We start from the raw sequence: 144,179 nt of genomic DNA, 5'->3' as shown, positions 1-144,179 counted from the left end.
AAGAATCAACAAATATTTGCCAAGCTCTGACTCTATGATAGTCACTGTGCCAAGCACTTTTAGTTTAAAGGCAAAAAATATAGTCCCTACTCTCAGTAGGGCTTATATTCTATGGGGGAAGACATACATGAAAATAGGCAACTACACAAGAGAATTAAGTGATATGATAAGGGAAATAAAGAAAACTATGAGAAATCGGGGCCAGAGGACATCAAACCTACTTCTGGATCATTAGAGTAAATTTCCAGAGCAAATGACAGTTAAGCTGGGACCTGGAGAATAGGTAGGAGGAGGGGACAGCTATTCCAGGCAGTGGGAATTTCATGTGAATGTCCTGAGTGGGAAGAAAAGCACACCCTAGCCACAGAATTTAAAGATCGGTCTGAATGGATCACAGTAATTCAGAAAGAGTTGGTGGGAGGTGAGATTGTGAAGGGTTTTGATATCTCCCAGGATTTAAAAAAAGGGACAGAAAATATCATGCTATGTTTAAGAAAATCACACTGGCTGCAGAATGGAGGCTGGCTTGGAGGAAGGCAGGAATAAAGACTTACATGCAATCATGTAAGTAGGAGACGGTGGTGGTAGTGTATAGGAACTCTGTCACCTCCAACATTTTTTTAAGACCGGCCCCTGTGACCATGGACTGAGGAAAGCTGCTGTGCATTGAAGGAGCTCTAACATCTTGCCTCCCTCACTGGGAAATGAGAGGAAAGCTATAGAGTGAAGACAAGGGGAGCCCTTATATCTGACTTCATTTGGATGCTTATTTATTTATGTATTTATTCATTCATTCATTCATTCATTTAAAGTTTTTATTTAAATTCCAGTTGACATACGGTGTAATAGTAGTCTCACGTGTACAATATAGTGATTCAACACTTCTATACAACACCCAGTGTTCATCACAACAAGTGCCCTCCTTAATCCCCATCACCTATTTAACCCATCTACCCACCTACCTCCCCTCTGTCACCATCAGTCTGTTCTCCATAGTTAAGAGTCTTGTTTCTTGGTTTATCTCTCTGTCTCTCTTTTTCTCTCCTTTGTTCATTTGTTTTGTTTCTTAAATTCCCCACGAGTGAAATCATATGGTATTTGTCTTTCTCTGACTTACTTCACTTGGCTTAATACTCTCTCGTCTCATCTCCATGGTTGCAAATGGCAAGATTTCCTCCTTTTTGGTGGCTGACTAATATTCCATTGTATGTATGTACCCCTTCATCTTTCTTCATTCATCACTCGATGAAGCAACTTGGGCTGCTTCCATAATTTGGCTACTGTTGATAATGCTGCCAGTTTAAATGTATGACGCAAACCTGAACAAAACATGGTGTGAGGGGCTGAAGCTCAGAAATGGTGACAAGCTGATGATTAGGCCCTGGCCAGCCACACCCCAGAAAGAATAGGAGGCCACAGAATATTGCACTAAACAGCAACAGTGAAAGTATGTTCCATGGGCAAGAGAAGATCTCGATGGGCAGCTGAATAACCACTGAGATAGCTGGCCCCGTAAAATAGGAGTCTTTTCAATTGGACAGAAGTTCAATTCAATAGGGAGGCAATATAAAATCAGAAAGGGGCTTCTGTTGAGGTACTTCTTGGTTATGAAATGGATAAAAAATGAGGCTTCTCTGGTTTTATGTCAGAGCCGAGGATGGGCATCCACGCTGGGTTCAGATTCTTCCAAATCGCTGTAGTCATTTTGTTTTCTTAGAATCTGCCTTCAAGTCCTTCTTCATTTAAGGAAAAGGCACCTGGAAAGGGACAGTAGAACCTCTGCCTGCGAGGCCAAATGTTTTCTACCATACTCCTCTCGCAAATAAACAGCTACTGTCAAGAAGAACTCCCCCAGATTTCCCCAGTGAGCCCATATATTAATACCTCACAGCAGAGTTTCCACTTGGCTTCATGACTACAGGAAAGAATTCAAGTGTACACAAAGCACCTTGATGCTCTAATACTACCCATCCTTTGCCATAAACATTGGGCCTGTTTCACGAAAATGAGAGGTTCTCCTCCCCTGTATTACCAACTATAAAAGTGTACATTTTGCGGGCATAGGTTTCTCATAAGCTCCCAGTCTCTCAATCAGATGTTAAAAATATGGCATGAAATCTGAAGTCATATTTACTCCAGATGGATACAAAAATATGTATCATATTACATATTCCATGTCGAAGGACTATGGCAAGTTCTGCCTAGCTCAACTTTTTAGATTATCTCTTCATCCCATTCACTTTCCTCTATCCCAATGGCCACTGACATAGTTCAAGCCACTACTATCTCTCACTCAGAGGCTATAATTGAATCCATCCCAAATGACTCTGCCTACAGTCTTGCCCCATCCAATCCATCCTCCACACTGCAGCTGGAGTGATACTTCTAGAATGCAAAATGAATGAATCATGTCGCTTCCTTACTTAACACTCATCAAGTGTTTCCCAGTGCTATTACAATAAAGTCCAAGCCCTTCAGAATGCCCTTTGTGGCCTGGCATCCTGCCTTTCTTGCCTAATCTCACCCTCTTGTCCTTCCTACCTTAGGTTCAAATCAAGAAATGTGTACTTTTCCCGTTCTTGAGCATAATTTTACTCTTACCTACTGAACTCTTCACGGCCACTTTTTTCTTTTTAGATATCATCATCAAAGCTTTTCTACCCTTTGGTAAACAACATCAAATGCCCCTTTTATGAGCTCATATTAAATCTTACATCTTATTGTTGTATTTATCACATTTTATCACAGGTAATGATTTAACTGCCTATTCTCCTGCCATACTGTAAACTTGCAAAGAAGTGATCATTTTTTATCTTCTTCACCACTGTATTCCTAGCACCTAGTGCAGCATTCATATCAATTTGTTGGATGGATGGATGGATGGATGGATAAGGATGAGCTTGTAGAGAGCTTGATAAAGAAAGCGGATGGATGCTTGTATCTCCTCTATAAAGAGGAGATAATAAAAATACTAACCTCATATCATGGCTATAAATATTAAATGAGGTATTTATTATATGTAAAGTATTTGAGACTGTGTCTGCCATGTTATAAGCACTCCTCTAAAAAAAGTCAGCTATTATTAATATTAATATTAATATGGTATATTCTCAAGAAATATGACAAATAAATGAATGGGTTTAAAAAGATTATTCAGTAGTAAAATCTAGATACATTCTCTCCGGCCTCTCTGTCTAGCCCTTAATTACAAAAAAACATTTGAGATTTCCTGATAATGCCCAACATCTGTGGTCACAACTCACCCACATTCAGCAAGCAATACAGTAATAGAGTACAATGAAACATTTTCTGCCCTAGGATCCAAGTTCAACCCTTATTACTAGAATTGTTTTTGTCAAATTCCCACCCCTAGGCTCTGGATGCTGCCTGTGTTCTGAGATCTATGACATCTTCTTGCTCCCTGCTCTCTTACCTGACCTTCTGGTCTTTGGTCCCTTGCCTGTCTATACTGGTGGTACCTGATTAATTGGGCTCTGCTCCTGACCCTTTCTTGTTTGGCTTGTGTCCAGGGTGGGTCAATGGCTTTAAGGACATGCCCCTGGGCAGTGCACTGTGCCAAGACACGCAGGAGAGGAATGCCACAGTGGTTGGTCTGCATTAGCATAATTATCTCCTGAATCTACTTTCAACCAATTCATACTTTGTCTCAGACCAACCTAGTTTTGACCTTCTTTTTATTTTTATTACTTCCTTACAAGTTGCCCTTTCAACCTGATGTTGTTCCTTTTTTAAGGCTTTGATTAGCATTCTTCTAATGTGACATTTCCTTGGAAAATGTTTGGCTTGGTCCCAGGATCCCCCTTACCAATGGGCATACTTCTGTACTGCCCTAAGTGGGTATAAGCCAGAGGTGATATGCAAAATATTTAATATCTGATAAAACAGAGGCAATGAGGAATCAAAATGAATGATGGCAAGAGGCCTGGAGGTGGATCCTGGAAGGTCGCCATACTATGTCGAACACTGATTCTTTAGTAGCTGTATCTAAGGTTGCAGACTGGGGATGTGGGGAAACAGCTGCTTACCAAGCAGTCTAATTTTTAGCAACCACTAGATTATACCTCAAGATTTTATCTAGGTTGGTGTTTTCTAATACAAGCCTATTTTTTCATGCTCCATAATGCGTTGCCCATTAGACTAATCCCTAAACTTAGGCCCTAATTGACAGGATTGCTCACAAAAATGTCATATGCACATATATTGGCTTTAGTTGTCCAATATGAAAATTGCTAGAAGCAACATCATCCCCCAAATTACTAGGTTTTTGAGGGGATGATGTTATTCAAGAAACCTCAAATTTATTATTTTTAACCCTAGGAGCCCTCGAAACTTCATGAACAAGACATAAACTAGAAGTTTGTACATTCCTCAGGAAAAGTATCTTCTCCAAAGTCAACTTCAAATATAGTCATGATGAATACTAGGGATCCTCATAGGAAAAGATAGGTAGATTGTCTAATAAAAAAAGGTGGACTCCAGGGCCAGGAAAAGTCCTTGCTATTTGACATATGTTATAGACCAGTAATTTGTATGTAATTCCCATTCTTCCTTTTTCTAAGATAAAGATTCTATTGTAGTTACCCTGTTCCTTCACCACCCCTGGATACTGGATGAAGGGAATAGACAACTTATCTTTCCTAATAGTCTCTAGACTAGAAAATTCACATCTGGATCTGATAGCGAGGAGTGGACATTACTCAGAGATGATACACTTTAAGCTAGATCCTAAAATAAATGATCTTTGGGGTTACTTCCTCTAGAAAAGGGCTAAGTAGACTCTATTAAAATGTGTATATGAAGAATGGTATGCACGGATGCCCACTAGTCTAAGGAATGTCAGAGACTGTGCATTGTTGAATTCAGTACTTACCTCTAACCTCCTTCTCCTGTGCCCCATCCACCGCAGAGGCCAGAGAAGCTACATATATGTTTTCCCAGCTTCCCTTACAACCAGGGTGAGCCACATGACATACTTCTAAACAAAAAAGATGTGAAGGTCAGAGGTAAGGTGTGAAAGCTTTTACTTTACTGATGAAATGAACAGACATCACTGATACTTTGCCTTACCCCATTTTTCCTAACTTTAAGTAGACATGAGATTTGGTGATGTGGTATCCATCTGATAACCATGAACAACAAACGAACAAACCAACCGAGAGATTTAAAGAGGTGCAAGCCCTGACACTACTATGCTAGTGAACACATGTCAGCCATAATCAACCTCCTGATTCTTGAGTGCAAAACAGTTACTCATATTAGTACACCACTGCTGATTGAGTTTGCTGGTGTTTGCCGCGGAAAACATCCTTACTAACAGAGTCCTTTGTGATGCAATTAAAGTCTCTAACATCATTACCCAAGTGAAAACAACGGTGAATTTTGCACTGCACATTTTTTATATTTTCTTAGGTCAACATCTCTGTTTCCTTACAGTCCATGTGGGATGTCTGTTCTCTGCTACGAAATCTGTCAGGGTACAATTTTGTAGCAACCCCAACTGGGCAAACAATACAAGGGCCAGATGGCTATTATGATACATCAATCCTTCCAGAAGCAAATTTTATAATAAAAAATTTAGAACCCCCCCAAATTATCAGAAAACTAAACATAATTGAAGTAGCAATTAGGCATGAATCAACAATAAAAAAAAATCATAGAATTCAAGCTAGCACTTCCAAGCACCATGCCTATGATAGATATTGCTGATGATTACAGTATCTTTTTTCAGAGATACCACTTCATACCTGAGAATACTTCATAATGGTTCTAGGCAACCATTATCCAGTAATTGGAGCTGGCACATAATGTGAAACCTAACTGTATCTCCTAATAACTGCATAGTCACGCTATATATATAGTCACAATCCGAACAAAAATCCATGTTCACTAGAAATCGATAATATCTTTGGGGGAGGGAGTTTGGAGGGTACCAACTAAGTGTTTCAATTTCATTTTGTACCCCTTCTTATTTCTCTTAAGTCCTAGTTGACCTTGTCATCTTCATGACTACCTAGTCAAGAAGACATATAAAATCACGTTGAGTTCTGAAAAGCCCCATTATTATGACCTTGTGCCCATCACTATAGCTAGTAAACAGTCTACGCCCTTTGTATTAATCATTGATTGATTATATCTCGATCCCTTTGTCGTTGCATCTGAACATTTGAAACTTGGTCAAAACTAGTCTTACTGTTACGTATAAAAAGAATTTTCTATTACCTCTTTACAAAAGATTGTGTATCTGCCCTTTTGGACAAATGGGCACACACATTTGTTTCTAGATATGACTTTTTGGAAGACAGCCTCTCTCCTATACAGGAAAAGACATCCTGGCTTGAGAGACTTTTCATTTTCTACTTCAAATCTATCTGGCAACTTAAAGGATAGATGCAAAGGAGTAGAACCATTAGGAGTTAATGCTTAACACTTTCCTGCCAGGTACATGGAATGTCCTTCTTTGATCTGGGCTGTATTGAAAGAGTGCTAAAAGATACTACAGAAGATACCAAAATAGAAAGAGGTGCTATCGGGAAACTCAGGCAATTGCTGTTTGGTGACCTGAAAGGAAAGAATTACATATGAGAAAAGCAAAGGATAAAATACAAGGAAAAGAAAATATAGGTCACGGGGAACAAAATAAAGCATAAAATTAAGTTGAGTAACATTTTAGAAATGAGTGTATACATATATATGTGTGTGTGTGTGTGTGTATATATATATACATACATATATATGTATGTATATATATATATATATATATATGAAAAAATGGTCTAAGAAAATTGGACTTCTGCTAAAAGCAATCCTAGAAGTATAAGAAATCTGAAAAATAGAGAAAGTTTGACATAAAATCATCCGGTGTCAGTAAGAAAGAATGGGCATGGAAATTCCAGCTCCCCATGACAAAATGGCATGATCTGGAAAAATAACTGTAAGTTCTCTCATTGTAGGTGATGCTGTGAGCCCTCCCCCAAGGGAGGAAACAAAAACCACATGAGGCAAAGACAGGAAACGAATGAAGAAGGGCATTTTGACTTTGTATTCAGTCATTCAATTATTCAAATATTTAGTGAATCTCTACTAATGCTAGGCACTGTGCTGGGTGATGAGTGTATGTCAGTTAGCAGAAGCCTCAAAATACCTGCCCTCATTTCTAGCAAGGGAAAGACGTGATACACTCTAAGGAATTGTAGAGATCATGTCCCTTCTGTATTATATAATCGTGTAAAATTAAGCCTAAGTATTGACAACTTTTCAGATTCCACTGACCTATGGTCTAATGAAGTCAGTGTAAGAGAGAAATTATGTATTTGCATATACATATTGCCTTGCCTATTTATGAGTCAGCATCCCTTCCTATAAGAAACCATGCTTTGCTAGAAGCTCAATTTCCTGATCAGGAGATGTAAAGTGGACTAGGCAGTCTTATGTGCTATTCCCCCTGACCTTGCTCTTTAGGTTAAGGAGGGTTAAACCTTCAAAAGAAGGGAGTAATCAAGCAATGTTTAGCACTAGAAAAATCTCAAAGAAATTAGTAAAAATATTCAAGGCCAAAGCACTCAGAGATAACATCTTCTTTAAAGGTAAAAAAGTTAGTATAATGATAGGTTAAGAAGTATGTTCTCAGGCAGGGGCTGCTGTTCTAGGTCATCCGTCCATCCACCCACCCATCCATCCATCCGTCCGTCCATCCGTCCATCCATCCACCCCTGTATTCTAGGAGGAGCAGGGAGCTATGCAGAGGCACAGGCAACTTTATCCTCACTAGGAAAGAGGTGCCCTGATACAAGTTGACTTGCAAAATCATATTCAAATCCCATGGAGTTTATGTTGTAGGCTTTGTCAGTAGAGTTGATTCATGCGGGGGAAGGGGGCGGCACTTGTGACACCAGCCATATTTGTCTTCAGCCCAGTCTCTTCTTCTCGTCCTGTGCATTGTTACATTTTTTAAATTCTTTTTTAACACATGGGCTTTGGTATCCAATTTCCCAAAGTTGCTGGATGGCCCTGTTTGTGATAGACAAAGTCAAGCCAAAATCCTACAAAGAGAAATTTGCCTGTTGTCAGAGATCTGACATACTTTTGTATGAATGATGTAGATAGATTCTATAAAGCATTAAAGCAATCCCTGAGAGATTTATGTTGAACACAATCACTCTTATATAGACATAGATCTTGGAAGTCCACTCCTTGACATTTCTTCCTTAAGACAAAAATTAAATAATGACTCTCTGTAAAAACATTAAAGGTCTCCTTTTACGGGGGAAAAATGAGCAAAATCACAGGGCACTTTTGAAGCTTAACTTCTGTTTAGCCCACCTTGAATTCCTTTGACACACTTCTAGGTCTACCTAAGAGCAGTAGGAGAGATTCCATAAACTAGAGATTTATAACATATGACAACTCAACCCGGATCCTTATGAAACTAGGAGTGAGTCAGCAACATTATAGCTGCTTGAAATTCAGGGCATTTCAGAGTGAGGGGGAGAAATCTTCAAGAATTTCACAGGCAATGTTTTACTCTGAAAAATTGCTGAGAATTCTTCAGAGGCAAAGTGGTGCCTGAGTTTTTATTTTCCATGGCTAGCTGGTAAATGAACCAAGGCTTTGTGAGTTGGGATCAGACAGCTGACGACAAGAAGGGCCACATCAGCGGGCTGTCTAGTTGCTTCCACACAACCTCTCTCAGAAAGTAGTTAACCTTCAATGGCTCCCATTCCCTTCAAGAAAATAATCTCCAATCCTTAATGCAGGCTATAGGCCCTTAATTAACTGGCTCCTGCCTCACTAGTCACACATGCCATCTGCTCAGGCTTTCTGCTCCTCTCCTCCATACTATTGCCAAACTGAAATTCTCTCATTGCCTTGATGAATCATGCTCTAGCTCTAATTAATTATTGAATTGACCCTTGATGGATTCATAATATAAAACAACTAATTATTATACATAATAATAACAAAAATAGAGTCTCCATGTACTGAATATCTACTCAGTGCCAGACATAAGTCTTATGCTTCTATAAGCCTGCAAAGCAGGCTATATATCTTTTTAGAGTTCAGGAACCTACATTTTGAGAGGATAATTTGCTTAAGGTAACACTGATAGTATGTGGTGGACATACAACTTTAGCGTAGGTCTTTTTGGTGTCCATGCACACTATCTTCCTGTGCTTTTTCCCCCTAATTAACTCATCTTTGACTCTCAGTACTCAATGCATTGCAGCCATGTTCGGAAAGGCTTCCTCTGATGCCCTCTGCTCCTGTGGGGAGAACAGGTGCTTCTCTTGCTATTGGAAAGCAATTAAAACCTCTCTGAGTTACTGGTTTGCTTCTCTGTCTCCCCTCTCTTAGAATGTGAGCAACAACCAGCCCTCTTTCTTCTCATTAGCATCTCTACCTCCCATATGGTAGCAGCTCATAAGATGTTTCTCACCCGTGGCCAACCATAAATGAGAGAATGATTGAAGAGGTGTCACGTGGTGATTCAAGAACCAGGTGAAGCCAGGAAAAAGATATCTTAAGCCTTTGCCAGTGAGCACTTTCTGAAGCTACCCTTTCTTACTTTACTAGCGGTGAGCACTGACTAGGACAACTAGATGTAGCTAAAAACCCAGGGCTTTGTTTTTTGAGCCCTCACCCTCACCCTCACCGAACCCCCTCAGCCCAGTTCACCTCTCCAAATGATCCAGAAAAACTAAAAGACAAAACCATCTCCCTACAAGGAGGTTTAAGAGTGATCATGTAAGGTAGCTGCTGAGGGACCGGTGTGAAGGGAAGTCACGATAAAGGCTGTTAGGAGGCTCTATTGAATCGTAACTTGGGAGAAATGTGGCTGGATTCATCAGGCTGTGGTTAGGAGACCTATGAGCAAATTTTACTGGCTGACCTTAACTAGAGAATTGATTTTTCTTTTCTCACAAATCTCATAACAAGAGTAGAACAGAGAAAAGACAAGAAGCCAGCAGGGATGGAGAGAAGAGCTGGCAGAGCTGAAGGGATTCTTCCCTTCTTTCCTGAAGAAGAAGAATGTGTTCTCTGCCAGGCTCAGGCCCGGGCCAGGGCCCCGCTGCAAATGAAATCCATGCATCTCCTGAGCTCTTCAAGGTTGGGAATTTCCAGACCAAATCACAGAGCAGGTCGCAGAATGAGGATCACAGGAGAGGACGTTGATGTCCTGCTTCACTTTCAAGGGCACTGATTCATGCATGTAAACACACACACACACACACACACACACACACACACATACACCTGTTTTCCTTTCTTCTCTCTCCATCTCTTTCCGCACTTGACAAGGAATCCCTGTTGCACATAAGCCCTGCCCATGCTTGTTTACTCGCTAGTATATATTTTCAGTCACTCAGATGTCTTACTATCCTACTGAACTGGGGTTACGGAGCATGCAGGGAGCACCAGGTACTTGAGTTGCAGAAACTCTTCCGAAGTTAATAAATGGTAAAATGGTAAATGCCATTTATTAAGTAACGAAGAGTTGCAGAAACTCTTCCGAAGTTAATAAATGGTAAAATGGTAAATGCCATTTATTAAGTAATGAAAACTCTTCCCTGGCAGACATGGTTATCACAGATGTCGCAGTCATTTGCAATTTTAAAAAAGGTAACCATGAATATTTTATTATGTCACCTCTAGGGATTCCTGAACTGACCAAACTTCTTGATCATAATAGCTGTTGGCTGGTGTAATCACACTTAACTCCTGGGGACTGTGAGCACCCAGGGAGGGGATGAATCTCCTGCCATGTTGGAACAGAAAAATAATCAATATTTGCTGTTATTATTAGTCACTGGTAATATTAGTCCCATTTTATAGATAAAGAGGCTGAGGCTTACAAGAGTTCCAGGCTTGCCCAAAGTCACACGCCTAGTAATTGATGGAGCCAGGTTTTGGTTCCACTGGGTGTACGTGAAGAATCCATCAAGGCTTCTGGACAAAATAGAAATGGGTGCAGAATCAGAGGAGCAGAGAGACTCACACGGCTGCCATTTTCTCTCCTTGTCTCAGAGGAGAAGGCCAAAACAATGCTTCTTAATGGGTTAAAGACAAGGAAGGTCCAACACCGTGTATGTGGTAAGAAATCGGCAGCTGGTCCTTGGGACAACTTCGCCAAACACCCCCATCTCAGAACAAAGTTGCTCCAGCTGCATTTACTGGGAAGTGCCGTTAACTCCTTGGAACTCAATTGCATTCTGACATCTTATTCATCTTCCAGATTATTTCCCATCACTGACCCCGATCTTATTAGAAAAACCTTGGAGAATATCAGTAATGGCACCTTTTCTTTCTTGCTTGCTTGCTTTTTTTTTTTTTTTTGACAAGTTACTCCAGAATGGATTTAATATCTTAAAATTGTCATTGATTGAAACTAGTAATTCTAAATGAGCAGTTTAAAACTAATATCCCTCTTTTTTTTTTAATCTTTTTTCTCCCTAGCTACTCGACACTTGGTCTTTTCAAGGGTGTCCTCCTAAGCATTCAACAGGCCATAAAGATGTCCATGGCAGACAAAGATGGCGAGAAAATGTCCAGGAGCATAGGACCTCCCCAGAGACGTCACTTATTCTCCCACTGAATCTCCCACCTACCAAAGAGTTTAGCACATAATAGGTGCTCAAGAAATATGGAACAAATCAGGAAAGGTCATTCCTAACTGGAGCTTATTATTCATAAAATTAGAGGCTAGAATCTCAACACTCAGTAGTTCTTCAGTGGAGCTTTTGTGAGAAACAAACTACCAACATGCAGGTAGAGTGGAGGACCTGGAGGCAATGAACTTTTGTCTACTTCAAACATTTCTCTCTCTCTCTTCCAGCAACCTTCTACTAACTGAATTTCCCATCCCTTCCCTAAGGAAGGGCACTAACTTTGGAATTCAGAGCTGTTAGCCCAGATAACTTTATTTAACTAGCTAATAAAGACCTTGGGCCCTGGAAGGACAAAGATAGGGGGTGGGTGAGTCCCAGTTACAGGAGGTAATCAAAAGTGCTCAACCAAAAGGGTGGCATGATTGGTTGCTGTTTGAGCAGAGGAAGTTGAAGAGAGCATGGCAAAGGGAGGGCCACCTAAACCCAATTCACCAACATAACTAGCTTGGCCCTGACACCAAATGAATGGCATGGGTTTGCTGCAAGAAAGCCATGTTTGCATTGTCCACGAGAGAAATGCAGCATCATGAATAATAATAATAATAATAATAATTGGTTTGGGGGTCCGAAAAACCTAAATTGGAGTTCCATCTTCATCCCTTTTTAGCTATCAGGCCTATGACTTACTTTGTGTTTACTCAGTTTCCTCACCTGTAAAATGGGTACAGTTGCCCCTCCTATTCGGTGGTGCAATAAGGCATAATTGAGATCATGAAAATGCCTAAGATTGAGTCCAGTGCAGAAGAGATGCACAGTAAATGGTAGTTTTATCACCCTCAGTAATTATCAATAATTCTTTTCGAAACAATCTTTAGCCTTGTTACTAAAGCAAAAATGAAGAGGGTCAAGGGAAAGAGGTAACTAAACATGGAAAGGGAAGAGCAGGGACAGGAATATTTATCAAGCATCTACGAGGTGCCTTCACGTAAGAACACACCCTGACGAAAAACAAAATGTGTCATATGAATCTACCCTTCTCTGTCTCCCCCCTCACATCACCATATCCCACAGACCCCAACTCTTCAGGCTCCCAAAAATACAGAAACACTGATGGAAAAGGAGAAACGTGAGTGGGAGGAAGAAGAAGAAAATTCTGTATAAACCGAAAGCTTAATTGCTTGAGTGTCAGACCCGAACACTTTCTGAGTTATCTCAAAACTCTGAGTAGCCTCATAGGGGAGAGGGAGATTCCCACACTGCCAATAAGAAGTGATCCCTTAGGGGCGCCTGGGTGGCTCAGTCGGTTAAGCATCCAACTCTTGATTTCCCCTCAAGTCATGATTTCCTGGTTGTTGAGATCGAGTCCTGCATTGGGCTCTGTGCTGCAGCACGGAGCCTGCTGGGGATTCTCTCTCCCCTTCTCTCTCTTTGCCCCTCCCCTGCTCTCTCTCTCTCTCTCTCTCTCTCCCACAATAAATTAACATTAAAAATAAAAGGAAGCGATCCCTTAAGAACACAAGCCCCGTAGCAAATGGAAACCTGGTGTGCACTGGTTCAAACATTCCAGGGGAAGGGACCAAGAAGGACGGCTGAGCGATCAGAATCACGGAGTCACAGAGTCAGGCAGTATGAGCTTATAATCTTGGGAAATTCTGGAAGAGAAGAGTTTGCATCCCTCCTGCTATTTGTTCATCACCTCTTCAGAAGTATTCAAATGAGCTGAGACAACTGCTTCACTTGGCATTTGGATCCATCTATTAGCCACTCCGGGCCGCCAGTGCTTAGTCATTTCTTAGCTCATGTCACTGCCACTTTGTTCGCGCATTTGACACTGACTCCAATAACCTTGTAGCATCTGCCCTCCCAATTCCCTGAAAACCCTGAGCAGCCTGCTTCGATGAACGCTCCTTTGAATGTCCTTTTCTCTTTCTCTCTCTCTCTCTTTTTTCTTTTGACAAGGAAAAGAGCTATCAGGTTTCTTGAACATTCTTGAATAGCTAATTCCTGGAGTCCTTGTCCTCACTCCTTCCCCTCTGTACCTCACTGGCATTTGCTCCGAGATCTGCTGCTTTTCAAACAACGACCTGGCACCGAGCTGAGGTTTCCAAATGTTAACTCCCTGGCATCAGTCCTGTAGGTGCTGAAAGAATTTTTCCCTGATTTGCACACAAACCCTTTCATTTCGATGCATATCAGGGTCAGCCCGGCTTTCTGCCTTACCTACAAGGTGGTTTGGAGGCCATGGCCCAGAGAACAGCTAGAGAAGTGTTCCTCTTCCTTTTCAAACCTTCTCTCAGCCGCTCTCACCCAACCATTTAGAAATGCACAGTCCTCCCAGGTTCTTATTTAAACCCCTACAGGCAGAGTCACGCGGTGGACTCTTACCTACACTCCAGCTTGTCAGACTTCCTTCAGGGAAGTCTGCACAGTCTCCAGCAGCTTGTCTGTTCTGTTCTCATGCCCTTGCTCAAGGGAAACCTTGTCTAAAGCTCCTATGATGGGAGAAACTTTCCCACCCAGGTGTCACTGTCAATATGATTATTTTAACAGATTGCCACGAGGCTATGATGTCTACTCTAGGGTGAAGGAGTGGTCTCACCTGCCTGATATCCATTGGTTTCCACATTCCGTGCTTGATTCTTACAAGCAGAATGTAAGTGGAGCCTGGCGAGAGGAAATCAAAGAGAGAAGGCGACACGAGTAAAAGAATCCATTCATTCACCTATTAATTCAAAAAACTTTTTCTGAGTGCTACTATATGGATCTGGGAAAGGTGATGGGGAGTCAAGGAGACACATGGCTGAGGCCTTTGTCCTCCGGAACCTCAAGAGTCTAGAAGAGAAAGTGAAACCATTTCGATAGCATATAAGCAGAGCCTGTTACTTAAGAGGAGTATTTAACCAATGCTGAGTGAAGATTAGGGATTTAATAAGAGCTTTCCAGAAGGAACAGTGTTGGAGTCAAATCTCAATGGAAATGAAAAACTGTTTATGGTTGGCCTGTTGTGGCTCAGACAGAGTGACAAGTGCTAGATATACGTCAACAAAATAGACTCTGTCCTGACATCATGGAGCTTAAATTCCAGCTCAGGACATAGAGAGATGGAGTTGGGGACGGGAGGCGCTTAGATTCTCGTTGTAAAGGCCACGTGTTAGTTAACAACTACTGAATGTTCCTACGTGCCAAATGCCATACTAGATACATCATATTTAATCTTTAGAATGACATTATATAGCAGATATTGCTATTTCCATTTAAAGGTGATATAACTGGGATTAGAGAGCAGTAACAGCCTGCTTACAAAGTTTACAAGTACTAGATCTGGGATTTGATACCCAGTATGTCTTACCCCAAAGCATGGGCTCTTAATCACCATGGGGAAAAGGCCGATGGGCTCTCTCATAGAGCAGGTGAAGGAGGGCATTCCAAGTAGAGGGGATGGCTTTTGCAAAGCTTCGGAAACATGATAGAATAGAGCATACTGTATTCTGGAAGCTGTAAAGGATGCAGTAAGAGTGGAGCTGTCGTGCGGGGGGCAATAGCGCTGGGAACATGAGGCAAAATAATGTTTGTGTGAGGGGAGAGACCGTTCGTAGATGAGTTCACGCTCAATGCCAAGGACTTCGCATTTGGTTCCAGGGAGTCTTTTTTTAAGAGCACATCAGTGGACTCTAAGTAAGGGCAGGGTAGGATAAAATTGGGGTTCCAGAAACAGTATTTTGAACTAAATGGAAGAAATGGTGGAATTGGTTATATATGAAATAATGATGAGAAACGATCAATTTGAGAGCTTTGAAAGAAGTAAAATAAAGAAAATGCGATGATCTTCGATTTGGTGAAATTAGATGTGGTGAGGAAAAGGAGGAAGGATTTATAGTGACTCCTAGGTTTTTGGACAGGGCAGGTTGAGTTGATGACAATCTCTGAAAAGAGGAATGTAAGTAGATTTTTAGGGAATAAGATGATATGTTCGGCTTGGGAACATATCATCTTATTGTTAGGGGAAACTCAAGAGGACATGTCCAGTAGGTCAATGAGTCTGAGCAGTGGTTGGGTTGGTGAAATTGATATAGAAGTCATCTCCCAGGGCCTTTGGGAAGTCAGTGTTATTGGAGTCAGTGATACATCTCAAGGATACAGTGGCACACATCAAGAACAGAAAGATGATTCAAGAAAAAAGCCAGGGGAATATCAACATGAAAGAGTTAAGTCGAGGAAAAGAAACTAACAAAGGAGAATATGATAGGATAGCCAGAAGAGAAGGATGAGAGCATATTTTTCTACCTGCATACCATTTTAGAATTGGAAGCTATCTACCCCCTTTGCTTTGAGATGTGGTCAGTGGGGCTGGGAGAGATAAAGGGTATTGGCAAGGTGCGTATAGCTGACTAATACTAAAGCCAGAACTAACACCCAGAGATGCTAGTCCAACTAATGCCAGGGTTTTGGTTTCTTTGTTTTTGTTTTTGTTTCCCTTAGTCTATCTGGAATAGTGTAGGAGAACTAAAAAAATGTTGATTGAAAAAGTATTCTTTGGAACTCAGATTTCATTACAAATTTCCATGTTTTGAAAGGCATCTCAACTGTCACTGAGAAGGGATGTGAATGTGCTCATTGTCTGCCAGGTTCTTTGACACAGATCAGGAAATATATCAACCCCACAAAATGGACTTAATTTTCCCACTTTTTATTGAGGAAACTGAAGCTAAGAGATGGAAAGAAATAAATTTCCTGGGGTCACGTGGGGAAAGAAGACAGTTATTTCACTGTCCCACTGTTCTCATTACTTGCCAACTTCTTGATCAGAGCTGACTCCATATTCAAACTCGACAGAAGGGACAATTTTAGAGGGGCACACAATAATAATAAAAGGGGGAGGCTAGGTTGATTTAAAACTGTTGTTCTCTGTACTGGGGGACTGAGATGAATTCTACAGTGGAGCCATAGCTTTGGGGAAATTAGCAATATCTTTCAAGAAATGCCAATAACTGAGAACCAACTTCAGAGTTATTAGTTGGTGCTTTGCTCCTTCAGAGCAAGTCTATCAATGTGCAGAGGCCTCAGCCTCTTCTGTTGGAAATGAGTTAATGTAGCCAAAATATGACATGCTATTTTTATTTCTTACCCGGATCAGCCATACTCTAACAATGCATTTCAAAGCACTGCTGATGGAAGCTCCACCTGAAACCTGTTCTCGCAGATAAGTATCTTCATCCCATTCATTCTTTCAAGAAAAAGAAATCTTACTGCACGGCAGCATTTTCACCTGCTTTGGTTTCTACTAGAGATAAATTGCGCCTGCTGCAACCTAATTAATATCAGTCACCTGGAAAGCAGAAATTGGGAGACAACAGGCTTCTCTTTCTTGATAAACAGATTGCTGGGGAAGGGATGCACATGAATGTGACAATTCATTTGGCCATGGAAATAGGAGAAATGAGACTTTTGGGACAGATACTTGGAAGGCATGAGGAAATCTCTTTCGGCTTCATCCACCTTCAGATCAGGTGAGGCTTTTGCACTAAGTTTCGAGCTTCCCGAAGTCCTCATACTCAGCAGAAATTTCTAAGCCCCCAGCGAGGTTGCCCTAAAACTGTAACCAGACTGTTAATGACCAAATACTTGGAAAACTGGCTCTGGGGACTGAGGAGGGCACCTGTTGGAAGGAGCACTGGGTGTTGCATGGAAACCAATTTGACAGTAAATTTCATATTAAAAAAAATTAATCAACAACAAAAAAAGGAAAACTGGCCCTGTATTCCTTTCATTAGCAGCCCCCTTGCCTGACCCAAGTTCGCTCTTGGGTAAAGAACCCAAAAGCCTGGCCTCCATAGTATGTAATGCAAGGAATCCAGTATCAGAACCAAGCAGCTAGAAAAGAAGAGCAAATGATGTTTAGAAGCAAGAAGCAGGAGCTTCCCCAGAGCTACCCCGTGGGAGGAGATGTCCTAACGTGCTGAGAAAAGACGGTTGTTTTGCGTGGACCAAGTGGAACAAGTTCATCCCAACTACCCTCAAATGAAGATATCACATCTTTGTCCTAGCAAAACCGTTGTGTCAGGAGGTGGTTCTCTGAGCCATGAGAGGGCAAATGCCACCATATGAGTATTCCTTACACCCAATTTGCTACAGAAGGCTTGAGGGATCATTTTCCCATCTCAAGAATCATAAATTGCCATTTTTACAGGAGCCTCAGAAGAATGATACTCCAGAAATGCTTCATAGCCACAGAATTTGGGGATTCGTTTAGCTAAACATGAAAATTCATACCCATCCCTCCGTCCAGTCAGTATCCTCGTAAACCCAAAGGGCAAAACAAAGGTAAATTAATAAATTAAAATATGATATTGTCATGGCTGTGATAGATGTGGATGTAGAAGACAAAAACGAGCCAGTTCTACAAATCTGGGGTAGGAGGTGGGGATAGGTCAGAAGAGTTTTTGTCGAGACGGCAACACTTGAACTGAGTCAAGGAAATACGGCAAGAGTTCATAGGCAGACAGAGTGGGGAACTCTAGAGTGCTTTCAATTCTAGAGAGACCTGGGGAAAAGATTGTTGTACTACGTCTACTTCTGCCATTGCCCAGTTCTACATATCCAGGTCAACTCAGGCAGTAAAGATCCCGTAGAGACTTCACTGTCCAGCCCCCTTTTCTTAGTGGATTTGTTTCCATAGATCTTGGGACATTTCCTAGTTATATGCTCATGACATTGTAATGAATCCACTGGATTACAAATTGCTCAAAGACACGGTCTCTCATTAACTCATTTTTTTTCCACTTTGGTGACTGAAACAGTGTCTGGGACAGAGCAGGTATTTTGCTGGCATTTGTCAATACAGTACATGTCTCCACACTTGATTAAGAATTTCTGAAAGATAGGAACTATATGAATCATCCCTTTTAGGTCTAGTACAACACTCAAAGTAGATGTTCAATAACTTTAATGAATGAAAAAATAAGTGAAGAAGAAAGTTCTTAGGCATTGAGAATATAAATACTACATCTTCTTGGAGCCCACTCAAACTTCAAGTCAATGTGAGTGAAGTCAATGACACACCCACTATATGTCCTTTTTCTGATCGCCCAGTGTCATTGTCTTTCCTGCCTTTCTCCAGTCAGTGAGGGCTTGGGTATCCAGATTTCTTTCACTTTTGCTCTAACACACCTCGAAATTATCTGAGCAACAGTGGGCTAGAACTGGTAATGTCTCTGGTTCATTGGCTTACATCATTTTCGTTATTTATTATCATTTTATTTTTTCAGTTTTATTTTAAATTTTTAAAATATGTGAATCACCAAATGTTGATTATTTGTAAGCATTATGTGTAAGTCACCCATGGAAGAGATATTTTGTGGGAAGGAAACCTGTACACGGACCTCACAACTCCCACTATGGGTGCAGCTGCCTGATCTTTAATGAGACTGATTCTGCCTCCTGTTCTGGCCACACCTGACTGGTCAGTCAATATCCTTGTTGTCCTAATGGACTCAATTTCTTCTGTAAGAGTTTGTTATTGTCACTGTATTGCTGGTTCATGTTCTGATATTGTATGGCGCTCAGCAACAGGTAGCGTAAGTGATGTAACTGCAGCCTGTTCTAACTCAGGCTCTACCGTTGCATGACCTGAAGCCAGGAACTTAGCTTCTGTGACCCAAGCATCTTCGTATGTGTCCTTGAAGATCCTCATCGTGATGCTAGTTCTAGAATCCTTTGAGTTTTATTTATCTTCTCAGTGAGAATCCATGAAGACAATAGGGATGGCATTTCACCCTAACAAGGTTTCCTTTAGAAGGGAGAGGGGTGACCTTGGAAGGATGGAAAAATTGCCACGGATCTTGTATAACCTATTAACAATGATTCGTTAAGCTGCCAAGAGGTTCACAGCCTATCTATGCCTATAAAACAACCTATTCAATCCCAACCATTGGTTTGATCTATGCAGAGGGTTGGAAAATGCAAAGCAACAGAAAACTCTGGAATTGGAATATCATCCATATATTTGTTGGGTGATGGGAGAGACATGAAGGAGCAGGGGCAGATCAGATCAGGGAGTAGTGCCTTCTGCATCCAGACTTACTTCAGAACTACCTCCTTTTTTGAATTTAAACATCCGTTGGTTGTATGTAGCAGTCCTAAATACAGAAAGGTCACCTCAGGGAGAAACATGCCCTCCAAACAGAGTCTAGAACCAAGTTCTAGACAGATTCTTCCAGAACAAAACTCTGCATTTCTTCTATAAATCACAGCCTCTTTTCAACAATTCCTTTCTTACTTGGCTCATGAAATGAATCACAAAGAGATTATTTTCTTGGCAAAATGGTAGGAAAACCCTAATGCAGACAGTTCCCCTCTGCAGTCTGACTTCCCCTTATTGAATATTACATCAAGTAGTGGGTCAGGGGTTTCAAAGGAGAGCTCAGCAAAAGGAGACAAAAAAAAAAGCCCACAAAATTTTTCAAGGTACCTACTGCAGAGTTATCAGGTCATAGATCTAAATGTCAGCACTGTATGCCTGATTTGCACATTTCAAACCGATTTGGTTTTGTTTTTTTTTTTTTTTCATTTTTATCTGCACGCCTGAAGTACTCTGGAATACTGAAACAATTTAGAATCATATTTAGTTTGCAACAGTTCAATTAACTTAAGTGCTAAAACATGCTCCCCAGCTGGTAACTAGTTTAATCGGTTACTATTACAAGAAATAATTTTTTCAGTGCCGGGGCTCCCCGATGTCCTCTCTGAGAGGGCATGGCCATTCACAGGTATGTGGGAATGGGAAGGTTAGGAGTCTGGCAAAAATCTCTGACTTAGCAGAGAAGGAAAAAAAAAAATCAAAGAATCCATTCTCCTATAAAAAACAAAACAGAACAAAAACCTAGGTATGGGTTTTCATCTTCTGCTGTGATTTTATGACCTCCTGTTTCTCTGGAATAAGTTTATAACCACTCAATAAGCAAGATGAGGGTATGGACCAAGGGTCGAAGATTTTTAAAGATATTGCATAAATGCACTTAACCATGAGCCAAAGTGATAAATAGGAAACCAAGATGAATGTCAGAAACACTGTGAAGAATGATTAGCTGGGACAGTTGGAGCAGCTGCTAAGGCAACTCCAAACACCTGGAAAGAAGGATTTCCTTCTGGCTTACACCAGGGCTGAATTGTTCTAATTGCATTTGCATTAAAAGGCACCACTGGCAAATTGCAAAAAGGATACATACAGTACGGTAGAAAAACATTATGTAAATTTTCAAAAGACACACAATAATACTGCATCTTAATTTTGGATATATGGAAATGCAGTTAAAAGAGAAAGAAATGGATGGGGAATGACACACACCAACCACAGGAGATGGGTCACTACTGAGAGGGGAAGGAGATGGGTATGTGATTTGTTTGAAGAGAGATTTTAAGCATACAAGGCAACATGTTAAGATCTTATAAATCAAGGAAGTGGATATACAGGGCTCTATTTCATTATTTTATGACCTGATGCTTGTTTGAAATATTTTATAATTAAAGCTATTTTTTACAAGAGTCACTGACAACACCTGTTTTGTAGCCATTGTTAGTCATTTCACGAACATTTGTATCTCACCATGGAGACCACAAACCCTGGACTATTCAGGGTTCATAGAATTCCAAAGACTGATCAACCACCCTCTTTCCCATTACATGATCTTAACTGACCTCGTTGAGCTTGACAACTGAGTTGGAGATGGAGCCCAGATATTGCCGTATTGGAAACCGTATTGGAAACCGAGCCCCTCTTCTCTACTATTGGTGCTAGATGCAACGAGAACACTACCCCAAAAAGACCACCCATAAACTGGGACTGTGAGTGTCTAGTGATTGATTTCCATGGTAATCCTCAGACCCAACTGTAGAAAGGTTAGCTCTGTAGAGACAAATCCAGATGAATATATCTGAGAAATTTTGAGGAGGCCCTCTGCCACGAACAGCTGATAGTCAAGATAACAATGACCATGACCACAGGAATGAGGAAGCATCCGGTTAAAGGGTAACTTGTCAATATGCCTATTGTTTCTTATACATCCCAGCCTAAACCAGAAACTTTTAAATAGTGTTTGTAAAATCATAAAGAGCTCTAAAATAATTGGTTTTGTTATTGAATGCCTAAGTGGTAATAGTGTGCCAACTTAGACCTCCAAATCCATTTTAATGTAGGGAGGAAGTCTACTTTTTTCCTTTTAAGTTGGCTACCAGTCCTTTTAAATCAGGTTGTATACTATGGTGTCACAGCCCTGTGTTAGTTTTGTCCATTAAGTATGAGGATCTCTGACCTTAACCTTCACAGAAATTTGTTACACAGTAATAGATATTCCAGAAAACACACACACACACACACACACACACACACACACACACACAAAGGGTCCTGGCAAGAGGGTCCTGCTGTTGCTATTAGTAAACACACATTTTATTTTTCTTTTACTACATTTCCAGCTAGAATGTAGGGTAGGGTCCCTATCTAGTTCTCCTTTTGCTCTTAGAACCTCATGTGGATTCTGGCCAATTCGAAGAGTTTGATGAATGGATGCAATATGTGCTAAATTTGGCTTCAACCAGATGGTAACAACAACCCTACCCCAACTTTTCAATGACCTCCAATGCAAAATATTTTCTTCTGGGCATTTAGATTTTATTTGTCGAGGCATTGTATGTAGCAAGATGGTCAATGAAGTAAGTTTTGGGGTGAACTGGACTTCGCTCAGATCTTGGCAGTCCCTTAACTTCTTTACATCGCCCTTTCCTCATGTATGCGATGGGAACAGTTGTATATCTACTTCATTCTTCAGTTTGGAGGACCAATTAAGAAAATTCACATAAAGAGCTAAGCAAAGTGACGAGGAGATAATAATCTTATAATAAATGTTGGCTGATCATATCATGGTCATCATCATCTTCGTGCTTTAATCACCCCTGAGCCTACTGGACTTTCAAATGGAGGATGGCTTTTCCTATTGGTCTTCTCATTGCAACAGGAAGATTTGTCTAATTTAAAATGATGATGTTAGGGGAAACTGGCCAGATTAAGTACCACCATCACAGCCGAAGTGGAATCACTGTGAAACAAGGAAAGCAGATGCGTTGCTGAGAGCCGATTCTAAGAAAGGAAGTCTCCAGGTTGATCCAAATGGGGTTGATGAGGCTAAGTTTTTGAGAGCGTGAAAAAAATTAAATAGTATTTGTAAATCACCCCAATGCCAGAGTTTAAATGTCTCCACAGTGTCTAACAGATAAGACTTTTTGAAGGGGTTCAACTTTCACCTTCAAAATGCTGAAAGTCTGAGAAGGTTCCTTGTCTCAGATGGCTATGGGAGGGTAAAACTGAATAAATCAGAAGAAAAAAGGGGATCTTCCTCAATGAATTATTGGGATGTGAAAAGCATTGTTTACTGCATGCACATAGGGGCATCTTTTTATCCTTCCACAAAATTAAAGGTGAAAATTTCCATCCAGAAACCTGGCTATGGAAATCCCTAAAAGCCTTCCACCAATCCAGTAGCTGAGGTAATAGGCAGGATTTCAATCAACTCCTCAGAACAACATTTCAGTGAAGGCCAACTGCTGTGTAGCTGACACACAGCCACGCACACACGTGGAACAAGCATTATCAAGTCCATCATCTTCTTCACAACTCTACTGCCTCAGCTGTACAATTGCCTCTTTTGTTTATAGAATCCCATGGAATGAGTTGGCATGAAAAGCAAATAAGAAACCATGAGGAATCTTTGCCCAAACCTTGTTTTGTACCCAAAGTTCCAATGTGTTTGGTTAACCTTCTATTTATTTCTTGTCTTTTCACCAGCTGACCTTTCTAGTCTTCGTCTTTGCCATGGCAGAAGGTGGCTCAGTGAGACTCTCGTACCATGTGACAAAGAAACTCTTATGGGCTCTCTATGAATTGTTTCATTCATCAGGTGCATTCACTGGCGCTCCTTTGTATGGCCACCAAACCTGCCATTAAAAATTGGAAAATGTCATTTTCCAATACACAGGTACTTCTAATCTTCAGGCACTGAGGCAAACAGTGGGCAGTGAAAGCCAGTTTTTACGTTTCCTCCAGTTATTTTCCTGTTGGACGGTCTGAACTGCAGTGTGGATTGCTGACCCTGGGAAAGGCACCTTATTGAATAGGGATCAGGATGTTTTTCCCATGTAGCCAGATAACTGGAGGAAAATTAGGCCACGCGTTGACCTTGATCATTAAGTTACGTGACATGAAAGTAATATGGTGACATCACATACTGTGTGGCCAGTTTACTAACTTAAACTGCTCTAGGAAGTAACTGATCCTTATTCCCTGATAGGGTACACATATTCCTGCCAACAAATAGTAAAATGCTCATGGGCGGGGCAATACCTCTATGCATTATGAAACACTAATCACTTTATTAAAGGATATAGCAATCAAGCTGAAAATGGTCTAAATGGTTAAACCAGGAACAAGCATGGTCTCACTGTCCTTCAAGCCTTTCAGCGCACTGAGAATCTCAGTAGGAATAGGCAAGAGGCCTAGTTGGAAGTGAAGTGAGAGAGCAATGGTATGAATGAAGACAGGACGTGATTTTCAACAACACAGAAGTCAATCAAAGGAAAGTACCGGTGAATTCCCTTAAATGACCTGCTGGAGGGTATTGTGCGGTAACTATATTACTATAGCTACTTTTTTTCCCCCATCAATTAGTATTGTTAGAGAGAAGCTTGACTATGGAGTTCCTAACAGCAGCAAAAATAAATTCCCTCCAATTAAGTAGTCTAATAAGCTATTTAGGATTTTACCACTTAACATTCTTTCCTTCCCATTTAATTTCGGCTTTCACTTGGATGTCATCTTGTTGAAAATCCATCACAGAAAACTATGTGGGGAGAAAAGATAATGTTGCTAAGTGCCCCTGATGTTCAAAAACGAGCGGAAGCACAATATTTTTTCTAAATCACCCCGGGATTTTTCCTAATAATTCAGCGTCTTCCTACTAGAAATTAATATATGAAAATATATGAAAACGGTCAATATGCAGATTCAAATATCACACCAGCTACTTGTCTTCAGTAAGTGCTATATGCATAAATTTGGAACAATATAATATTCTAAGGTTCCTTGATTATAATAATGCCTTGGTGTGCATATGTGCATGTATAATTATGCTCATTTAATTTAATCATGAAAATATTATGGGATCATTTGGTTTTCTCCTCTAAAAGTTCTCTCACTTTTTTCAATTAATTAATTCCACTTTGCCCCTTCTAGAAGTCAGCTGATGGTAAGTAATGATTTTTGAGCTAACAGGAATATGGCCACATTTCTAGGGAATTATGGGTAGAAAAGAGGCATATGGGAAGGTGATGGCCTCTTTAGCATACATCCCAGTCATGGAATGATGATAAGCTTTTCAGTGGAACCTGATCCTAGAAATACTCGTATTTTATGATCATTTCTTCCCGCAAGTTTCCAGTGTCCCCCAAATGCTGAGAATTTGCCCAGGGGCAGTCACCTGATTACAACAGAAGAGTCAGCTCATGTGACCCTCACATTCCACATGCTTGACTGGAGTGGAGCTTTGGGGACTTTGCAGAATTACTAGAATCACGTGGGATATATTGAAGGGAACGAGGAGGTGGAGGACATTGAACTTAACCGTGCAGTAGAACAGATAATGCCTCTGTAAGTAGAATGAAACAGACCATTCTGAAAGGGAAGAAACGTGGCATAAAGGCCATCCCATACTATCCTTCCCCCATCAAGACGTCTTGTTTCCATTCTCGCCAAAAAACTGTGTCTCTTCTCCCCAACGTGTTAACAGAGACCAATGAAAAGAAATAGGCTGCTTTGTGCCCATCAATAGAATCTATATAGCATCTTTTCCCCCAGGGATTAATTCAGCTTTTGATTAAATCTTTCTGAGATTTAAATCATGATGTTACAAACCTCCAAGGAACTCCTCTATGAGTTGTGACCTTCTTTATTACTCTCTGCTGTTTGATAAAGTACAAAGATTGATTTATAATGGCGTATAATGTGTTTGAAAACAAGGAATGGCAACAGGAATTGCAAAATACGAGATTAATACAAAGTAAATATTGCAAAAAGGATGCTTTGGTTAAAATATTCTATAATTAATGCTGAGTTACAACTGTGTAGCTCGTAACACTAGTGTCAAATGAGTATACTAATGTTGGGGCTGTAAATTATATCCAATGATTAGCTAAATAATCCTACAACGGAGAGAAAACCGGCAACGCTGAAAAAGAATTTTGAATATCACATTGTACAGTTTAGGCAGATTTTGTTTAGAGGACTTCTGCATTGAGACAAGCTCCCCTTAAGTAAACCATTCATATTCAGCGCTCATTTCTTTTTATCAGCCTAATTTTGGTCCCAATAATTGTTTTTGCCATTCGTGTCATCAAGGATGGGAGTGATTTAATGTTTTGAGGACAACATGAAAAAGAAATCTTTTGTTTTGACGCAGAACATCCTCGTATCAGACCAGCGGCTACTACTGCTGCTTCTGCACATCCCCTCTTTACTCTCCAAAGGTTTTGAAGGGTAAAAAGTTAACCTTTAAACCCTTTAAGAGAAATACTTGCATTATTCTAATGTCCTTGCTGGGTCCAGCCAGAAGATTGAAAATGTCGTATACAATTTAAGCGTCAGCCGAGACGGGTCAGAATCTGAGGGCGATCTACCGAATCTCCAGGAGTGCTTCATGCCCACGGTTGTCAATGAGGATGGTATTTGGGTTAGATAATGGCAATTTTTATTTTCTATTTTGCTAACGTGACTGGCAAATCTTAGAGTGGCATAAAATAGAAATAGTGGGCAGCGCTTCTTGTGTTATTTGGCAGGTTCCAATGTACTGTTTCCAAGAATTACACACACTTTTTTGCTCTAGGAGACAGAGGGGGGCGAGGGCTGGGATATATTTAGCCACCTTCCCCCCAGTGCCCCAATGTTTAGGGTGGGTCTTGCAGTGCAGGTGGCTGGGACCGGGGACGACCATCTGAAATCAGGAGAGGACAGAGCCCTAATAAGTGTGCCCTCTGTCATCTCTGTCATCAGGACCACCAGTCACCTGCGAGGCACAGCGGACAGACATCCTGACGGCAAGCTGTGTCAGTGGCTATTGGCTCGTCCCATATTTAACCTGATGACTTACATATGATGGGGGCTGCATCCTGTTAACAAGTCTTCGAAACGTGTTCAGTCCATCCACAGAATTGCTTCCTAAGCTGAATATTCAGCAGGTTTCTCACTAGGGGCAATGGCTTGTACTCAGGAAGACACAATTTCTGTACAAAAACAGAGGCAATCCATTTCATAAAGTCTCACGTCACTTCTCGTGATAGAAAGCACTTCTGCCTCTGCCACTTGAAAGAAGAGAAGGTAAAACACAGAAGGTCTACGTTACCGTACAGCTGAAATCCATCCATGAATATGGAAAAGCGGGGAGAAAGGGAGGGAGATCCAGAGAGGAAATAGAATAATAATAAGCGAGTAATGGGTACCGATCTGAGAAACATGCCAGGAGTTTGGTTACAATAAATAAGAAAAGCAGAAGTAGATTTGAAACATTCGTTTCCCTTTATTAGCTCAGTGAGGCTGATGTGTACTGCACATTTAAAAAAAATCACAGGAATTTTCATACAATGAATAAAACCACAACAATACATGTAGAATCGGCAGGTGGAAAAAAGAAAAAAAAAAAAAAGAAAGAAAGAAAAAAAAAAAAGCCCGGCAAGGGCTGAACTAATCGCTCACTTACCCTCTTCAGCATAGTTCAACCAACAGTGTTACACTTTCACCTACAAATCTTAAACTAGCTCCATCAAATCAGCAGTTCACATTATTGAAAATGTCTGTCACATAGGTACAAATTTAGAATCATCACATTATATTACATGGCTATTCTAGGTCATCTATAGATCAGGTCTTGGACTACAGCGATTGAAGTTCTCGTTACAGCCATCGAAAAAGGACACATAATCATTACCTACTGTAAGCTCACATCTAAAGGCATGAAAAGGTTTCCTTTTTTCAACTGACCCAACCACACACCCCAATAGTGCAAAGTTCCCTCTCTGCTGCTTTGAATGTTGACAGCCCAACCGCGTTGTTCTCGGAGTCGTTTAGCAAAAATTGATTTGGTTGCACTGGAAGAATTATTCTGCTACATCTCTTTAAAAAAAAAAAAAAAAGGAAGAAAAAAAAGCCCACATCTCTAAAGCACCGGTTCGGTTCCCAAAACTGTAGATGTGGTACTTACCACAGCAAGAAGGCAATGGCCTGCGGTCATCTAAAAATCCTACAGATCTATGCTGAGATTTGCCTCCAGTGATGATGGTGTGCATGTGTTCATTGGAAAGATTCTCTCCAAAAAAAAATTACAAATAAAAGTAAGAGGAACACAGTTTACGTTTTGATGGCCTACCCACAGGGTCTGCATAAGATACAAAAAGCTCTACTCGGACGGTTTAGTGATTCTCTTTTTTGCACTAATTTTAGATGCAATTTGAAGTCCGTGGAGGAAAACTATCTTCACGGTAACAATATTTGTCAGGCCAGAGTGGGGATAAATTAAGCCTCAACGTGAAATCTGCAGTGTTGTCTTTTTGAAAAGTAAGAAAAGAAACCAAGTATTTGACTCATGTCAACAATCCAGGGCAAAAAGGAGAATGTATTTAAAATTGGATCACAAAAATTTAAAGGCAAAATAGAGAACGCATCTGGTCCTTGAACACATAATATGATTTACTAAATATTGATTTCTTAAAAATAATTTATTGCTCTTAATAGTCTTTTTTTTTATTATTATTATTCTACAACAGAAGATACTCAAAATTCCGAAAGAAAGACTGTAAACTTTAGTTTGGCGTTCACACAGAGTTAAAATATCTGCATTTAACCTACAGAACAACAAGAATTAGGCGGATTAAAGATGTGTTACTGCCGTAACGCAGAACCTGTGAACAAGTTCTTTGATTTCATTTTTTTTTTTATTGCTTTCTATCTACTTAGAAATAAGAAGCCAAAAAATCAAGCAAGCATCCGACAGGACAGACAGTGGATTCACTCAGAACACAATATGCTGGTGATAAATGAATACAGCTATCAAAATTAGCTGCATTGGCCTGGGGGTGAAATCCGTTCTCTAAGATTGTGTTGGGCGAGAGAAAGGAAAAGAACGATTAAGTAGTAGGTGTATCACGTCTTCCAGAAAAGTCATGTCGGCCAAACTGTAATCGAATCTCAATTTAGAAACTTGAATACACACTCCAAACTTTCCTGACTTCCTTTCCAGGGGCTCCGCACTCGGATGAAATCCTGATGCTCAAAATGGAGGTTTTTCTGAAGTTTTTATTGAATTTAGCAGAAGCAATGTCATCAAGAACAACATCATGGTCACGTGAGAGGCCAAGCTAGTGCAAGTAGAGACACCGCTTCTGCAAAAGCTGAATTTTCCAAATGAAACATTTCAACTGCAACCTGACAGTCGCCATGCATCCTAGGTAGAAAATTTCCACTGGCTTTATTATTTTCATCCCCTCATAATTTATAATAAATAGGCTATCTGCAACTGATAAATATGTCTCTTTAGTAAACAAAGGAATGAAACATCAGTATTTATACAGGATGCGTAACTGTAAAAAATACAGATAAATACCATCATCATACTCTGCCAAGGGAGAGAGATACTGGCTTCAAGAATAGTCTTCAGACACACATTAATTATTGTAAAAATCATACTGTAATTGTTACCTCAGCATTTTGTATCAAATTAAAATCACAAAAATTAAAACGAAACAGCATTTTAAAAAGATTTCTGACCTCTAGTTTCAAAACTACTGTTGATAGAGAAAATAAAAACATTTCTTAATGGTTACCCATTGAGAGACTTTACATAAAATCATGATTATCTCCTAGAAAAATTTTAGATGAGAAAATTTCATTCCCCTAACAAATCCAGTGTATAAAACTTCAAAGGAAAACAAGCAACAAGAAAATGTGGAAAAATATCGCGTAAGTGGTTAATACCTTTAGGGGGGGCTGGGATATTTCTTGACAAGATGCTCAGATTGACGCTCACGTAAGAAGGGATGGATGTGCGTAAAGCATCATTTTGTTGTTGCACTTGACGGACACACACACTGTCTTTTTTGTTTTTTACAATCAAATATATATAAGCAGTAAGTTCAGCTTCTAAATATGTTAGTGTACAATAATTGTATCACCTCGTAATTACATTTGAATATTCTTGATTAAGAAAAATTTAGCAGTTTTGAAAAGAAGGCTGCATTTACAGTGCATAGCTGTAACAAAAAAGAACATCGTTGTATAGTATGCACACAAAATAAAAATACTCCATTTAACATCTGTAAATACTTCACTACATCAGAGAATGTAGCAGTGACACTATCTGAACACATACCAGAGAGTTCTACCCAACTCTCATCAGTAATGTAACACCCACCGTGCCCGCTCCTCAGAAAGAACCACTGAATAAGCCGCGCGCTCGACCGTTTACGAGGCTTTTGAAATTTGCAGTGGAAGATCAACATGTGGGACATTTACATGGGTGTCAGGATAGAGGATGAACTACAGAAACTTCAAAATGTTAGGAAAGTTTAGCATTCTGGCGCCCGCAGTATCCTCTCCCACCCAGACTCCATGGCAAAAGGAAAAAGAGAAGAAAAAGAAAGAGAGGGAGAAAGGAGGAGGGAGAGAGGAGAGACAGGGGGAGGGGACGGGGGGGGGGGGAGAGAGAGAGAGAGAGAGAGAGAGAGAGAGAGAGAGAGAGAAAGGATATTAGTTCTACCGAAACTGTGGTTTCTTCGGGATTGTCAGATAACCATTACATTACGAGAGAAAGCTTGCTTCAAGTTGATTTTGCACTTTCTTAAAAAACAGAGTACGGAGGTTGATGCCCAGACATCAGTGGCTGTCATTTTAGGGTGGTTTGTGGTCGGTTGGTTAGTTTGCTTTCCTTTTGAATTTATGCTTTTTTTTTTTTTCTTTTTGAATAGAGTATGAACATTTTGAAGTTCTAGGTTTTACGTGCGTCTTCATGGAACTGCTGCCATTTGAAGCGATTCGCCCGGGCACACTCTGGTCACGTGCCCCCAGTCCCCACCTGTACACACAGACTTCCCCCACACCAGCCGTGCGCATGCGCGCACACCCACGCCCACACACCCGCAGCCGCGCACACACCCGCGCGCGCAAACACACACACACACACACACACACACACACACACACACACTCCGTCACCAAGAGACTCCAGGGAAAGCAAAGCTGACACCCATGAATAAACGTGCTTACTGGATATCCTTCCTGTCTCTTGCCTCTTCAGCAGCTGTGTTCATGTAAACCATTGTTGTTGTTGTTCTTGTTGTATTGTTGTTGTTTTGTTTTGTTTTTATACAGAGAGTGTAAAGTAGGAGAAATTCCTAAGTATGACTTGCAATAGTCAGTTAGGGAAGGACGCGCTGTCCCGTGAGGTATTCACCGTCCCTCTGTCATCTTCAGCCAGGGAACATGTTACCTGCGCAAGCTTCTCTGAGCTTCTTTCAGTAAACTATCAAAATCCAGAGAGTCATACTTGCTCTTGGTGGAAGCAGGGTCAAAGTCATCTGAGTTTGAATCTGCAAGAAACCCAAGCTAGGTTAGAGACACCCTTTGCCAAGTGTCATTAACTCAATCATCCAATTCAAGATTACCTGATTCAAACACAACTTGTCCAGTTAAAAAAAATATACCCAACTTTTATCGGTATATCTAGATCTAGATCTAGATAGATATATTGCTATAAATATCAATAGTGATATTAATTGATATAAATATAATTGACATCAACATCAATATTGATATAAATTTATATAAGTACATATTTGCAGGGGGTATATACACCCAATATTTTATTGGCATACTATTGATACATATATATAATTTACATAATAATTTATGAATAATATATCAGTATACTTATACTTTATTGGCATGCTATTGATACATATATATAATTCGCATAATAATTTATGAATAATATATCAGTATACTTATGAATTTATATATATATAATTATATATAATACATAAAAATAAGTATTTAAAATACACATATATTTGCAGAGGGTAAAGGGTGGGAAGCATTCAAAACACTCATTTATTGACTCATTTTAGTCTTAAACAATCCTAGGAGATAACCAGAACAAACTTAGTCTTTCTATTCAATAGCAACACATTCAATCAATATACTTTAAAAAAAAAAAAAACATGTCCTGCCCCCTTTCTGGCATGTTAAATGACTTACCCAAGGTTCCTCGACAACTGAGGTGGACAGGTAAGAGTAGAAGCTGGAATTAATTTCCCTATCCAATAGGATGGATTCACAGAGCAAAAAAGCCAGGAGAGTGGGCAGGAGGGAGAATCATTAGAATTTCACCCATTCGCCACCTGACTGCTCCCCTTTGAAGCAGGAGGGACATATGATCCATTGATCTATTCCGGTACCTTGGGGAAACCCCAGCAATAGTGGCACAAATTATGCCCACATGAGAAGGTTCAGGGAAACACTTCAGGTCCAGAGAAGGTAAAGCCAACCTCTTTACCCAAGAATACGAGAGGAAAAATTCACAGGTAAGAATAAAACCACGGTCTTCTTTGAATTCCTACACTAGTCCAAGTCAGCTTTTGTGAAGAGTTCCACACACTTCACATAGCCCTTAACAAAACTGTCATGTTCCAGCAGCAGTGGATGTGGAATGAAATTCTGATTCTAAATATTTCTGATTTTCCTCCACTGACATTTATAAAAAAGTCAGATATTTCTTGCCGGTCTTGCAAATGAGGAAAAGGTATCTTGGAGACAGAACAGGAAGCCTCTTGCAAATAAACTCATTCATTTGAAAGCACTTATTTGAAGGGAAAACAAGACCTCTCTGGGAGACATTAACAATCCTACTAAAATATGAACCCTTGTATGTTTTATCCAGAATAAGTTACAAAATAGAAATGTCCGAAGTGACAGAGAGTGTAAGAGTAGATAATGTGGAGGCATACTCATTGACCTCACAAGCTGTTCTGCTGAAAAGGTTGCAATCCCTCAAGCTCTCCAGTACTGGGCTGATTTCCCCTCCTCGCTTCGAGCTCCTTTAACCATCTCAGACTTAAAGGCAAGGAAATTCCTTCACTTTTGTTTTTCCTTTCATTCTTACCATCCCTTGTATTTACTGACGTTTTGTCAATCCAGTTTTTCCAGGTAAGAACAGCAACTGCAGTCAGCCTCGGACATAAAAGAAAGGGGAAAAAACGGCCAATCGCTCCTCACTAAAATCTCCAGGAGTCAATTCTTAAATCACACTGGCTCCCACCCTTCTCTTCATAGCCTGATGAGCAGTTGGCTCGTATCACTAAAGCCTCACGACCAGCGGTTGTTCCAATCGAGTCTTTCTTGTAGAAACACACACACACACACACACACACACACACACACACACACGCAGTCCTGCTCGTGGCTTGACATTAACTTGAAATCAGAATTCCACTTGCATGACAAATAAAGTTAGAAGAGCTCCCTGATGGCCAGACTCTGTGGCATTAAGGTCATCACTGAAACATCAAGAGCACACATACATATCTTTCCTGAAGGAAATTCTGAGAAGACTTAAAATATCTTAACTTTGGGTCACTCTACATCAAACCCAGAGTTTCAGGGTTTCCATATTTTCGTTAGCAAAAGATGCTCCAAAACCGTGGCTCTCAAGAGTTTCTTCACTATGAAACATGCTGGCTGGTATTCACATAGATGGAATCACTTATACGGGCATGCTATGTCACACTACGGGCATCTGCAAACTCTTTGTCGTCGCATGAATACAGAATGTGGTTACGTACAATTCCTGAGAAAATAACATCGACAACACCTCTTTCTTGCCACTAAAGAAGGATGTCACAACACAAGCAAGACATAATAAAAGTTTTACGGGAATAACCCCAAAGCCACTCTAGTTATTAAAAATAAATAAGTTGTTACAAATAATGATACCGTATAAATAGAAACACATCATGCTACAACGGTATTCCTACCGCCTAGAAAACTTTTGGCACAAAGGAGGTACTAAAATGAATATTTTTTGAATGAATGTATTAATCTTGAATGCCAGCATACTAAAAAAAAAAAAAGTGGTTGAAAATATTTGTGTTGGGATCTTGGGATGATTTACCAATTAATGCCAAGGGTATATATAAAGTTATGGATATATTCAAGATGCTGATAATGTAATACATTTTTTGAGTTAATAATTTGTGGTGGATATATTATTTATTTTATTTTTCTTAGTATAAGTTTTATGCGATAACTAATTCCTGATGAGCAAATTATTATACTCCTTTTTATACCTTTTTTAATGTTTATTTTTGAGAGAGACAGAGACAGAGTGCGAGCAGGGCAGGGGCAGAAAGAGAGGGAGACACAGAATCTGAAGCAGGCTCCGAGCTGTCAACACAGAGCCCGATGCAGAGCTCGAACTCACGAACAGGGAGATAGGGACCTGAGCCGTAGTCAGGTGCTCAACCAACTGAGCCACCCGGGCACCCCAAATTATTATATTCTTAATACTGACCCATCCTTCTCTTCTGGTCCTACAGTCCTAATTTAATTTCTATCTTTCCTCTTCAAGATTTTTCATCGAGGTCTTTCAGAAAGATCCATCTGTTTACAAGACAGTAAACAGACAGACTCACAGATTACAGATTCGTGGAAACCAGGTCTAAATCCTGGCTTGACCTCGGTAACTTTGATTGTCCCTTTAAACTCTGAGTCTCACTTATAAAAGTGGCTCATGATATTAACTTGGAATCATTATACTGTGGACTAATAGCATTGTGGTAATCACTAGGTGGCCTCCATAGCAGAGGGATAGGATGTGTGAGCTAACTTGGCTTGGGGAGCAAATAAAAACAGAAAAAAACTGGTTAAATCTATTTAAAATAATAGGTCACTTTACTCTTGGTAAAATTAATCTATATCACATCATTTTCACTAACTCTGGACACACATATGAGCTCCCGATCCCTCCAAGTGTCCAGTCTGGTCTCATGTTCACCAAATTCACCGGACATTCCCTGAAGCATTGCACCGAACATCTTCAGGGGACAAGAACAAGACACATATGAATGTCATTCAGTTCCGAAGCTGACCCCTGATGCTGACGCTTTCATTTTAAAATAACTTGAAATTTCAGAGGCGCCTGGGTGGCTCAGTCGGCTAAATGACCGACTTCAGCTCAGGTCATGATCTCGCGGTCAGTGGGTTTGAGCCCCGAGTCAGGCTCTGCGCTGACAGCTTACAGCCTGGAGCCTGGTTCAGATTCTGTGTTTCCCTCTATGCCCCTCCCCCCCCCCACACTCTGTCTCTGTCTCTGTCTCTGTCTCTCTCTTTCAAAAATAAACAAACATTAAAAAAATGAAATAACTGGTATTTCTAACTTCTCATTACCATCATTTATAATCATAATCGTAGCTTCTATTTATTGAGCACCTACTTTCTGCCAGACACCGTGCTAACAGCTTCACACAGACACTGTGCTAACAGCTTCACAAACATTTATTTAATCTTTGCAACAACATTACGGAGTGGTTTACAAATGAAGGACTGGAAGCAGAGGAAGTGTAATTGTTTGTTCAAGGTCAGAATTTAAGTCAGGTTTCAAAACCAGGTCTGTAAGAGTCCAAAGCCAGGGGTCTTTCCACTACAGAGCAACTACGCTCCAATCGACTACCCTTCGTGAAATTGTAGGGCTTGAGGGAATTGGAAAAAGCCATGCTGCTACAATACACATCAAACCTACTTTTCACAGAATACAGAGCCAGCTTAGCGACGGTCAAGTTTCTCTTGCTGCTGGCTAGACAGAGAGATAACAAGAGGGGAAACATTCTTCTTAGAAATATTTCAGGGAGGCTCCGGTTCAATTTGGAAATACCATCCAATCCTCCCTCTACCAGTGATGAATCGTGATTTAAAGGCCCCTCTAGGTAGCTTATTTTAAACTCTAGATGTTTTGAAAGACTGGAAACACCCTGGCCTTCATCACTGAAGAAAATAAGTCAAATCAACTTAAGACTTCAATCCGTCTTGACTGTTTTTATCAGCCAACATTTGAACAAATGACTTGCCACCTTTTATATTTTCATCCCTAGGCCTCTATCTCTCTGACAGTCAGCTGCCTCTCCCCTGCTTCATACTATCTATTTAGCCTGTGAAGTGAATTATAGCATATTCCCTCCCGAACAATGCACACCACCTATATCAATTACTTTAGGAAGACATCACTTCGGTGGAAGGGAGAAAAAAAATCCCCGTATTTGGTATTCATTTCTTTCTTTATACCAAGCCAAAGCAAGTGCAGACAGATACAGAGTAATGCTTCGGAAGAGATTTCTATGTTAATTTTATGATTATTGTTACAAATCGATTTAAATAATTATGTCATATGCACAAGACATTTGCCATTTTCCTTCCTTCATTCCTTCATCTAAGAATTTAAAGGCTTACAATACACACATTAAATAGGGACCGACATGCAAAGGCACCAAATTAAAATGGAGAAGAAAATTAAGATGTCCATTTTGGCGTTATTTATAATGCCAAAAAAAATGACAATTAAATAAATGTTTAGCTGTAATGGAATGATTAAATATAATGGTACTCACCTAACACAATACAGTGCAACCATTCAAATAAGTTGATAAATTATTTTGAATCCCATGAATCACAGTGGAAAATGAACTTCTATAATATTAACTGAGAAAAGTAGAATTTAAAGCTTTATAAATCTATATGATGTGACCTCAACTGTAAGAAATTAGACATTCTGAGACGAAACACTGGACTGCAAATCACACAGCAGACCTTTAGGTGATGTGCTGATGGGTGATAGGACTATTTTTCTTAGTACTTTTTTATATTTCCCAAATGTTACCCCTTGAGTCTGTATAACTTTTATAACAGGAAAAATGAATACTTAGAAATGCTTCAGTTTCCTTATCTGTCAAAGGGAGGTGACAGTAACAATAGCCACCTTCTAAGATTGTTCTGTAGTAATTAAATAAGAAAATGCTTGCAGAGCCCCGGGCACAGTGCCTAGCATCTGGAAACACTAAAAACAGAACAGGGTTGTTGTTTTTTTCCCCTCTCCTTTTGTTTTAAAGAAAGTATAGTGTGATTTAGCATATGAAATTATATTTTCTCTTCTCAAGGTGTAATTTGTAGAATATGTCTTAACATTTTTAAGAGTTTGTAGGACAATAAGGAAAAAAGAACCAGACTTTTGCAAATTCTGTTCCATGAGACAATGATGATAATGCTAAGGTTTATACAAAAGGAGCCGCACTGCAAACCTACACAATAAACACACACACACACACACACAACATAAACACTTGCTAACATACACATACGCAAATAGCCCAGACTTTCGGCATTTGAGAAGACACTACAAAGAACTCACTTCTGTCCTTTGTTTCCAAAACCTAAGCCCCTTGCTTCTGAGAATGGCCCAGATGATAAAAAATTAGAAATAAGATAAAATATGTATTCAAATATCCCCCCTAGCAAAATAAAATGATGGCCCAACCCAATATGCCTATGGTTTACACCTGCTTCCATTTTTGAGCCTTACATTATGGATTCCTCATTCCATGTACAATAAAATCCATACCTAGGTCTGCATAGTTAGACTTGAAAAATTGCTTGCGTCCACAAAAGTACAGCTCGAAGTCAGTCTCATTCGACCTGCGCAAAGTGTATCCATTTTCAAGAGCAGCAAAAGCATCACAGGTATAACGGTAGGTAATGAAACCATAGCTGTCTCTGGAACAGACAAAGAAGAGAGGATCAAAGCTGGTGAGGAAGGATTAACATATATGCCTGTAACCCTTCCTTACTTCGGGAGACTTGGCTGGTGCCAACGTCTCAACCGCTGCATCCATTTATCAGTGTGATTGTCCTGTCAAGCAGCTAAATACTTATTTCTGGGACAGGAAATCTCAACTAGAAAGATTAATAAATAGGGATAAAAGAAAATAAATAAGGTTCTGAACTCAACATGTCATCTGTCAAAGCATTCCCATCCTAGTAATCTTATGGCCATAATTTTTTACATATGTCAGCCTCTAAACAAGAAATAATCTTGAAGATTCTTACCCATCATCCCGCAGATTTACTGTGCACTCCTCAATTTCACCAAAAACTTCAAAACGGTCCCTCAGTTCCGTCCGTGTTGTGTCAGGTCTGATTTTACCAACGTAAATCACACGGCGTTCTTCCTGGGGAAGGGGTGGGGGGGGAGTAAGGAAAGACTTTTGCCAGTTCTGGAGATAGGAAGGAAGTTACATCTCTAGAAACATTCATACGTGTATGCTCATGCGCACCAAGAACCCACGGAGCATGCCAGTGAAAGCAAAACATACACTAAAACTGAATGAGAGACAACACGTGACCCCAGTTTTCATGCCCATTTCTCCAGTCCTGCTCTTTCTCCCGCGCACCCTACCCTGGATCTCACTCTTCTGCTTTTGCTCTCCAGCTCTGTTCTTCTCTCAAGTGAGCGTCTATGTATTACAAAAGAAATATGGGCAATGCGATCTCTTTATCTCTGGACAGCTGGAAGATACCTGTTAAATATTTTAACACCTGTGACTTGATTATTCATCTTCCAAATTGGTAACAAACTGACCTGGCTTGCAAAACTGCTTAATTTCTCATTTAACTCAGGATTCGAATAATGAGATGTACAAATTTAGACATCCCTCGAAACGACGATTCTTAAACTCCGGTATAAATAAAAATTACCTGGGGTGCTTATTAAAAATGCAAATTATTGGGGTTTATCCTGGCTATATTAAAAAAATTAGAAAATACGATTCACCAATCTTCATTTTTAATAAGCACACCCCAGTGATTCTGATGCAGGTGGTCCAAAGACAATAATATGAAAATACAGTCTTAAAATGTAGGCTATTTTAAGCCATGGGTCTCTGCAGAATAAGAGCTATAAAAGAAGCTATAAATTTCACTTTAGCAATGAATCTTATTTTAGGAACAGACTAGAAGGGTGTGGCCTAATTTTCAGAAGTGGAGTCAATATCATCATAATCTGAAAGTCATCAGCAATTTATAGCCTACAAAATATGGGAATAATATCTTACAGCCCAGGGATGGACTCCTTTTTCAGGAAACAGTAAAAAACACTTCTCAGTGTAAGAAGCAATCCTGTATTTGTTGTTCCAAGAAGACAAGGCCAAAGGTGATGATGTCCCTCAAAACCAAGGCAAGGTTTTTCGAGAACATGGGGCGTCAATGGAAGGAATGTGCTTACCAACTCGTCTATATGCCTACTGAGAACAAACAAGAATGAAGTGAACTTATAGGTTGCAAGCTTTAAGTTAGATGGGAGCCAAGATTAGGAAACACACAGGACTAAGGCATGGATTCAGCTTGCCGAAGAGTTTCCTCCAGATGTACTGAGGGTATCCTGTCTCGGATGAGGTACAAAGTAATCTGGGCTTATGGCAAAGAGATACTCTATGTTATTCCCTGCATGTCTTTCCTTTTCATATGCCCGGTATTTAGCAAAGGGCCTGGCAAAGAGTGAAAACTCAGTAAGCACTTGTGAAACGTAACTGAGCAATTTACAGACTAGAGTCTCCTAGGTGATCCGATCATCCGTTCATCATCTTCTTTTACCACAGGCAACACTCATATTTCTGTTTTGATAAGAGAAGTTCTTCGGAGACTCAGATTCAAATAGCCAACTGTCTATTTGACATCTCGAGCTGGATGTCCCCTGAGCACTTCAAACTAGACCGTTACCCAAACCCAGTGCTCCAGTTCCACCCTCTCCCCAGTAGGTCTCTCTCCAATGGTCTTAATGTCAGTGAAGTTAATGTCATCTAGCCAAGATTCAGGACAAAAACCTGAGCGCCTTCCTCGATTCTTCCCTTTTAGTCCCCTCTATACATCCAATCATTCATTGGCTCTGCTGATTTTACCTCCTAAATACCTGTCTGGTCTGTCTCTCTTACTCGATCTCCTCTAAACCGAGGTGCCAGCATCTCTTTGTGGACTAGCATAGCAGTCTCTTAACTTGGATCCTGGGTCTATATTTATTCTCCTCCAATCTATTCTTTCACTTCAATCGGAATAATCTTTGCTAAGGGAACAGGAATCTGATCATGTCAATTACTGTCTAAAACATTTCAATGGCCTCACATAACTTTTAAGGAAAGACCTAAATCATTAACAGGACCCACGAGGCCTTGCGTGGTCTAGACTTGTCTCCCTCATGGGTTTTCCCTCCTACTTCCCACTCATCCCTTTATTTTCCAGCCACCTTGAGCTACTCGGTCCCTAGTATATACTGTGCTCCTTTCCTTCCCCAAGGCCTTTGCACAAGCTGTTCCCTTGCTCCTTATAATAGCCTCCCCACACTGTCTCCTCCTCCTCTTCTCCGATATACACATACTGTCTAAAATTACACCGAACTCAACAATCATTTCCTTTCTGAGACTTGAGATGAGGTCAGGTTTCCTATCATTTGTTCTTATAGTCCACTATTTCTCTTTCAGAGTTTGATGACCAATTGTAATTAAATAATTAATAATTAACTCGTTGTTTCATGTCTGTTGCCCCCCACAATCTGCATCTGTCTGATTGACAACTGTATGTTAAGGGTACTTGAAACCTAACAGAGTCTAAATGAATATTTGTTGAAAAATCAATCACCAGTCAGTTAATCGATGTCAACACTTACCCTTACACCCTTCATTGCATCAAAGAGGCTGAAGGGTAATCCTTACTCCCTGAGACTCTCTAAGAAAATGGCGAATGAAAGCCAGGTTTGATGCCTAATCATAGGAAAGACCTTGCCAAGGTAGTTAAGCTGAGGGAATTGACAAAGGTTTCCATGACTTGTTTTTACAGGTTTAAGTGGAAGAAGTGTGGAGTAACTACATGTTTGCAGAGCTCTCACTCCTAAAAATCACTTCTGAAAGTCCGAGGTGGGCCTCCACTGAAACACTCAGTAAAACACAATTCCCTTGACAACAGCTATCAGGCCTAAATGATTGACCGGGTGAAGTCCCACAAACAGAATGGACTGCCTGGTTCACTTCCATGTAGATTGTATGTCTCAACTGAAGGCTGTAATTGTGTTGTTCCAGACCACCCAGCACATCCTGGAAATCAATAAATATAAATGGATGGTGAGACTCATCCTGGGGCAGTGTTGTACATTGGAGTAAGGGACTCATAACACCACATTCCATTCTATTTACAGCCAGCTCTAGCCAAACAGCCAAATGTGATGGGACTGTTATCTAAACTTTCTGGCGCCTGCTTCCATGGGTGTTACTTTTTTTTTTTTTTACTAGGACTTTTTTAGGAAGGTTACTACTGTATAAAGAAAAAGGAGGGGGAAAGGCAGAAGAGAGAGAAAGAAATTGAACCATCACAAAGAAATTGCTCAACTACCATTATGGGAATACACACAGCCTACGTACTCAAGGAAATTTGAAGTTAAAGCTAAAATCGACCATATGCACGTCCATATGCAAACATATTGGGACAGTCTCTGAATTGCTTCTTTATACAAAACTGTATGCAACAACGATCCCACAAAGAAGATAAACCAGAGGACCTTTTTGGATACTGATACATTCTGCAGTAAAAAGAAGACACAATCTAGATGGGAAAAAACAGAAACCCAAAGGGCTGGTGCACAATCACTTAAATTACCTATTTGTCCATCATCTCCTTTTATGAAACACAGGAATGGAACCACGTCTTGCTTCCTTACAAAGATCAGAGATTGAATACATGCTGAAATTCTCATTTTAGAAAATGATTAGAGTGCTTGGTTTTCTAGTGCTAAAAATGAAACTAAAAGGCATCTGAAGGTCTAAAAGCAAAGACAAAAATCTTTCCAAGATTGGCCAAAATGTCTAGCAAAGAACCGATTATTTTTAACGTGTTGCAGTTTTATTAGGCAGATGAATAGATTCCATATCTTTAAAAAACCTTAACATTTGCAGCCAATTTTTCAAGACATTAATTTCTAAACAGGAGATGAAAGGAAAAGAAATCAAAATGCTTAATAACATTTTCAACTTCTTAAAGGCTTGGAGGAACTCTAAACCTTTGGAAAAAGCTCCTTGAAAAATGATTTTCGGACCAGTTTTCACTATTGAGGAGGATGGAACATTTATCAAATATCTTTTAGCTTCAATTTTCACAAAAGCTAGTTTGCTGATGGTGTGGATGACAAAATTGAAGATTTATATTGCATTAACAGGTATAGTAAATCATCATTATATCAAAATGCGGGGGGGGGGGGAAATACAGGAAAAAAAACTGACTGAAATTAACCAACTTTGCATGATCAAAATCTTTATCAAAAAGAGAACAGAGCCTCTCGGGTAGCTGGGGAAACATACAATGGCTGCGGTCAAATAATAAGCTAGTTTTGGTAAAAGGGGTTTGACTAAGAGAAAGGGAATTTAGCAGGGAGGTTAACATTTATTGAATTCTAATATATGCCAAGCACTGTGCTTGATGCTTCTTTATGGGTTATCTCCCTAAAATGCTTTGCAACGCCAGGTAACAACAAGGAACAGCCCGATAGAATTTAGATTTTGATTCTCAGAACTCTTAGCCTACATTTCCAAGTCAGGATAATGGAAAAATTCTTTTTCCTACGTTAAGGAAGCTGCATGTCAACTTCAGCCACGAAAGACTCATGTTCATTTCCAGATTAGCTACCAACCTGACTTCCTCAGAAATTTCAAAGATATTACAAATAGTGTATGTGAGGTGTATGGATAAAATCTATGCCCTCTAGGCTGAACGGTACAGTGAGGTCCTCCATCTAAAAGACAAGGTGAGGGGGTGGATGGCTGTGAAAAGGCACATATGGACAGAAAGAAATGCCAAACCTTGACGAAAGTCAAATTGTGTTTTTTCCCTCTCTTTCCCTTCATATTGATTATAGTAATACTCTTAGGGAAGAAACAAAACTACAGTACTCAGTTTTTCAAAGTTACTTGCAGCTAAGTACTACCCAGGAATATTCTTCTAAGCCTAAGTCTGGATCAGTGTGAATAAATCCAGGATAGTCTACGTAAGAGCCAGTATGCAAGTAAACACCAGGATAAGGCAGACAGCATGGAAACTGAGGGGATGCAGGACAGCTTTCAGTAAAACTGATAATTTCTAAATAGTGAGGTTCAACTCACAATAGAACATGTATTCTAACCTACATGAAGTATCTCTTGAAAAAGGCTTGGATAGAAAACTATTTTGTCCAAAAATTCTAACTATGAGAAATTACACACACACACAATTTTTTTTTTTTTTTCCCATTTGGAAGAAGCTGATAATTATCCGTGATGAAGCACTGTTCCTGACTCCTGGGCTGCATACTGACGAATGGAAGGGAGAAATGGAATGGCTTAGTCATTGCCCAGGCACATCTGGTTTGGGTTTCAAGCACTGAGCCGTATCATAATGTGTACATTTACCCTTTAAATGAACATCCCATTATCATGTTTTCTGGCAGAAAATTTTACCGACTGCAAATGAGTGGGACTTAGAACTCTACGAGAAATTAGGGCAGTGACAGTTTAGACATTAAGTGCCAAACTCTGGCTTGCAAAGTTCCGATTAACCTAAATTACTGCAAGCCTGAGAAAGACAGGGTGACGTGGTTCTTGAGAAAGAATTTAGGTGGAAAGTGGAGGAAAGGAACAATCAGAACGGTGGCAATGGTCAACCCCAATATAAGATTCTGTGTTAGTAACTACTGACTATTAGACCTCTCTTAACTCTCTGATTTGCTGCATCCAGGTTGGTCGGGATAAAGACTTTTAGACGCATAAGCAATGACAAGTTTATACAGACCTCCTAAACCGTCTCCTTACGGAACTCAAAATAAAAGCAATATAGACTGCAAGCCAAAGGCGGCAAAGACCGCTTTAATTTTGTAAAATATCAGTTATTCGATGATTTAACATTTTTTTCATTTCCTTTTTGGGCCTCTGCTTTGCTAGTCCTCTAATTATATGATTGATCTGAATTAATAGATAACCCAGCATTGCGCCCTAGATATTCTAAACAAAATTTACTACTTATTCATTACGTCAAGGGTTTCTCAAAAATATGAATGGAAATCACCTACCCAACCAAGTTAAGAGGACTGTCCTAGTTCCTTTAGCTGTTTCACGAATGACCTCTCAAGCTGATCCAGTCAAATGAGTCAAAGCTCATCACATGTATCTCTGTGCCCAAGTCCATTAAAATACATTTTGCAAATGCACTGTGGCACAAGAAAGTAAATCATCTTGATGAAGGAAAGCAATCAGAAAATGTTCCTATGGTAAACTCATTAAGAAATTCCACTATGCCTTCAAGATAGCCTTCACAATCTTTGTCATGTCTTACAGGACACTTTAAGGATCTCGCTTCCATCGAGCCCTCCAGTACCGATTCTGTTCCCCAGTGTTCTGGTTAAATGACTAGCAGTTTCTCAGCATACCTTGCTCTTGTCTAGGGACTCACTGTGACCTATAGCTTCTGCCTAGAACAGCAGTGCCCACTAAAAACATAATGCAGCCTATGCAAGCTTAAATTTTCTAGGAGGCACATGTTAAAAAAGCAAAAAGAAACAGAAAATTTAATTTTAATAATGTATTCTGTTTAGCTCAATAGGTCCAAAACATTACCATTTCAATTTGCCATTGATATGAAAAGTATTAATCAGGCATTTTACCCTCTTCTTTTGAACTAAATTTTCAACAGCCAATCACATTTATAGTGCATCTTAATTCAGACCTAGTTGAATTTTCTGTGTGGCGAGTGGCTGCCATATTGGAAAGCACCGTTGTAGAAAACCTTTGCCTTCGTTCTCTTTCGATTTCAGATCAATCTCACCCTCACCAGGAATGCCCTCCCTCATTCTCAGGTCTAGGTGTCCACCCATTTGCCACCAGTACCTTAGGTTACCTTCTGCCATAGCACTTAACATACCTTATTGCTCGTTTGCATATCTTTATCTGCCGGGAGACTTGATGCTCTCTGGATGTGTGGACCAGGTCTTACCTGATTCTATATCCTAAGCAACTAGCAAATGTTTATCACATAAAGGATCATGAGTTCTCGCTTATGTGAAGCAGAAACAGCATGTCATTGTCCAAGAGGGGGTGAATTTACGAGTTAGTCCCAAATCTTTATATTCAGCTCTTACTATCTATAGTTCGCTGATCACAGAGTAAATAATCCCTATGTCCTAGTTTTTTTTTCCAATCTCCTTTTCCAAAACAAAAACAAAAAAATCTCAAAGCCAGATGTCTAGTTAATTTATAATGACTCAGTGTAAGCCAACTTGATATTTTTACTATATAAGCCATCTTTCAGAGGTAACTGATAAAGACTGTCTTACTCAAAGAATTCACTAAAGAACTGGTCGACATTGGTGACACAAAGAGAAGGCAGAGGGTATCTGCTTTCAGTCTGGGGCTAGTGACCTCAAGGTTGCTTTTGGCACAGGCGTTAACTATGGAATGTAGACCAGCCACACCATTTGACATTTTGGAAAGAGCCAAACTAATGAAAAGACCCCTCTCTCCTTTATGCACTCTCATTAAGTATCTGGCACTAAATTATCTTCGGAAGGAAAAAAAGAAACACATGCCATTTAGCTACATTTATCTGCACAGCTTTGGTTATAGTGGTGTATTTTGCACAAACACACGATGAAACCGTTAATCTTTCTCTTCGCTGTGATACTTTTGGGAAGAAACATGAAGGATTTTACAAAATATGGATTTGCAAACACTGAAATAGCTCTTTTCCTACATGCCTGCTCAACATGATTCTCTTTTGTAAAGATTAACTGTAATGTGCCATACCAAAAGGCTTTGTAAACTATACGGCATTATATAAATGTGAGTTATTATAATTATTGAACAGGCTATTAATTAAATACAGCAAAATTAGAAAAATTGAATTTCTAATTTTCATTAGTCTTCTTTAAGTGTTAACGAATGACACTCTGGCAGCTCTTAATATCACAGCTCATTTGAAAGTTGAGAAAAATGAGCCAAGGTGTTGTAATTTGCACAAGACTTTTGATTCAGTCTTAGGTAGCTTCAACGTTAAATGACAGCAAACACTCTAGACCTTTAGCCTAAGTATTCAATTACTTCTCCCTTCTTTTTCCTCGAGTGCCTGCTGTTAACAAGCCTCTCAGTTAACCTTTTCCCTCTGGTTGATAACTGTTGGCCAGTGCTTGATTTTGACTCCATTCGTCAGTTCTTTTATGTAGTTTTTTCAAGATTTTGTTGATGGTTGTAGGTTTTCTTAAAGGTACAATATAAATCTCACCTTTACAGTTGAAAGTCATTTCCCTAAACCTTGGTTCCCTTATATGCAAGACCTGGGAAGAGCTGATCTAACTGAAATGACTCTCAGGAACAACGAGCACAGACAGGCAGCCACGGCGGACAAAAGCAATGCCACTTCTGATTGATTACTCAAGGCTCCCTGAAACCCCGAGTTGGGAGAGACCCAAAGTTTCCCCGCGGGCTCAGTGGGAAGAGTTCCATAATTGATTAGGAATGTCTGCCATGGGCAAGACTGACAACTGGGGCCACTGGCTTTCGCCTTCTAAGTTCTGGGTTGGAAAGCAATAGGAGGGAGCTGGGGTAAAATCTACCTACTTGTGAGCAGGTGCTGAGAAGTAGTGACCCGCAGAGAACCAACAAGTTCAACATAGCCTGGATCTTTACATCGAAGTGTCAGTGATGTCTGTGTGTCAAGGAGATGCAGTGCCTTTGCAGTACGTGGTGACGAAATACATAATGGGTTACTGCAAAGTAGCTCATAAGAAATGTGGATGTGTCAACTACCCGGTTAGATGCTGACCCAGCACAAGTAAGAAATGATGACCTTTTAGCAAATCTTCATCTACCGCCTCCTTTAAATCTAACTTGAACCCGGTCCCCTCCTGCATGATCCAATTCTAACGTCTGCAGAAAAGACAAAAACTAAAAAACCAAACACGGGCACCGCCTCATCTTCCACTCACAGAAGCCGCAGAGGACGGTAAGAAAAACCCATCTTCTGACCCGATGGAACCAGTCTTTGACTGAATAAATCCCTGCTCCCTCCATTTTGGAAAACAAAAGTAGAGAACAGCAACGAGCTTCAAGATGAATGAGGAACGTGAAGTCCGAATAAGAACCTACGCTCATTTACCACGTTGCTTCCCAATAATCTGCGTCAAGAGGGACTGGATGGGGGACCCACCGCTGTTTCAAAGTCAACAGGCTGAATGTTGCATATTCTAACAAAGGCTTCGCTTTAGTTTATTTTCTAGTCTACAAAGAAAAAAAAAAAACAGGTGGAAGGGAAGGGAAGGAAGGGAAGGGAAGGGGAGGGGAGGGGAGGGGAGGGGAGGGGAGGGGAGGGGAGGGGAGGGGAGGGGAGGGGAGGGAAGGGAAGGGAAGGGAAGGGAAGGGAAGGGAAGGGAAGGGAAGGGAAGGGAAGGGAAGGGAAGGGAAGGGAAGGGAAGGGAAGGGAAGGGAAGAGAAACCCTCCCTTAAAATGAAAGCGAGCTCCCAGCTGCTTACAATTGCCTTCTGCCTCTGCCTCTCCCTTTGTTTGGCCCTTTCAGACTCCCGCTTCTCATACTCTTTGCGGTATTCTTCCCTCTTCAGCCTTTCGTGCTGATATTCCTCGTAGCTGTCATACCTGAGAAACATAACTTCATCATTAAGTCAACCGTCAACCGCCTCCATTTGCCCAAGCAAAACGAATCATGATCGGGGGAGGGGGCAGGGTTCGAGCTAACACCGCGTCATCTAGAGGAGGGGGTGAGAGGAGCAGAAGGAAAATGACAGGCGCCCTCACCTGGGCCTCCGGCTGTAGGGCGACCCGGAACGTGATCTTGCGCACAGAGGAGAATTTCGGTGCGCGCGGTGTCTGCAGTGGCTCGACTCATAGTAGTAGCAAGATCTGGGAGCGAGAGGAAAAACAGAGAGGGCATTTGCAACCGCCGCTTCACCCCGGTTTACTGGCACGACAGAATAGCCCCCGGAACACCGTATGACAGAGAGCGGCTTTTTCTTCCTAGCTACTGGTGAGATTTCCCGGTGGCGGTTTGTGATGGTGTAGTCAGCTTAGAGGTCTGGGGAGTGATGTGTGCTTTCCCAGCCTCTCTTATTGATGCTAACGCCGAGCGCCAGTCTGGTACAATGTCAGCTTTATCTCGCGTGGATCTCAACTGTACTGGCACAGGGCAACCCTCCAGGTAATGGAAAAAGTTAGGGGAGCAAGTAGGTTTCTGACAAATTGCTCTCTGTGATCCGCCTGGCTCAAGCCACTGTGCTCAAGGCTGACGGATTTAAGATGAGGAGGACTGTCTGTGTGACAACATCCTCGTTAGTTCCAGAGGCACTGGGGATGCGGTGTTGAGGGGCCGGGCTGCCTGTGGGTTGCGAGTGCGTGTTTTGGTTTGTTTGTTTTTTTTTTGGTTGGTTGGTTGGTTTGTCTGTTTTTTGGACCTGACGCTCTGGGGTGGGTGATGACAAGGTTACCTTGAAGAGGATCTACTGCCTGGGGACCTTGATCTTGACCTGGAATATGGTGATCGGGAACACGACCTGTGTCGAGAAAAGGACCTTGAACGAGAGCGCATCCTTTGGGGTCTTTGAGAAAATAAGGATTTGGGTGGTGACACGGAATCTCTACACGGAGAATTGAAAGAAGAGCAAGAAGGTGACACATCGAACAACGAACAGGATTGTGTGCCATCCCAAGGGTAGTTCAGTTTATCACTTTCATCTTCACTGTCATCAAACAGGCCATCCATGGCTAGTCCCGAATTTATAAACATAGGTAGTTTGGAGAATTGTTCATTACTGAAATCACTGTCCCTCAGTTCACTGGTCTTGTCTGCTTCGTCGTCAAAAACAGCTTGACTGGGATGACCGAAGTGCTTGTTCAGCTCGGCTCGGATTTCCTGGTCTTGGAGCTGTTTTCTGGTGCTGCAAGGAGAGACCTGCTTGCCCGCCCCCGGAGTCTCTCTCAGGTAGCACTGGTCTGAATCTGTGGAAGAACAAATCTGCCCCTGCCAATCGGAGGGGGCATCTTTATATTCTAGTTGTCTAGAGTCTTGGAGCTCCTGTGATATATTAATGAGTATTTCCGTTTTGGAATTAATTGACTGACAATAGTCATGGTCACCAAACAGCCGTAGGCTGGGCCGCTTGGCCTTCCTTTCCTCGTGTCCACTGGTGAGCACAGAGGTCTTGCTGAGTTGTGCGTACAACTCAGACTGCTCGGGCCCCTTCTTGGTGGAGTTATTGCCTTGGGTGCCAGGAGGCTCACTGTACCTGGGCTTCTTTGATGGAGGAGGTCCCACAGTCTTGCAAGAGGACTTCAGCTTTGGAGAAGTCCTGAAAGGGTTATCTTGGTTGGCTTTGTGAGGAGGAGTAGTGGGCGGAGTTAGGCCTATGGGAAAAAGAAGGAGGGGGGTGGGGAGAGAGACAAGAGATGGAGATCATGTGGTTAAATGCCAGGACAAGTTTTCCTAACTTCTCCAGGGCTTCAGACAATGGCGAGAAAGAAGGTACACGAAATTCATGCAAGACCTGAAAAAGTACCTCTCTCCCTGTCAGCCCCTGTCACCGAGAAAAGACAGATTTCGCTACTGGCAGGCGGCAGTGAAATCTGCGATATTTTGTGTTTCAAATGCCAATGCTAACAGACCTGGCTTCCCAGAAAACTTGAACGCCTCCCTACCGGCCTCCACGGGCACCAGGCATTACCCAAGCTCGCATTTCCAAGGGTACCGTGTGTCTGCCTTATGGAACATTAACACAGCACGGTCCAGGGGGATCACAGAATAGCTCTGGTAGCCTTTGTCTGCAAGGAATTCTGAGGAGCACACAAGTGGCTCGGAAAAATTTCCCCAATCGAGGATCACTACCCAAGGAGCCCCAGAACTCGGCAACTTAAAAAAAAAAAAAAAAAAGATGGGATGACAGCAAATGTGGGGCAGGGTGGGAAGGACACAGACAACTTCAAAGGAAGTCCAGTAAAACACGACAGACGAAAGCAGGGAACCAGACAACTGTGCAACTTGACGGCAATGATTCTTTTGTCTCCACAGTTCATTAACTTAGTAAACCATGGCTAATGTAGGTATAATACTTTCTTGTAAGCATAACTAATACATTCTGTCTAAAATATGGTTCTGCAACAGAAACCTAAATGAACAGGAACACTAAATATTGCAGTGCTAGTGGACCATTTTATTTAGAGCACAACATCGGGGCGGGTTAGGAGGCTGAAGGACTGAAACGGACCCAAACTCCGGCAACCAACTAATTAAAAAAATAATAATAAAATAAAGGGAGACGAGAGACACCCCATCGGTTGGTGTCTTTCGTCCTTTTCTACAGAAGAGCAGAAAATTCCATCAGATGGCCATGGTGGGAGAGTCTGTGAGCTGTAGTTGCCTCCACTATGTTTCAGCCCTGAGAAAGTTCTACTCATCCCTTCACACCGAGGAAGGATAATCGGGAAATGGCTCCAGAGTCCAAGGAACTTTGAAGAAGGGCACGCTAGGGTTCAAATGACTTTATGCTTACAAAGGAACATTTGAGTTTACAATCCATTTTCTATTCGGGAGGATGGGTGAACGCTGTTCAGCAGAGTTCGAGTCTGCTAACAAGTCTGGGGTTAGACTTAAGGCAACTGCACATTTCAAGGAAATGGCAGACAAATCTGACTTTGCTGGAGAAAAGGGGAAAACACACACACACACACACACACACACACACACGACCAAGTAGGTCACAGAAAGCCACATGCAATTTTGGTATGAACAGGAAGATACTGCCTCTTTTTCCTACTTTGCAATAAAAATATGGAAGAAATTAATATTTCCCGTATAATAAAATATTTGACACCACTATTTGGCAATTTTTATTCTGTACGGCTAAAGCTTCCTAAATGAGGGGAGAAAGGCTACAAAAATGCAAAGTAATGTGACTTTGGAAATCCATCCCAGAAAAATTCAGAAACACAGGGGAATACAAACACAGAGAAGGGACCAGCAGAGTCCCAGAAAAGCTCCCTTGATTAGCAGGCACCCCCACATGCCTTCCGTACTCTTCATTTGAAGGTAATAGGGAGGTGACATATTATACAATGAAACCTCCATGTCACTGAGGCACACTCTCCTTTTGTCCCCTCTTTCATGGACAGGTATGCCTTTTACTCGCTCTAAGAGATTCTTATGTATTCAATCTTTCTGTCTCTTTTTTCCCCTTGTTTCCTTTACCTTTTGCACTGCCCCGTTTCTAACACTCATTTCTACCACATGCTATCTTCAGTTACCATTACAACAAATTTAAAGATACTAATGCTCCTCCAAAGAAACGATAAATTCTCAGATACTTCTCACAGGAGGCTAAGATGCCCAAAGAAATAATGATGAATAATCTCTCTTTGCTCAGCCAATAAAAGTCAAATATTGCAAATGACATAGCCTTTGAATAGGGGAAATGACATTCGACATCCTAAAATCCAATTCCATAAATCTTCTCGTGGTTCCCAAATTAGGGTAGTTGTTACATTCCTAATAATTTATTGCCAGGATCACTCGTTTGATACTTATCAGATAATGCTCTATATTCTTGCTCATCTCTTTTTTGAATGTATAGTTTATCTTGTCTTTCCAAATAGATTATACGCTCTTAGTAGAATGTTGCTTGGGCTTATTTGTGCAAAAGTTCTTGTACTTTTTTTTTTTTTAATTTTTCTATTAAAAAATCTAAAAGATTCTCCTTTAGTAGCGGGTCTTATATTTCAGTGGCCCAAGAATACCTTGGGAAGCTGGTCAAACATTTTTAATGAGGTGGTTCATGGGCCGCATATGGAGAGCCTCTGTCCTGTCATGTCTAAGTAGCACATTGCCTTGTTCTCAGGTGTATGTATTTTGACTGACATTCTAGACTTATAAAAAGAAACCCTAAACTTCAGAAACACCAAATTAGGCCACTATTAAAGAGAGACTAGTTCTAAAAATAGCTCAGCTATCTAGGGATTTTAAATATAGAAATTCTTTTTAGTCTTGAACATTCGAAACCCTTGTCCTAGTACCTAAGCTCATTATCACTTAAATAACTGATTCTCAAGTTGCTCTGGGGAGTGGCGACACCCTGATGGTAGTTTGTTTGTTTGCTTGAGTTTTTTTGTTTGTTTTTTGAGTTAAAAACAAAGCCTTTTCCCTTCTTCACATTTTGGAGGGCCTATGGGGGTGGAGCAGACATTCACTGGGCTTGTACTCTGTGCTGGGTAAGACACCAGGATGCTGGCATTTTAGGGACTTCATGGTTCCTTTTAATAAACGGGCAATTCCCTAAAACTTGAAGTAAGCGTATGTTCTTGCATATGTGCGTAAGATTTCCGGAAACACTCCGAGATAACCAAATAGACCCCACGAGGGAGAATACGAGGGGTGGAAATTTCTGTTGGCACTGCTTGTTAAAAAAGAAAAAAAAAAAAAAAGTAATACCTGCTTCATGGATGGAAGTTATTTCAGGATTAGTGAGTAGGTGGGTAAGGGAAAACAACTCAGATAATTCCCTAAACTTTTTTACTGTTTACTGAAATATCTTTATTCAGAGAATACCTCCAAGCAAGACTGGGAAATCTCAAGGATGCAACCACCAGTGCCTAAGTGAAAATCTATTTCCAGATATAGTTGAGACCTAAAGCAAAACAAAGCAAAACAAAAGTGTGAGAAGCACTGTATATACTTATATATATAAAATAGTGTCAAACTTTTAAGAGCCGCTGATAGGACAGAGACCCCTTGCCGCACCTGAACTAATTGGATTTCTCCCATTTCCCCACCCAGAACGCTGTCCCCTGCGGGAGGAGGGCAGTCAATACTCAACTCCTTAATGCCACTACCTTTGCTCATCTTCCCTCTAATGGCCAGACTCTCAATTTCACCCCACAAGCTTAAATCAACAGGGCTAATGCCTCCCATAACCTCCGGATTATTTCCTGTGTGTTGATTTTCTGGGGAATGTGTACATTTTGGTGTTGACAGTACAAGGTATATTCCATGCTCTCTCTTGAACTTAGCAGGTTTTGACAGATTTATGTGAGGACAGATGGCCATTACAGGCTGAAGGCTGACAAGAGGCAGTTCAGAGCATTGTTAACACACTTGCACAAACTCTCAGCAGTGCAGCACTGTGCAGAATGTAATTCAGACTATAGCTTTTTTATTACTGCCTATTTTCTTTTGTCAAAAGAGCCTGCTGTGCAGAGCAACAAATGGCTGCTATTACCCAGAATGTAATGGGTGTCAGACAAATCACGTAACACAAACAATCAAGAGTATGTAGGTCATATTTCAACAGAGCACAACCTTAGCAATATTTATGATTACTGCATTGAAATGTGTTCTATAATAAACAAGTACCTCTGCATCACTCACACTTAGGCACTTCTGCAAAGCAAGTCTGGGAAAAGTGGTGCACACTCCACAGTCATCTTTTTAAACAGCCCTTTTATTTAAAAAAAAAGAAAAAGTCAGAGACAAGTTTTGTTTCGTTTTTCATTATGGGCTATAAAACGATTTTCTTTGAGGAGTTCTCTCTTGGGTTTGTTTGTTTAATTGCATGACTCTGATAAACGGTGACTCCCCTATGTTTTGTGTGTTCCACTGTCTACGCAATGACTTCAGCAGGGTTTTGTTTGTCGTTTTTTGTTTGTGAATAGTTTACAGTATTTTGCAGAACCTAATGCTGTATCTGTGCCTTGCCTCGGAGTTTCTTTGACGGTGGGATTTCCCTTAGGTCACACGTCGATTCAGATATTTCTTAAGGACAAACAGTGGGAAGATGAGGTTCTCATTTGCTTCAAGCCTTCCCAGAAAAAAAGAAGGACTGGGCAGAGAGGCGTGTGGCTCCTCCTACCCATACAATCTATGCCTCGAGAATCTGGAGACTGTAGGAAGGGCTGACACTCAGTATGAACTGTGACTGCTCTGCCAGTGAGAATATTTTGTCAAAAGAGTTGCTCCTGTGCTCTCACCCACCCCCAACTTGCCCGGAACTCACCGGAGCCCCAGAGGAGCCAGCCACGGAAGTGTTAATGCTTGCACGGGGGGAACATCCCACACCCTGCCCAGTACCCTGGCTGCCATCAACCCCGGCTGGTCTGAGGGCCAGTGCTCCTGCCTTTACTGCTTTGTCAGTATTTCCTACATCACCCCTGATTCCCGGAGAACAAATCGGCCTCACGGAAAGCCTTCAGAACATTCCTAGGACGTGTGCCTAATTCCCCAACTCTTGCTCATGGAAGATGAAGCTACTAATTGGTTCCCACAGAGCTGGGGCAGGAGTCGGGATGAGGGTGGGGGTGAGGGGGTGACGCTTCTGGGAACGTCGACCACCAACTCCCCCCACAAGCTGACGTGGGAGAGGAAATCACTGTGTTATTCTTGGCCTAAAAGAAATTTGGATACTATTATTTCCTGAAAAGATAACAAAGGAATGATCATTCCAGATGTTGGGTCAAGAGGAATCAGATCAAAAAAAGAAAACGAAGAATGGAGTTGAAACATGGAGGAAACCCCTGACAGTAAGAGGTGCCAAACACTGGAATGGGCTGTAAAGAGAATTTGTGGGGTCTCTCTTTCTTGGAGTCTTCAGGCTCAGTAAAGGATTATATGATCTGTCAAAATCACTTTCCAGTTCTCTCGTGCTATGGTTTTCCTTTGAAAACTACCAACTACTGCTCATATTTGGCTTTGGTTCATTTCCCCAAAGATAAGTCACATACAAAAGAAGTATATACCAAAAGTGTACAGCAAATCTATGCTCTCTGTCAATATTCTGTCCAGCAAAACAGGTTTTTAAATGGGAAGTCCAAAAATGACAATGTAAAACTCTACCTAGGGGCACCTGGGTGGCTCAGTCAGTTAAGCCTCCGACTTCGGCTCTGGTCATGATCTCACGGTTCGTGAGTTCAAGCTCCACATGGGGCTCTGTGCTGACAGCTCAGGGCCTGGAACCTGCTTCGGATTCTGGGTCCCCCTCTCTCTCTCTGCCCCTCCCCCACTCACACTCTGTCTCTCTCTGTTCTCAAAAAATAAATAAAAATGTTAAAAAAATAAAACTCTACATAAAAGAATAAGAAATGACAAACTGATGGGTTAATGAGTGGGTTCTTTTAAGAACAAGTCCACCAAAGTTCAGTTTGAATGTTGGCCAATTTAAGCCAAGGGAAAACATACAGTGAAAAACAAACGACACCAAACACTTGTCCTCTATCATCAAAACCACGAGGAAACTGCAATACCAATGGAGGAAAATATTGTGAAGACCGAGTGTGTTAGGGTGATGAAACTGCTGATTATTTTGTTCTTCCCCTTCCCCCAATTAGTTAGAAAATAGCCATCTTGCTTTTTATTACTTCTACAGAAATAATTTTAAAACCAGTTCACGTGTACATGTACACATACATACATGTGAAACTGGGGGGTCAGCCACTTTGGTCCCTAACCAAATTCCTTTTATGTCTTCTGGCGGAAACCATCATCCAGTTGAGCTGACATTGCCTTGCCATTTCCATTTCAGAAACAAAAAGTCTAGCACTCTGAAAATCTCCATATGCAATAGATTTAAATGCCTTCTGCCAAAAGAGCATTCTCTCCTCTCATCTTGTTTTACTAACAGCTATTTTGAAATCAAATTAGTTTTTACACCTGTAAAAAAGAAGCGTTTTTTTTTTTTTTTTATCAGCCAAAATGAGCTAGTTTAGGACAATCACAAAGTCAGACCAGCTGGCAATACCTAATAAAGCAAACTTCCTGTCTCATCCCTCCTGTTTCCCAAAGACTCTGCAGATGGGGCAGAGGGATTTTTCTGGAGGTCTCAGAATTTTGTTGACTCTTTACATCTGCACGTAAATGTTTGGAACATGTCCCTAAAATTTGTGAAAGTAAAGAAAAAGGAGACACCAGAAGGTCCTGGGCAACAGCTTGATCCATTTCCTTGGCCATAACGAAATGGATTAAGCCTGTAGACCAAGGATCAACAAATCAACAACATGAATGTTTCCACCCTGTCCACCCCCTTGCTGCACCAACGGCAGACATCACTAATTGGTCATGACATTTTCACTGAATACAGACTTGGCCTTGGAATCCTCCTCAACACAATGCTCCTGGCAGCCAATACCAATCAATGACACTTGGCAAGTGAAATGAAACCTATTTAACATAACACATGTTGACTACTGTCTTTAAAATTCATGCTTCAGCAAGGAGACATCATCTCTAGTTGGACAGACATGCTTTGAACCCAGGGTCCACCACGAAGCCAGTGTCAACATATAGGTTTTTCCTCAACCATGAAATGGCCAGAGAATCAAAAAGATAGTATGTATCACATGCTTACTAGGGAGTGGCTAATCTCCAGAACGTGTAGGAATAACAGAAGTAGCTATTATTGACAGAGTATCAGGGAGGAGATGGTTCTTCCTTGACTTGGTAAATCCATACCCATACCAAAAATGGTATATGCTGAATTTCATATTAGAGAATTAGAGGGATTTTGCCACAAAGAGAATATGTAACTTCATATAAGAGTGTGCCAAGGAGAAAACAACATGAAGGCCAATGAAAGGGAACAGGTAAAGACACAACAAGTTGAAAAGATGAGCAACAGGGTACAGATACCTTCGGCAGATAAAATTAAGGCAGAATCAGTAATTAAATGCCTTATATTTATTGAATACTTATATATGCTGGCACTGGAGGAAACCTTTTTTCCCGTTTTATCTCAATCCTCAGAGAGACCCAATGAGATACTGGTGCTGTTATTATCTTCCTTTGGTGCATTAGGATCCTGAGCCTTACAGAAGTTAATTAAAATGACCAAAGGCCATATTGCTAGATGGTAGATCCAGAATTTGAACTTGGGCTTATCCAATGTCAGAGCCAAGGTTTTGCGTAACTTCACTAAGCTATGCTGCCTGCTTTCAGAAAATCATAGTAGACTACTTTTATTTGGAGCTTTGTTGCTTATAAAGTTTTAAGATTCTGGTTGAACGCACACAAAATTGCCATTTTAGGATGTCAAAAATGGTTGAATGCTGGCAATTTTATTTTTTCCAACCTATATTTTAGTCCTTTAAGTCAGACAGTAATTCGATTGGTGGATTATAAGTATGATTTTAACATTAAGGAAACTAAGACCCAGAAAAGATTAAGGAGAGAGAAAAGCGTTTTAGCAATTAAAAGACGAAGGGGGAAAAGTGCATGGCCCGTCTTGCAGTTCCTTACTGATGTCACTGCCCATGCCAAGTTCAGTGTTACTAAAACATCTCTTTGATTTCCTGCCTTCTTGCTTCTGCTCCATCAATATCTTCTCTCCTTAGTCCCCTGGGCAGTTCAAGTCTGATACAAATATTCCTCTCCCTAAGGCTCCCCCAGTCAGTTTTGCCTGCAGAGAGCAGGGTTCCTTTCCATGGATCGCCTGGGTCCTTGGCTACTGATATCACCTCAGTGCTTCCTTTGGTCCTTGAACCGTCTTTGTAATTCTTTTCAATCTTCTGCGCAGTCATTGTATTTAACTTGAAGCAAAGTGACTTGATAACTTCTTTTCTCCCTTTGGTGATTCTCCTGAGCTGCAATCAGTGTGTATCACATCCTTCAAACACCACTATGCAAGAAGTTTTACTAGAGATTGTTTCAGGAGATGGAGATCATAACCATCGCATACGGCAGAGCGTTTCAAACCCACAATATCTCTATCCAAAAAAAAAACTTCCTTACATCCTTCTCCAGTCAAGTTCCAAACTTCTCTTCCTAACCTCCTCCTGCCTGCTGCAAGTTTCTCCTCAGTCCCTTGTTTTCCTGGAGCTGTAAATTCTTTCTAGTATGTAATGCAGTTTGACCCCACCTCACTTTCTCTAATTTGCATCTTTACACTTAAAACTACTATGCTCAAGAAAGTAAAAACCACCCTCTGGGCCCACCTTTCTTAGAAGATAACAAAACATGAGAGGTAATAAATATTTCGCCTTCATGCTACTTGTCCCATGTGTGTTATTTCCCCAACAGACTATGAGCCCCTATCTTTTTTAAGCTCACATCTTAAACACAAGACTATTGAGCAGGCCAAGTACAATGCTTCATGCTTTGTATGGATCAGTCTCTAGGCTTTATATTTGCTGTACATCCACTAAGGCCTATCATATTGCAAGCATAGAGCAGGTATTAAAAATGTTGGTAAACTGATTTTCATTGTACCCAATAATCTTTCAAAGCACCAAGAAGAAAGGATTTAAACCAGTCAGACAAATTCTGATTCACTGACAGAAATAAATCCACTGTGTATATTTTTAAGGATTCTAAATATGTAAAAAAAAAATGTATCTTCTATAAATCGCTACTTTTCTCTCAATAGCATGGGCTACTAAACTTTCAAAATGATAATTAAATTATTTAAAGTTAGGTTCCTCTGAAGAAGAAAAATGCTAAAACTTTTGCAAGAAGAAAAAAGAAGTGCTTTTTTTTTGTAACACCATAATCTCACTAATAGAAGGAATGCAATTAAAGTGATATTCTCATATATACATGCGAGCAAAACACTTCAAAAACAAAGATACCTAGGGGCACCTGGGTGGCTCAGTCGGTTAAGCCTCCGACTTCAGCTCAGGTCATGATCTCACAGTCCATGAGTTCGAGCCCCACCTCGGGCTCTGCGCTGACAGCTCAGAGCCTGGAGCCTGCTTCGGATTCTGTGTCTCCCTCTCTCTCTGACCCTCCCCCATTCATGCTCTGTCTCTCTCTGTCTCAAAAATAAATAAACATTTAAAAAATTAAAAAAAAAAAAAAGATACCCAATGTCAGGAAGGATGTAAAAAAGCAAGTATATCCATGGAAGGATATCCATAGGGCGATAAATGAAAGCACTTCTTTTGGAAAGCAGTGTGGCAATCTATACAAGAAGGCCCTAAGATATTATATCTTTATATTAATTATTAAAAACTACTAAGAATTTGTTTTGAGACAATAAGATTAAATTTATGAACAGAACCAACAAAACCCACAAATAATCCAATTAAAATGGGCAGAGGACCTGAACAGACATTTTACCAAAGAAGACATACAGATGCCCAATGGACACATGAAAAGACGCTTAACATCACTAAATCATCAGGAAAACGAACATTAAAACCATGGTGAGATATCACCTTATACCTGTCAGAACGACTCGTATCAAAAGACAAGAAATAACAAGAGTTGGTAAGAATGCTGAAAGAAAGGAACCCTCGTAACTTCTGGTGGGAATGTAAGTTGGTGCAGCCACTATAAAAAATGATATGGAGGTTTCTCAAAAAAATTAAAAATAGAAATACCATCTAACCCAGTAATTCCACTGTTGGGTATTTACTCACCAAAATGAAAACACTAATTAGAAAAGATATATGCATCCCTACATTTATTACAGCATTATTTATAGTAGCCAAGATATAAAAGCAATAGATGAATAAAGAAGATATAGTATACATATGGATATATGTACATATATATATGTACATATGTACAGATATACATACAAATGGAATATTACTCAGCTATAAAAAAGAATACCATCTTGCCATTTCTGAAAGCATGGATGGATCTAGAGTGTCCTATGCTAAGCGAAATAAGTCAGACAGAGAAAGACAAATCCCGTATGATTTCACTTATATGTGGAATCTAAAAAACAAAACAAAACAAAAAACGAACAAACAAAAGCCAGAAACAGATTCGCAAATACAGAGAACAAACTGTGGTTACCAGAGGGGAGGGAAGGGGGGGCGGGGATGGGCAAAATAGGTGAAGGGGATTAAGAGGTACAAACTTCCAGTTATAAATACGTCATGGGGATGAAAAGTACAGCATAGGGAATTAATCAATAATATTGCAATAAACTTATATGTTCACAAACAGTAACTACACTTATCCCCGTGAGCACTGCATAATATATAGAAATGTTGAATTACTATGTTATATACCTGAAACTAGTATAACATTACATGTCAACTATACTTCAGTAAAAAAAATAAATAAATAAATTATGAGCAAACATTTCTAATGCAGTGCTATTTCTAAACAGTAACACTTTAAAACAACCAAAATTTATAATAGGAGTATGATTAAACAAATTTTGATGTACTTACTAAAACTAATGTCATACAACACATTAAAAGCCTGATAGTAAAAGGCCGGTGAAGATATGAAAATTTCCTATTAAAATGCTAACTGAAAAGTCAGGATGCAAAATTATATATACAAAATGACTATGGTATAAATATAGTGTATAAAATTATCCATAGGGAAAAAATACTATGGATAACTGTACATCTTAGAATTACAAATAACTTTTCTACCAGTTTATATTTTTGACATTTTTACAAGAAGATTAAATTATTCATAATATAATACATAATACAATAATAAAAATGTTTTAACAGAAACCTGGGTGTGGGTATACACGGTGGAAGCTTTCTGAATCCTCTTTGGAACAAAGTAACTGCCTTTTACAACATTCTGCACACTCATATTTAATAGATTCAGCTGAATTGTTATCATGATCCACAGTAGTATTTCCCAAACAACGTGATGTCTATTATAGTGGTAACTGGAATTATGTAAGATAATAAAATATTACGAAATTGAATGACATATACGAAAAATAGTTTCTACCAGAAGAACCAATAAAGGTATGCCACTAAAAGAAGAGTTGTCAAATAAGTTGTAGACAGGTAGTATTGAAAATACTGGGAAAACATGGGAAATTATTATTATTATTTAACTATGTGAAAATCATAAAAATCTAGGATGATTTTGCTCTCAGACTACAACACAAATATCTTTAATTCTTTTCCTTTAAAAATCAAGAAATGAACAGTGTACACCCTCTGTGATACATTATCAGTGCAGTTTGTGCCAGAAAGATGAATGGATTGACAGGACATTAAAGTTGAAAGCAAAGGTCTCTGTTTCTTATACAGAAAATTTGATACTTGAATGTTTCGTTATATGATTTAGGCAAAAGCAAAATGACAAAGCTGTATACCTTAATCACCTTTTTCAACAGACCCACCAAATACTCATTCCAAATGGTCAGATAAGAAGGTCTCTGCTGCGTATGATATACACACATAAAAGCTACTTATAGGAGTAATTATAATTCATTTAAGAAATGATGTAAAGCATATGCTTTTAAGCGAATCTATGTGTGCGTATATGTATGTAGGCATATAAAGATATGTTTACATGTGCATATGTATATGTCTGTATACACACACATACACACATAAAATATATATAAATACCATGGATTCAACTAATCTACTGCTTGACCAAATCATGCGATCATGCGATAGACCTTTTTCGTAAGGAGGTAATTTAGCAAACTCAAAGTGCGAAATTAAACTTAGCAACTATGACCATGGTGCATATAGGCACTATAGTTCTGGTTAAAGGAATCTTGTTTAAGTTACCGTTCCTTTACCCTTATCAGCAATGGCCAGAGCCAAGGAACTTCTTACTCAGACAAGCCTAAGATTCGCTTTCTGGTGTAGTTTAAGTATGTCCACATAAAGCACTCAGTGCAAAGGCACTTTTTGTAACCAACTTAGAAGTCTTCCTAGGAAGTCTCTGGATGATTAAGTTACCTAGGGGTTACTCCAAGTTTTTAAGGCTCCTTCCTCTTCAGTATATAAAGTAAGACTGACTAAATGAGTCCAGAAGTCCAAATGGTAAAGAAAATCACTCTTGTTTGAGGATATGGGAATACATTTCGTTTTGGTGAATGGGCAGATTTTTATTTTTCTCCTTTGCTGAAAAGATATAAAAATGGTAACATATATAGGAGAGATCATATTGTTAAGTACAATGGCGAGTGAGAAAATATTTCAATTAAAACATCGATGTAATCACTTTGCTCCTTGGGTTCAGAACTTTGCTCCCTGTTTTCTAGCTCTGTGATCTTGGGCAAGTTACTTAACATTTCTGAACCTTATTTCCTCATCTTAAAGATGGGAAAACTACCACTATCTTCATGAGGTTGTTGTGAAACCAGTCAAAAATTCCTCATGTTTGGGGCGCCTGGGTGGTTCAGTCGGTTAAGCGTTGGACTTCGGCTCAGGTCACGATCTCGCGGTTCCGAGTTCGAGCCCTGCGTCGGGCTCTGTACTGAGCTCAGAGCCTGGAGCCTTCTTCCCGTTTTGTGTATCCCTCTCTCTGCTCCTCCCCCCCTCACACACACACTCTCTCTCTCTCTCTCTCTCTCTCTCTTTCTCAAAAATAAATAAAACATTAAATTTTTTTTAAAATTCCTCCTGTTCAAGTTTTGGGGTCTCAAACTGAAATAGGGTTATTCAAGGATCCAAAGCAATAATACACATCAGAGGATCTGGCCCCAGTCTGACACACACAAAAAATGTCTTCTTTAAAAAAAAGAAGAAGAAATGAAAATATTTATAGGTAACTTCTTATCCAATGTTGTTTGTACTATTTGTTAATTTCATTAATCACATAGAGAATACATGCTATCATTTAACACATATTTCATACACACACACACACACATAACTACACACGGTTCCAAGTGATATATAAGGCTTACCTGCAGTTCCAGAGAGTTCCACACTTAAGGTTCGTTCAATAGTCTTGTTCTCAAATGGGGAACCCTTGGGGTCACTGGAAGATATGGCACATTTATAAAAACAAACTGAAATGGAGTTGCTGTAGCCAAATGTATTAGAACCCCCTTCCCTTTCTGAAAATGGTTACATTTCTTAATACTTACTTTGGTGACTCTGGGGTCAGAGGAAGAGATAAAGTTGTTGGTTTGGCTAAAGGAAAGAAAAGGAAACTAATTATGAAATATTGAGGGGTTTTTTTTAGATTTTTTTTTTACTACAATCAGGTTGGAAACTGGAAACTGGAAAACTAAAGTACGGAAATCCCTGAATATCGGATCAAAGTCAGACAACAGTCCATTACGCTAAAACAAATTCCAAACAACATTTGCATCAGTAAGCTATCATTCAAAACCACATACAAAAACCAGAATTTTCCCCAAAATGTAGCATCTCGGTTAAGGATACAAATTTTGCATCATACCATCAGAGAGAAATAATGTTTTCTATTTTAATTTGGAATACAGTACACGGTTTGTTTAGACAAGAAAACAGCAGAATAACTATCAGACAACAGAACGTTATGAATATTCAGTTGATTTTTCTCCTAAAATGTATAATTTTATATCTAGCCCTGAGAATAGGTTATATCTATGAGGCCAAAGCTCAAAGCAATAACCATTCCATTTACTGAAAATTAATTGAGAGATTATGACAAATTGTGGACATTGACCCAGATGGTTTAAAAGAGGTTTAGATCCCCAAATCTTACAGACTACAGAAGTAAAATACTGCATTTATCAGTTGAGAGATCAACAGACTTGCAAAGAGAGAGCTCATTTACTTCCTTTTATGCTTCCTAAATCTTACCTCCTACAGGTGGCATTTCCTAATTAGGAGGGGTGGAGTAAGAATATTCTCACTCCAAAATTTCAATTGCTTCTCCTTGGCAGTCTTGTATTTTGAACAGAAGGAGGGGAAAACATGATGAGAAACGCACTTGGGATATACATCCACATATTATGCATCTATGTGCTTATCTATAAAGATATATTTATATGTAAGTAAGTTTATGTCAATTTCTTCTCATTAACATAACTACTTTCAAAAGGTCAAGAGGTAGTCATTTACGTAATGAAAATCCTAGACTTGAAAATACAAAGGTCTCTAGAACAAACTCTTATTTTATAGATGAAAAACCTGAGGTCTAACGATATGAAATGATATTTCGAAGGGCCATAAAACTAGTTCCTGGCAGAGTCAGCCCAGAATATGTTTCCTTTTTCCTATTGCCAAAAGGAATTGCATTCGATAGATATTAAAGTAAATTAATCAACCCCAGTAATTAAGGTCCTTTGAAATGTGAAAATATTATTTATGTCCAAATTAGGCTGAAATTACATACTTTACTTGGATAAATAGTATTTACATATTTAATTTGTCGATTTAGATTTGGTTTTTAAACAATTGAATGGTTTATCATCTATCCAGTGTGCATCCAGAAATATGAAGTTCATGCTGTCTTCTACAAATTAGGTACATTGATTGATCGGCTTTTATATATACAGATAAATGAACTGGGTTTTACATTAATTGTTTTAGTATGTCTGATATAATGAGCCTTTCCAAAAGAGCACACTCGTGAAAGAAATTTACCAACTTTTTCAGTGTTCAACTAATAATTAGGATCACGCATACAGGTTCCATGGAAAATGTCACCAGATAGGAACTGTGTGCTATAGGTCACACAATAAATAGACATTGAAAATTGGTCTTTGAAATTCCAGTTTTCAAGGGGTAGGGTAGGCTACCTGAAATGCTCAAAGGAAGATTCCTAACATTCTGATAGTTGGGTATAGGTGATCATGATACCATGATTCCTGAATATGCCCACGGTCACAAAAACTACCACTAGGGGAGTATTGATAATGGTTTCCTGGGAGTTTAATCCACACCATTCCAATGACTGATAGACCAGGGCCTCTAAGATCCTTGAGGGCAAGAATGCATCTTTTTCCTTCAGATCATGGTATTTTGGACCACGTAGATCCTTGGTTATTGTCTCTAATTGTGAATATATATTTTTTTGGTTTGAATAATAATTTAAGTAAATCCTGAAGCTGAGCATTTATTTCCTGTTGGTTATCCACAGCCAACCATTTTGTTTTTTGTTTTAGGCCTTTGATAACTTCAGGAATTTTGCGGGTTTTTTGGTCATTCGTTTTTGTTTTTTGTGTTTTGTTAACAGGCTTTGTTCTGGGATAAACTTTTTATGCTTTGCCACAGACAAAATATCTTTTTTAAAAACCCATACATGGGCACATGGGTGGCTCAGTCGGTTAAGCAGCCGACTTCAGCTCAGGTCATGATCTTGTGGTCCGTGAGTTTGAGCCCCGCGTCGGGCTCTGTGCTGACCGCTCAGAGCCTGGAGCCTGTTTCAGATTCTGTGTCTCCCTCTCTCTCTGACCCTCCCCCCGTTCATGCTCTGTCTCTGTCTCAAAAATAAATAAATGTTTAAAAAAATTTTTTTTAAATAAATAAATAAATAAATAAATAAATAAATAAATAAAAAGCCATACAAAGCAGGTCTCTAAGGAATATATCCTCCACAGGCCAAGTTAACGCCCCACTGTCATGGTTTTTTAAGAGGTTACAGTAATATTAGTGGTAAATGGATTTAAAAAACAAACAAACCAAGAACCTCCCAAACTCTCAAAATCCAAAAGGGCCAAATAAAGTCTTAAGAATGTAAAAATTAAAAAGATGTTTAGGGATGCCTGGGTGGCTCAGTCGGTTAAGCACTGAACTCTTGGTTTCAGCTCAGGTCAGGCTCATGGTTGGTGGTTCAAGCCCCGCTGGGAGCTCTGTGCTGACAGTGCAGAGCCTGCTTGGGATTCTCCCTCTCCCTCTCTCTCTCTTTCTCTGTCCCTTCTGCACTGGCGCTGTCTCTGTTTCTCTCAAAATAAATTAATGAACTAAAAAAAAAACAAAAAACAAAAAAAACCACCATGTTTGGAACATGTGCTGTTTGTCTGGTTTCATGCACTACAGGGTTTCAGCCGGTTTAGGACTCCAAATTCAGCTCCAAAAATGCTGAACGCATGACTAGGACACACTAGGACCAGGGGGAGAGCAGCCCAGTGAATTTTTCATCCCCTCGCTAGAGCAAGCCCAGCTGGCCCCTTCCCCTGAGGCTCTCTCCACACCACTGCGTCCCAAAGCGCCGCGGGTTCTGCTCTAAGCGAAACCGTTCCCGCGCATGCGTGTGAGGGGCCAATCAGGGCAAGGTGAGCTGCAAAACAGCTTGGCCCATTTCAAGAAATCTCTTTCCCTGAACCGACAGAAAAGGATGGCCAAGTGATTTTGAGATAACCACCAGGGAAAACCTCATTGAAAGCCAATTTCAAACTCTGAAAGAAGGTTCCAGAAGGTTTATGGGGACGTAGGGATGAGAGAGGGAAATTCAAAACACTGGAAAGAAAATACTTATTAAAAGCAGCAGCAACGGCATACCTGTATGAAATAATCATGGTTCAAAACAGGGATCAGGGACTACCACTCTGCAGCTGGAAGGGGAAGTTGAGGAAACAAAAGGGGAAAAAAAGAAGTGGGTGTTTGTAATGGCTATTTTACAATATGCCTGCTTCCACTATAAGGTTAAAGGTAGGGCAAATGTGGAAGCTGGGATATTTCAAAGCAACAGCAACTTTCATAAGCTTCTCAGACAGGACTTTTGTGAGGGAAGAGCCAAAAAGAAAGAAAATTATATCTCGGCCAAGGCAGGTTTTCCCCAAATCACCCTGATCTGCCTCAGAAGCATCAGCCTTCCAGCAATGTATGGGAATAATAAAAATCACCCCAGATGCTTAGTTTGCTCTCGGCCATATTTTTTAATAGAAAGCAAATGAAAATAAATTCCAGGAATTTCCAAATCACTATTTACAAAATAAAATCTATGAGTGTAACATGTGGTCTTAAAAAAAAAGAAAGAAAGGAAGGAAAGAATACACTTAATAATCGGGAGAGGCTGCATACATTATTATGTACTATTTCTTAAGGTACATACAGCAAATCAACAATGCCTCATTTTTGCCATTATTAGAAGGGGGGAAAATAAAATCTTTTTAATATTGGCTAGCCCAGCTTGCTCAGAATTTCAATTATCTCAGCAATTCAGATTTCACATAAACCTTGTCCGAGGTAGCTATTCCCTTTACACGCCCGCCCCCCCCCTCCCCGTCCAGTTCACATTTCAGGTGCCTTTTGGTGATTATGAATTTGGCCGCATTATCAGCCGAAGAGGACATGTTCAACCTGTGTCCAAGGAAAGATTTTTTTTTATTTTCCTTAATCTCTACCCAAGTGCTGAATCCTCTTTCCAGAGAGACGGCCGCGGAGCGAAAGCCCAAAGTGGGGGCATCGCAGCCCGGTGCAGGCTGGGTTTGCCTTCGGCTCCCTCCCCGGCAGCCTGTGTTTGGGTCCCCAGCCTACCTTGTAAATGTTGAGACTGCGACTGTGTGTGGGACTTCTTTTTGGAGGTGCATTTGTCTCTGCTACTGTTCCTGTTCTCTGTGGGTTTGATATGAGGTGGGTCATCATTTGTGGTCAGATATTTGAGCAGCTCCGAGCAGGGACGTCTTTGTGGCTTTTGCTGTTGACAAATGCTCCTCGCTTTATTGCTCCATGAATTCTCGGTCTTAAAAACGAGGCATAAAGAAAAAGCTAAAATTAGTGAACTGAACCTTATCAGAATGGATATAGGTTTTCTGAAGAGATGAGATTTTCAATGAAGTGTTCAGTCTAAGTGTACTAGATCTATGAGCTGTGAATAATTGTTTGCAGAACAAGGAAAGAAAATTACATTTAAAATTCCTAAATGACATTTAGGCAGCTTTTTATTTCATTTCTCCTACATTTCAATGTTCCTACTCAGCAACATGTAACTAACAAGACCCTATAGCGCCTTTACTGTGAATAAAAAAAAATAAGCTGGTTTAAACCTTAATTTGCCACTGATTGCTGGAGCCCCGTATTCACAATTCTCTTAAGTACCCCTTAACGCTCCGTTTTCACTCACAGTGAATGGCAAGACAAACATTGTTTAATACAGCCCGCTAACCGAATTATGTCATTGCCAGCATTCTATCCAATTAATGGCAGAGACAGATCTTTTGCGGTGATTCCAGAACAGTCTTTCTCAGGTTAGACAGCTGGCAAAACGGCAGTCCTGCATCTTAAAGTCACTCCTAGATAATACCAGCCTATCAGCAAATTTTATTGTAACCCACATTGCCGCACGTATTAATAAAGTGGGCAAGGAGTAACAGACGGTGTTCTCCAATCATCCGAAGACAAAGCATAAATGAACTCTTTCTAGTTTCAAGTAGCTGGAGCGCTGCTTTTGGAAACCCATTTCATATAGTTTCACAGTTAGAAAGCAACTGCGGGATCCCAACTGAATACGTAGAAATAAACCTATCCTTTGTTTTACAGCTTCAAGCAAAATCCTTTGTTAGTTTCCCTCCTATATTACAAAGTTCACATCGTACCTTAACGACTGCAGGGTTTGTTCTGATCCTGTGATTATGGTTTGCATGGTTCTGGGTACTGAGACCACTGCATTCATTATAACTTAGCTGAGTATTGGCTGGTGCCAGTAAGAGCTTCTTAAGCTAGAAACATATCAGGGGGAAAAGCAAGAGAAGTTAGTTATGCATCTTTTAAGCATCCGAATAAGCTATTGAAATTTTAAACTTTAAAATTAATTAATTATAATTATAAACATTAATTCCATCACTCTCTAATTATATTCACACCTCGGCACAATAGTGCTAAAGGAAACATATTTCGAAAAAGAAAAATTTGGCATTACACTACCAACTGTGAAAGTATGTCCTTTCCCTACATTTGGGACTAAGTGTTGTCTACTTTGATTTTTTTTTTTTTTTAAAGATAAAATAAGGCAAAAGGATCTTCCTGAAAGGGTTTCTAAATACCTACTAGATGAGAAATGCTGCTTTGCTAAATGAGGAACTGGGGACTGGGGACAGAATCTATGTATTCTGTCCCCTCAATAACCCAAATGCATCAAGTGAAAATATATACAATATTCCGCAATGCTTTGAAGGATATTTCACAATCCATTTTAACTTTACTGATTCAAATATTTGTGATGAAAGTGTGGCTATCACTGAAAAAGATTTGTAAGTAGATAGAGTCGGGAGATGTGATTCTGGTTCAGGCAAAGCATTTACTCTCTCTTTTTTTCTTAAGTTTATTTATTCATTGTTAGAGAGATTGTGTGTGCACACGTGTACGTCAGCAGGGGAGGGACAGAGAGAGAGGAAGAGAGAGAATCTCAAGCAGGCTCCGCATTGTCAGCGCAGAGCCCAACACGGGGCTCGATCTCACGAAGCCATGAGACCATGACCTGAGCTGAAATGGAGTCAGATGCTTAAACCAACTGAGCCACCGAGTCACCCTGTCATTTACTCTTTCTTGACCCCTGTTTCTTCATTTGACTTGCTGGCTTGCTGGGACCTCCCTGCTTGGACAGGCAGGATGACTCTGAATCAACAACCCCTCCTAGTCGAATCAGTTATGTGGATGCAAATCATCTGGTATCAATGTAAAGAAATCAGAGAAATGGAGAAACGGGGTGTGTGTGTGTATGTGTGTGTGTGTGTGTGTGTGTGTGTGTGTGTGTGTGTGTGTGTTGGGGGCCAGGTAACAATTACTTATGGGACAGTTTCTTCTAAACCAGAAAACTCAAAATGCACAGGCATACGAATAGAGTCTCCATATGTTTACATGGAGTGCTTTCCACATTTAAAAAACTTAGAGATGGGAGAGAAACAACCTCTAAATGGCATGCCAAGGAACATTATTAAAGTTTGGAGAACAGCATTCCATAATTTACATAGTGTGGTCTTACATCAGATTTATGGCAAATGACAAATGGCTACCATAGATGAGAAGGTAAACTGTGTCTTAGAACTAATAAAATTCTGGTCAAGCACTGCATCGAAAAGAAAATTTACTCTTCATTGCCAACAAATTCACTCTTCATTGCCTACCATAAATTAGGGAACTTAGGTTGCAAATGTGCTATTATTTTTCAATCTTCATAAGAATTATGGATCTAAAACCTTAAAATATTGCATGTCCCTTTTTCTACCTTTTATTTCTAGAATCATGGGCATAAGAATAAAACTACAGATATGTCGATTATCGCATAATTTATGATGGTGAAAAAACAGGACAAAGACCAAATATCCAACCATAAGAAACCTCTTAATGAATTAGAGCATCTCCAAACAGTAAAGTCATGTATAACACTAACAGTTATGCATATCTAAAATTCATAAATATGATGACAGATCTTAAAACAAGAGGAGATTTCAACCTTTTTTATATCAGAGATGATTTGAAATCACAGGTGAATTTTTGGTGCGTTCATTTCGGGTCGTCTACATCTTCTAAGTTTCTACCATGAACATAAATAATGCTAAGAAATAACGATACACACACATCCACAGCCATAGACAGTTAAAAACAAACTTCCGTAAGACTACGTGAAGCCTGTTAACGACCAACATTCTTACACACAAAATCACAAGAATTTGCAGCTCTGAGTGTGCTCGGGAATTATTTTGGCATCAGTCTAAATTAAAAACCCAAACCTTATTGTTACTACGTCATACCCATGCAGCGGGTAGCCAGAGGCAACTCCAATTCCCGTTAAACACTAGGAAGGGTTCTTACTAGAGACGTCTCTTCTGCCTCCTGAGGCGGAGGGGTGCCGTCAGGCATGGAGGAAGGACTAGCCTCATTCTCAGTGGTCACATCTCCATCTGTCAGCGCATCAAATGAGGGCAATCCGTCTTCATCCACAGGGAGACTGTCCAGTGTCTCTGTGAGGACTGCTAGCAAGTTCGCCTCGTTCTCTTCATCTATCTTCTGCAAAAACGGAAAAACAGACGTCGTGATGAGCTGACGTTGGGCGATAGGTAACGCTATCAATCAGCATAGGCGGATCATGTTTATCCAAATGAGTAAACTATTCGTGAAATTTTGAAGGTTCATGCCGGAATACAAAAGATCCTGTCTTCCTCAAACTCCAAATTCACTTTGGGTCTGAATCCGACAATTAACTGATACCTCTCGGTACCGGTCTTTGATTGTTGAGCTGTCCAATTTAGCAATTTATGGCATCAGTGCTTATCACGACTGGGTATGACTCCGTCTTGCTCGCACTTTCCCCATGTTTATGTCTTGTTTCCCTAACCAAAGGAGAAGGTCTAGAGAATCTCAGAACTTGAGAGAATTTTAACCATCATCTATTTCATCTGCGGATGCAGTGTTTCAATCTCCTGTACAGGCAAAATGTTTAGATAACCCTCAGTTTGAACAGCACCAGAAACTGAAACGATACCAAGAGGAACTATACACTTTCATGGTTTCAATTATAATCTCATCACTGAACACTCCACAGCCATTTATTTCCCTCCCTGACATCTCTCCCAACTTTCGTCATAAATCTACCACTGCCCACTGGACATTTCTACCTGATAATGGCTCCCTCATCCTTCAAAACCCAAACTCAGGCCCTTTCACAACCAAACCGCTGTTTCCCTTGACTTCCTGAGTTTGGGTAACAGTTCTGCAGACTCAAACTCTAGAACTACCCCGAGTCTTCTTTATCTGGTCAGTCATTAAGTAGAGTCTTGCTTTGTAACGTCTCTCAAATGCATTCATTTCTTGCGGCTGGGGTACTAGTCTAGTGCAACATTACTTTGAATGGGGGCTCCTGAAAACATATCCTAACTCGTTTCTCCAACTCCCACAATCATACCCATCGACACACCCTTGGAGAGTTAAGCTTCAGGCATTCATTCCATAAACATCTGCACACCTACAATACCAGGGCCATGCCTGGTGTTACAGATAAAAAGAGAAAGACCAACCTTCGCCCTCATAAACCTTTCAGTGCCAGGGAAGAATGTGTAAATAATGTACTATAAAAGATGATATTTATTTCAGGACTCTGCACAAAAACTTTCAAGATCTCCCAAGTTGGGGCTTATACACCTTGTTTAGAGGAACATGTGCTATACCCCATGCACCTGGGCAACCAGGGCCAGTGCTGGCACACGGTATCGTCATTGCTTCCTTGCTGAATAATTCCTTGATCTGCATTTAGTACCTAGAATGTATGTTGTGTAGATCACTTTTTCCCCCTTCTGATAGCACTCCACATTGTTTGTCCAATTTGACCTGCTTCATAAATCTTTTTTTTTTTTTTAAGTTCTGTATGCTATGACATTAACAATATCGGCTAAATTATCCCACACAGATTCTATTACAAAAGGCACCTAAGCTACTGACATCTAATGAAGCCAGCAGTGCCCACACGTCCTTTCTCTCTAGCACTCAACTCCAGTTAATTGACCTGACAAAATTACAAGAATCACAGAATAAGACAGCTAATCAGAAAATCAAATTGTATTACTAGAGAAATTAGGCAGGCCTTTATCACGTATACATTCTATTTTCACATAAAAATTGTTTTCCTTCATTACTGAGGAGTCCCCCACCCAGGAATAAAACTACAGACTTCTTTCTCTTTTGGATTCAAGGCCCCAAAAAGAGCCATTTGTCCTCACGGTGGATTTCACTAGCATTTCTTACATTTGCATAATGTATCTCTCTAATGCTCCTGGACTTAACGCTATGAGTCAAGTGGTTTTGGGCACATGGGGTAGAATGACAAGTCTCTGAGTTTGAAGACTCCAATGCAGGAGGTAAATCCTAATCAGAGGGGTAAAATGTTAACTCCGAAATGGCACCACTTCTTCCAAAACTGACCAATGCTTCAAAAACAAATTGCTTGATTTAATAACAAAACATTAGTGAGCATATCCCCCAGCCTCCATTCTTCTGGATCTGTCCATGTAATCTGAATAATAAAGATACTGAAATGATTGTCACTTATTTTCTGTCCAGGGTCATAACCTAGTGTCCAAAGATTCCAATCTCTCCTCTTTTAATTTAGATTCCCCCACAAACAAAAAACCAAATTCGGGTTATTAATCTGTCCTAAATAGAAGTCATATTTAAATTAAATATATATTGGGGTGCCTGGGTGGCTCAGTCGGTTAAGCGGCCGACTTCAGCTCAGGTCACAATCTCGCAGTCCGTGAGTTCGAGCCCCGCGTCAGGCTCTGGGCTGATGGCTCAGAGCCTGGAGCCTGCTTCCGATTCTGTGTCTCCCTCTCTCTCTGCCCCTCCCCCGTTCATGCTCTGTCTCTCTCTGTGTCAAAAATAAATAAAATGTTAAAAAAAAATTTTTTTTTAAATAAATAAATATATATTATTTTAAATCATCTAAAATCACGAGACTTACATTAATGTAAATGTATGCATATTATCTAATAAAAATAATCTTTGAAGATATCTCAAGCACACACACACACACAACTCAGTGAACTGGGCTTCTTTTCCAGGTATCCCAATTTTCAGAAAGGCTTATTTCAAAGGCGTTCAAAAATAGCTCAAGAAAAACAGTTAAGAATGTTTACCAATAAATGAGTAATTTTGTTTACCCCGATTTAAATTTTGTGTTTGGCTTTCCAGCAACACTACAAGCCTCTATTTGCTTTCAATCACATAATACAATAGCGCCTTAGTTCCATCCCTCGTGTAAACAAACTACAATAATTCCAATCAAGTCAGAATGACAAAGAACACTTAAATTAACTAGTTTTCTCCAATTTCTTTAATAAAGCCCGGGTGAATGTACATCAAAAACAATGGCAGAAATAGTGGAGCCTGATAATGTCATAATTAATTTACAAGATCTGATTAAACCACAGCCATTTAAATTCTCTCTACTGGAACCACATCGGGAGGGAGGGTTGTGGGATGGAAGATTGGCAGTGTGTGTGTGTGTGTGTGTGTGTGTGTGTGTGTGTGTTGGGGTATGTAGCTCGGGCAGGCTGGTAGTCAACCAGTATGGACTGTAATCGTTATTTAATCCGTGTTCATCAGAAATGATTATTAAACCTCTTTATTACCATCCCTGAATGTGGGTGACTCAGACAGGTGCTCGGAGACCATTTAATCAGGTTGTTCTTGAATTATGGAAGAAGAAAATGTTATTATTTCAAATTCTCCATGTTTTGTCTAATCATAGAAGACCGGGGGGAAAATTAAAATATTTATTGATGACATTTTCGTTTCGAAGCTCAACACATACTCCTGTATATAAAGTTGAGTGGACATTGCTCTGCACTGTGGCAATATCAATTAGTTTAGCATGAGTTTCAACAGTCACACACTCCAGAGAAGGCAATGGATGTGACAAAAAGGATTCTGGTAAACAATTAATGTCACTTCCCATTATCGCTTCGGTCCCAATTTACAGAGCAAATAAATCAAAGTCACTGCAGACGAAGCACACTGGCCTACTAACACATGCCTGTTCACAGGTGACGGGGCATGGAAATACATCAGGTTGTAAAATGACTTTACAAGATATCCCTTCAAAGACTCTGCTCTGACACTGCTTTCTAATCGTTTGAATTTACCACTCCTACAAAAATACACTTATTAGCTCCATAGAAGTTAAGAAAAGAAAAGCGGAGAGGCAAAAACCAGAGAGTGGGTCACCAGTTCGGTAGCGATCGACAACTACACAGCTGAGCTCAGTCTTGCAGGTGGTAGCAGAGAGGTAGAGAAAAGAAGGAAACAGCCCAGGCCGATGGGCATTTCCGCAGGGGAGCTCTGTACCTATCAGGCAGCTTTTCCCATGGTGGGTGTCAACCTTGGGCTCTCCTTACGCAAGTCTGGTGCTATTCTTCCGGCCTGAACAAAGGTCTGTGTGACTGTGACACTCACTCTCTAAGGGAGCTCCAGGAGTAAAGACGCCTCATCAACAAAAACTCACTCAAGTTGTAAAGAATTTCCAGTGACAGATGACAGGCGTACATGTATACTAACAACCCAACATTTAGAATGTTCAACAATTCCGAAGCGTTCGTCACCAACAAATGACAGTTCAAAACACTCCATCAAACCAGAAGTTTCATTACGATCGCTGGTTGGGACTGCTGGGTCCCTATTTGACCCGCACTAAGTGTGAACTCATTCAAAGGGTACAGTTAAAGGAAGGTCGATCCTGCTCCTTCAAGTGCTCAAAGTCACCTCGAGACTGCAATTTGGGATCCAGTACGTAATATCTGGGCCTGCTTCCCTTGTGAGCAGTTGGCAAAAGGATCTTCCAACTGATTACACATGGTGGGGCAGACATGCATTCAGCTTGCCCAGGTGCGTACAGAGTGACTAAATCCACTAAATGAAGGAGGAAATGAGGGACTCTGAGATGCACACCGACACCTGAAGGGAGAACTGCGAAGCGAAAACTGCATGTGGTATCCCAAAGATTTTTAAATGCAGGCTATTATGGAAGGACCATGCCCTGCTTATGATAGTAATTTTTTCCACATCTTGTAGAATTGCAATTACACTCTGCGTCCCCAGATTCTCACACTCGCTTGATCTCTGTTTGATAAAAATAGTTTAATAGCCATTTAATCACAGCTTCATTATCTTAGCTCTCTTAATGCGAATTAGGCCAGGAGAATTCTTGCTTCCTCATTATTCAAATCATCAATAAGAAGGAAACAGTGGGGTCTCCTTATCATTCATTAATCAGTTTCAGTATCTTAGGTACTGTTTACTCCGAGATCAATCTATGTGAGGGGTCACTTAACCTCTCTGAGCCTCTATTTTTTTTTTTTCTATATAAAATTTTAGGTCATTATCTGCCTAATTCCTATTACAGAATTTTTTCTGCACTCGTGGTTAATAGGGAGACAAAAAGAATTGATAAAAGCCTGAGAATTCTTCAAGAAGGTGCTCAACAAACATCTCCAGTGTATATGCCCATCGTCTTGATTGCCCATATTTGAATTTCATTCTTTGAGCACGATCTACCACCGACTTTTAGCACTGGGCCAGCTTCCTCCCAAATACCCAGCATGCCTTGAGCTTCCTCCTTGCCCCATCCCGCTGATTTGGAAGCAGCTAATGAAGACAAAATTAACTCCTCCTTTAAGTGAGGCCTAATTAGGAAGGGAAATCTGCTAGAGTAACATCTGGTAATGCATTCTGAGGCCAAATATAAATGACATTTTTGGATTATCCACTATTTTGGATTATTTGTCCCACTAGACCCCAACTGGGAGTTGAAGTAAATAAATGAAAAAGTGACTTTTAGGATAGATTCAGGGGTTCAAATAAGAAATACAATTGATCATAGGAGTCCCTTTCCTGGATCTTCATACATAAAGTTCTGTACTTCTGTTTCAGGCACAAAAAGACAAAAAAAAAACTTTTACATGTATAATTTTTGGTTTTAATGTATAAAGTTTGATTCAAGATTTGCAAGAAGCTGAACTAAAATTTAAAAAATAATAATTTCTTCTTTTTTGAAATGAAATAAAAAATAACAATTCAGACTTAGACTACTGATTTAGACTTTGAGGTTATTGGCTTTTTTTTTTTCCTTTAAAGCATTTTAATCAGGACAGATCCCACGTCACTGATGGTTTGTTGTATGCATCTGCTCTGAGGGGTCTGAGCCTCTGCTGGAGAGGTTAATATTTTGAATACTCACTCTCAAACAACTCTCTTTCTCTTTTATACTTTTGTATCTATTCATTTCTAACATACTCCCTGAGAATTTGCTTATTCCCCTATTTTATTCCCATAAGAGATAAGATAAGCACATTATGTGACACTGTATTTGCTCTGTTGGATGCCAAAGTTGCTGGAATTTAAAGTTGTACTGATACAATGGTTAATAGAAAGAACACAAATTTTAATTTCACTGTTTGGGTAACTCTCCATGGACATATAGGCTACTTAAAATATCATGTATGTAGGGGCGCCTGGGTGGCTCAGTTGGTAAAGCGTCCGACTTCGGCCCAGGTCATTGATCATGCACTTCGTGGGTTCGAGCCCCGCGTCAGGCTCTGTGCTGACAGCTCCGAGCCTGGAGCCTGCTTCGGATTCTGTGTCTCCCTCTCTCTCTGCCCCTCCCCTGCTTGTACTCTGTCTCTGTCTCCCAAGAATAAATAAACATTAAGAAAATAATTTAAAAAAGAATACCATGTATGTAAATGTGCCTATAGATACCATGCCCCCAACACAAACACACAAAAGTTTGCATCTCAAGTACACATATTTAAAACAGAATCTATGTAGATGTGCATTTCAATCTCTTAAGTGTATTCTCCTATATTCCATTGCAGTTGACTACATATGAGTGTAATCAGCACATGTACTCTTCCTCCCGGTTATCCACTATAACTGAGGGAAGCAATGATCAAAAACTGAAGACAGTTCCTGTAAAAATAAAACGAGAACCAAATGAAAATAAATATAAGCAAAACTGAAGATTTCCCCGCATAGATATGTTTACACCTGTGGGAGTCTAGTTCGTTTCTGTTAACATTTATGATCCTATTTAAGCAGCCAAATAATGTGTGTTCACATCGGTATTAGGCTCCATCCTACCTATCAGCTCATATCACACATCCATGAGTTAATAAGCATGCCCCCAACATGTGGAATTCATTATTCTGAAGAGGTTACATGAGCCCAAGGTGGAAATACAGATGTTCAAGAGAAAGGCTTAAGAAAATCTTGGTTGAGGCTTCAAAATGAGCTATCATTTGGAAGGGGGGAAGGGAGATGTTTCATGTCCATTTCTCACCACATGAAGAGGAAGCAACCACGTGGTACTACCACACAGGAGGCTTAACGGGCCTGTAAAGATCTAGTCCGGCACTCAATTTGTTCTCAGGTTGAAGAAACAGGGCTCTGTGTAAAGGACACCGGAGTGAAAGTCAAGACAATTGACCCAAGCCCCTTCTGCACCACTAACTAGTTACACAGCCTCAAGTGAAATGACTCAACTCTGGCTGCGGTTGGTGCACATGCCCAAACAATAATCTGGTAGGTTCCCAACTGGCTCCGCTGTTTTCACCCTTGCCTCTTGCCTCCCCATCCCAATAGCCCATTATCAGCACAGAAGACAAAGGGATCCCTTTTCTAAAAAAATATTGATTTATTTATTTTGAGAGAGAGAGGGAGAGAGAGAGCATGTGCACCTGTGAATGTGCAACAGGGGGAGGGGCAGAGACAGAAAGAGAGAGAGAGATTCCCAATTCACTGACAGCACGGAGCCTGACACGATGCTTGATCTCACCAATCGTGAGATCATGACCTGAGCTGAAATCAAGAGTCACTGCTTAACTGAGCCGCCCTGGAGCCCCAGAAGATGAAGTGATCCTGATAAAATCTAAGTCATGCCTGCCCCCCTTTTGATGTGGCCCTCCAAGGCTTCTCTTTGTCTCTAAAAGTTAAAATCCTAAGAGTGACCTAGGAGCCTAGGATCACCACGTAATTGAGCACCCAAGCCAGAACACTCTTGAGCATGTAAATACTCAATCACTGGGGAATTAGCCCAGACTATCAGAGTCTGAGATGTATGGTTGATTGCCCTATATTAGACCTACATCATCTGACCCTGTCAATGCCCCCATTTATCTGTCTCAATCCTCTCCAACGACTCTGATCTTAGTACTACTCTACAGAAATGCCAGGCATTCTCCTGCTCCAAGGCCTCTGCCCCTGCCATTTCCTCTTACTAGAAGGCTTTTCTACCAGATGGCCACAGACTTGCCCCTTCATCCCTTCATTTACCCAAAAGTCATGTTCTCAGTTGGACCTTTCCAACTACTCCAAGCACGTTCTATCCATTTTCTTACTTTATTTTTCCTTTTGACACTTTCTTCTATAACTCAACTCAATATATTTTACTAACTTACCGTGTTCCTAGTCTATCTAAAATAGAAGCACCGTGAGACCTGTCTGATCACTACTAAGGCACTTGGCATATACTAGATGCTTATTTAAAATGAATAAGCATCACAAAGAAAATGTTGAACTAATCCTAAAAATATAATGTGACTTTTCATTTTCTTGTTGTTGTTGTTGTTGTCATTGTTGTTCATAATTCCCACCTTTTCCCACCCCCGTCTAATTAAATGGTGTTCATCTTTGGCTATAATTTAAAATTAGCTTGCATTCATTCTCATACATCAGCTGATAGGCCAAACAGCCAATATTTTCTTAGTGGGAGATAAGGAAATTTGAACAGAACTACAGAGGGGCGGATTCTGAATTAAGCCCCAAAGTACTGAAATTGTATGAGTCAACATAATGTACACTTTTTGTAAAGGAAGAGGTGGGGATAGGTCTTGTAAATAGAGATATTAATTCACCCCAACTCTGGTGTTTGGGAGGATCCTGGAACGCATCATCAAGGAATTAATTTGCAAAATTTCCAAAGAGCCAAGATGGTTTGTGAAGAGAAAATCATGCCAGACCAACTTACTATCTGTCCATTCAGAAGCATCAGGCTCACTAATCAAGAGAAAACAATGGATGGAATCTATCTGGACTAGAGAGAGCTTCTTTATTCCTTACTGTATAACACACTCATCGACAAAGTGGGAATATATAGTAGCCAGAGGCTTTTTCGAACTGTGGTCCATGGAGCTGTGGATGTTAGTTCAAGTGCTATCAGGACTGATAATAAACGCTGTAGTATATGATATATTTATGTATTTGTATAATTGAGCTCATATAGCAATATAATTAGTTTTTAGGAAGCAACATGCACACTCAAATGTGTTATTTCTCCTATCATAAACACAGTGGAGACCACCACTGCATTAACTTGCCATGCTGAATCACTTTATGTTGGTCTCAGGATTTAAAAAAAAAATACCTTGAGAAGTGAGGGTGAGCAGCTTAAAACCTGGAGCCATTTACAAATAGTCGTTTCTATGAAGCAGGATTTTCTCAATCCTCTTAGATCAAAACAGAGTACAAAATAATCAGTTGCTAAGATTGATATAAGATACCGATCATCATCTTAAGCCTCAACTTCACATTTTTTTCTGTTCATTTAAATAGTTTCGTAAATACTACTACCAGTACATTTTATTTTAATAAAAAAAAAAATACTATGAAGTGGCAACTGACTTTTACTGAGTGCTTCCTATGTGCCCAGTGCGGAGTTAATTTCCCTGTACATACTATTTCATTTAAACCCCCCATTGACCCTATTGGTGGCCCTAAATTCATGCAGCTGATAAGAGGTAGGGTTGGCTATCAAACTAGGTATATCTGATAAAACCTTGTTCTCACTCCCTTTCTTTATATGTTGGAATTTTATGGCCGAACTGATGGGACAAAAATGAGAGTGGTCATGCGCTAGTCTAATCTACATTCATATTAGAGGATACAAAATGAGTTAATTATCAACAGATAAGAACTAAGGTGGGGAACCGCAATTACATCCCCTGACGGCCTTCCATGTAGAAAGAGGATATTGCTTTGAGATTGCTTCTCAGTATTTACTGCTGGCCCAGTGTTCCACGGAGCTTATCTTCAGTCCTACTGGGTGGGATCCATCCTTCTATTAAAATGTTCTTTCCATTTCCCTTCATTTCTTCATATCCTATCCCTACCTCAAGGCCTATCTATCTTCAAGCTCCTAAAGCCTTTGTAAGAAGAACACGGATCCCCGGATAGACATACAGATTTCTAGGTCTCATCACAAACCACTACATCAAAACCTCTAGATCAGGGTTTCTCGACGTTGACACTCTTGACATTATGAGCCAGATGATTTATTGTTACGGGCTGTCCTGTGCATTTCAGGATGTTTCGCAGCAGCCAGTAGCATCTCTCTAATTATCAAAATAATCAAAAACGTCTCCAGATATTGTCAAACATTTGCTGGGAGGCAAAACTGCCCCCAGTTGAGAATGTCATCCCGGAGGAACCGTCCAGGATTCTGCAGTTTTGATAAGCACCGCAAGAGTTTCCGAATCATGCAGGTCTGGGTAATTTTCTGTTTTGTGGCCGTTGGGCAGTGTATAGATCAATTTAGGACTGGAATTTATGACTCCATGTGCGCTAGACTTATCCCTACTAACACAGGCAACTCTAGTAGCTCTTAATAGTCATTAATAACATAGTTTTAGTTATTCTATGTGAATTCTTATCTCCAATATCTTACATTATGTGCCCAGATGTTTTATAGTCAATGCTTCCTCGTTGATTATAACTTACTGGTTATTTACTCCCGGAATTTCTTTTTGATTAGTCCGATGGCATTTCACTCTTTTTATTGCCAATCATTCTCCTCTTTCTTCAGCATATTCTTACCATCATCATTATCATAAAGTTCATTTTGGTTTTGTAGTCTCTTTGATTACATAGACTACATGCTAACTGGTTCTTGAGGGTTTTCTTCTATATATTTTCACAGAGTTCTTAAACACTTCTAGACTTCTTAAGATTTTTTAAAGCTCAAGAAGTGCATAAAAGCCTTATACAAGTTTTATGTTATTATGACAGAGGCAGTGAGGCAAAATATAGACTCTGAAGTTAGACCGCTTATGTTTGGATCCTGAGTTCATCACTTACAAGGTGCATCACCTTCAGTAAGTTACTTAACGTCTCTGTGTCTCAGATTTCATGTCTGAGAAGGGCGTTATAATAATAAGACCTCAGTTGAGGGCTTATTTTGAACAAATCCATGAAAATCATGTAGCACAGTGCCTGGTAGATAGCAAGGACTATCATTGTCATTATTATAGTCCTTATACACTAGGCTGAGTTCAAAATAGGTGACACACAAAAATGTATTTACTGGGAAAATACTATAAGGGAGAGAACACTGAAAGTAGACTGAGTTGGCACAGGATATGAACAAATGAAGGGAGAAGGGAAGACCATTCTACACAATAAGCCTACACAATATAGAGGTTTTAAGCGTGGCCTCAAAATGCTCAGAATGCTCAAAAATCCTTACAACTGGTGTAAAGGTCACTGTCTACCAGTTACTTGTTAAGGCTGATATGTTGGAGTTAACAGATGCAGTTTGACATAATCACTGGCTGTTTGCACGTTTATCACATGGACTGATCACCTGAAATCCACACCAAGCTGAACCATGATATCCGCATTTGATGCATCCACCATTCATGTACACACATGCAGACCTACACTATATTTATGTACATATATTTTGATTACTTATACCTATTTATTGAGTGCCTACTATATGCTATAATCTGTTTTCTAGGAACCTACGTTTTACTTTGGTAGAGGCAGGAAGGCAGATAATAAACAAATGAGCCCTTTCCAAAGATAGGTAAATAGATAGGCAATGTATACATACACATATAGAGAGAAATAATATAGAGTATATAATATATGTACTCTATAACATAGAGGGTATATAATATATGTACTCTATAACAGATAGAGTACATATAATAATATATAATTTCATACAATTATTATGTTATTATATAACATAATAATATGTTTTGCATATATATACACAAAACATAACATAAGAAGAATAGAATATGTGTGTATGCGTACTTGATAGCAAAATATATACATCCAATAATGTTTATGTATGTATACTGATATATACACAGAGAGACAGACAAGATGATAGCATTTGAAGTAGCAAGCCGTAATAGAATGTTCTAGGCAGAGAAAGGAAAAGTATAAAAGTCCTGAGCTGAGAACTTGCAGTGAGGAAGACATTAACATTTTCAGAGTTTGCATATCGGTATAAGTGGGAGGGAAGTGATCTTGAAAATATTTAACAAACATTACACATGAGCACTGATCAATCAGAACAGCGGCGCCAGGATGTCAGAAGAAGGCCTATCCTATAAACGACACATAAAATTTTATTGTGGCAAATTAGCAGATTATATTAACCCTGGGCATAAGCATGTTTTTTAGGCTGACTCTGTAAGACATTTTGTAAGAATTTCCCATTACAACCAATAAATTCTCTATACGATAGTGTATTTCCTGTCCCAAAGAAGTGCTTAGAAGGTATTATTACACAGGCCAATGCTATTGGCTCATGAAGGCTTAGCACCCCAAGATGGGTGCAAACCACGCAGCTGCAGATCCCTGGCACCTGGACGTACATGGTATATTAAGGTTGGGGACGCCAAGATTCAGGCGACATCAAATGATCTGATTACTTGCAATAATCTGGCAATGGCATTAAAATGAGAGAAAATTGTCTCAAGGTGGTTAGGAGCTATTCAGAGGCAAGGCTGTCCTCTCTGTGGGGACATCTAGGGTGAAGGAAATCAGTGTGCTTCCTGGTAATCCTCTGTGCCGTGCAGAGCCCTTCCCCCAAGAGAATAGGAGCCATTTGGAGCCTGGGATTGGGTCTTCGACTCCTTGAGCAACTTCCATTTCCTACTAAAGTGTTCTGAACAGAATAGTGGGTTGTCAGTAAATACTTGCCAAACGAATACAATATGAGCAGTCTCAATGACTTTGTATCTAAGTATTCCACACGGGTCTAGGTTTCCAAAGCATCTGAGTAAGGCTGCAATCTCCTAGGATTTAGAAACTGAGCTTCTCTTAATACCAGAATGAGTATACCCTTCGTGAGGAATCTTTAAATACTTTATACTCAGTCAGTTCTTGATGCAGAATCACTCATGATTCTCAGCGATTTGCATGCATATGTGGTGAACATACACAGTAGGGAAGCATAGGACACCCAGTTAGACTAAGTGGCTAATAACACACAAGGGGACATTTATTAAAGTGACCTTGATCACTGGATTAAGGAAGCACAGGTGCCCGTAACAACGCGGAAAATGACAAAAGGAAGTACAAACCAAACTGGATAAAAATTCAAGAGTTACAGGACAATAAAAGGAGAAAAAAGTCATTTAACAATAGGCTCACATAATGATAGGATGTAGTCACTGAAATACTGAAGAGGGAGAGCCAAAAAGTCAACTCATCCAACTGTATGATTTTTGGAGATGAGAAGACAGATAAATAAAGTGTTAAACAGACTTTCTCAAGGTCAATTCGGAACTGATCTAAATCTGCATTTGTTTGGGGCCTGTGGGCTCCCTAGTCTTTCTACTATGCCATGTTGCTTCCCTGGAGAATAAAAGGAAATACTAGCAAAGAATCTTTCTCTTACATTTGACATTTTTCTTCTTTAGGCCTCTACACTGTTTAGAATATTGCACATGGGAAGTTCCCAGTGCAGACCTCTCTAGAAATCCTGGACTGTAACAAAGTTCCATGTTTGTGTGTAACGTTCTTGAAAATAGGAATCATGTGCATTTGTGCCTAACCTTCTTGTGTGTTTGTGCATAACCTTCTTGAAAATAGGAATCGTGAGGGGCGCCTGGGTGGCTCAGTCAGTTAAGCGTGTGGCTCTTGACTTCGGCTCAGGTCATGACCTTACAGTTCATAAGTTCAAGCCCCACATCAGGCTCTGCACTGACAGCACGGAGCCTGCTTGGGATTCTCTCTCTCTCCCTCTCTCTCTGCCCCTCCCCAGCTTGTGTGATCCATTTCTCTCTCAAAATAAATAAACTTAAAAAAAAAAGGAATCATGATTTGCACATCAAACTGTCATCAAAAAACATTAAATATTTGTTGAGTACCTACTGTGCACCAGGCATTCATGACACTGATCTAGCATTGAACAAAATAGCTAAAACTTCCTGCCCTCACAGAGCTTTATTCTAACAGGAAAGGCAGATGATTGACAAAATAAATTACTGTAAACAAAATAAACAACTGTGAGGAAGAAATAAACGGATAAAACAATACAAAGTCCACTTTTATTTATGGAAAGTCAAATATTTTTTAAAAATCTGATTGATTTAGGGAAGCAGAACATAGATATTTTTCTTAGAAAAGGGGTGGAATAACTTAGAAACACTTAAATCCCTAAATTGTTGAAAATATAGTTTCTGAGTACAAAAACTTCACGCAAAGAAAAGTTTCCTGCTGACCATCTTTTATACCAAGCGGAAGATGCCTATAAAGCCACGAGTCTCAGTTTTGGCTACATATTAAACTGAGGTGAGCATTCAAAAAATTATTTATGCTTGCCCTCCACTCCCACCCCTAGCCCAGAGCAATTAAATCAGTCTCTTTGGAGGACGGAGTTAGTATTTTTAGAAGCTCCCCTGGTGGGACTCTAATGGGAACCAGGACTGAGAATTACTCCTATAAAAGAGTGAATGGTAGAGTCTTTGAGGGAAGGTGAATATATTTGCCATGACCCATCTTATGGGCTAAAGCTGAGAAGGCTTTCCCATCAGGGTAGACCAGCTGTCTCACATCGCGACACCTGAAGCCCATGTCTTCTATCATAAAATGTTAGAATCTGTATGTTCTATCTTCAGCTGGTACATATCAAGGCAGTCCTCTTTACTATGAAGGCTTTCTTTCCTGGGCCCCAATTCTTGCCTCAATCACCCTCTTGTAGCTGGGAGCTTCGACCTTTGAACCCCTTCATTTGTGCCTATCAGTATCTTTCGCCAATGCTTCCTTCGGTACTTATAGGTCCCTCAAACAGATCTCTTTGGCAGATGGCAGGGACACCTACCAACCAAGACCCTACCTACTGTGACCATAGGCTAGTCAGGCTATGAAAGCTTGAGCTTAAAGGAAGAAGACGTCCAGTAGAAGCCACACCATGACACTTTACATCCATGAAAATGATGGCACAGATGTATGTCATTAAAGTGAAACATACCCATTAAATAGCATTAAATCAATCAAGAAAGTTAGCCAGGAGCACTTGTTCAGCCCATGACCTAGGCATGCATACCGGAAGCCATTTGAAAGAATAAACTCCAAAGTATTATAAGGAACTGTGACTTGAGATGACCTTAATTGAATTTTTTCCTAATCTTTTTACAATGAGCATTTTTGTATTTGTAACATACCAATATAAAACTGTAAAACGTGTATGGTGTGTGATAAAAGGGACAAGAGAAGAAGCTCACGTATGACTATGTAATTAACCAAGGTCAGCCCAGGTCTACTCAACTTTGGGGCCCTGGCTTAGAATCTGGCTTCATTAGGCCTTAATTTCCTCATCTGTAAATTGGCAGCCGTGAAATCTGCCATGGCTATCTATCCCCTAAGGTTACCAGAAGTAAACATAGCATAACACCTATGTGCTTTGAGGAAGCATTAGATAAAAATGTAATGCTAAAGATACATGCAACTCAGATTAAGTCAATCAAACAATATTTACTGAATTTGTACTACCCTTTTATGGTTGAATCCTTCACTTGGATGTATTTCTCCCTCAAATCACCCCGCAAGATCAAACAGACGATAACATCCTATATAAGAACGATGACAGTTTGCCTGAGACTCCACAGCAGCGTGTGGAAGGAAAGGAGGAACCACAGGGATGCTCCCCTCGGGGAGTCCTCTCTGCCCCAGGTGACATCAATGGTTGTAAACAAACTTTCCAGGTCTGTTTGTCGGGATGAAGTCAGCCAACCGCAATCTGTTTGGAGGTGAAAGATCTGATGGTAGCAGCTAAGGGCGGCCCTGAAGTAGATCCTTTCACCTCCAGGCATAAGAGGAAAATACCAGGCTTTAGCAACTGACAGAGAAATAGTTCTGTGCCATTACAGCATTAATTGCTGTTCAGTCTGCCCCTGAAAGAGCATTCGGTAGTTCAATATTTCTGAAACATGAATCCAAGGCCTCTCGAGTTGCTGCTGTTGCTATTGATGGCATGTCCCCTGTGACAGTTTCCAAAGTAGTAGTCAAAATCTTAAGAGCTGTGGTCTCCCAAGACCAGATTCACGTTCTAAACCTGCCCCTTACTAACCTATATTCTTGGAGAGGCATTTGGGCTTTGTGTCCCCAGTGCCGTCAACTGGACAGCAAAGATAGCTGCCCTACAACAGTGTGGTAAGAAGTAACGTACTGGGCGTGATGGGCACCATGAAATACTACATAAGTATTTCCTGCTATTTTTCTAACGATTTTCCTTTTATTTATTTATTTATTTATTTATTTTGAGAGAGAGAGAGCACCCATGCACACGATCAAGGGAGGGGTAGAAACAGAGGGAGAGAGAGAATCCCAAGCAGACTCTGTGCTGTCAGTGCAGAGCCCGATGCAGAGCTTGATATCATGGTTAGTGAGATCACGACCCGAGCCAAAATCAAGATTTGGATGCTTAACCAACTGAGCCACCCAGACTCCCCAATGATGTTCCTTTTCAAGAATCATTTTCAAAATGCTATCCTGAATAAAAGAGCAAAACCAACAAGGAAATCCAAAGAAACCTTATATAATAAGAATTTATTACCTAAGATAAGCCATTTACAATGTTTACTCCTGATTAAATAGCCTTCCTCCTTACCTAACAAATTGGGTTTAGTAACTTATAAAACCCTACAGGTATTGCCTTCAGTCAGAAGAGCTGACCTAGGACAAAAATATCATTAAAACAAGACAAAACAAAACAAGAAACAAACAAAAACAAATGCCACTGAGTCATAGGAAATATCAACAGAAGATATATATGAAAAAGAACAGTTTATCTGGTTGGGGATGACAAGGCAGAAGAACAATTCATTTTACTTAAAAATATGATTAGGCAAAATAGAGTCCTCAGTAAATGCAGCAGACATTTTACTTAAATTCTTTATAATATCTTAAAAAAAAAAAAGGAAAGAAGGCCTCAATACATATTTAAGCTGTTTCAAGTCAATGGCCATGTTTTATTTGGCTTTCTTCATTCTTTTCTTCTTTAATTCATTTGTAGATTCACAAGATATGTTTTTGGCTATCAGGTGTTTCAGGAACACAAAGTGGTTCTAACTGACGCAGTCCCTGTCCTCATGATGCTTACAGCATCCTAGCTGCCCAGCAGTCACTGGTAGATAACACAACATAATTATTTCAATGCTGAATGAAGGAAAAACAGACTAAAGAATAAAAATACAGATGGAAAAGAAACATGAACACCAAAGAAAAGGGAATTAGAAAAAGAGTGGAATAATCCATAATTGCATCATCACTTACAGTTACAAATAAAATACTCTTCTCATGTTCTATTCCTCATTGGGGCTGCGGGCTCCAGAAAATAATTATTACTCTCTTTGTAATGTGAACTAACGTTTTTATCACCACACACAACTCTTCAACTCCTCTTTATTCTTAAACGTTGCCAAGATCGTTGGGGGCTACAGCTATAATGAGACATTAGAGGAGAAGCAAGATTTTTCTTTGAGCTTCTGTGACACTGATCATCAGAGTATTATTGCCATAAAGGCCAAATAAAATCAAACCATAATCTACCAGGGAACTAAAAAGTAAACTCTTTTTTTTTGGCAGAAACTGTCAATTTCTCTCAAGTATTAAGCATGACAGGAAGATACAGCTTTCTTTCTGATAGATAATACAATGGCTATGTGCTTTTTAATGATTACATCTTTAATCTTGAAAGAAGAAGGCTGCTCTAAAATCCAACTGATCTGGGGATAAAGGGCAAGTGAAGAAAAATATTTAGGTTGACAAAAAAATAGTCGTCTTTGAGTTCTTGCTGTGGGCTAGGGTGTTTTTAAACACTTTGCACGTGCTCCTTCCTTTTATCTGCATTACAATCCTTTGAAATATTTACAATGTCACCTTTATGCAGATAGAGAGGCTGAGGATTAAGGGAGTTAAGAAACTCACCTAAAACTAGAATTTAAATAAAAATTTGGAGAAAAAAAATTTTTTTAAAGAAAGAAAAGAAACTCACCGAAGATTCTATACCAAACAGACTGGAAATTTGAAGCCAGATTTCCCTCTCTTCAGTACCCATAACTTTTCCAGAGCGTTTTTCCAGTAGCAGAATTCAAAACTCTTCATACCTTCACAGGTGTACATTTAAACTTAATTGTTAATTTTATTTTCAAGATCTCTTTGGGGAAAAAAAAACACACTTCACTGAATATTCTTCCAGAAAAAGAAAGTCACATGTTTCACTGCCTCTAATGAGTTGTTGCAGTTCAGAAGTTTCCATTACATTCTGACAATTAAGTTGCTAATAAACTGAGGAACCACTAATTGACTTATCCATCTCGCAAATTCAGGATCCAGCTAGCACCCTAGAACACAATTTCCATCACCGGACCCAAAATCATTCACATTTTGCAGTCCACGGAGTGATTAGATTTGATTTGGGAAAACCACATATTGTCCCTACACTTGACATGAAGTTCTGATTGGGAACGCACACGCACACGTGCTCTCCCACAGACTAGTAACAACGGGCTGTCCAGGGGCCGACTGCATTATCAGAACCAATAACGAGAGGTCGTTAAGCTGGGGCCCGTGCAACGGCCCAATATAAAAAATTCATGGCGATTGAAAGCACAGAATCTTAGGAAATGCAGTCAATTTCATACAGTATCAAAAGGTCACTCTATTCAATTCATACTTGAAGCCGAGCACAATATTGAAAACACACGTGAAAGCAAAGGATCCTATCAGCTGTCCAAGATTCAACATTTACTGACGATGGAAGGTAATTTACTGATTACCGAATAAATGCATTACCTGCGTCGAGCCCTGTATTGGCTCGCCAAATTCTTGTACAGAACTTAACGCTTTGAAAGCATTACTAAATGTGTCAGCATTACCATATTAACTGCTCCATTCAAGCTTTAGTAAGAGTGAACTTTTTTGGTTCCCTGTTCCACTAGTAACTCTAAAGGTTCTTGGAAATTTGGCTCTCTGCTCAGACTCTTGGGGTATGATCTGTCTTACAGGAGCTACTTAAAAACAAGAACATTAAGTACGATATCTGGTGCTTCTCAGACAATAATGTGCGTACCAATCACCGAAAGATGTCGGTAAAATGCAGAGTCTGATTCATAGAGCCTGAGACTCTCAGTGTCTAACAACCTCCCAGATGATGTTCACGCCGCTGGTCCACGACCACAGTTTGAGTACCAAGACTCCAGTTTTCTTCAACTCAGCACATTTTCTTTATTACTGGCCCTCATCATGTACAGGGGCAGGGGGGAAGATCTGTTTAATGACAACTAATCCCCACTGGAAAGGCATGCCATCACGTTTTGGATCAAGACTTACATCCTTCTATCATTTCACTCCTTCTAGCTCAGGTTGCAAACTGAAGGTCCTCAGGCCAGAACTAGTCCAGACATAGGTTTTGTTTAAATAGCATGCCTCTAAAAGATTTTAAACATTATTATGTTAGTTAACAAGATTTACTATACTGGAGATTTCGTCTAAAGTTTCTGTCTTTTCGAAGGAACCCAGAAGATGAGGAGATGTGATCAGAACCCCCTCCCGCTCTCCTTACAGCCCTGACTTTGACTTCCCGCGGTCATCCTTACAGTATTTCCTGTTGGCATTGGATTCACTCTCTCCTCGGATTTGTTTCGCCTCCATTTTTTGCACCTCCTCATTAAGTTATCTCTGATATAAAATGCTTTTCCCATTTCGTTTCCTCAAAAAAATCCTAAGTGGGGCTTAAGATCCCGTTTGACTTCTCCTGTCCCGTTAAATATTCTGTAAGCACACTAAATTAACTCTTTTAAAGTGTCTTAGCACATCATACCACATTTTATGCTTATCATATAAAGCCCAGTTTTCATCTTTTCATAAGCACATTTTCGTCGGCCTTTATCTGATGAAGTGAAGTAGAGACGTACAAGATCTATGACGGAGATACGCAAGTGTGTACGCATTGCCCGTGAGCCGTTTGTAGACCAATTACTTCAACTTTCAACTACATTGTCACTGTCCTCGGGGAATTTACAGTGCGTTGCGGTGTTTGCAGGTTAACAGGATGATCTCCATGAAGTAATTACAGGAAAAGTTATTTCTGATTGTATGACGGAGCTATGATACGCCTGTTTTCACAGGTTTTCCTTTTTGTACAAGGCACCTATCTGTGAAGAAGTTTTTTGGGGGGAGGGCTGCCTGGGTGGCTCAGTCAGTTAAGCATCCGACCTCAACTCAGATCATGATCTCCTGTTTGCCAGTTCGAGCCCCTCATTGGAGCCTGCTTGGGAATCTTTCTCTCTCTCGATCTCTCTCTCTCTCTCTCTCTCCCTTTCCCTCTGCCCCTCCCCCTCTTGGGCACTCTCTCTCTTTCTCTCTCTCTCTCTCTCAAAATAAATAAATTAAAAAAAAATTCAGAGAAAAGAACTTTTCGTTTAAGCATTCAGCACGTAGGGTATTGGTTTTCTACATTAGAAGAATGCTTTGGCCATAGAAAGCAAAGCCATAATCAAAACTTCTAACTACTGAAAACTTGACAGGTTGATTAAACGTTAAGTCCAGAAGTTTAGTGGAAAGCACTCTCTGAAACATCTCTTCGAGTGGGAGACACGTAAGTGGGAGACACGTAAGAAACAGAGGTGGCGCAGAAGATTGTGCACAAAAGCAAGATTTACCCTAGGGTAGTGATATTTGATGTGCTCTCTTACAATGGGTCACAGGATTATTAGAATAATGAAAGCATTTGGGAAACTATTTGGTAAATCGATCATTTCATATTTGCGGAGCCCCTTCCATACCCGAGTCATCGTTCAGTAAGGCAAGAGACATCTCGCAAAGCCGTGCGGTGAAGTGGACGAGGGTCCAGGATCACTCTGCGTGGGCGGGGATCCTGGCCCTGCCACTCGCTAGGGTTGAGGATCCGCGGCAAGCTACTGAACACTGGGACTCAGTTCCCCATGGGTAATGAAGACAATTATAAAACACCTGCCCCGAGGTTGGTGTAAAGATTAAATGGATTAAAACATGTAAAGCACACAGAAAGCTACCTGGCCCATTGAGGCTTCTGAGAGATACTAATTATTGTTAAATGTTATTTTTGCCCTCCTCCGTGAGTTTATAATCTAGTCGAGGAAGTGAGATAGGACAATGAAAATAGCACTATCTCCCAAGGCTTGTATGTATGAGAAGTGTCAGATAAGCCATTTGGATACTCGGGGTTAGTTCTGAGAAGGGAGAATCATTTTTAGTTTTAACTCATGTCGCCAGGAATCTAGGCAAGGGATTGCTTATCAAGGCACAGAATTTTTAGCAAAAGGTTACCACAGCATACATTATTTTGGTCATGGAAATCCCTTCGACGACCATTATAAAACAGACCTCTCCTAACATTCTGGCGTATGAACACATCTAGGCTTTCCCCTCTGACCTGGACAATGAAGGCGTATCACGGGCACATCTAGACTTCACACAAAAACTGATTATGGACCTATCCAATTACTGGCAGCACAAACACATTTCTGAAGGCCTCTCAGCTCACCCGGCCTGACAGAGAGGTCTTAGAGTCAAATAATCCCACAGGCTTAGCATAGAAACATAACTTGAAAGAGGAAATAAAAACTCAAACCAAGATGCCCTTGTCCCACAAAGATGAGCTTATTTGTATTCAGTTATTTTTATCAGTCTACTTATCTTTAATTCAAATGCAGGAGTTTTATTGTATTTACAAGTTAGGAATGATCTAACATTAAAATAGGAAGCCACAATGGGGGGGGGGAGCATGATTTCTTTGATGGTAGCTATATAATAGAAGTTTATCAATGCCATATAGAAAGCCTCACATATTGGCATTTACCATCAGTATAAAAATGGCAATACACATGTTTGCTATCATTTATACGTTTTAGTTCATTTTCTGAATGTCAGTAATAAAGACGTGTCTTAATACTATTAAGATGCACTGTACTAAAATGTTTGGTTCAAAGGCAGGGCTCATCTTCCAAAAATGTTTACCTGTGTGTGTTTCCTGGGGACAGACATGCCATTTATTTTTATATTCTAAGTATCTAACACAGCATACACTGAGTAGGTCCCAGATGAATGAATGAATGAAAGGCTATGATGAAAAACAGGGAAGGAAGAGAAAGAAAGGCCTTATTTCAGAATAAAATAAGTTCAAATATTTTACCAGCTTTATAATCTCCTTCCGTATGCCACACTTCACTTATCATTGTCTTATTTGAACCTGCCACTCAGCGCTCAAGACAGAGAACACTTAATATTAGTTACCCTTTAAAATACCCATCTTTACTTTCACATAGATGCTGACCTGGAAAATAGGAGGCATTCAAAGAGCATGTGTCCAATATACAAGATTGGTTGAATTCACTGGAAGCTCCTTTAGGACAGGCAAGGACCTACTTATGCTTGATGGCTCTCCAAATACCTAGCATTATACCTTGGTATAATGTACTCCAAAAATAATTTCAGATTTATTTAACTCCTTATTCATTCACCATATACTTACTAAGGATTTACTGTGTATCAGACACTGCACTAAATAATGGGACTGTGTTAGTGGAAGTCACAGCCCAGACCGTCAACGAGATTCCTGTCCGGAGGGAGAGGCAGAATAGATGAGAAACAGGTAGATTGAGAAATCCGTGGGGGAAAGTACAGTTGCCACAGGGCACTCAGTGTAGACACCTAGATCCCTCAGGACACCAGAGAGAGAGATTCTAACAGAAGTGATAGAGAAGGGAACACTCAGATGATAATATGGGATTAGGCAAGCAAAGAGGTGGATAAGGAGATGTGTTGCATCGAAGCAAAACAATATAACTTACACATAGAAAAACCCAAAGTGTCTCCAGACCTGACATATTGTAGCAGATATTCAACAGTCATAAGCAGGGATTACCCCAGCATTATGTCAGGGAAACCATCTCATACATAAGTAACACCAGGTTCTCCCGCCCTGCACCAAAATAAAGCATAATATATGCAAACTTGTTGCCAGAGTTATAATATAAAACAACAACAAAAATGTATAGCCCCTAACCCCTCCTCCCCTCCGCCCAAACGGCTCACACAATGCATAATAAAGCTTGCCGCCTTTCTAGAATTCGCCATGACAACTGTAAAGAAAATCACAGAGCAGTTTGTTGAAAATGCCACGTGCTGAACTTCTGCAACCGGTATTCTGAGCAAGGATCCTCTGTGTTGATATTTTCTGTAGTGTAGGCCTCTGCTTCCCGGCTTCTGCTTAGCCAGGACTCATTAGTCATTGCAAACATCATTGACTAAATGTGGTTCACTTTAACATACAAAATGCCTTTGCGTGTTGGCTCTCATCAGCCACATGAGAGAGAGGTCCGGGCCGTGCTCAAAGCTGCAGGGCACTCTGAGGAGTCACACTGTGGATGCTTGTCTTCCCTCCAAAGGTTACATTTCATGACAGAGATTAAACATCTTGCCCGTTCTAGGATTGCTTTTGAAAATTATGCACTAATGATAGCCACTCAAGCAAGGAGCTTACTCATTTCCCTTTGGCCTCTGTCTAGAGCTTCCCAATTTGGTCATTTCTTCAACAAATATTTCTTAGGTGCATACCATGTGCTAGGAACCGTGCTCAGTGAAGGGTACCATGGTGAATAAGAAGAAACATGGCCCCTCCCCCACGGCCTTTACACTGGATTAAAGGTACCCACTGGATACACACGAAGAAGCCACTTCAGAAGCCCCACTTGCCCTACATCGCCGAGGGGCTGGCACGGAGCCCAGGGGAATGCTGTTGGACACACCCTCCCGAAATTTGAATCTTGCCTAGAATTCTCTTACAGTTTTGTGCCCAAGGACACTTTTGGTTTTACAGAGCTATCCAGGAAGTCTGGGGTATTGAATGCTCCTACAAATTGCCATTTATTGACTACCGATTATGTAGAAGCGTTGAACTATGCCCTTCCCTTACATTATTTCTACATATATTATTTGGAATTTTTTTTAATGGAAAAAAATTTTTTTTAATGTCTTCTTGGCAGAGACATACAAGTGAATTCTCAGGGATAGCAAATATATGCAATTACAAAGCGCAGTGTAACACATCCTCCCACGTTCCCAGAGCCAGCATACCGCTGGACTCACAGAAGATGCTGATCAGCGATGCTCCATACCCGTTTCTAGAATTGTTCAATCACCAGAAAAGGCAATGAGTGCACGGTTCCAAATGTCAACGCGATGCACAGACCATAAGAGGGAGAGCTCACCTTTGGTAAATAATGTCAGAGGTAAGGCTTCATAAAATGTATTTAGTGTGTGTTTATCTACATTTAAATTTTAACGGCACTAATAATGAAAAGATCAGCATTATTTTCAATTACTGGAATCCCAGAGGACACCAAAGGTGGTAGAACTCCCACTGCTTATTGGGGAACAAGAGCCCCATTTGTTTTCTAAATGTCAAAAACATGCTGATGATAAGATCCTCTAACTACTATGAAGACCCTATAGCTTTCATGTGTTGTTTCTTGACTGTTTGTAACAGCACAAACATTTCCTTTATACATTATCCCTCCACCGTTAGGTACAAGCCAAGAGCCAGAAAGCAAACTTAAAAAAAAAAAAAAAGCAGGGAGGGGGGGATACACCTGGGTGGCTCAGTCGGTTAAGTGTCCAGCTCTTGGTTTCGGCTATGATTACGATCTCACGGTTCATGGGTTCAAGCCCTCCTGTCAGGCTCCGGGAGGACACCGTGGGGCCTGCCTGGGATTCTCTCTCCCTCTTTCTCTGCCCCTCCTCCTCTAAATAAATGCATAAGTAGATAAGATAAACAAACAAACACACAAAACCAACTTAAAAGAGCCAGAAAGCAAAAGCCCCACTCTCTGCTCAGGGGCTGGCACAGAACCCAGGAGAAACCTACTGAAATCTGGCACAGGGGCTGGCACAGAACCCAGGAGAAACCTACTGAAATCTGAATTGTGACTGGAACCTTCTTGTGGTGCTGCTCCCAGTTCGATACCCTCGCTTGGCCTCCATGGATATTCTTCTGCTTTTCTGTTTAAGGAAAACAGACTTGATTCTTTTTGTTTGTTTGTTTGTTTGTTTGGTTTGAATTCTGTTGTTTGCAACCAAAGCACTTTAAATTATAAATCCCAACTACTATAGTTAAATATATTGTTTAGAATGGTTTCCCTGGGAATAGACTGATTCTTAGAAAAGAAAAGGTCTTATTAATATTACATTTTTTATCTTTATAGATATACTTATGGATAAAGGCAAGTATCACCATCTACAGCTGTTTATAGACCTTTTATTCTTACTTCCAAAAAAACATTTATTGCATACCCACCATGTTCCAGCAGATCGTGCAGATCGTGCAGATCACTTTCAATGTATTATCTCATTTAATTCTAACAACAACCCACTAGCTCTAGGAAGGCAGGATTTCTTTTACCCCTTCGTTCACTACTGAATCCCCAGTGTCTATCAGATTTTTCACGTGTAAGCGATCAGTAAATCTTTGCTAAATGAATGAAGAGCCCTATGAGGCAGACACTTATGTGAAAGAAGAAGCTGAGACTCAGAGAAGTTGAGTAAACATTTCCATGGTCCCACTGCAAGTAAGTGGGGAAGCTAAGATATAAAACCCAGGCCTGTCTAACTCCAGGGCTCCACCTCCTAAACGCCTGTTTTTAAAGACCTTTTAAAAATGTTTACTCATTTCTGAGAGAGAAGGGGGAGGTGCAGAGAGAGGGGGAGACACAGAATCTGGAGGAGCTGGAGAATCTGGAGAATCCGGCACAGAGCCCGACGTGGGGCTCGGGCTCACGAACCGCGAGATCGTGACGTGAGCTGAAGTTGGACGCTTAACCGGCTGAGCCACCCGGGTACCCCTCCACCTCCTAAAACATCTTGCTGTGCCTTTATGTTCCCTTGGATCGCCTATGTCCAGGAGCTTAGGCAAGGCCCTCTGATTTCTTGTCTCTTCACTGTCAAGTGGGGATACAACTCTCATCTGGCTTTTGGAAGTTCGTGGCACTCTTTTTGCACACATGGAGAATGCCATGGAGTGATAATATGTTAAAATCAAAAGAGGCCAGAAGAGTCAGCTCTCGCCTTGGCCATTGCTAGCTTGTGGGTTGTCGAACCCCTTAATCCTGAGAGTGAGTGCCACACCTCAAAACACCTGCCTTGTAGTCTTTGTGAAAGGCAGGGAGAATTACTGCTCGCACACGGGCTGACTCTGTGAGTTGCATTATAAACATAAGTTAAGGCATTTAAATAAATAATTATATAAACGTAAATAATGTAAACTTAACGTACAAATGTATGCCTATGTTTCATAAGATAATTATAAATATAAGTTAAGGTAACATAAAAGTGTAGATTTATATGATATAAATAAACATAGTTATAAATATAAATTAAAGTATGACTATAACGACTTTTAATGCCAGCCCACTCCAAGTATTCATGAATTATCCACTCTCCTGGATTTCCTAGACTTCCCAGGGAATAAAGTTATATTAGGAGCCTGCTCAAGCATCGTTCCATAAACCATTCTTCCTTGGGTTGCCTCTTAATTAGGGAAGAGTGATATTGCTTCAAATGCCAGTCCCAAAGTCAGACCAAGACAACGCTCAGGGCAGAGATGATGCCAACACAATCAACATGGAGTCACTGGCGGGCTCTTTCAGATGCGATCTTTGGCTTGTCCAGTTAGCTCTAGTCTGCTGGCATTCCGAAAGTGTAAGGAAGAAGCACCCTTAAGATCTTCCAACAAAGGAACGAGAAAAGATGCGTTCAGAAAATGAGGAAGAACATTAAAAGACTGCAGAGGGGAACATTAACAAGAACTAAAACACTTAAAATATTTAAAACATTTAAATCATCTAAAATAAAATGCCAAGGGGAGCAAAGAGCTGCACTACATCCTGGTCAATGGGGGGTATTCAAATAGCACAGAAAATTCCAGAAGAATGGGAACCTGATAAAAGGCTTTATATTAGACAATTAAGAATCTTTGGATAGTATCAGAGGAAGCACCATTAAACTCAAGATGGAGGGGGGATTAGATGGAATGGTATTGTGTCCTCATAATCCTTCCAAAAGTAGACGAAAGTATGACTTAAAGTAAGAAGAAAAAAAGTGAGCAGGGCAACAGAAAAATTCTAAAAAGCTAAGGAATTCTAAAAGAGGGGTTAAAAAAAGATTGATGCAGGCCAAGAGAAGAGGCAGAACACAAATGGTGATGCTTGGAGGGCACTGGGTACCACTGGTTCGTACTCTGCCCGGTAATACTCACCTGCTGACCATTCTTCGCCTCCACGGGATGACCAGGCTCCCGGGAAAAACAATAATGCGACTGGTAAAACCAGTTGCACTCTTGGAGATTTATCTCCATCCAACAGGAGGAGTAGAGCTGTTACCATGATACCCCAATCAATAATTTGCCACCAGCCCAGAACACTATGACCTTTAAATGCAACATATTTCAAACGAAGGGCAAGTACACGTAACAGTGTTTCCTCAGGGAGCTGCATTGGGGCTGGTTGCGGGCCCTCTCCTGTTTAGATGGCAATAAAACACTGTTTTGTAAACATAACCAGAAATGCACAATGGGCACCGCTTTATCTGAAACATCAATGCACAAAAACTTGTATTATTCGAAACAATGAATAAAACAAGCTGAAATGGACTCGTTGGCCTAACCAAAATTTTGATACACTCACCAGACCCAGCCTGGCAACTGCTTAGAGGATCTTATTACGCAGGTAATTTTCCCAGTCTCCTAAAAACATTTCCAAGATGGTTTAGGAGATCACAAGTTAAATGCCACTCATTCATTCATTCATTCATTCGATATGGAGTACCCTTTGTGTCCAGAATTTTGAACTAGGTACTAAAGAATGGCTAGAAGAACACAGGAACCAAAAGGAATTAAAAAATCATCATCCCTACTTATAACTTAACTGAGGTAATAATACGTACCTCAGTAATAACACGTAACCCCACGGCATGTATTTGTTGGTTTCTATTATGTATGTGCGAGGTGTTGCATTTAAGAAAAAGATGAATAAGGTGTGGTTTCACACCTTAAGCCAAGAGCAACAGAAAGCCAAAACGTTAAGAAAAAAAACTACACAGCCACAATTGCAAGATGACTTGGTGCCTGCTAAGGGAAGGAGAATGATCAGAGCTAAGTGCAATTTGTAAGAAATGGTTTATTTGGGGGAATATGCCTAGTTTCAATTGCATTTTAAAAGAGTTATATTCTCCACTAAACTTGTCTTTCGGGAGACTTATCTTGCAGGTATATTCTACCAAATCTACTTTACGAAGACATGCCCAAGAGTTCAATAAAGGACTTTAAAGCCAAGGTTAGGATGTATTATCAATACTTCAGAATTGCCTTCCTTCTCAATCAAATGCCAAAAAAATCATGGTTAATCAGTCAACAAGTCTCAAAAGCATGCACGCTGGGAGCAAAGAACATCACAAATAGTTACTGGCCTTACGATTTTAATATATGCTTTCAAGAGCAATTCTCTGCAAATGGAAACATCTACGGATCCATGGGCAGCAGGGCATGAACTCTGATCTGCTGACCAGTCTGTGGCAGCATGGCTTCATGCTGATCTCTTGGCTAAATAACATGAAATCTGCTCCAGCAAGATCAGGTCTGGGCTCTGTTAGCTGTTTAGGTAGAGGTGGAATTAATCAGGGAACACTTCCTGAATTTGAGAGGTTCCTGCGATTTTAAAATTCAGCAGGATTGAAAACAAGAGGACAGAAATAATTCCAGGCACTTGGAAAATTTGAAAAAGGCTTGGGAGTGGGAGGGGATGAGAAGCTTGGTGCCTGGCGATAGAGGTATTAAGTCAGAGGCAGTGTAAGCGAGTGGTTAAAATTTGAAGTTTTGGAGTTGGGCAATCGCAGCTCTCCTGGTTCCTTTTTGTAACGTGGCCCTAGGCAAGTTACTTATCTGAGCCTTACTTTCGGACCCGTAAAATGAGGTACACCCTCCAACCCATCATGGTGATTAAGAAAATCAGGTGAGATCATTTATTTTTAATTTATTACATTAAACTTTAGAAAACTAAGGTTTTTCACCTTAAAACGCCGTGGAAAAACGTTTAGTCCCAGGGTCTGGCACATAAAGACACCCAAAGTTACTATTACTATTGGCAAAAAGTCTGGCAAATTATCGACCTCAGAGTGAAAGTACAAAATGCGTAATACATCCGACAGAGGGGAACCCTCAACTCCCCCATCCACTGTGTCTGCCAAACGAACATTTTCTTCAAGCCAGCTCTCCTCTGAAAGATTTCCATGACTGCTCTCCAGCTCAGTCACTGTATTTCGTTCATAGACCCCCAACAGCAGCTACCCCATTTACAATCTACGCACATCGCATTCTAGATCTTTCCTCTTAGCTCCTTCCCTCAACCGGATCCTCCTCTGATTCTCTTATTTTCCTTAACTGACCCCACATCCTCTAAATCACACAGGCTCGAAACCAGTCATTTTCGCTTCCTTTTCTCTCACCGCAACATTGAACCTATCACTTCATGTGATAAAGATCTGTATCGATTCTTCTTCACAACGTCGCCCACATCCAGCCCTTCCGCTCACCCCACCGTCACCCCCTAATTCAGTCCTATTGCTTCAAGCTCGAAAACCACAACAGCCTGTTCACTGGGCTCCTGCCTACAATCTCCGTCCAAGATAACCCTTCTTCCGTGACAACAAACCCTATAGTCTGTCTTCTCCCTGCTCGTCCTGACGTCAGGCTGAGGTCCGTTATGCAACCTACTTAACATGCCTGGGCCTCAGTGTCCCTAGGGCTAGACTAAATCTGTCTCATATTCATTGAGTATAATTCTAAGATTCTATTCACTTGTATCACTTTCTCTTCTGCTCAGTTAGATGGGTCCTTATTTCCCGATCACCCTTGGGGTCCTTCTCACTACTGACTTTGCTCATAACATCGTCTCTGTCCTATCCAGTTATGTCAACACGTAACACGAATCCTGGCCCGTACCAGGTGCCCAATAAGTATTATGTAAGTAATGAGATGACCTTTGACCCTTGAACAATGTGGAGTTAGGGGCCATGATGCCCCCCGCCATCAAAACTCTGGGTATAACTTTTGCCCTGCTCCAAACTTAACTACTAATTCCTTTCTGCTGACCAGAAGCCTTACCGATAACATAAATGGTCGATGGGCACATATTCTGTATGTAAAATGTATTCACTGTACTCTTACAATAAGGTAAACTAAAGAAAATGTTATTAAGAAAATCATAAAGAAGAGAAAATATGTTTACAGTATTATGTATACATTTATTGAAAAAATCCACGTGTAAGTGGATGCATGCAGCTCAAACCCATGTTGCTCAGGGTCAACTGTCTTTTCCTTTCCTCTTTGCCGACAGAAATCTCTCTCCATCTTGAAGATCTATTTTTCCACCAGCCCGACTTCCCACTTGCCCCACTGGTCTTAGGGATCTCTTCCCACCTCTAAAACTCTTAGTGTAGTTTGCTAATATCATGCCAATGATCACATCTCCTTATGGGACAGTTACTTTTTAATGGAAACTGAAGGCAGGAGCAAAATCGCTGACTCTTCTGTGCCACACGGTGCCTGGAATAGAGATGTGTTGAGTGACAATCCACCTTTCACCCACTGTCTGATTGTGTCACATGCGTGGGCTTTATCTCCTCATAAAGTCGTGCATCCCCAACGATGATCCCCAAACCCCTTTTACAAGTACTGTAGTTTTTGGCAAAGCCTAGGCACACAGCAGAAGCTGAAAAATAATGGTCGCTTTCGTAATTAAGTATGGTGTGTGGGGAATAGGATATGTTCAGGATGACCGAGGGAGAATTGATGGAGGAAGATGGTGAACATTCACCTAAGAGCCAGGAGGAAGTCTTCAGCAACCGACCAAACATGGAGAACAAAGGACAGAGAGACAGAGGCAGTGACCCTATGTGGTCTGGGGGAGAAAACAGCAGACTGGTTTCTGATCCCTGGGAGCACACAAACAAGAAGTTAAGCAACCTGGTGTGCACCGTGTTGCAGAGTCAGCCTGTGCTAAAGATTAACAGCCGGTCTTAAAGGGGAGTAAAGATCAGGAACAAGCTTGCAAAGCACAAAACACCTCACTGGCAGCAGACTCCACTGTGGGGCGATGGATGCCCATATCCCACCCGCTCCTCTGCAGAAATTGGCACCCTTTGATCATTTAACAGTCAATAGGGCATTTTGATAAAGCACATATATTCTGGGAGATGGCCGTGCAAGTGGCCAGTGTTTCCGAGGCTCGCTCACAGAAGAGAGCAATTCCATCCTCCTGACGCTTCCCCCCTGCAAGAGATGTGATGGGAACCAGGAAATCTGAGTTCTGGTTAAATACTAACTCCTAAATTCCTAATCTGCAGGAAGACAGAATCCAGGCATAACCAAAGGTAGTGATTGGGGAACTTACCGGGGGCCCAATGAAATGCTAACCAACAGGCTGGTAAGGGAGGTAGAATCATGCGTCAGAGAGGAGCCTAGGCATGTGTCGGGGACATGGTAGGATATCTCTAAATGTCCTAAACTTTTCTGACTGCCACTCTGTGGGCATGGCTATCTTATTTCTACAAGTTGGTGACAAGTCTCCTTGAGGACTGAGGTCCTGCTCTAAAGCCCTTTCTATTCCCCATCATACCTGGCGTAACACCTTGCATAATATATGAGCTCAATAAATATCTGGTAATTGACTGCTTGACAGGGAGTGTCTGTGGCTAAAATCTACTCCATACTGAACTGACAGATTCAGTCTTCTGAATTTCAGGAAACTGGTTAACCTTGGAACAATTGTAAACTTTGAGGATTAGCAGCATTGTTGTTTCTGGTGAACCAAGTAGAAAAGAAGACATTTCAAGCGTCCACCTAATATGGTCATATGATTGAAACAGAGACAGCTCACACACACACACACACACACACACACACACACACACGCAGAAGCACGCACTAAGGAGAAAGTGTGAACAATCAAAAGCTGATAAAGCCGTTTACGTATACTGTATAGAGACAGACAGACAAGAACAGACAAGAGCAATGGTTTTACAAAGGGCCGTTAATATGTAGGAAAGAAAGATGCCGGGAATAGCCAGCCTAGTGTTTTAAAACTGCATTTTCTTTGCTCTCTGCTTTTAAATTACACACTGCAAAGTCACTGAGGGGAAAGCTTTAAGAAAACTTTCATTTGCTATGGTACAGCTCGCCGGTCTTCCTTTGCCTAAAAAAAATAAATAAACCCCCTGGAAACGTTTCTTTCTTCTCCTAGACACTAATAATGATAGCTTGAACTGTAAAGATTTGGTTTTACCGAAGGTAATGGAGTAATGTTTATTTCCATTAGACTAGGCCTATAAAATCCTCTTTTTATAACCATGAGCCTACAATTTCAAAACAGCAAAGCTTGACATTTTGGTCTCTGACAGGCAACACTTAATATTGGGATGTTTTAAAAATCTATATGGAAAAAAGCTCTTAATACAAGATAGGCCGAACATTTTCCCCGCAAATGGTTTGTTTTAGCTATCTCTCTTCCTCCCGGATGGACGAGGAAAATCAGACAGCTTATTGGCTTAGTTTGTTAGGCCAGGTTAAAGGGATGCAATTCTGAAAGACTCTTAGAGGAGCTTACCCTTGGGCTAAAAATAGCAGGCACTAGAGAATTATCTTAAATACGACCAAACTTGTTCTGTACTGTGAATGCAGATAACTGTAATATGTTTCCATTTTTGGTCATTTCAGGGCTTTTTTTAAGTTTGGCTTGCTGTAGCTGACTATTTAATTCATTTCTCATTCTCTATGTCACATTTGCTCTCAGAGATAGTACCCGGGGTGCTTGACTGAGGAATTCTTACTTAGTTCTGTTGCTTTTGTTAAAATCTAACGAGCTGTCGGACTGCCAAGCACAATGTAGACTGGCCTTACTGGAAATGTGAGGAAAAGCCTACTGGGCGCCTCCTTTTTCCTGACCGTTCTGTTTTCCCCCTGAGGAGAAATGCAATTTATTACATTTTATAAATCAACAGGAATGTTTAACTTCTGATGTAATCAAGTCTCACGACCATATAATCTACTAACCCTTACCAATTCTCCTCTCTGTTTTAGCAGACATTTTTACGCTCTCTTTGTGTATTTGTGGCACTTCATTGCCACAACTTGACCACAGAATTCACCCCGTTATCTTCTAATTAGTTAAGTCTGTCTTTTTCACCCTTCCACCAGCTCCTACATCTGAAGTATTATGTACGTGGTACATACGTCTTGGTATTTTGAGTACCCGACTGCAAATCTGGCACATCGTTGGTGCTCTTTAAATAGTTGATAAATGGATCAATTTAAGAACGAATAAAATCATTCCCTGGATTGGAGTGTCCTGTATAATAGCATACTGAATTATAACACATGAATCAGCCTAAAGTCCTGGACTGATCAAACCATCCCCTTCGAACAAAGACAACTCGCCAAGGTCTTTGCTAAAATAGCAAAAATGACCATGAATTCAACTGCTCTACAAAATCTACTAAGAAATTCAGGTTAGCAGATCCTCTTTGCTATTTTTGCACCCTGGCTTCAATGATCCCAGCCCATAAGCGAAAGCAGGGCCAAAAACATTCACGCCTTCTGAAAAGCCCCAAAGCCTGCGGCAATCGGTCATCCTTCCCCATCCCGCCATTTCTTTCTAGCCTTTGTGTTTGATTCTTCCAAGAAGTCAGGTAACTGCCAGACAGATACGGCACAATCAACCTGTACAATCACGCCATCACTTTTCCGAGAGAGGTACCTTCCTTCCGTTGTGATTTTTGACAAGGACACTACAGCAACAACAAAATATTTGCGGAAATCTGATGCCCGGATCTCTTAAGAGAGTTAGAACAGACCAGGAAATAGGGGCACAGTGATGGGAACAGCGTGCTGGGAACCCGCTGCCGCGTACTTAAGGGAGCTCCCAGGTAACATTCGGGTCCTTGTAGGGTAGCAGAATTACCCCGATGCTCTGGAACCTTGAAAAGGTACCAGTTCTGTAGCTCTTCATGCAGTATGAGAAACTCCCTGTCCTGTAGGCGAGAGGAGTGAACACTCAACACCCATCGTAAAACGTGTAAGGGCGCCTTCACGTGCCAACGCGCACCGGCTTAAAGCAGCCACGTGTCTCCCCGACTGCCATTAAAACCACCCAGATGTCTTCATCGGAGCAGCAAGCGAATTAGAAGGTAAGTTCGCAGCCTCTCTGGCAGGCACACAACATACTGTTGTCGCTGTTGGCTCTGCTTACAAACCACGTCTTAGAGAACACGCTCTCAGATCTTTGGCTCGTCTTATTTTTAGCATGACTGCTCTGAATGGCTGGGAAGGTCGTTTTATTCTCTCCCTCGCTCCCTGATTTGGGTAGAGCCACTGTAAATCCAACCATCAACAGACATCGGAGATCGAGTCCCTTACGTGCCTGGCTTGGTGCCGGGCCCTGGCAAGGCGATGAGGCGCCGACTGGAGGCACATCCTTACCCTCATGAAGTGTATCATAGAGCTTGAGGGACGCCGCCAGGAAGCTGACGTCTAAACGGCCGCAGCCACAACATTCAAAGGCCCGCACGAAAGGAAAAGACGCGCTTCTGCACGTGTGGCAGTGAAAACTCACTCAGTGCCCAAGAAGGGCCACGAATCCCCTTCCTAAATGTAGGCACTTAATAGTTTATCCTTTGCCCGGTAAAGGCTCCGGTTGAACACAGACCAAGGCAAACACACACACTGTTTTGAATAGTGCTTTGTTCTAAGGCAGTTTATGCCAATCGTGTCTATGGAAAATCTCCTTTGGACGCTCACTCCTTGAGACTGATTTCCACTGTCACTCCGAGGAGGACAGATGTCATTTCTGGTAACCCCAGCTACACACCTTGCTCTATCCCTGCCTCCGCGATTGATTTGCATTGACGCTCTCCTTCCCACCGCTCCCTCCACGGAGGGCACTGAGATGGCGGGGCGGCCGGCCTTGCGCACGGCCTGGAACCGGCTCTTATGCTACCGGATGAAAGGTCGGGTGGAAAGACCCACCACTGGCACAATTAATCTGGTCACTCAGGGACCATCTGCTAGTTCAAGAATAGCTTGCAGGTGAATGATGGACAGGGTCATTGCTGCCTGACTGTATCAGGGGCTATTACGACAGCCATAAAGAGAAAGGGAAAAATTGAACACGGGAAGAATTACTCCTGAAAGGGACATGAAGGGAGACACAAATGCCTTCGTATAAAGGATAAGGCATGAGAAAGTACCAGGGGAGCCCGGCTGCTTACAGAAGTCAGGGGGGACAGCATCCTTTGAAATTGCCAAAGTTTGAATAGTAATGAGGGGTCGCGGCCTAACCAAAGCTCGGGGCCCATGTGGAGAAATCCAAGCTGTCCATTCTCTCCCTTCAGGTGAGAGGTGGCCCTCTCTGGGCCAGAGAGTTTGGATAAAGAAGTCACAGTTAGAGCATTCCTTGGGTTTCTAGACAGAAATTAGATCTAGGGAACTCAGTCCTGAACCTTAGCTGAAATCCTTTCTCCAAAACCAAATAGCACATTTTAGTGATTATTCTGTAAGCCCTGAGGTTGGTGGTTTATTTATAAGGGTCTCCGGACAAAATGAGAAAGAAGAGGGAATGACTTAGAGCACTGATATTACAATTTAGTGTGCCCCAAATGAATATATACACGTGAATTATGCATTATTGTGGTGCTCGTTTATTTGGGGACTGGGGAAGAGAGCAAGAAAGGGGAAAAGCATAGGTAATCTCATTCTAAAGTAAGGTGGGGAATTACTGATTTAAGAATAACTCCGCTGAGCTGTATTTGTCTTGACTAATGGCCCCGTAGCCAAAGAGCTTTAGTATTGACAAGAGAAGAAAAAAAGTCAGCAGCCTCTTTATCAGAGGAAATTTTAACAGCTGTATTTTTTAAGGGAGCAAGTGATCTGACGGATCATACAATGAAGTTCAGCATTTCATGGAGCATTGTCTCATTCAGTGCCGTTACATGGGAAAGTCTTACAGAATGACGTCAGAACTCCACGAAAATCTTTCAGATCCAAAAATGTGCATGTGTGTTTGTATATACGCCTCATTTATCCTCCTCGTCAGGCATTAATCCACACAGACACTTGTGCAGATGAAACGAGAGGCTGACTTACTTAAGCACCCAACTTGTTATTAAAGCATTGAACGGGAAGAGCTCAAAATGGTTTTCGGACTTCTCCCATCTTAGAAATTGCGAGATTTGATTTTTGTAGCATTGGGTGATACTGCTACAGGTCCACAGGGAGCTATTTGGAAATATAGCCCCGAGAAAAACGGGGCTACGTGCCCCCAAACCCAGTCCTATTTTGAGTGCGTGCCTCCTTTTTTGGTAATTTTTTGTCTCATCTCTTTTGGTCAGGGCCCACTTCCTGCTATGATCTCCTTGCCTCTACCAGCTCATTAACCTTCTAAATCATTTCTTCTAATCTCCCATGTGCTTGGAAAACAGATAACCAGATTGGTTTAAATTGTAAGTAAAACAAAAGGAAGCAAGTGGTAAGGGAGGGCTGGAGAAGCTTATCTGGGAAGAAAATGCATTCAGTGTGAGGGTATGATTTTTCTGCCTCCAGTTTGGCTTCTCCGAGACAGTTTTACAAATGGTGTGCTTCTCAGCTATGTTTCGGACAATTAATAATACTAAGTTAATAACGGCCGAAGAAATGAGGTCTCCTAATATGAATTATAAAAATAACCACCATGATTAAGTAAAAATGCATCCTATCTGTGGAACATATATCTTCCCTTCCAGCTATGAAACATGGAGCTGGAAATAAAAATGAACCAGCAATGAGAGGGAAAAAGTGGGATCAGTGTTTTGTTTTGTTTTGTTTTGTTTTGTTGTGTCACAAAAGCAGCAGGGAGGTCACCCAGGACTGTTGGAGGGTATCATGCCTTTGGCTGACTCAGAGAAGAAACCGTTTGCCATTCGAAGACAAATTAGATGGGACACGGACCACGCGATGTGGGTGACCAGACTCAGTTATCTGCCAAGAACAGTTACCTCCAAATGCATCTAAACACAGAGAATTCTTTGGTTCTGTGCAGACAGAATGTCTTTGTCAAAACGTTGTCAAAACTTTGACAAACTTGGACAAAACTTTGTCAAAATATTTGTTGGAACAAATATTGCAAAGCAGCCAGACTAGATTTGTCCCAGGAGAAACTGACATACATTCCTTTAGGACAGGGACAGCCACCTCGGCCACGTCGGTGGGATTGCCGGGTGACAGGATTAAAGGAGCTAGAAAGTGGCACCGTGACCTAATGTAACTCTCAAATCTGCTGCACGCAGAGCCCTGGAATTGGGGACCAGCAGGAGAGAGAAGTCGCTCATCCCATGCAGCATCACTGCACTCAAACGCTCAGGCATTCGCCTAGACTCCTCTCCGGCAGGAACAGGAGGTGAGCCCACCCATCAGGCAGCACTGCCTGAAAAAAAACAAAACAAAAACCAAAACAAAAACCAAAAAAACCAGGCTGATAGATGCGGCTCAGAGGAGAGCAGGGTGTCCCCGCTAAGCATGTGTTGGCAAGACACGAGAGGATCCTGACATGAGAACATTTCTGGACAGAATCTGAGTTGGCCGGAATCCCTGGGCAGCCAGGAGAACCATGGCTGGAAATGAGACACTCCGACTTCACATCTGAACAAATGAAATGGCACCCGGGGAAGCTAACGTCCTTAGGCCAAGAGCCTGTGGAAAAACCAAGGGCGTTCCTATAATAGAGGCACCTAATTCTCCCTACGTAAGCACTATTCCAAAGCAGAAATAAGCCTCTGAGAAAAGACTGGGGAGAAGAGATTTAAACTGAGGTATTACAGGAAATATTGAGCATAGCTCAGTAGAGGTGCAATGCTTGGTACCTCAACAGAGAAGAAGAAGAGGGTAGGTCTACATTCTTCCTGTGCAACAAGACGGTCCCCGTGTAGGATTATCCCATGAGTCAATGAGAAGAGGGCTCCAAGAGACAGAAAAGTCACATATGCAGAGTGTCACATATAGGCAAAAGCGTGCCAGCCCTTCTGGCTGGACAGAAATATCATTCTCAGAGAGAAAGGTCACTAGGCCCAAAATGGTGCAAAATGGTTTTCCTCCAAAGGAGCCCCATAAACTTTGCCAGGGGCACAACATTCTAATCACGTCAGCCTTGCACTTGGGTTAAAGAACTTCCTGCTGGGGCGCCTGGGTGGCGCAGTCGGTTAAGCGTCCGACTTCAGCCAGGTCACGATCTCGCCGTCCGTGAGTTCGAGCCCCGCGTCAGGCTCTGGGCTGATGGCTCGGAGCCTGGAGCCTGTTTCCGATTCTGTGTCTCCCTCTCTCTCTGCCCCTCCCCCGTTCATGCTCTGTCTCTCTCTGTCCCAAAAATAAATAAAAAACGTTGAAAAAAAAAAAAATTAAAAAAAAAAAAAAAAAAAAAAAGAACTTCCTGCTGACAGCTCTGCGTTCCTCCCTGAGGTTGGCTTCCTCTTGTCCTCCCTCAGCAATTCCAAGGAGCAAACTGCTGTTTTCCTTAATACGCTATGTGTAGAAAACCGGAAAGCTCAGGTCTCCCATTTTCAAATATTCTGTTCCACTGCCCTGCACTTGTTGGACCCTATGCCCGGGCTCTCGGTTTGGAATGGACGGCCCCAGTGACCAGCAGAGCTGCTCTCCAGAAAAATCCCGCTTCAAGGTGAAGGCCTTTCTGAAAATGGTAAGTGTGCCAATTCAGAGAAGGGTAGAACTGATGTATTAGCGATGACCAGGGTAATAAGCAGGCGGAGAAAGTTCCTGCTTTGCTGTCTCTATCACACAGCTTATCTCACTTGATTTGAACAACTTGTCTTTATCACTAACCGTGAGCTTCCTGAGGCCATGGACTGTGTTTACTCTAAACCACTGCCTTTCCAGAAATTGGCGATGATGGTGGGCGACGATAATTATTTTTGGATACGGATGGGTAAACAAGTAATAGAAGAACTTTTAAAATCGAGAAGCACGAAGCAATGCGACAATACGCAAAAGCTGGAAACCATCTGAGAAAATGTGACCACCTGTATCACAAGCGATACGGGATGAAAAGACCGGTGGGGATAACAGTCCTCCCTAACAGCTGTCTTCTAATGCACTGCCCTGAGGTGTTGAGTTAGCAATTGATGGGATAAACCACCACGCCCGCAGAGACACACTGTGACACTTGCCGTCTTCAGGCCGTTTGAGGAAGATGAGGAGGGCGGAACACGCCTAAGAATTTCTCAAAAGTGAGAAAGTACTCGACGTCAGTTTCCACTCTCGCCTCTGGTGCAGAAATACCAGTCGCTGTGGAAAGTGGCACCTGCCATTTCTCCCCAGCTCCTGGTGAGGACACTTCATCTGCCTCCTCCTCTCCTTTCAGTAAGTTGCAATTTGGATTCAGTAATTTCTTTTCTCCATCTCTCTAAATCCTGCAGACCGGGAGGGTTCACCCCAAATGCCCAGCTTTCACCAGGGATCTGGTACTGAATTAAGAGTTAACGGAGGTGCAGAGACAACAAGAAAGCTTGCCAGAGTAGAGCTAGAGAATTTCATGACAATTAGCGCTGATTTGCGCTCCAAGAATAGGAAAAAAAAATTGTTTTAAAGGAGCACAAAAAAAGCTACTCACACATACACAACCCAAAAAAAGCTTTCTAGCACTGGCTGCAAATGATACCATTGGATGGCAGAAGAAACACACCAGATTAGCCAATTAGCATTCACCCAAGAAAAACAAGTGCTTTGGAGGGAGGGAAGAAAAGGGACCCATCATCGTGAATATCAACTTTACAATGGCCCTGACTGTTTATCTACCCAAAGGAAGTGCTACCTCCCTACTTTTTTGTGACCCTCTCGACAATCGCGGGGGGAAAAAAATGTTAGTTCAACATTATCGCAAGCCTGAATAGGACTCTATTTATGTGACAAGTTGACAACATACAATTTCATGCTTGTTGAACTGATCGGTGTTATATATTCACTGTGAATATTAGGAAGCCTCACCATTATAAATATGAAACAGTATACACTTATTCAAAATAACTCCAGCAGTGGGAATTTATAGCTTGGTTGTTTGTGTCCTTACGAAGTCTAAATGCCGCCTTAAGAAGCTGCAGCATGCAGAAACAGATGTGCAGTGTGTGACTGCGACCAAAATGGATTGGCGATGACCTATGTGAGAACGGGCTATTACATTCTGGTCTGCATGGCAGCTGACACTGGTTTGTATTTAGATATGTGACTGTTGAGAACACTGTGTCCTTAAAGCTCTGTTTAAACACGGGCCAAGGCATTTGTCTGCCGGACTAATTATTTTACCACCCTTCTATGGCGAGTTATCGCTTTGTGTTTTCCGCTAAAAAAGAAAAGGAAAGAAATGTAAATGTGTACGCACATACACAGGCACACGTTTCCACTACGCTCCCTCAAGTTACAGCAAGTACTTCAAACCTTGGTCATGTCAGGTGAATGCTGGCAGGCGTTCCAGAATGCCTGCATAACAGGGCTGTACCACTTTCCCGATCAGGTGCCTGGGAACCGGACAAGGCCACAAACCATCAAACCAGAAGCTGTCCCCGGCAACCGTTTGGGGTCAGGTTTTTCCCTCTTCCTCCCGCTCCCCTCCCTCCCTCTGTTTCCCCTCAGCGAGCTTCAACCAATTTGCAAGCGTTTGCTTCCACGAGGACAAATTTGGAAGAGTGGAGAACAACACAATTTATCCCAATGTGGAAGGAAATGAAGGAACCGGGCGCCTTGCTGGAGCTAGATATCAAACATTTGCATAAGTAGTTTTTCCAACAGAGGTGGGACTCAGAACAAAACAAATTGCTTGTATTGTACGCAAGGACACCAAACCTTGACCAAGTTTGTGGTTGCTTTCCCTGCTTGTGTTTCTTAAGTATACCCAGATATTCGTGCTCAGAAGCTCAGGTTAGTTGCCCTCGGTGGGTAGACCTGGAAAGGTAATTGTTGATTTGTTACATAATTATATATTTTCAGGTTGGCCTAAAAAGGCTGCTGTTTACGTAGGAGTCTTCAAACATTTTTATCTCGCTGCTAAGTAAGTCCCCAACATTTGAGATCGAAACCAAGTTGTTCCAGGATTGTCTAGTGACTCTTTTGTGTCCTTGTTGTTTGTTTGTTTGCTTAGTATTGGGTAACACTTCTCGCTCTTGTTTTGAGATCCAGCAAAGGATTCGGTGATGGGAATCCTGGGTCTCTTTGGAAACATTTTAATTACAGTGCTTTGGAACTTCCCCAATCTAACAAAGTTTGCCATCCAGAATGTGCATCTCTCTCTCTCTCCTTTCCCCGTTGGACGCAAGTGGTGGTGTGGGTCTGTCTCGGAAAGCCAACCCACAAGATAACATAATCACATACGTTCATTTCTCAGGGACCTTGGCGGTTCTTATCTCCTTGCTTTTATGATCTCTTACGAACAGCCAGGAATAGCAATTTGCAGCCTGTTTGTAAAGCCATCTTAGTCTGAACCTGGCCTTCTCCTCTTTTATCGCACGGTGATATTCTGCAGCGAAATCCCATTCGCCACATCAAAATTTGCTCTGAGCTCCATCTTAGAAGAATGTAAGTATTCTCTGCGTGTACGGAACATATCACACATGTAATGGAGGGCAATTATCATTTCAATGAACTATTTATTAATAGAAGATGCCTTGTGTGCTTTGCTCAGATTTATTGATATGCTGCCCACTGTACGTTGCAGCCTGCAGCTACTTAGTTCGTGGTCGTCGGCATCTCAGACAAGGAGCTCTGCGTTTCACACGGTCCTGGTTCTTCTGTGTGCTTTGCTCAACTTTATTTTACCGTTATGTCACCTAGAACATTAAACACCACGCTCGAGTTCTGTGTTAAATCACGATTGTTTCCTATTAAGTGTTCCAAGCTACCCATTTTTATTAACAGTTACTTTATTAAATCCTTAATAACATAGATAGAATAGTCAGTTAATTTGTGTGTTGAGCCATGGATGTTAATTTGTAAACATAATAACATACTGCAATCATTTGCATAATAGCATTTTAATCTTTTTAGTAAAAGCTGTAATTCCCCACAAAGTACACTGCAGCAGAAACTAAGTGACTATTGGTAATAATACAAAAGGCCTTAAAATTCTGATCCTATTATAGTGTTGGAACATACCCAAACTGCTTCCATAATCTCTGAAATGTTACTGTTCTCTGATCTAGGTGTCTGTGTCAAGAATAAAAATGAAGTATAACGGGTAGCAGTAGACGATTTCCTAAATGTAATTTAGTATTCACTAAGCACCAGCACTTTGCAAATAGCTCTGAGGCTTTCCTTCAAAGTTCAGAGCTCCAGCTCTGCATTTTGCGTGAGGAACACCAAGGAACTCACTCTAAACTTAGTTGTGCTGCAGACAGGGCTCCGAGAAATGGTGCTGATTTGGCACAAGGAAAGGCATCAGCCACCAAGGATTTGGCTACCGAGTTTCCTCCCTCCTTCCCGCCCTATCAGCCTGCTTGCAGCTCCTTGCACTGACTGCCTTCAAGCACAAGTTTGGGAAAGAATGAAAATGGTTACAGGGAGAGTATTTAAGGAAGATACTTCTGGGGGGTGGGGGGACAAAAAAGATTCTATAGGAGGCTTGGTCTCTAGAGCCAATTAACACCAACCACAAGACTGGCCAAAAAAAAAAAGTAAAAAGTAGTTGCTTCAAAGTCAGGCCAAGTCATTTTACGCAAGATCTGGTAATTCATTAACCCATTTGGCCGCAAACCCTGAATGAATAACTCGCAGTAGTAATAGAGATGGGCAGGTCTACAAGGTAATGGTGTTTAGAATCTCAGACTATGCAAATTATTCTATCACTTTGGAACAGAAAAGGCACAAAAGTATCTCCCATCGTTGTTTTGGGACAAATGGCCTAATGGATAAGAAGCCATTTATCTTCATAAAATTTTGCCCTTGCCAAGAATAAGAGCGTGTATTTCATTGAGTATCTCTCTTCCCCCTTCCCTAGCTCTCATCCTAGCTACTTGTAAGTCAGCATCCGTGGCAGGCTACAGGAAAATTTGGTATCCTGCTCTGCTTTCAAAACTATACTTCAGAGCACACAATCTTGAAAGTAGCCTCACAGGTGGGAAGAGAGAAAGAGAGAAAGAGAGAAAGAGAGAAAGAAAGAAAGAAAGAAAGAAAGAAAGAAAGAAAGAAAAAACAGAAAGAAAGAAAAGAAAAAGAAAGAACGAAAGAAAGAAATAAAGAAAGGAAGGAAGGAAGGAAGGAGGGAAGGAAGGAAGGAAGAAAGAAAGAAAAAGAAAGAAAAGAGAAAGAAAGAACGAAAGAAAGAAATAAAGAAAGGAAGGAAGGAAGGAAGGAAGAAAGAAAGAAAAAGAAAGAAAAGAGAAAGAAAGAACGAAAGAAAGAAATAAAGAAAGGAAGGAAGGAAGGAAGGAAGGAAGAAAAAGAAAGAAAAGAGAAAACAGAAAGAAAGAAAGAAAGAAAGAAAGAAAGAAAGAAAGAAAGAAAGAAAGAAAGAAAGAAAGAAAAGAGAAAACATCAAGAAAGAAAGAAAGAAAGAAAGAAAGAAAGAAAGAAAGAAAAGAAAAGAAAAGAAAAGAAAAAGAAAGAAAGAGAGAAAGAAAGAAAGGGAAAGAAAAAAATGGTCCTTACAAAATTGTTTTACATTACAGGTAATTCATTTTATAAAACCCACAATAAAAGTTTTCATTGCTAAAAGAATAGGCATGTAATCATAGGGACAAATTAACCTTGTTAAAAACGTGAAGTCTAGGGTAGGGAACAGTAGAAGAACAATTTGGCTCTCTGTTTAACAACATGAGCTTTAAAGTTCATCTTTTTATCTGCTTTGTGTGTTGATCTCATTCAGAGGTGAGCCATCTGCTGGGCTGTGTCTCCACGATATCACATACAGACAGGGGGACATGGACAAATAGACACAACATATGTGTAAGGTTACTATACAAGCACACACCGTGGCTACACAAATAGCCAGTTTGTCCAGTCCAGCACCCCGAATCTTGATTACTTTAACCAACACTAATATCCTTCAAATAAATCTAAGAGGCCATGAGCCACTTTTTCCTGATTCCTCTCTAGGTTTACCTCCCTGTGAATGTGGGTCTCCACTTTTCTGGCCCCAAAGAAATCTGGGCAGAGTCATTTTTAGTTAAATTATCCACTTAAATGAATCCAGAAGATGGGGGAAACCTAAGCTATGACCATAAAATGGCTCACCCACATCTGAGAACACCTAGAGTATCCGGCATGAAATAATTGGTCTCTACTCAAAAAAACACAAAATGGTACATTCTGCAATCATTGTGCCTAATTAAACATATAGATTCTCACTTTCCAAGTTGCAAATGGCTAAGGACTGGATCGACTTCCATGAAAAACAGCCGCCGACCTCGTCTCCTGTAACCACAACTTACATTAGCAAAAGCAGGCACCAGGAGAGTTAGTGATGGTGAAAGATGGCCATGTAACCAGCACCTGCAAGCGACTTACTATTTATTAGTGGGGGGTGATGCCAGTTAGACATCACCGTGTGGGTCAGGACTCCTGAGCCCTATTTTTCCAGCGGTCAGCATAATGGCAGGGAGGAAATACGGTGATAAACCAGATGTTCCCAAGATAAGGCAGATGTTATCAAGGCAAGAAGTCTAAAATAGTCTCTAACTGAGGTGGGTAGATGACCACACACACACACACACACACACACAAAACAACAACACTCTTTAGTCTCCCTCAAGATAAGCCGACAGTAGAGGTTGAAAACAAAGCAGCACACAGGCTGGGTCAGATTGTTGCTTCCTGATTTGTGACTCTCCAAGATGAACATGTAACTGATTTATACCCAGAATTTGGAATTTTGTGGTAGATTACAAAGGCAAAGATAAGTACAACATAAATTTTTAAAATACTCCATAAGTCTCCACGAGTTTCAACATTTTTCAATGTTCTTATGTTACAGCCAATTATCTCCCCACTTAAACGGCTATTATTTTCTTCCTTGAAGTTGATGTTCTCCGTTAAGTGTCATTGCCAAGTGTGGCAAAAATCTGGTTGGGGGCTGTAAATTTCATTCAAATGACAAACATTTATTGATTGCAAATGGGAAATCCCAGAAATCTCAAAGAAGTGATTATTGTAAACTAATTCAGCGTCTCCAAATAACAAAGGGAAATTTATTCTCCTGATGATTAAATTAAGGTGAGGGTGCTCTGACGCATATTTTTTCATATTGTTTTCTCTGTCGTTGTGTTAAAATTCCAAGAGGTTTGCCATTCATAGAAAAGTCTGTCTGACCACAGGCACAGTCAGGAGCAGGAATTCATTACCATGGAAGGCTGCAGAATTTCCTCCAAGGAGACAAGTGAAAAAAAGCAGACACCACATAAATTTGTGGATTGGGTTAAATACGTTCTGCCCCTGAGGCAGCAGAGAGATGGGGAACCCCTTTGTAAAATGACTCACAAGCCCGAAGAAGGTACTTCGGCTCCTAAAGGTGAGTAGAAACGTAACCAGGAAGCTCTCCGTGGAGTTCTGGTTCCCTTTGGAGTATTTTTGAGTTAGCATTCTTTGCCACTTCCCTCTCTAACCTAACTCATATTCATCAGGGCTGATGGAATTTTCCTTCAAGGTGCTTCAAGTCTTTGTTCCCTGGACACCATCCCCTCTGCTGTCACCTTGTCCCTTCGCTGCACCTGCATTGCATGGTGTTGGAAATGCAGCAAGCCCTGCTGTCCAATTTCTTCTACTTTCTGCTTGTCCACGGCTCTTATGATTATCAGAATGAACACCCTTAAATCCCATCTCCATTATAGGGCTCTCCTGCTAGAAATCTTCACTGGCACCCCAATCCCTACTATGTAAACTCTAAACATTCCCAACCGGGGTCCCATGGACGGCCATAATTTTGTACCCACCCTAAATCCAAACCTACTCCTCCTACTCCTACGTTCCTATCAGTATATATTTTACTTTGGGGGTATCAAACTCCTCACTGTCCTACCCCCTGTACGAAAACACTTCAATTTTATTCTCTTATTAGCCATGGTGAAGTTATTCTTTCTGCTTCCCTCCTCAGCTAGGATACACACACACACACACACATACACACACACACACACACACACACACACACACACACACACGTATATATGCAGACACACATATATAGAATATATATATATAGAATATATATATAGAATATAATATTAATATGTAACCCCACGTATTTAAACATACATGTACACATATACATGAATATACAGTCTTACATTATTTAATTGCTAAACTATAAACATATACATATATACATACATATGTGTATGCAGTCTTTCATTGTTTGGTAATTGTTCCGCATTTCTTCACTTGACATCCCAAATCAGGCTTGAGGTCCTTTAGGAAACAAGATCCTTTCTGCTTTGTATGTAATCTTCACATGACCTAAGGCAGTTCACGCCATCAATAAATGTATGATGGTCCGTTCATTCATTATGTTGTAAATATTTTCAGTACTTACTTTCTGATGTTTTCTAACAAAACATCTAGAAAAACTTCAGGGAACAAGACAAGCAAGTCCCCTGCTTCTAAAATGCTCACGATCACTTGAAGAGCCAAATTTTGATTGCTTTTTTTTTTTTTAACTCTTTGGTAAGTACATAGTATATGCCCATTTTAGAGAAAAAAAGAAGAATACAATTGAAAGTCACAAGAAGAAATATAAAATCATTTACATCCTCACCAGTATAATTAAGCATCCTCAAAAGCCTCCAATCATAATTCCCTTGTTAGCATGATAGGATACCTTAGGAACAGATAGCAGGAAACTACCCCCAGTTTGACTCCCACAAAAGTTCACAGTGTCAGACCTTACGCGGAGTCCCCGTAATCACCTGACATGAATGCTGGGTGCAGCTGTGAGCCCTTCTCTGCCCATTCGCAACGGCAGGCCTCAGAACATATTATGAGTAATGACCTAGAGACAACTACATTCTCACTTGCCGTGTTGTAAAGAACTCCAAGTAGCTGCATTCAGAAGTAAGAGACTAATGAATGAAAAATGCTCATTCAGTTGTATCAAGGAGGCACTGAAAGCAGATATTCAAATAAAGCAGGGACAAGGTGGCCCACGGTGACCCAGAAGGGCCAATGCGCTGTTTAAACTAATCCCGTGCCACCCATCCTTAGACCATGCCATGCTGTAAAAGTACTCCTTTATTCGCCTCCTTCAAACAATGCACAAAGGCAAGAGAGGGAAGGAAGTTATGTTGCAATGTTCTGAAACATAAATCTTGCTACCAACCGGTCCAGAGACAGCATCCTGTTTTCCTGACACATGGATTAGATTCACAGGAGGCCGCACCTACAAAAGCCTGTGTCCTGTTTTCTTCTAAGTGGCCTCTGAATAATACCTGGTCACCTGCATTTACACCTCCGACAGAGGTTGTGCAAGCAGAGACGGCTGTTTGTGTGTCCAATTTCTCAATCGACATGGACAACTGCGCATTGCCCGCCCCCCCCCACCCCCCCGCGCCGGCTCTCACGGAGGAATTCACTCTTCCCCAAACCGTGACATTCAATGCCATTCTTCTTTTCATCTAAAGTCCGATAAAAATTAAACTTAGACCCGAACGCACGGAAGAGGCCAAAGGAAGGAATTTCTACGCACTCGTGGGGTTTTAACATTCTGCTACACGATCTGCAAGCCACCCGGATCCCATCCATATCGCTAAACACCCCTTGCTTTCTGCTTTGATTAGGATTCAGAAACCCTGTGGTCAGTTTCCGGGGGAGTCGCCCACGTGCTGCTTGAGCCAGGGAAAGTGTTTCACTCCTCGGTGCCTTATTTTATTCTGGGAATCTGAGGTAGATAATGCTTTGTATTGGTAGATCAGAGGTGGCGGAAACCGTGACTGTTTGGCTTGCTCAAGTACAAGGACTTCGCAAATGTGATGAGGCAGGGCTTTGAGAACTGGAAGAAAGTGAGCCCGGGGTAAAGTCCGCGGGGAGAGGCTTAAAGGCACAGGCTCCGGGAAGGGCTTCGGGGAGCCGCAGGAAGCTACACAAAGCCGTGGCCGTTCAAGGGTTACCGTGTTGTGCGTGGACCATCTGCCCAGGGGAAGACACAATTTTCGAATTCCACCTGTGCTCCGCACACACTTTTTTTTCCCCCCCGTTATAGAAAAGATGTCTGAGTTTAACGCTAGAGGGCAAAGAGTAGAGGCATGCTGGCTGTATGCAAATGCTCAGGGAGCCGCGGCCCTGGGTCACAGTATTGCCACATACGGCCTTACCCTTTGCACAGACAGAGAAGAATGAGTTTTGTGACATCAGAGAAAACGGTTACAGTTATCTAAATGGTCACTTCTGCTGTCACTGACAGAATTCCTGACATCTCAGTCCCGAGGCCCTGGGCATCTCCACAATTTTATATGGCTTCTGATTGTTTTTACATAGTTTTTTTGAATGTTTATTTTAGTTTTGAGAGAGAGAGAGAGAGAGAACGCGTGGGGGAGGTGCAGAGAGGGAGAGGGAGACCCAAAATCTGAAGCAAGCTCCAGGCCCTGCACTGTCAGCACAGAGCCCGACGCAGGGCTCGAACCCATAAACCGCGAGGTGGTGACCTGAGCTGAAGTTGGACACTTAACGGACTGAGCCACCCTGGCGCCCCAGCTTCTGATCCTTCATATCCTGTGTCTTAACTATGTAGTCTCTCTGAAACCTGACCAGTTCATCTTTAGTGTTTTACAAAAGGGAATTTCAGTGACTTTTTTTTTTTTTTTTTTAGGGTTTCTCAACCTCAGCACTGTCATCCTCTGGGGCCAAACAGCTCCTTGTTGTGGGAAGCTGTCCTGTGTGTGGTCTCTACCCACGAAATGCCAGGAGCGTCCTCCTGCCTTCAGTCCTAAAAAAAAAAAAAATCAAACACATCTCCAGACACTGCTAAATGTCCCTTGGGGGGCAAAATTGCTTTCGGTTGAGAGTCACTGGTTTAAAATGAGCTAATGAGAAATTAAATTAAATGAACCCTGTGTTTTAGAGCATTGAAAACAATTCTATCAGTGGTAGAAAGTTATACACAGAACCAAAAGGGTGTCTTCGTGTAGATTAAAGCACCTATATATAACCAGTTGCTGAACCAAGTCTCCTCAAGGTACCGATGAGAAATGCCTCGTGCAGGTGCCACAACATGAAATATGGGGACACAAGGTCATGGGGAAGGGATTTTTTTTGAAACTAGCTCACCGGGGAGGCACTGACTCCCACGCCATGCCCCCCACCCCCACCTTTTAGTTATTCCCTGGCCATCACCTACAAAATGCATGGCAATCACCCAAAATGGAATACCGATTTTTAGATAAGAGGTCTATAGAGATGGACATTTTTTAAAGTACTGTTTATTTAATGCAGCATGACTTAAAACGGGCCTGTCGCCTGACAAGTGTACTGAATGAGGAATGTTCAATTTACCAGTTCTAACTAGCCAAGACCTCACATGAACTTTCAAAGACCCGGCTGAGAAGCCTGGGAAATAGAACTAACCGCAGACCTTCAGTGCCTCTTCTCCCCAGCCCGGACTCCCCCATCTTAAGTCCTCATCCAAGACTCTGTTCAGACATATTAGAAACTCTTAGCCATGGACGGAACCTACAGCCACCTTGGCTCCCCAACTATTCCTGCTCCCATGTCAACCAACACTGAAAGGAACGAGTCTGTTCTATTTTTAAATATATTCAGCAGAGCAGCAGCTTGATATGTCTTTGTGAAGGATGGTTGTCACCCCACCTCACTGGTACTCTATTTTTATCAGTGATATGGCCTTGGACATCAGATCAATTTGGGGTTCAGATCCCCGGTCTTTGTCAACTGTGTGATTCGGGGAAAATCACTTCACCTCTCTGAGACTCGGAGTCTGAGACTCACTTCACCTCTCTGAGACTCGACGGAAAATGGGAACGGTACTCATGGTACCTAAAAAATAGGTTGTTTTAGGGATATGCGAGATGACACATATATAGCACAGGTGTCTCAAAAGCTTGGCCATTGCTGTTATCGCTATTACTGTTATTAACATTACTATAGTCACCAGTCATTTATCAGTCAACCCACATTTATTCAACACCTTCTGTGTGCTGGGGTGCTGAAAAAAAAAACTCAGTAAATATTGTAAAATTGGTTTTCTTAATGACTCAATAAACATTTATTCAGTGCTTTTTATGTGCTGGGTGCTGGAAAAATTCAATAAATATTGTAACATTGGCTTTCTTAATGACTTGAGATCTCAACCAAATACACTGGAGTTTAAGGAATGGTTCTGCTGGTGGGATACAAAAGACATTTAAAGTGCTTCGCATGGGGCCTGGCACATATCAGGGAGAAGATGTTAGACAATGATGGGGGTGCTGGTAGTGGTGATATTGAAAACTAGTTGACTCAACAATCTTTATTCAGTTCATTTGCCAGACTGCTCAATGTTTGTCCCTCTAAGAAACCATTTCTTCTTAAGTAAATGAGTGCTGATCTTGTAAGAAAGAACTTCTTTTTTCAAAGTAACACTTTAATAGGAGTAGATTAACATTCCTTATTATAGGGTAGGCTTATAATAAGAGTCTGGAGCCTAGGAGGTAATTTTCCCTATTGAAAGGTAAGCGAATTTTTACTAATTTGTAAGTAAATATTAGAATAGCTGGGCTTAGACATTTCTATACTGTAGAGAAATCAGAGGTCTGATCAAAAAAATGACAATACTAATAACTACCCACTAACTTTGTGAGACAAATAAAGGTAGACGTCTAATCTCTTAGATGAAAAAAAATGCATTCTTTTACATTTCACATTAATTTACATTAGGCACTTTTCTGTGGGAAATAGACAGGAACAAACAGGTTTAGACTCTTGTTCTTCTTTGTCCGTAAAGCTTTCACAACCCCTTAGTATTTCGACACAGAGTAATGCGCTCTGTCAGGGGCCCTTAGCCCCCCCAGATCTCAAAACAACAACAACGAGTCCCCTCATTTGCCAAACACTGTTCTTCCACGAAAGAGGAAGGGCCTACCTGTGATAAGAAGTCTTTTGATGACAGCAAAGTGAGAAGCCGATATGCTTTCAGGCCAATAATGATATGATGGCCCAAGCCACGTTCAATGAGAAATTAATTTTCGCCAAGGGATGATGCCCTTACCTCAAATATGTTTGAAGGCTCATTGTTGTACTGATTGGATATTATTTCTGATTGGTCACTGCACCACTTGAGTCCACCCAGAAAGCTGTCTGTATCCAAGTCGTTCACGTCTAGTTCAGAAAGGTCAAGTTCAGGAAGATCTGGGCAAAGAGGCTGGTCTTCACCAACCAGAGCAGCACACTGCAGGAGGCAGGGGGGAAAAAAAGCTTTCATTAACTGCAGGAATTTATTAAACTGCAATAGCATGTGATAGGAATTAAGCCTGGTTAATTCAACCACACCACCAAAGCTGGTTTCCAGGGTTTTAGCCACCAGGGAAAAAACATCCTAAATTCTTTTACTGACTTTGCTCTCAAGGGATACTTTGCCTGATCCATTCCATCCAAGATTCTACCTCAAAATTCATGGTAAATGCCATGTTCCCGTGAAGCCCTCTCTGATTCTTCCAGTTAGAAATCAACTTAAAAAAAAAAGAAAAGAAAAGAAAAGAAATCAACTGGATTTGGACTTTTTTGATGGTTAGCACTGAACGAGTTTCAACTTTTTCAGTCACCGCTGCGCAAAAGTCTACTCTACCCTGAGAGTATAATCTCTTTGAGGGAAGGATACAAATTTGATTTTACCTTGGAATCGCCATCACACGTAATAAAAACAAAATAAACAATTGTTGAATGAAAACTAGCAGCATAAGAGCTCTACTAGGAAAACTTTCTCCATTCACGTTCCTTTTGACCATTATAATCCACATAATTCATTTAGCAACTAATGATGCAAGTCCTCTAATTTGTCTATGGTTCTCTTGAATTATTATTTAAATCTCGCAACTTGACTCTTCATGAGCCACAGCACTTCATCTTGAACAGGTCAAAAGGAAGTTCCTTGAGATAAGGACAAAAGTCATAGTTTTTCTGTATGATCTTTACATCTTTTACAACGTTTAACTTGCAAGTCAAGTGTGGGGGGAGTGCGTGTGAGTGGGATCGCTTGACATCTACGAAGGAAAAACCCCTATAGCACCCCACAACCGTATTTTTTTCTCATCATTTATGTATTCCTCACCTACGCTCTGAGTGAATTCAAAAGAACTATTTTCCTTCGGAGTTTTTCAACGACTTCAACACAGCGAGAGGTTGCAAATAGCCCACACTGTGGCTGGGCTGGCTTGTCAGCAAGGCTATGTCAGACTGGAAGAGTCATTCACTTCCTTGCACGGAGTAGGTGGTCTTTTCATTGTCCCACACTGTGGCTTTTTGAAGGAAGTGGCCCCCCGTTATCAGAGAGGTGGTCTTCTCACCTCCAATCGGCAATCTGACTGCTGATTTCCTCACGGCATACTGTGCAGAACCCTGCAGAAGTTTCCTACTGCAGGGCTCCGGTGATACCAGAGCCAGAAGGACTTTATCCACCTGCAAGCCAAGGTGTCTAAATCAGAGCAGGTGCGCAAGCTGAAGTGGCACGCTCACGGCCCTGCCTTCCAAGGTCAGGAGAGATGCCATGGAGTTATTCCCATCCAGGCAGCCGTTGGGCCTGAAGCTCAAGATTCTGCCTGACATTTAGGTTTTGAATAAAAGAAGTTTTATGCAGATTTTTTTTTTTTTTCCTCGAGCACCCCTGTCATCCCTGGCAGGCTACATTACACGGGTCATATGCAGCAGCACGATCGTAAGCACCACGCTGAGAAGAAGGTACTGGGTAATGGAGTCAGCAGTTGGTAAGGGGAGGCCGGGGGCAGCCTGAAGATGACTGTGATTCTTCCCTAAGACCACCAGGTCCCAGTCAGATCCCAGACTGCAGGCACGACGGTAACGCGAAAAGAAAGGGCAATCCTCTCCACCTGAACTCTTTCCTTATCATTTTATCGGTCGTTCCGTTTTTTATTATCCGAGTTAGCCCAAAGTTGCAGATCGGTATACTTGACTAGGTTTATAAGTAGGCGGAGGCTGGGCCGCGGAGATTTTGTTCTGGTACAATGTTCGCGTTCTGTTACGGGCGTAACACTTCCCAGTCTCCATACCGGCCCACGCTGCTTATTCTCCAGGTACAAACACACAGTGTTAACTCTTCCCCAACATGATCGATTCAGAGACAAGGGTAACTTTTTCAATGGTGCAAAACCCACCAGGGCTTCATTGAGGGACAGTCCTTAAACAAGAAAGAAGAAGCATGAACAACAGAAACAGCAACAAAAAATAAAATGAAGGTGGAAAACACGGGAGGTGTCCATCTGGCTTAAGTTCCTGTCGTGGAGAACGTAACTTAGAAGCCATGCTTCGGAATGCCGGCGTGTCCCATCGACTGGTGAACAACTTCTTGCTGTCTCTCCCCTCAACTGCCTTCTCTAAGCATGGCTTGTGCAACACCCTTCACCCTTGCAGGTATGTGCATTTTTAAGTGACTTCTGAACAACCATTAAAAAGACCAGATCAATTTCTGGCATTTTACTGCGCTGTCATTCACACATTCCTTTCCTCCCTTTTCTCTTTCCGTCCCATTTTTGCTCTTACGTTGTGGTTGGAAATGTGCCTGTGCTCTGGCCAATGTGGACATGCTAGTAAAATCAGTGTTTCTGAATGTGGCATTATCCCGATAATCTAAAACACATTAGTGATAGCAGGTGTCCCTGTTATTAATTTGTATTTGGCCTTTGGATGATGCCAGACTTAACAGTCCGAGCCCTGTAACTGTCCTCATCTGACATGCTGATATTTACTGCTTCCCTATACATCTGTAACAGGTGTCTTTCTTGCAGTTACAGAGACACATTCTCCTGCCTCTTTGCAACTATGACAGCTATTTCACAACCGTAGCCTTAATTTTATAATAAGATTTAAGAGGATAAAGCAGTCACTAAACACAAAAGGCTAATTATTGTACGTTTTTTCACCCCAACAGACTTTTCCCTTAGTTAAGGAGCAGACAATAAATTAGCTTAACTGCACTGATGATAATGAATCATCATAATTAAGTATAATTCTCCATTAACCTTTTGGAGGTTTTTGTGCCATTGATGGTAAATTTTAAAGAGAGAGAGAAGAAAGAGTGGACTTGGCCACATTAATTATATTAAGGAAAAAAGAATTCTTACTTCTTAGAAAAAAATTAGTGAGGACAGGGAAAAGGGAGTAGGGCGGGGGGGGCAGGCAGTAAAGAATGACAGTCTTCGTGGAGGGTATGTCATGTGAACTGTCTCTATCAATCTTGGTAACCTTATTGTACATCACCTTCATTAAACTGTAAAACACTGGGGACTCTGAGTAGCTACAGCGATATAGGCCTTTATTAACCACTGTGCTGTCCTGTCATTACGTGCAAAAGGGCATAATACGTTTTAGGATGACAGCAAACGTTAATGATTCCAAAAATGAAAACTGCCTATGCTACCTGCTGCTCGTAACACGTTAGGCTGGCCGAGGTGGTTCCCAGAGCTGCGGCCGCCAAGGCACGGCTTCTCGCAGCTCGCTGCCTCCAGTGCAACAGAGAGGCGACTGGCCAGTCTCCACCGACAACTCAATCCACGGCTGGACGCTGAGCCCGGGGAACTCACCTCCTTCAGAAGAACATAAAAGGACCACTGTTCTAAACGGTCCCGACGCTGACTTGAAAACGACTCCAGGAATTCCAGTGATGAAAAGAAATCCTCCATATTTCCAGATCAACTCCCAACAGCATCCAGAATAACGCGTGATGGAAAAATGAAACTATAGCAGCTGAGAGACCCACACTGCCAGCCAGCCTGCCAGCCAGCCAGCCACAGGACGCTTCGGCGGCTCCAAGACACTGGGGACTTTGAAGCCACTTAGAACCCTGACTCCTAATAGCGACAGCACGTATGAATTAGCCCGATCCAGTCTACCTTACCGAGAAATCACAACAAGATAAGGACAGTCAGGATCCGCAAGTACCAGCTGCCAAGGCAGGAGAGGGCAACCCGAGCCAACATGTGCAAACCCAGCAAAGAGTTAAGGAGCCAGGGCATGCCTCGCTAGATAGGAGAAATGCATTCGCGGACGGCCCGGCCAAATTATTTTCACTTTAGATGTGTATCGCCACACCACATGGACATCTTATTTAATCAAATCACGTGTGGCTCTCGATCCTCCCCCTCACCCTACGTGCCCTCGGCTGCCCAGAGGGAGCCCTAGCAGTCCTCTGCCGGAGTCATTGTTAGCTGCTCCGGTCCCCCGTGCAATGCAATTGGGCTACATCTCGCTGCAGTCCGCAGAAAGTTTCGCTTCTTTCCCAAGTTGCCCAAACTTTCCGAGAACATTCCATTGTGTTGAATGCAAACATGCCGCGGCCCTCCTTCCCCCCGCTAGTCACTGTAGGCTCCAGAGATTATGAGGAAACGGCTTGCTTTTCTCCCCCTGTATGAATTGTGGCCAGCAGAGACTGTGGAATTGATGTATTGCCGTCTATTTTTACACAAGCAGCGAGCAGCCCCACACACAGCCCTGCATAAACTCCTCTCTCCGGCTTCAGGCAGCTCTCCGTGGTACAGAGAGATTTAACCATTGGCTTCCCTGCCACCGACGCTAATGCAAAACCTTCATCGTAAGGCGTATGTACATATTTTTTTATTTGCTGACCAAATCTTTCAACCACATATAGCTGTTTTAAAGGGATCAGCTCCCTTGTTTTGTGGTGCTGCGGGGAAAGCAATCTAAAATAGCCTAGCAGGATTATTTAGGATTTTGTGAGTTCTCTGTCTGATGAACAGAGAGAGAGGGGAAAAAGAGAAAAAAAAAAAATCCGGACTAGAGTCAAAACTGACTATATTTGAGCACATCCATTTTAATATTTTTATCTTCATCTTATTATAAATAGAAATGGCATTTTTCCAACCGGGCCACTAAATACCACTGGAAAGACTTCAGCTTCTGATTCATATCAATATCTTAGAGCATAAATATTGCATATGAGTAGAAACAGAGCCAAAGGCACATGGAAAGAGTTTCCAACTGCAACAGATATGGGTGACAGCAGCTAAGCTTTGATTTGCTCAAGGCATCTCAGAGCCACCTTAAAATAGCAAAGTTATTGGAGTTAAGATAAGATTGAGATTCCCTTCCAAAAGCTCCTGCCCGGGATACTTTCCTGCCTCCTCTCCTTGTCCAAGCCCTTCCCCCCCACCCCCCCGTTACAGGAATAATTGCATCGGGAGGGAAGCTTCAGTCCTGGCTGCAGTGCCGAGCCCAGCCCCAGCTCACCTCGATGTCACTCCATACAGAGTCCTGGTTGCACATGTCCCACGCCATCCAGCTCCTGAATGACGCCAGTCAAGCTTTTTCAACTCCAATCCACAGTGACACAGAGCACACACTCATGCAGGCAACCAGCCCCTTACTGAGAGTGAACTGAAGGCACCTGTCTTACTACAGTCCCCAGTCACATGACAAAGCTATTAAAAAGTAGGCTGGGCTGTCACTCACCCAGCCTCCCTTCTCCTGTGCAGCTTGCTGCTCAAACTCGTGACGTCACTCAAAGGCAGCCTTCTGCCTCAGTGAAGTAACGCTTAAAAAAAAAAAAAAAAACGGAAAGAAGAAAGAAAGAAAGGAAACACTTGGACTTTTGGAGGCTTCAAGCATCATGCTGTGATTAAAGCCAGCTTTGAATGCCACAGACTCTAAACGGAGTCCTGGCCATATAATAACTAAAATCCCCTGCAATCTTTTTTTAATTTATTTTCCTTCCAAAACAAGCAAGTGGCAAAGCTCCCTGTTTCATCACAGAGTAACTATACTCTTAGCTAAAATGTGCACTCCCCAAGGATTCAAATACTAAGACCTCCAGTGGACTCCAGCTCGGTTTGGGACTAAAGCAAGAGCTTATCACATGATGCATTTTTATGAGACATTTTCTAATTGGGGGAAGTGTTTGAAAGCAGAGAATGGGGCAGGCATTTTTTTTTTTTTTTTTTTTTGCTTGTTTAATCAACAAAATAGTCTGTATTTGTTAAGGTATAAACAAACTCCTCTACCCAGGAATCTGCTGTCCCCGTGGCGGTAAGGGAACACCAGCTCCCAAAGTGTTACTGCAATTTGCTTTGCTCCTTATAAGGAGAACAACGAACAAAATACCACCCTTTCAGGTCCTTTCTAATTATTTCCATTTCTCTCATAGGCTCCCAGAAAACAAGTGTTAGTAAATACAGTTGCCGCCGCTGTGCTCAGATCAGCTGAGTTTCCCGGCTGCCTTTTTTTTCATATGTGTACCATTTCCACCCCAGCCGCCTTAGGGTGCCTTTTTGAATAAACACTGGATTCCAACCCAAGTGCCTGAGCTGTGCAGTTTGCATTTGAGACCAAGAATGTCCGTGGAGTAAGGGAAAAATACTGACACGCTATTAGCAGAAATATTCATTTCTTGAGCTTTTTAATTTTTTTTTTTTCCAGCCTCTACCCTGAGACAATGAAGGCTAATGCAGGTGCACTGTTTTATGATGACATACATATTGAATACATAACAAACTCAAGGCACTGGGGATCGCCGAGAAACACTTCCCATAACACTACAGTGGTCTGATTTAACCCTTCCAAGTTCCAGGGAAATGTACATGTGTATATAAATTTGTGAATACATGTTTTTAATAAAATTTTCAACCCAATATACTTTAAAATCAGTTCAATTCTTTTACTTGATAATAACTTCTCTGGAAAAAAAAATCCCCCAGGTATCTAAAAATAATTTTAAAGCACTATTAATTTAATCTCCTGTTCCACTAAGGTTAATTTAATGGGTTCTCTCTTGTCCATCTCTTTCTAAAGAAAAAAAAAATGGTGATTCTCTCTGACACATTTTAACTGTAAAGTTGCACCGATATTAAAGGTGAAAGGAAGACAAATCAAACAAACAAAAATCAAACTGTTTCTTCTTTCAGACCACACATGTTATAAGGTATTTTTCTACTCTGATATCTGCAACAAGTTGCCAGTAAATTCCTGAAAAATGTGATGAAATTGACAGTTTGTCATTACTGGACATAAAAAGATGGCCCAGAGTTTTGACATTTTAAGTTAGCTGAGTACATTTCACCGGCACATCTTCCCTCTTACAAATAGCGGAAAATTACTGTAGTTTTAATTTCCTAAATCAAGAAAGAACAGGAAAATACAACCTCAGGAAGGCTTTTATACATGCAATTAGTGGCATTACTCTGCACTCCCCACAAAGAAACACTAATTTTCTTCCCAATTATATTCTGATTTAATGTAAAACTACAGTAAATTATTAAAATTCAGGGCAAAGGTCATTGGCTCTACCCTCAACACAGCCAACTGTGAAATAACAGTGGTCACTTGACCAATAAGAGTTGATGTTTATTAATTATTATCAGGTGATCCCCGTGGTGATTTTTTCTGATACTCTTAACTGTCTTTATCAAAGGTTAGGCATCCATTATGCATATCTTTCTAAGCATATAAATGTATATACATATATTTTTTTTAAATTCTGTTCACACATTTTAAAGAAGTTCTTTGCACTGGAACATTTTGTATGATTGTTTTTGATATTGTAACCTGCCCACATTGTGGTGTTGGGGTTTTCTTACTTGTTTTCTTACCACCTAATTCCACTTTTTCTTAATCCAATCAGCACAGTCACTGAAACTACAGGTAGTTTTATATACATTTTCTTCTCCCTTCACCATCACAATGAGGGGGAGTTAAGAGTCAAAACACTGACATGATTTCTAAGCTACAGCATAGGGCATATTTCCCCTCAAGTTTCTATGACGGGACAATTCCAAACTTAAATTGATTCTTGGGACAAATCAGAGTCACTTTCACTATTATTATTATTTTTTTAATCTCAAAGTTACAACTCTAACGAGAGGGATATTTGAGAGGTCTTATAATTTGGTTAATTAGCTCTTCAGATTTTAAAAATTCTCTTGTGTCCAGTTTTTTCTTTTCTCAGGAGAACATAAACTGTTAGTTCCTCACCAACTTAGCTCTTTTCTGGCTTCCCAGGCAGTTTCTATATTTAATTCTTTCTCTGTCTTGACTGTTTTTCTCTTCCTCTCTCCCTGCGGCCCTCCTCATACCTCTCCATCAGCTCTGCCTCTAAGATTTCCAAATGTTTGTTTTCAATCAGCAAGGATCTATTGAAATCTGACTGTGTCCACAGCAACGTATTGTAAGGACTACCAAGAAGGCATAGGACATGGACACAAGGGAGCTGACAATTTTAGGGGGATGACAGCCCTTAAAAATGAAAAATAATTTGCTATGAAAAAAAAAAACAATGCAACTTTGCCCAATACCAGGATTCCTCTTCTCCTTAAAACACACCCTTTTTGGGTACAAGGTCCTTCCACTAACCATTACAATTCACACCCAAATCAACCCCACTTTGTCCCAACAATAGAAAGAGGTATTTATTAACATCTGTTGAGAGCCCATAATGTTCCATATCTTCACAGAACCTAGATTCCACCCCAGTGGAATTTCTCCCCTCACTAGCTCTGTTAACGTTTCCCAAGACTCCAACATTAGTGAAGGCAAGAGATCTAGCCTCAGTTGATAACAAGAGAGAAAATAAACCTTCGAGATAATTCCATTCCGTAACAAAAATATTAGACAAAGCATGTAACATTTCCCCACCATTGCCCCAAACTATAGGCTTTTCCCACCCTCTCTGCTTCAGACAATTATCACTTAAAAACTAAATAAACACAATCAAACTCAAATACCCAAGTAGACAGCAGCAAAGACAATTTGTTTTAACATCATTATTGCAAATAGGTGAGAACTCAGAAGTAAAGAGCTACTAGTATAAAATATCTTTGTCCCATTGTTTTTTTTATAAACTTAAATAGAGATGTAAGGACAAATTAAAGGCTGAAACTTAAAAAGAAACCTGGAAAAGAAAATATATATAGCAGGGCTGACATGAGCTTGACATTAAGATCAGCATTTTATATAGCATATTTCAATCAATTTTGGTCCTCAAAGCTACTCAATAAAGATTATCTTGTACTCATTTTATAACTGAGAAAAAATATAAAAAGAAAAAAAGCAAGGGTTTAGATAGCAGCTGAAAATGGCATATAGATCTCTGAAAACTCTTCTAGGAAGGACTGAAGTTTTATACATAAGAATAATATTCATTCCCAAGTCAAAAGCACCAGCAAAGACCCCGGAGGTAACTTTATATCCGAGAGAGTGTCTACATAGCTGGAAACTAACATTCCTGGGAATGCTGCCTGCCTAGAGCATTCTTCCAGAAAAGGAAAGGGATCTGCCCAGAATTGCTAATGTTTTTAAAGTTAATCATTGCTAACAGGCATTCAATTGCTTGCTTTTAATTCCTAGAGGGGCTGATTGATTCTGATACCCCATGTCAGTTTCTGAGCACATGCTCTGAGCCTCTGGGACATATTTGAAGCTGGGGCCATGCGGGGCACCAAAGTTGGTGGCAGAGCAGGGTACATCAAACACCTCTAGCCTACAAACACTCTCAAATCAAATCTTACTTTGTTCTGCCATGATGATGTCAATGTGAACAAAGCACCTTGGGGGAAACAAACAGAAGAAAAGTCACTGCATGGCTTTCATGCTTCCTTGAATTCATTTGTTTATTTTTTAAAATAAACTGAAGGCAATAGACAACCTTGGCAACACAACTTTTATCCCCAATAAAACCTTCGGCAGAACAGTTCTGTGCAACTGAGTCAGCCTGTATTTTAACACAGACCTCAGAATCTGCTCCTGCCGTTTTTCCCATTAAAGCCCCCCGCAACAAAAAAAAAAGTGAAAATTAATTTGGGCTGCAGTCAGTCAGTTGGACTAAGCTAAACATAAAGTAAAAAGTATGCTTATTAGGTGTGAAGATAAGAAATAATAAAAGGATGGTTAAAATCTGCTTTTGTCTGATATTTAATTCTGCCATATTTTCATTTACCTTAATTATTTCAAGTTAATGCATCTATAATGCAGGGAGTTATTGGTTATAGAAATAAGAAATGCTCCATAGGATTATTTAGCAATATTTTTTTTACTGAAATTGAAAATAAAGCACATTGTATTTTATTAAATTTGGCACTGTTGAAAAATATAAAGAGCCACTAAACCTCAGTAATGTAATAGTTCACTGAAGAAGATATTTTTATTCCCTAAGGAACTTAGTGAAGGGCCTGAGAAAACTGAGGTACACAAATTACTAAATTGAAAAAAAAAAAAAACTGTTAGTCGAATAGTTCTGCCTGGTACTTTTTTCTAGAGCTTGGGTCCTAATGAGCTTAACTTTTCTTGACTTTAGTGAAGTAAATTGTATTTTTCAATTAGTCTCAAAATGGAAGCATGAAATAGGTGAAGAGTTTTCTTTCTTTCTTTCTTTCTTTCTGTCTGTCTGTCTTTCTTTCCTTCTTTCTCTTTCCTCCCTCCCTCCTTTATTTTTCTTCCTTCCTTCCTTCCTTCCTTCCTTCCTTCCTTTCTTTCTCTCTCTCTCTCTTTCTTTAACTCCCATCAGACAAGTCTCAGAAAGGTTTGGTGATTTTGCTTTTGTTTCTGTTGTAGATTTTTCAGTGCTTTGATATTTGAATTTAATTCCAGCAGAGCTAATATCTATCCTGAAAATGTGGGGAGGCAGAAAGGGAATAAATTCCTATCTTAAGAAGCAATTAGCTTCAGGTCTAAGCTGAATTTTATGATGACTTAAATAAAATCTTACCTTATATTTGCTAGCCCCAACAGACACAGGATTTTTGAGACAACTTTCTTAACCAAGAAGAACACTTCACTAAGATTGACCTCCACATTTAGCAGCTCAATCAAAAATAGATGTCAAATACTACTGGTAGGATTACAAATGGGTACAAGTGTTTCTAGAGGACAAGTAGGCAATACGTATCAAAAGTGTTAAAAATAGGCATCCCCCTAAACCCAGAAATTCTACCTCTGGAAATTCATCTTAAGGGCACAACAAGGGGATGTGTGCAAAGATTTTTGGTGTGAGGAGACCCAATACTATATTATTTGTATATAAATATATACAAATAAAATACTTGAAAACTTGAAAGCCAGGTAAATGAGCGATAGTAATAGTCTAGTTAAATAAATTATAAAGCATTTTATATGTGTGTGTGTGTGTGTGTGTGTGTGTGTCTGTGTATATACACATATATATTCATATATATATTCATATGTTTATATATTCATTATATATGTATATTCAACGCTAACATTAAAATCTATTGCAAAATACATTTAATGGCAAATAAGAAAATGTTCAAAATACACTAAGGTTTAAAATTATGTTTGAAAAAACTATAATCAAAACAAATTTACATGCCAATGTATCTACTCAAAGAAAAGAAGAAAGAGGACTGGGAGAACATATGGCAAGGTGTTAATAGTGGCTGATGATATTATAAGTCCTTTTTAATTTTCTTTCTGTGTATGTATGTTTTTCTGTAATTTTTAAATTTTCTGTGATGAACATGTATAACTTTTGTATTCAAAATAGAAAGTATCCCTTTTTCAAGGAAATCTAGAGGTTCAGGCGTACAGCTGTGCCCTCTTAATGTACAGGGAATGTAGCAAACAGAAATGGCCCCTGGCATCCAACGGAAGTCTCAAATATTCATCGCATGTTTACAAGGAAGCCATTTCTGTCTATCGTACCGAGTGTAGCCCACACTCCACTCAGAAGAAAGCCTCCTGAGTAACAGGGAGCAGTTACTCATCAGCATTCTGAGAAACCCTCTGAGCCCTGAGCTATAGGTTGAGGAAAGCTATCAAGTCTTAGTAGCTTGCCTCAGAGGTGGGCCCAAACCCCTGGCCCCAAGATCCCCCTGGCATTTTCACTTTGTTTCTCGATTTGAAATTTCATCAGTTCAGTTTAACAAACTCTCCGTTCAAAAGTGTAATTATCCTTGGTAGGGTAAAGGAGATTTTAGTTATTTATACAAAAGCATCTATTTGTTAGCCATATTTTTCCTTCCTTTCTAGCATCTAACAGAGTTCAGAAGCACATACCAAGAAAAAGACTAGTAAATGTCTTCAGAATGGTGTGACTATAAACTATTAAGAAGATTTCTCAGGAAGAGATTTTAGCACCTGGGAACAGGAAGGGGCCGTCCTGGCAGGTTTGGGAAGAGTTGATGTAGACGTGACTTCTTCCCAAGACAACTGAAGTAGGCAGGATGAGGAAAATGCCGTCCAAGTTTCAAACCAGTGACTTACAAGTGAACTTCTGGGATGCAATCTGTTCCCAAATGTGTAGCCACTGTGCAGGCTCTCATGTGCTGCAGCGCTTTTCTTGGGCAGGAAGCTCCTTCTGGACCCTCCAAGTATCCCGGAGGAGAGGTTGACCCATTCTCTTTCCCCAGGAAGACTCACTATCCTCACAGGAATGAAGGCTCTTACTATTAGCCCCTTGGAGTTAGTGTTCTCACAGTTTCATGGGCCTTTCCTGCAAATCACTCTTCCCACACTTGGGTGATCATTATTTTGACTATTAAGAATTTTCGTGGGAAAAGGGGTAATGAGGCTGGAACCAAGGCCAAGTTCATGAGACTTGTAGTCACGGGAATAAAAGGCACAGCAAAAGGAATAGAGTCGATGGTATTATAGTAGCCTTGGATGGTGACAGATGGTAGCTATGCTTGTGAGATTACATTTGGCTCAAGTCTATCCGAGAAGTAGAGGTAGAGGAACTTTGTGGATCTTGATTCAGTCCAAGATGGAAGGAAAGGGATGGTGGAAGAACATGGGTCCTCACTCAGCTGTGTCACTAGCCCACAGTTCAGCTTTATGGGCAGTTCGCTTAATGTCTCTGAGCCTCGGTCAAAGGAGATGGCCAGATTCAAACACATCTCAGATCCTTGCCACCTCTCAGACGCAAGGATATGCCTGCCTTGACAGAGGCAGAGACAGGCAACTTGGAAAGACCTCTTCGCACAGAGGAAATCCAAATGTTTCACTGCACAAAGGCAAGAATTCAGAAAGCGTGTGCAAAGAAGAGTAGGAAGCTGGTTTTCAACTTTGTTGAAAGAGCACAGCTTCATCACTTCCCTTGCAATATAGGTATTTAACTTCCTAACCATTCTAGAAAAGGGATATACTACTTTCACACATACTGACTATGTGAAATCTGGCTTCTACAGACCTGAGTCTCTTACAAAGCCCAGCAGTTGCCCCAGAGAAACAGCAAGTTTTCATCTTGTTTGTCATTAATGCTATTAAGTGGCATAAGTCATGTGTGAGACCAAGTTCCTACTCGCACAGTAAAAATGAAAACCACACACCTCGCGTGATAGTGACTATTAACTACGCCTGCATAGAGATGCCATTTGACATACTAACATGCAATTTGGTTTTACAACAGGGATTAAAAGACATTACCAGGAGAGAGGGGATTTGGAAAAGAGGAAGGATCCTGAACTTAGGGTTTTGTAAAGAGGAATAAGGTCTACAGCATCTAGGGAAATAAAAACTTAGAGTAAACCTCTTGCCTCCTAATCCTGGAATGCTCCCCCACCACTGCACTCCCCCTTGCCCAGCTTAAATGAAGGATTCATTATATTTGGTCAAAGGAGACCTTACCCCTTTTTAATTTGAGAGAAATTACCTGAGATATTACGGCAGGGTATGGAAAGAGAAGAGGCCGTGTGCCTAAAATGTTTTATTATGGCATTATTAGCAAATGTACTAAACCAAGGCTCTATCACAGGTTGGCTGATGTATCCTTGGGAGTTAATAATGTCTCCCAGTCAGCTGTTTTCTTTGTACGTACAACCCAGTTTAACAGGAGGAGGAAGATCTATGCTTCAGAGTCATCTAATGCCACCCAGCCAGAGATCCTCCTTTAGGGCTGAGTGAGTATCCACAGGCACACTAAACGCCCTAATAGGAAATTTGGAGACAGAGCCCTAGTGACAATGGAGTAAGCAAAGTAAGACCAGGTAAATGATAAACCTCGGTGAGGACAAAGCCTTGATAAACCACCAGCTATTTTCATACAATGCTGGATGTCCAAAGAGTATTCACTAGCATGACATACTTAACATCCCATTTTCCTGCACCAAGAGCAAAGAAACAATAAGAAAGCGAACATAAGAAAGCTTCATTTGCGTGCCTACGGATTAATCTCCAAAAGGCAGTCTGCAAGAGTTTGCCTTTTAAACAAGCCAAAAGCTTCATTGCGCTTTAAGGAGACTGGGTTGTCCTTTGGCCCGAGCAGATGATCAGAAAGGATTCTTTTGCTACCTCTTTTCAAAGCAAAAACCTCTGACGGCTCCTAAGGTGTTAACTTTCCACCATCCATCTTAGTGGATCCACTTCCACGCAGGGCACCTAAAAATAGGCCACGTCTAACCTTTTGCACAGCTATACAAAGCTACTAAGTGGGAACTACAACTCGGTGCTCTCCTGTGGGTATTTTCAGACTGTGTTCTTTGTCCTCTCTATTATATTACCTGAGGTTGACTATCGCATAAAAACACAGGACGAGAGTGGGTTGCTGGGATGTACCTTGCATCACAACCGCTAAGGTGACCGCTCTGTCATCGTGTTTTAGGTTTATTATTTAGATTTATTTACTACTTTCCCTTTGTCTGTTGATGTATTTAGATTGTATTGTTCCTGTGTTTTAGATTGAACCAAATGGAACGAGGGATGATAATGTTCTGGGGGGGGGGGGGGGGGAAGCCATTGAAATGATATTAATGTTCCATAAACTTCTTAATTCCACTTACAATATTAAGGTTGTTGGGACTCTTACGCTTCAGGAGTATAGTCAAGCACATCAATGAAAAAGAATGAACTTCTGTGACACATCAAAATGTACATAAATCCCAGAAACATCATGTGAAGCAAAAGGGGTTGGACACACCAAAAAACGCATACCTTATTCTATTCTTTATAAAAATAAGTACAGAAAGAGATAAGCCTAATTTACACACTTGGAAGTCTGGATAGAGGTTGCCTTTGGCAGTGGTTGAGAGCTGGGGACATGGGCTGTGGGGAGGGGCTCCAGAAAGCTGGCCATGGTTTATTTCTTGCTGTCAGTGCTGTTTATGTGGGTACATTCAGTTAGTGAACATTTATAGAGCTGAACACCTATGATGTATGCACTTTTCAGTATTCATATTATACTTCAGTAAAAAAGTCTAAAATGCACAGAGGAGAAAGAGAAAAGAATCTTCCTATAATATTACAACGTTTCAAAGATTACTACACTTCTGTTAAAAAAAATTTCTGCATGTTTAACTTATCTTCTCAAAAGAACCATTAACCACACAAACCACTGGGGAGTAGGTGTGGAACAACCTGATGTCTAAGTGTGTTTGCTTCCCCGTGGACAAAGCCCCTTCAACTTCCTAGGTATATTTTCTATCAAAAGATAGGATAGGATTAGGTATTCTCTGAATATATTTCTTTTCTTTTTTTAGGTTTTTTTTTTTTTTAGTTTATTTTAGAGAGAGTGCACACACAAGCAGGGGAGGGACAGAGAGAAACAAAGAGGGAGACACAAAATCCGAAGCAGGATCCAGGCTCTGAGCTGCCAGTGCAAAGCCCAACATGGGGCTGGAACTCACTAGCCGTGAGATCATGACCTGAGCCGAAGTCAGACGCTAAACTGACCGAGCCATCCAGGTGCCCCTCTGAACGTACTTCTTAAATAAATTGAGTGAAGGAAACTTCCAACTCTAAATCTGTAGTATTTTGCCGATGGTTCAAACTTCATTATTGAATGTTGTCACGATTTGGTTTGGAAACGTGGTCCCATTCTCTGAGAACATGACCTTGGGGGTCAGTCAGTGCAGATCTGTCACTTAGAATCTATCTATCTGTGTGACCCCAAGTGAGGTACCTAAACTATCTGATCTCACATTCTAAACAATGAAAATGGCAGTGTAAATGCCCATTTTTGATGGTTGCTGTTAGGGTTGAATGAGGTGTATGTGAGCCCAGTGCTTGACATATAAAGTACTCAATGATGATACTTTATATTCACATACAAATACTTCACACTCAATTTAACATCAAACAACATTATAGTAGATGCGTAAGTTTGCACTTTGCCTGGCTTCCTCATCTAAAAAAAAAAAAAGAAAATCTAGAAACAAAGCAGAGCACTTTCTTTTGAGGTCTTTACATTAAGCTGACTTTCTATGAGAGCACACACAGAATCATCGTCTAAGCTGCAGGGATGCCAAGTGTCTGTTGGTTTCTCTGTTTACCTGAAGAAAAGTAAAACCAGTCTCATACTGGTCCTGACCTGGCTCTACCTCCAAAGAGACCAGAAGCACCAAGTGCCGAGAACAGTTTTTGTTTCCATTGTGCTGGCCACAAAAGTCACTTAAGCCAAAAGTCTGCAAAGACTTTCTCTGTTTAGAAACAAGACATCCCTTAAATTGTGTGGAAACTGACAAGATACCATGAGCTTGCAAATGTAAGAAGAACCACAAAGTATCAAACCGTGTTTTAAAACGATGGTGTCCGTGGGGGAAGCATGAAAAACAAAGCCACAGGAGCAAAACACTTTTCAATATCAAGTCAATTTTGCCACCAGTGGCCTATCAACTGAATCATCCTAGAGTCCATACTCTTCCCAAAAACTTGTGATCATACAATCACTTTTTAGATGGGTAAAACGACATAAAGGCTATGTTATACTTGTCTTAGATATGTAAGGTTTTTTTTTTTTTCTTGTAAGTCATTTTTCTGTGTAATGAAATGCTGAAAAGCTGGCATATAAGTTAAAAACTGTACTGTCCAATACAGTAGCCACCGCCCACATATGGCTGCTGAGCACTTGAAATAGGTCTGGTCAAAATTAAGATGTGCTGTAAATGTAAATATACATGGTATTTCAAAACGTTAGCGTGAAAAATCAAATGGAGACTATCTCATTAATAATTTATATTGGCTACATGTTAACATGATACAGCGGATGTATTGGGGAAAACGAGAGATTTTCTTAAAATGAAATTTACGTTTTCTCAACGTGGCACCTAGAAAATTCAAAATCACATATGTGGTGTGCGGAACCTTCCTATTTGCCAGTCCCCGTCTCCCGTTTTGCGCTCCCCCCTCAAGCAAGTGATATTAGTGAATTACGGCATCGGCATCGGGGAATTGCAGAATGAATATGGGGTAGGAGAGGAGGGCCACAGCAATGCACTCCCCTAGGGGGCACCACTCGCATCCCAGGCTGTGAAGAGTGATCACTGGAGCTTTACAGTATTCTGTGTGCACAGCTCTGTATTATATGCTGTATAATCCATCGTCCCTACATAATCAGGAATCCCTTCCAGAACATCCCTGAGGCAACCGCATACATCTTCAACACTTTACACACTTTGCCAAAACATATACAAAATAACGAGATGCAAATGTATAAAGTGAGGTCTACCCCAGTACTCCAGACTGGGAGGATGGAAAATAGAGCTGATCATATTATACAATTCTAATAGGATACAGAAGATAGCCAGAGCAATACAAAGTATGCAGCCCCCGATATACACTGGGATGCGGCGTTCTCAAGAAGACGGTTTTCTTCCTGGAGACTAGAGGCATTTTTCAGAGGGTAACATCCACGTTAATTACAAAATGCGCCCGCCTCTCTCTTCCAAGGGAGAAAAGCCTGTTGTTGCATCCGTAATGTAGCTTTAGTTTCTGATGCCAAAAATGATTCAGTAAACACAGTTATGTTATGGTATACTATTTCTTATTCAGCACTCAAATTAATCTCAAGGCAGTGCTGGCATTAATTCAATTTGACGCCTGTACTTAGGATTTCACATAGGTGCCTTCATCCAATTCTTCTTCGCAACTAATAAAATCTTAATTCATGGTAATATATTTATTTCTAGTTCAGTTCATGTTAAGGAGTGCAGTGCTTTACAGAAAACTAATTAATATCAATCATATATTATAACACTTTTAATGGTTCAGAGGAAAACCCTACACCGGGGGAAAGATTAGATGAACCGAGGGGTCTGAGCCCATCCTATTGACTCTATTTTTAGGATTTGAGAAAAAGATACCAAGCATCATTTCAAATATTAGTTTAATTTGAAGGTGTGCATCATGGGAAAGCCGGGAATTAAGAACCCGGGTTCTGATCCCTAATAGGACATTGATTTGATGTGGCCCAAGAATGTAATTCACACTCTCAGAGACTCCGTTTTCCACCTATTTTGTGTAACAGCCATATAATTTGCAAGTTGGTAAAGATATTCAAATTGAGATGCATGGCACTATTAAAATAATGAACAACTTCACTAATAGAGAGCCTTCTGCAATTGTTGTTAACAATTCTATTTTTATGTAATGTTTGAGTAATGTTGATAGCATCATATTTTCTGGGATTGGACATATAGTCAGCGGGATAGTGCAACCGTGAGTCCTCACTGTGACATAAACGGGGCCCCCTGGAGTTGTGCAGTGCAGTGGCCCTCACATTTCCTTAGAGAACAACATTTAAAAGGCCTAATTCCTCCCCCCGCCCCCCCGCCAGGCACAAAAAGCTGGAACGGTGACTATCCAACTTTTTGAAAAAAAAAAAAAAAAATTTAAATAATAATAATGCAATAGGTCCCTTGAAATGCATGGTCATAATATTTAGTCTTCCCAAATTAGGCAGTAAGCATTTCATTCATTCTACAACAATTTCTCCATATTGACATTCTACCATCAAGGGGAAAAAAAAAAAAAGCACATACTATTCTGTTCTCTCTCTCTCTCTCTCTCTTTTTTTTTTTTTTGCCTCTTTAGAAATCTACACATAAAACCTCCAAATCTGATCCCCATATAATTTTTAAAATCCTGATCATTAGAAATAAAACAAAAGCCCAAACACCGGCAGCATACTGGCTTCTGGTGCAGAGATAATGCCTCCGGATACTCACTGTCAAAACTGAATCCATAGATGATAACCCCAAGACGTATGTCATTCATTTTACTGCAGTGCAAACACTTGTATTGCAAGCTGAGGGAACACTCACGACAGGGGCCTCCGCAGGCTACTTTTAATTCACAAGGGCATGCTGACGTGGGAGGGCACCTCAGAGTCACTGTTCAATGAACTCCACAATAGGGCACAAACCTGAAACCCAATCTTAGGCAGATATGGACGTAAGAGCAAACATATACAGTATCATGTGCTTTCCAACAGCCCTGTGTCTCGAGGGAGCTCTCTGACATCAGCAGTTGAGACAGGTGGTTCCCTTTCCAACTGTGGAAAATAAAACCCTAGTGCAGAGGCACTAAGTAAATATAGCTGTACTGTAATCTTTCCTTGGGGCGCTCTCCCTGTGATTTCTGTCCTGTGATGATACTTTATCCAATGAACCCATCCAGGACATTCTTCGATACTAATAACGGACCGCACATTTGCAAACTGGCTGAAGCTGGCGTTGAAGCTACTGAGCGAGGACTCTGTTTGCTGCCCCCCTTGGTCCGACGAAGGTTTTCCTCCTCTCATTTATTCAAAATAGATTGTCAAGTGGCTGCCCAACCCCTCTGCGGGGATATGTCACCCTTTGTCCCCTGTTACTAATCCGACCCAACAAAATGACAGACAAAAGTCAGATCGTCTTAAAATCACATGCAGAGAGCAGGTCAATACCAACCGTATCCAGTTTGGGTCTGAGAAATAAAATCAGCTGAGATGTACTAAGCCCTCTGTGGCCACAACTATTTGCTTTTGCATTTAGGAATTACTAGCAGAAGGGCACCCTGTAACGTGTGTGTAAAATTACTTAATTCAACTTCTATTTCCCTTTCTGAACGTAGATACTTTTACACTCTGACAGCCGCTGGCTCTTAAAGCATTCTCCTTTTTGTTGTATCTCCTTAGAAACACAAATCTTGTTCCCTGGCAGCAGCAGCCCTCAGTGCTGTACCACATGCCCAAACTCGTTCTCCCTCACAGCTTTAATTCACAGTAAGTGGCATGAAAGGAGGTCAACCCTTCTCAAAAAACACTCGGAGTTCTTTTCGACTTCAGAATCTATTTTGAAAAAGCCACACTCCCTGCTACGTAAAGAGCGGCTTCCCATTTTGAAATTCTGGCTATAACTGCTGACGACTTATGGAATGGTCTGCAAAGGGGCAAACACAGGCCGATGGTCACAGTTTCAACCCTTGATCACAATTCTCTTAGAGAATTCAGGAAACTGTGAGACACGCAAGTCAGCAACTGCCATCCCCTCCTTACCCCCAAATAACCCTTTTGCCTGGAAACTGCTCAACGGCACACATACATGTTATAGCTTTCTTTTCCCGAGGTGTTCATTGCATGCTTAACTCAATAATGCCATCTTAATCCCTAAAGTTTCCATGGTAACCTACCACTGTAATAAACAAGTCTGAAGAATGAGAAACCAAGCAAGGTACTCCTGTTTCCCCCGTCCTCCTTCAACTTTAAAGAATAGGGTCTTCTCTAATGCTCTAAGCATCATGGGTCATAGCTCCTTGAGCTGGAGTAAAAATAATAGCAATAAAGCAGTGATATCCAACATTCGGTGAATATGTACTGTGTGCCAGCCACTGTGCCGAGTAGTTAGGTAGAATATCTCCTTGACTTCTTACGCCACCAGTAGGAGCAAGTACTCCTATTACGTCGACTCCAGCGTAAGTCTGCTGAAGCCTAGAGAGATTAGGTGACTTTTCCCAAGACAAAAAGCTGGTTTGTGGGCGACATGGGACCTGAAGTTAGTCTCGTCTGATTTCCAAAGTTTTTGTTTGTGCCCAATAATCACATGACTTCAACATCTAGGAGTCTCCCTACAAATCAGAAGGCGAACCACAGCCTCTGATTCCAATGGAAAGTAAAAACACCGCACACATGTAGCCAAAACAACCAGGGAAACTAAGGAAATCATGACTCAAACAGGAACAGCCAATACATGGCTGCTCTGGTCAAAAGAGGCTGTACTACAGGGGTCTTTGAATGTGACCTGTCATATCATTTAAAAGAAAGCACCTTTCTTTAGGGGCGCCTGGGTGGCACAGTTGGTTAAGCATCTGACTTCAGCTCAGGTCACGATTGCTCAGTTGGTGGGTTGGAGCCCCGTATCGGGTTCTGTGCTGACAGCTCAGAGCCTGGAGCCTGCTTCAGATTCTGTGTCTCCCTCTCTCTGCCCCTCTCCCACTCATGCTCTGTCTCTTTCTCTCTCTCAAAAGATGAACAAATTTTTTTAAATAAAAGAATCCACCTTTCTTTGTAGACCAATGTCTAAAGGTAAAAAAAGTTAAAATTGGGGTGTCTGATTCAGATCACTAAGAGCACTCTCAGAGGAAAAGAAGCCTTTACATAATGCCACATCTCCCCCTAAATGAAATTGAGATTCCTTTTGAAGATGGCAATTGCAAACAAAGGCCAGATTAAAACATATCTGAAGACCACATGGCAAAACATTACAAAAATGTTTCCATGCTACAAATGTATTTCCATGCAAGTCTATCCCATGAAGTACATATATTAGGTTTATCTGACTCTAGACGAGAACTCAACAAACAGACTTTAACCTTGACTCTTAGTATTAATAACTGAATCAACTTCTAATATATATTTTATAGCTTTTGGTTGGAAGTATGGTCAAATATGAAAAGGTCACGTGAGTTAGAGCCATTGAAAACTCACCATGGTACAAGTTTTTGGAAAGCGGGTCTGAAATATATGGTTTTCTAACCTCCTCTGATTTCAGGAATAGAAATAAACTCCAATGAACATGTTCCAAAAAAAAAAAAAAAAAAAAAAAGTAGGCTTTGAGAACCTTGTGGCTCTGGTCTTGAAACAGTTATAACTAAGGCCCAAAGTACCTGCGTCCTCTGGCAGGCTAAAGGGCCATCATTCAATAGGGCAGGTTCCAAAGTGAATGGCCCAGAATACAAAGCCAGAATAAGCTGCCTTCTCTGATACCCTCCCACCTTTTGGAACCTAGAAGAGCAAAGGCAAACAGGAATGGCCTATGGCCATCTGGCGGGGTAGGCATGCCATTATTAATTCTGACATCCCCATTGTGACCAACATCACCACACCTAAAAGAATCAAAACCACACTGATGATTATTGAGTAGGAATGGAAGTTACATGCCTTTGAGGATGTGAATTCTGAGGTCTGGTCCAGAGGTTATAACATTAAAAGAAGAAACTCACTTTCCAACGGAGCATTAAGCCAAGTCCACATTCATGATCCTTTTCTAGGTATGCAAATTATGCTGCTAAGAACAAACCTTCGAAGCAGAATCAGAACTCTGATGGACACGGAATAAACACACTGGCTGTGGAGGCCACGCACGTGGTGAACACGAACGAGGAACATGAACATAACTCTGAATAGACTCTACCTCAACGAACATCCACCACGTCAATATCACCAGTTGAGCCACTTAATGTCCGTGAGTCCGTTTTCCCACTTAGAAAATGGGGAGAACACCCACCTCACTGGCTTATCATGCGGACTCAACAGGAAGAGCTGAAGGGATATGAGGGAGGGCCTTGCGGAGAATGCCTTATCTGCAGGGGTGCTACACAAATGTCCCTTTCCTGCGTTGTTCACGGTGCTCAGCTCCAACTATTTATCTGCCCTCCCAGACTCTCCTTCTCTTCCAAGAGTTTTTTTGTTTTTGTTTTTTTTTTTAATAAAATATATACAACAAGACTTCTGCACCTTTGACTCAGTCGGTTAAGGGCCGACTTCGGCTCAGGTCACGATCTCACAGTTCATGGGTTCAAGCTCTGCATCCAG

The 144,179-nt window shown here is 40.8% G+C and overlaps 1 protein-coding gene across 1 annotated transcript; it reads right to left on the bottom strand.

Moving 5' to 3' along the window:
• Positions 1 to 30,918: 30,918 nt before the first annotated feature.
• Positions 30,919 to 126,730, bottom strand: PPARGC1A (PPARG coactivator 1 alpha). Its single transcript, XM_007093736.3, has 13 exons — positions 126,683 to 126,730; positions 121,476 to 121,655; positions 70,204 to 70,398; positions 67,989 to 68,111; positions 66,931 to 67,135; positions 62,607 to 62,652; positions 62,424 to 62,497; positions 48,303 to 49,218; positions 47,617 to 47,721; positions 47,337 to 47,457; positions 37,858 to 37,979; positions 37,373 to 37,524; positions 30,919 to 31,298 (listed from the first exon to the last, which is right to left on the bottom strand). Exons 1-13 carry the CDS (start codon positions 126,728 to 126,730, stop codon positions 31,195 to 31,197), a joined length of 2,391 nt encoding a protein of 796 aa, XP_007093798.1. The 3' UTR covers positions 30,919 to 31,194.
• Positions 126,731 to 144,179: the final 17,449 nt, after the last annotated feature.

Source organism: Panthera tigris, chromosome B1, assembly GCF_018350195.1.
Source record: "Panthera tigris isolate Pti1 chromosome B1, P.tigris_Pti1_mat1.1, whole genome shotgun sequence".
In the NCBI taxonomy this organism is placed as follows: Eukaryota; Metazoa; Chordata; class Mammalia; order Carnivora; family Felidae; genus Panthera; species Panthera tigris.
Note: the sequence above shows the minus strand (reverse complement) of the source record. Positions and strands in the feature narration are given on the sequence as shown.

Coding starts and splice junctions, on each gene's coding strand:
- PPARGC1A (XM_007093736.3), bottom strand. CDS start 126,730: ATGGCGTGGGACATGTGCAACCAGGACTCTGTATGGAGTGACATCGAG. Junction 49,219..62,423: donor GGAACTCTCTGGAACTGCAG/GTAAGCCTTATA, acceptor TTTTTCCCATAG/GCCTAACTCCGCCCACTACT. Junction 47,722..48,302: donor GGCAGTAGATCCTCTTCAAG/GTAACCTTGTCA, acceptor TCTCGCTCCCAG/ATCTTGCTACTACTATGAGT.